Source organism: Salmo salar, chromosome ssa12 (genome assembly GCF_905237065.1).
Source record: "Salmo salar chromosome ssa12, Ssal_v3.1, whole genome shotgun sequence".
Lineage (NCBI taxonomy): Eukaryota > Metazoa > Chordata > Actinopteri > Salmoniformes > Salmonidae > Salmo > Salmo salar.
The window spans coordinates 80,500,884-80,627,367 of NC_059453.1; the positions used below are offsets into that span (position 1 = coordinate 80,500,884).

A 126,484-nucleotide genomic window follows, 5' to 3' on the forward strand; every position below is an offset into this window, starting at 1 on the left:
TAGGCCGGGACAAGACAAAACACACGCACGACTGCTACACCATCTTGGAACACAACTAACAAAGAAATATTAGTATTCCACTTTGCATGAAGCCTCAGTTCATTAATAGCATAACCACTGATCAAGCAACATTGTGGACTAAACATTCAAATCCTGTTGCTGCAGGATTATGTTGCTGCGACAATAAAGGTCAAATTAAGGTCCTACATCTGTAACTGCACCTGCTTGCTACCTTCATACTATTTACCTCTTTGACATATCCTCCTTCTCATGCTCCCAACACATACTCATAATGCCTCTCTCTACCTCCCTCTCTCATTGAATTGTATTCTAATATGTTTGTTTAAACCTGGATGGCTCAGAATAATGCAATCAGCCTCACTGTGTGTGTCCTGATTGACTGTGACTTTCTCCCCACCACTGCCCTGCTCTGGTTGGGCCGTGGACTGCAGTGATCTTCTGGACCAACATGGGTTCCCCAAGCCCCCCCAGAGCCCCATAGTGCTCCCCGCAGTGACGTCACGTGTCCTGCTCCACCAGCAGCTGATGCAGGACCAGCTCCAGGAGCAGGACCAGCGGGAACAGAGGGAACAGAGAGAGAGGAGCACCAGGCACCCCTCACACCATCTCCTGCACCCCAGCAGCCCCCAGACCCCTCCCATCAATGTCACGCTGCCCTCCAACCTGCCCACTGTGACCCATGTGCCCATGGAAATCCTCAAGGTAAACCGTCTACAGTGCCAGGCAGGTAATTTTGGACACTCTCGTTCACCACTCACTAGAGGAGCTGCCAGAAGGTAGGGGTTCTCATCTGAAACTTTTACTGATAGTTTCCTAGGTACATGGGTTCCTATTGTTAGTGCTGCAGTGGAATTGTCTTTCAGTGCCCAGTTTTTCTGAATTTCATTTAGATCCTTGATTAAACGTGATTACAAACAGATTACAGTTTATAGCATTTTGTTTAGATTGTTAATTTAACTAGGTTATGCTACAGAAATTCTGGTGACGGTGCCACTTTAAAACAAAACATTACAGCTCTTTAAGACTGAACTGTGTTAAATCCATAGTGGGGATTATCTCCTGAAAGAATTCCTCTGTTTCCAGACATTCAACATGTTTAATCCTATTTTCTCCACTACATTGACGTATTTTCATTGCTTTGATTTCTGGTATGTCCGAGTGGATTCTAAAAACTGATTGTAGTAGTATTATGTTTTTGTAATGAGACAGAGGATGTTACTGATGTAGAAACCAATGTTTACCCAAGCCAACTCTTAGGAATCAACAACGGGTAAGATTTGATATTCTCTACATTGCATGTATTCGTTGTTTTATTTGACTGTCACTAATCGTCGTGATAACTGGTTTTACAAAGATGATCCGTGTAGATTTACAACCCATTGTTATTTGATGCCAAATTCTCCTGATCAAACGAACCTACTGCATGGAGAATGTACAGTATGTGATTGTTATAAACAGGAAAGGGAGTCAAGCAGCAACTCTCTGTGTTTTAAATGTGTTAAATCATAACATCCTAGCAGAATAAGATTGGCTCAGTATTGGAGACTAATAGCATGCATTTGTCTGCCATTAGTCTCAGTAGTTATAAACTGTATGTTTATTTTTGCTTATGCTGGTTGACTGATTGTTTGGCTGCGTTTCCTCTTCTACTAAATGCTCCACCAGAGATGAATAGTCAGAGATGTGCATGTGCTGCAGTTGTGGCTAATAAGATATTTGAGTAAAGAATCTAGCAATGTTATACAGATGTAGGATCTTAATTTGACCTATATTGCCACAGCTAAATAATCCTGCAGCAACAGGATTTGAATATTTACTCCATAATGTTGCTTGAGCGGTGGTTAGGCTATTAGCTGGACAAAAGTAGGCTACATGAAAAGTGCAATACTGTTAATATAGCCGTGTGTTAGTGTGTGTTTTCAGTAAATCACAAAGCTCATCTGCATTTCTCAGCAACAAAAGAGTGATCAAATTAAGATCCCACATCTATAGGTGTTCTGATAGAGATGCTATTGGTAAACAATGAGAGATCTACTGTATGTGAGCAAAATATCCGCTCCTAACTGCACACGTGGCACACAATCGTTTTTAGGGGAAATTATCTGCAAGTTTTTGATATGGAAGTATTTTTTGAACATTTTTATATTCTACTTACATTCTGATTATCAGAGTAGTCTGAGTAGTGACCAGCAGAGTTTGTCCACATTTGATAGCCTTGTATCTCCATTCTGCTGCAGACTTATCAGACGTCTTATTTCTATTTGAGTCACACAGTGGTGTGGCCCCACCCTACTACAACCTTGCAAAACACGTTGGTTCATGTTTTGTTTTGATAAATGTTGTTTTTTCAAGTTTCTTTGGTTTTAAGATATTTTCTGAGAATATCATACATTTTACATTCAATAACGTTAAAACTGAGCTGTGAGGCTTTACTGGAGCATCAAACTGTTTCCAGGAAAGCTTTGGGGTTAGTAACTGGAGAAATAATTAACATTAAAGAGGTTCTTAGATGTGTAGGGTTTTCTTTCATTGTAAAAATTACCAACCAGAATCTAAAGACCTTGGTAAATGTATTGTGGCAGTTTGTACTTGACCTGGCTATGCCTAGATTAACAGGGTCCCACCAAAACTATGCAGGCAGGCAAAATTAGCTTAGAGAGGTACCAGGCAGAGCCGCTGGGCCATGAAAGTGAAAACATTAAGCTCAGATGAGTTTGTCTAAAGACCGAGGAGACCCTTAATTAGCAAAGTTACCTCTGACCCCGCAAGAAACTAGTAAGAATCCAGTTCAGGGATCAAGACAATGGCAGGCACAGAGTTTTACCACACACAGAACACTAAGTCAGCAAAGAATGCTTGTAATTAGGCCCAATACTTTCATTCTTGAGCTTGTTTAAGAAAAAAAACTACTGCATTGAAATAATGATCATAGGTTGGTATCCAATGAGCTCAAAATTATCAGACACATTATCACAGTTAATGTTTGAGATTTCGGGTAGCACATACCAAAAATACAATTTCTTAATTACTATATGAGTGACCCTTAATAAAATTGTTAATGTCATGAAAACCTGGTGAAGTTCATAAGTCCTCTCCCCAAGGCTGCGTTTAAGCAGGCAGTCCAATTCTGATATTTTTTCCATTAATTTGTCTTTTGACCGATAACATTAGATCTTTCACATCAGATATTGTTTTTCTTCACAAAAAGATTAGAATTGGAATTGGGCTGCCTGTCTAAACACAGACCAAGAAGACTACAATCCTACTTATTGGATTCCAAGTGAACTGCTCACTAGCCACTATAAATACAATCTTTCATAGGTACATATAGCCATTTGTGCACAGACTTACAATAAAGTCTAGCTTAACCTTGGTACTGTATACAGTACATTTGTTTGTTGATTCTCAGTGGTTAATGTGATTTATCTGGTGTTGGGTACTCAAGAAAACACTTAAGTTGTTGTTTGGTGGTAACGTATTTTTATGTATGGCAGGGGTCCCAATTCCATTCAGCCGCAGGCCGATTTATTTTAGTGAGCGGATGGTCGGGGGGCCGGAACACAATTGTAAATAATTTGCAAACTGCAAATTGACCGCATAAAGCCCAAACAGATTGTCAGGCGGTGGGTAACTGGTGCAGTGAATCAGGCGCAGGAGAGTAGAAATTAGTGTACAAGTGTTTTAATTCCACGACAGCACCAGTATACAGACAATACTAAAGGTGCGGAGAAATACCGGTCACTCGAAAATAAATACATAACCCGGCAAACATAACCAGCCGACAAGTACCGTCATGAACAATCAATAAACACGTACACTAACATGTGGGAAACAGAGGGTTAAATAATGAACATGTAATTGGGGAATAGAAACCAGGTGTGTAGAAAACAAAGACAAAACAAATGGAAAATGAAAAGTGGATCAGCAATGGCTGGAAGACCGGTGACGTCGACCGCCGAACGCCGCCCGAACAATGAGAGGGACTGACTTCGGCGGAAGTCGTGACACAGATATAGTATTTCACATGAACAGAACCATTTAAAACCATGATTACATTGGGATACGAGCACATAGTGCCCCTCTATTTAGGCGGGGAAATACTTGGGAACATATTTCCTAAATTAAAATCATGTTGAGCTGATTTCCTGGTGATTTGTAATTGTATTTTATGTCTAACAACGAAAATTATATATATATATATATATATATATATATATATATATATACAGTACCAGTCAAAAGTTTGGACACCAACTCATTCAAGGGTTTTTCTTTATTTGCACTATGTTCTACATTGAGGAATAATATTGAAGACAAGAAAACTATGAAATAACACATATGGAATCCTGTAGCAACCAAAAAAGTGTTAAACAAATCAAAATCTATTTTATATTTGAGATTTTTCAAAGTAGCCACCCTTTGCCTTGATGACAGCTTTGCACACTCTTGGCATTCTCTCAACCAGCTTCACCTGGAATGCTTTTCCAAAAGTCTTGAAGGAGTTCCCATATATGCTGAGCACTTGTTGGCTGCTTTTCCTTCACTCTGTGGCCAAACCATCTCAATTGGGTTGAGGTCGGGTGATTGTGGAGGCCAGGTCATCTGATGCAGCACTCCATCACTCTCCTTCTTGGTCAAATAGCTCTTACACAGCCTGGCGGTATGTTGGGTCATTGTCCTGTTGAAAAACAAATGATAGTCCCACTAAGCGCAAACCAGATTGGATGACAGACAGTGTCACCAGCAAAGCACACCCACACCATCACACCTCCTCCTCCCTGCAGAGATCATCCGTTCACCTACTCTGCGTCTCACAAAGACACGGCAGTTGGACCAAAGGACAGATTTCCACCGGTCTAAGGTCCATTGCTCATGTTTCTTGGGCCAAGCAAGTCTCTATTTCTTATTGGTGTCCTTTAGTAGTGGTTTCTTCTTGACCTTGAAGGACTGATTCACGCAGTATCCTCTGAACAGTTGATGTTGAGATGTGTCTGTTTCTTGAACTTTGTGAAGCATTTATTTGCGCTGCAATCTGAGGCTGGTAACTGTAATGAACTTATCCTCTGCAGCAAAGGTAAATCTGGATCTTCCTTTCTTGTGGCGGTCCTCATGAGAGCCAGTTTCATCAACGCGCTTGATGGTTTTTGCGACTGCACTTGAAGAAACTTGAAAAGTTCTTCGAATGTTCCGATTGACTGACCTTCATGTCTTAAAGTAACGATGGACTGTTGTTTCTCTTTGGTTATTTGAGCTGTTCTTGCCATAAAATAGACTTAATATTTTACTAAATAGGGCTATCTTCTGTATACCACCCCTACCTTGTCACAACACAACTGAATGGCTCAAACGTATTAAAAGGAAAGAAATTCCACAAAGGAACTTTTAAGAAGGCACACCTGTTAATTGAAATGCATACCAGGTGACTACCTGGCTGAGAGAATGCCAAGAGTGTGCGAAGCTGTCATCAAGCAAAGGGTGGCTACTTTGAAGAATCTCAAATATAAAATATATTTTTATTTGTTGAACACTTTTTTTGGTTACTACATGATTCCATATGTGTTATTTCATAGTGTTGATGTCTTCACTATGATTCTACAATGTAGAAAATAGTAAAAATAAATAAAAACCCTTGAAGGAGTAGGTGTGTCCAAACTTTTGACCAGTACATTTTTACATTTACATTTAAGTCATTTAGCAGACGCTCTTATCCACTTACAAAATTGTTTAACGCTCTTAGCGACTTACAAATTGGTGGATTCACCTTATGATATCCAGTGGAACAACCACTTTACAATAGTGCATCTAAATCTTTTAGGGGGGGGGGGGGGGTTACTTTATCCTATCCTAGGTATTCCTTAAAGAGGTGGGGTTTCAGGTGTCTCCGGAAGGTGGTGATTGACTCCGCTGTCCTGGCGTCGTGAGGGAGCTTGTTCCACCATTGGGGTGCCAGAGCAGCGATCAGTTTTGACTGGGCTGAGCGGGAACTGTGCTTCCTCAGAGGTAGGGAGGCGAGCAGGCCAGAGGTGGATGAACGCAGTGCCCTTGTTTGGGTGTAGGGCCTGATCAGAGCCTGAAGGTACGTTGGTGCCGTTCCCCTCACAGCTCCATAGGCAAGCACCATGGTCTTGTAGCGGATGCGAGCTTCAACAGGAAGCCAGTGGAGAGAGCGGAGGAGCGGGGTGACGTGAGAGAACTTGGGAAGGTTGAACACCAGACGGGCTGCGGCGTTCTGGATGAGTTGTAGGGGTTTAATGGCACAGGCAGGGAGCCCAGCCAACAGCGAGTTGCAGTAATCCAGACGGGAGATGACAAGTGCCTGGATTAGGACCTGCGCCGCTTCCTGTGTGAGGCAGGGTCGTACTCTGCGAATGTTGTAGAGCATGAACCTACAGGATCGGGTCACCGCCTTGATGTTAGTAGAGAACGACAGGGTGTTGTCCAGGGTCACGCCAAGGTTCTTAGCACTCTGGGAGGAGGACACAATGGAGTTGTCAACCGTGATGGCGAGATCATGGAACGGGCAGTCCTTCCCCGGGAGGAAGAGCAGCTCCGTCTTGCCGAGGTTCAGCTTGAGGTGGTGATCTGTCATCCACACTGATATGTCTGCCAGACATGCAGAGATGCGATTCGCCACCTGGTTATCAGAAGGGGGAAAGGAGAAGATTAATTGTGTGTCGTCTGCATAGCAATGATAGGAGAGACCATGTGAGGATATGACAGAGCCAAGTGACTTGGTGTATAGCGAGAATAGGAGAGGGCCTAGAACAGAGCCCTGGGGGACACCAGTGGTGAGAGCACGTGGTGCGGAGACAGATTCTCGCCACGCCACCTGGTAGGAGCGACCTGTCAGGTAGGACGCAATCCAAGCGTGGGCCGCGCCGGAGATGCCCAACTCGGAGAGGGTGGAGAGGAGGATCTGATGGTTCACCGTATCAAAGGCAGCAGATAGGTCTAGGAGGATGAGAGCAGAGGAGAGAGAGTTAGCTTTAGCAGTGCGGAGAGCCTCCGTGACACAGAGAAGAGCAGTCTGTATATAGAGTGCATTCGGAAAGTATTCAGACCCCTTCCCCTTTTCCACATTTTGTTACGTTACAGCCTTATTCTAAAATTAATTAAATACATGGTTTTCCTCATCAATCTACACACAATATCTCATAATGACAAAGAAAAAACTGGATTTTAGAAATTTGTGCAAATTTATTTCAAATAAAAACAGAAATGCCTTATTTACATAAGTATTCAGACCCTTTGCTATGAGACTCAAAATTGAGCTCAGGCGCATCCTGTTTCATTGATCATCCTTGAGATGTTTCTACGACTTGATTGGATTCCACCTGTGGTAAATTCAATTGATTGGACATGATTTGGAATGGCACACACGTGTCTATATAAGGTCCCACAGTTGACAGTGCATGTCAGAGCAAAAACCAAGCCATGAGGTCAAAGGAATTGTCCATAGAACTCTGACACATGATTGTGTCGAGGCACAGATCTGGGGAAGGGTACCAAAACATTTCTGCAGCATTGAAGGTCCCCAAGAAGACATTGGCCTCCATCATTCTTAAATGGAAGACGTTTGGAACCACCAAGACTCTTCTTAGAGCTGGCTGCCCGGCCAAACTGAGCAATTGGGGGAGAAGGGCCTTGGTCAGGGAGGGGACCAATAACCCAATGGTCCCTCTGACAGAACTCCAGAGTTCCTCCATCTGGAGATGGGAGAACCTTCCAGAAGGACAACCATCTCTGCAGCACTCCACCAATCAGGCCTTTATAGTAGAGTGGCCAAACGGAAGCCACTACTCAGTAAAAGGCACATGACAGCCCACTTAGAATTTGCCAAAAGGCCCCTAAAGGACTCTCAGAACATGAGAAACAAGATTCTCTTTGGCCAGAATGCTAAGCGTCACGTCTGGAGGAAACCTGGCAGCAGTATGGTAAAGCATAGGAGGTGGCAGCTGGGGCGGCAGCGTAGCCTAGTGGTTAGAGTGTTGGACTAGTAACCGAAAGGTTGCAAGATCAAATCCCCGAGCTGACAAGGTACAAATCTGTCGTTCTGCCCCTGAACAAGGCAGTTAACCCACTGTTCCTAGGCCGTCATTGAAAATAAGAATTTGTTCTTAACTGACTTGCCTAGTTAAATAAATGTAAAAAATGCTGTGGGTATATTTTTGGGAGACTAGACTAGTCAGGATCGAGGGAAAGATGAATGGAGCAAAGTACAGAGAGATCCTTGATGATAACCTGCTCCAGAGCTCTCAGGCTGGGGCAAAGGTTCACCTTCCAAGAGGACAACGACCCTAAGCACACACCCAAGATAACACAGGATTGGCTTCGGGACAAGCCTCTGAATGTCCTTGAGTGGCCCAGACAGATCCCAGACTTGAACCCGATCTAACATCTCTGGAGAGACCTGAAAGTAGCTGTGCAGCGACACTCTCCATCCAACCTGACAGAGCTTGAGAGGATATGCAGAGAAGAATGGGAGAAACTCCCCAAATACAGGTGTGCCAAGCTTGTAACGTCATACCCAAGAAGACTCAAGGCTGTAATCGCTGACAAAGGTGCTTCAACAAAGTACTGAGTAAAGCGTCTGAATACTTAAGTTAATGTGATATTTCAGTTGTTTATTTTTAATAAATGTGCAGCATTTTCAAAAAAACAGCTTTTGCTTTGTCATTATGGGGTTTTGCTTATAGATTGATGAGGGGAAAAAACAATTCAATCAATTTTAGAATAAGGCTGTAACGTAACAAAATGTTTCAAAAGTCAAGGGTTCTGAATACTTTTTGAATGCATTGTATATGACCAAAAGTATGTGGACACCTGCTCATCGAACATCTCATTCCATAATCATGGGCATTAATATGGTGTTGGTCCTCCTTTGCTGCTATGAAAGCTTTCCTCTCGTTGTTTGAACATTGCTGCAGGGACTTGCTTCCATTCAGCCACAAGAGCATTAGTGAGGTCAGGCAATGAGTTTGGGCTATTAGGCCTAGCTCGCAGTCTGCATTCCAATTCATCCCAAAGGTGTTCGATGGATTTGAGGTCAGGGCTCTGTGCAGGCCAATCAAGTTCTTCCACACCTATTTCGACAAGCCATTTCTCTATGGACCTCGCTTTGTGCACGGGGGCATCGTCATGCTGAAACAGAAAAGGGCCTTCCCCAGACTGTTGACACAGTTGGAAGCACAGAATCGTCTAGAATGTCATTGTATGCTGTAGCATTAAGATTTTCCTTCACTGGAACTAAAGGGCCTAGACTGAACCATGAAAAACAACCCCAGACCATTATCCCTCCTCCACCAAACTTTACAGTTGGCACTATGCATTCGCCAGGTAGCGTTCTCCTGGCATCCGCCAAACCAAGATTACTCCATCGGACTGCCAGATGGTGAAGCATGATTCATCACTCCAGAGAACGCGTTTCCACTGCTCCAGAGTCCAATGGTGGCGAGCTTTACACCACCAACCAGCTCTTGGCATTGAGCATATTGATCTTAGACTTGTGTGTGGCTGCTCGGCCATGGAAACCATTTCCTCAAGCTCTCGAGGAACAGTTATTGTGCTGACATTGCTTCCAGAGGAAGTTTGGAACTCTGTAGTGAGTGTTGTAACTGAGGACAAACAATTTTTACGTGCTTCAGCACTCAGCGATCCAGTTCTGTGAGCTTGTGTGGCCTATTCCTTCGCGGCTGAGCCGTTATTGCGCCCAGACATTTCCACTTCACAATAATAGCACTTACGGTTGACGGGGAAGCTCTAGCAGGGAAGAAATTTGACAAACTGACTTGTAGGAAAGGTGGCATCCTATGACGTTGGCATGTTGAGCTCTTCAGTAAGGCTGTTCTACTGCCAATGTTTGTCTATAGAGATTGCATGGGTGTGTGCTTGATTTCATACGCCTGTCAACAACGGGTGTGGCTGAAATAAGGGGTGTCCACATACTTTTGTATATATATATATATATATATATATATCCTATTGGGGGACCCAGATGTATGGCGTCTACTCAGCTCCCCAATTACTTGAAACCAGAACAGACAAACATTAACAGACAAATGAGCAAAAAAACTAAAATTAACGATTGTTCTTATAGACATTATCTGTGTTCCAAGGGATCTTCTACAGAATGTTCAATCAAACCTGTGCTACAGTTATACAGACTGAGGAAAGATCACATTGTTCGTGTGGGGTGAAAATGTACACTTTTGATCCGTACCTGATACTTTTTACAGTACAATAACAATAACGGTTTTATTAGAGCTTATCACTTGAGAGTCATATTTTCTGTTTGGTTCTGACCTGTAGAGGCTATGGTAGTGCTCTGGTGGTTAGTGGTGGGTAGTGGCGGGTAGTGCAGAGTTAGGATTAGTGGCTTTTAGGATGATTATCACAGCTTGACATCAATAAGGTATTTTGTAACCATTGAGCTCAACAAAGCTTCACCTGGGTGGGCACAGTAGGAGTCGGAGAGGGCTGAACTGGAAGGGGACTCAGTCTAGCTTAATAAATAAATAGCCTTTTAAATCATCTAAATTCATAAACTGTATTGATTAGATATCAGATAAGGTTGCCCAGACTGCACTAAGTGGAGATGCTTTCCATACAGTTGACTTTTAAATACCATCAGATTTAGCTCCACGTGCGGAGTAGACTTGCTGTCTTTTCCTTCCCTCTGATAGTTGGTAGTCGGGTTGAACTTTGGAAATGTTCAGCTCGGGGCCTAGTGTGGAGCTGCATAATGCTTTATCATTGTGCTCCTCATTTTGGTGAGCCCAGCTCTGAGGTTTAATGCTTTGTCAAAACCCAGCAATGTGAAAAAGGTCTTTGTTTCAACATAGTTCAGTAAGAAGACCAACATAACTCTGGATTTCTGAGGACTCTCTTCCTACAGATTTTGGATCTTAATTTGATCACTCTTTTGTTGCTGAGAATTTTCCTGCACCACAGGAAATGCAGATGGGCTTTGAGATTTACATAAATTCGCTGAAAACCTGCACTAACACACGGTTATATTAACAGTATTTTAGCCTGCTTTTGTCCAGCTAATAGCCTTACCACCGACCAAGCAACATTATGGACTAAACATTTAAATTCTGTTGCTGCAGGATTATTTTGCTAAAACAATACTGGTCAAATTAAGATCCTACAGTATGTCGGATCTTAATTTGATCCCTTTTGTTCCAGGAGGAAAATAATCAGTGCCATTTATTCATGGAGGCCAAAGGAAGCCAGGCTGTCCCAAAAATTTGACCAATGCATTTTTTTTAATTAGAAAACAATTTCTCTTTCGTCTCTGTGTTTTCATAATTTTCATTCAATTAGCAATTGGCTGTATCTATCCCACAGGAGAAATAATCAGAGCGAGTGAAACAGCACCCAAAAGCCGCAGTATGTGTAGCCCATGTATCTGATGCTGTCTGGACAAAAAGAGTATGACATGTTGCCACTGTAGCATTTGATGGATGGATGCCAGCGAGCATTTGGCTGCCATTGATAAAACATTGATAAACTATTTAACCATTCAGCGTTGCATTGAGCTAAACTGTGGGTGATCTTGGCGAAGCAAAACGTCCCCCAAGGGAGGCCTGTTTGGATTTAGCATCACACCAATCAAATCACATCAAAAGCATTGGTTTCTGGTAGCATGTGATGTGTTGATGTCCTGGTGTAGCTAGCTAGCTAAATCCTTCTTTTCATAAACCATGAATGGAGATGGGTATTTGGACTTAGTGTTTTTACTTAATTCTCTGTACAGGCCAATGATTATGATAGCCTGGCCTGAGACGATTGAAGTGCAATATGTAGCTTAGATGTAGTAGGTGCACATTAACTAGCTAGCTATCTAACTTAGTTGGTTCATTTTTGCCCATGCTAGGAAGTTAGGCTAGCAAACATTTTAGCATGGTAGCCTAGTATGACCAATAAGCCCTATTGGCATGGGACTAGTATTACTATATAACTTCGGTTATGTATGTCACGTCCTGACCAGCAGAGGGAGCAATTGTATTAGTTTTGGTCAGGACGTGGCAGGGTTTCTGTGTGTTAAGTGTTGTGTTGGTGATTGGACTCCCAATTGAAGGCAGATGTGTTGAGTTGCCTTTGATTGGGAGTCCTATATAGTAGTGTGTGTTTTTCTTTGGGGTTGTGGGTAGTTGTTTTTGCACTGTGTTTTGTGAGCCTGCAAAACTTATCCCAGCATGTTTGTTTTTCCGGTGGACTATTCGGATGGGATTAGTTTTACCAAACTAACCCTGTAATATTTTTTTTTCCTCATTCAAAATTGACCGTTATGATGGAAGTATGGAGGCTCTTTATTTTTATTTTATTTAACCAGGTAGGACAGTTGAGAACAAGTTCTCAATTACAACTGCGACCTGGCCAAGATAAAGCAAAGTAGTGCGACAAAAACAACAGTTACACATGGGATAAACAAATGTACAGTCAATAATATAATACAAAAATCTGTATACAGCGTGTGCAAATGAAGTAAGGAGGTAAGGCAATAAATAGGCCAATAGTGGCAAAGTAATTACAATTTAGCAATTTACACTGGAGTGATATACGTGCAGATGTGGATGTGCAAGTAGAAATACTGGTGTGCAAAAGAGCAGAAAAACAAAAACAAATATGGGGATGAGGTAGGTAGTTGGTTGGATGGGCTATTTACAGATGGGCTGTATACAGCTGCAGATCGGTAAGCTGCTCCGACAGCTGACGCTTAAAGTTAGTGAGGCAGATATAAGTCTCCAACTTCAGTGATTTTGGCAATACGTTCCAGTCATTAGCAGCAGACAACTTGAAGGAAAGGTGGCCAAAGGAGGTGTTGGCTTTGGGGATTTCCATTGAAATATACCTGCTGGAGCGCGTGCCACGGGGGGTGTTGCTATGGTGACCAGTGAGCTGAGATAAGGCGGAGCTTTACCTAGCAAAGACTTATAGATGACCTGGAGCCAGTGGGTTTGGCGACGAATACGTAGCAAGGACCAGCCAACGAGAGCATACAGGTCGCAGTGGTGGGTAGTATATGGGGCTTTGGTGACAAAACGGATCGAACTGTGATAGACTGCATCTAATTTGCTGAGTAGAGTGTTGGAGGCTATTTTGTAAATGACATCCCCGAAGTCAAGGATCGGTAGGATAGTCAGTTTTACGAGGGTATGTTTGGTAGCATGAGTAAAGGAGGCTTTGTTGCGAAATAGGAAGCCGATTCTAGATTTAACTTTGGATTGGAGATCCATAATGTGAGTCTGGAAGGTTTACAGTCTAGCCAGACACCTAGGTATTTGTAGTTGTCCACATATTCTAAGTCAGAACCGTCCAGAGTAGGGATGTCGGGCGGGCGGGCGGGTGCGGGCAGCGATCGGTTGAAGAGCATGCATTTCATTTTACTATCTTTTAAGAGTAGTTGGAGGCCACGGAAGGAATGTTGTATGGTGTTGAAGCTTGTTTGGAGGTTTGTTAACACAGTGTCCAAAGAAGGGCCAGATGTATACAGAATGGTGTCGTCTGCGTAGAGGTGGATCAAAGAATCACCCGCAGCAAGAGCGACATCATTGATAGATACAGAGAAAAGAGTCGGCTCGAGAATTGAACCCTGTGGCCCTCCGATTTGAAACACTGAACTCAATCTGAGAAGTAGTTAGTGTAGCAGGCTAGGCAGTCATTAGAGAAACCAAGGCTGTTGAGTCGGCCGATAAGATTACGGTGATTGACAGAGTTGAAAGCCTTGACCAGGTCGATGAAGACATCTGCACAGTACTGTCTTTTATCGATGGCGGTCATGTCGTTTAGGACTTTGAGCGTGGCTGAGGTGCACCCGTGACCAGCTCAGAAACCAGATTGCATAGCGGAGAAGGTACGGTGGGATTCGAAATGGTCGATGATCTGTTTGTTCACTTGGCTTTCAAAGACTTTAGAAAGGCAGGGCAGGATGGATATAGGTCTGTAATAGTTTGGGTCTAGAGTGTCTCCCCCTTTGAAGAGGGGGATGACCACAGCTGCTTTCCAATTTTTAGGAATCTCAGATGATACGAAAGAGAGCTTGAACAGACTAGTAATAGGGGTTGCAACAATGGTGGCAGATAATTTTAGGAAGAGAGGGTCCAGACTGTCTAGCCCAGCTGATTTGTAGGGATCCAAATTTTGCAGCTCTTTCAAGATATCAGCTGTCTGGATTTGGGTGAAGGAGAAGCGGTGGGGGCTTGGGCCAGTTGCTGCAGGGGGTGCAGAGCTGTTGGCCGGGGTTTTGGTAGCCAGGTGGAAAGAATGGCCAGCTGTAGAGAAATGCTTATTGAAATGGATCTTTAAAAGTAGAAGCTCGAATTGTTTGGGCACAGACCTGGATAGTAGGACAGAACTCTGCATGCTACTTCTACAGTAGATTGCAATTCCGCCCCCTTTAGCAGTTCTGTCTTGACAGAAAATGTTGTAATTGGGGATGGAAATTTCAGATTTTATTGTGGCTTTCCTAAGCCAGGATTCAGACACAGCTAGGACATCAGGGTTGGCGGAGTGTGCTAAAGCTGTGAATAAAGCAAACTTAGGGAGGAGGCTTCTGATGTTAACATGCATGAACCCAAGGCTTTTACGGTTGCAGAAGTCAATAAATGAGAGCGCCTGGGGACACACAAGGCCTGGGTTAACCTCTACATCACCAGAGGAGGAGTAGGATGAAGGTACGGCTAAATGCTATAAGAACTGGTCGTCTAGTGCTTTGGGAACAGAGAATAAAAGGAGCAGTCTTCTGGGTGTGGTAGGATAGATTCAGGGCATAGTGTACATACAAGGGTATGGTAGGGTGCGAGTACAGTGGGGGTAAACCTAGGCATTGAGTGACAATGAGAGAGGTTGTATCACTGGAGGCACCAGTTAAGCTAGGTGCGGTCTCCGCATGTGTGGGGGGTGGGACAATGGGGCTATCTGAGGCATGTTGAGCAGGACTAGGGGCTCCACAGTAAAATAAAACAATGAGAGCTGCCCTAAACAAAAGTATACAAGGAATATTGACATTAGAGGAAGGCATAAAGCAATCACAGGTGTTGATTGGGAGAGTTAAGACAACAACGGGTGAGACAACTACGGGTAAACAGCTAGGACAACAACAACGGGTAAATGGCGATGAATGGACGGAGAGGGTCAGTTAGCTACACACAGGGCCTGAGTTCGAGGCTGGGGCCGACAGATAAACAAAATGAAGTACCGTGTTAATGAACAGTCCAGCAGGCATCAGCTGTGTAGCCCGAGTGATCATAGGGTCCTTCTAGGCATAAAGATATTTCAAATGTCTAGGGATAACCTATTATTGGCATAATGGCCTTCATTTTGGAGAAAGTCAAAATAATAATCCATATCAATAAGAACCATGAACTGTAACCATCTAATTCAAATTAAATCAAATTGTATTTGTCACAAAGTCGAATACAACAGGAGTATACCTTACAGTGAAATGCTTACTTACAAGCCCATAACCAACAATGCAGTTTTAAGAAAAATAAGTATTAATAAAGTATTTCATAAAATAAACTTAAGTAAAAAATAAATAAAATAACAAAGAAAAATAAAAAAGAAGAAAAATAGAACAATAACAAATAATTAAGGAGCAACAATAAAATAACAGTAGCGAGGCTTTTGATTAGCTGTTCTTATGGCTTGGGGGTAGAAGCTGTTAAGAAGCCATTTGAACCTAGACTTGGCGCTCCGGTACAGCTTGCCGTGCAGTAGTAGAAAGAACAGTCTATGACTAGGGTGGCTGGAGTCTGGCAATTTTTAAGGCCTTCCTCTGACACCGCCTGGTATAGAGGTCCTGGATGGCAGAAAGCTTGGCCCCAGTGATATACTGGGCCGTACGCACTACCCTCTGTAGTGCCTTTTTGGTATCTTTAAGTTTGTTTTCACTGTATTAGACTAATCATATATAGCCTTGTAGATTTTATGATGTTTAAATGTTTAAGTTGAAATGGTGCTGGAATAGCAGAGGACAGACCTTAACTATGTTGACAAATTATACACTGCTCAAAAAAATAAAGGGAACACTTAAACAACACAATGTAACTTCAAGTCAATCACACTTCTGTGAAATCAAACTGTCCACTTAGGAAGCAACACTGATTGACAATACATTTCACATGCTGTTGTGCAAATGGAATAGACAACAGGTGGAAATTATAGGCAATTAGCAAGACACCCCCAATAAAGGAGTGGTTCTGCAGGTGGTGACCACAGACCACTTCTCAGTTCCTATGCTTCCTGGCGGATGTTTTGGTCACTTTTGAATGCTGGCGGTGCTTTCACTCTAGTGGTAGCATGAGACGGCGTCTACAACCCACACAAGTGGCTCAGGTAGTGCAGCTCATCCAGGATGGCACATCAATGCGAGCTGTGGCAAGAAGGTTTGCTGTGTCTGTCAGCGTAGTGTCCAGAGCATGGAGGCGCTACCAGGAGACAGGCCAGTACATCAGGAGATGTGGAGGAGGCCGTAGGAGGGCAACAATCCAGCAGCAGGAGCGCTACCTCCGCCTTTGTGCAAGGAGGAGCAGGAAGAGCACTGCCAGAGCCCTGCAAGATGACCTCCAGCAGGCCACAAATGTGCATGTGTCTGCTCAAATGGTCAGAAACAGACTCCATGAGGGTGGTATGAGGGCCCGACGTCCACAGGTGGGGGTCGTGCTTACAGCCCAACACCGTGCAGGACGTTTCACATTTGCCAGAGAACACCAAGATTGGCAAATTTGCCACTGGCGCCCTGTGCTTTTCACAGATGAAAGCAGGTTCACACTGAGCACATGTGACAGACGTGACAGAGTCTGGAGACGCCGTGGAGAACGTTCTGCTGCCTGCAACATCCTCCAGCATGACCGGTTTGGCGGTGGGTCAGTCATGGTGTGGGGTGGCATTTCTTTGGGGGGCCGCACAGCCCTCCATGAGCTCGCCAGAGGTAGCCTGACTGCCATTAGGTACCGAGATGAGATCCTCAGACCCCTTGTGAGACCATATGCTGGTGCGGTTGGCCCTGGGTTCCTCCTAATGCAAGACAATGCTAGACCTCATGTGGCTGGAGTGTGTCAGCAGTTCCTGCAAGAGGAAGACATTGATGCTATGGACTGGCCCGCCCGTTCCCCAGACCTCAATCCAATTGAGCACATCTGGGACATCATGTCTCGCTCCATCCACCAACGCCACATTGCACCACAGACTGTCCAGGAGTTGGCGGATGCTTTATTCCAGGTCTGGGAGTAGATCCCTCAGGAGACCATCCGCCACCTCATCAGGAGCATGCCCAGGCGTTGTATGGAGGTCATACAGGCACGTGGAGGCCACACACACTACTGAGCCTCATTTTGACTTGTTGTAAGGACATTACATCAAAGTTGGATCAGCCTGTAGTGTGGTTTCCCACTTTAATTTTGAGTGTGACTCCAAATCCAGACCTCTATGGCTTGATAAATTGGATTTCCATTGATTATTTTTGTGTGATTTTGTTGTCAGCACATTCAACTATGTAAAGAAAAAGGTATTTAATAAGATTATTTCATTCATTCAGATCTAGGATATGTTATTTTAGTGTTCCCTTTATTTTTTTGAGCAGTATACATAACCTAACTTTGCTGTTGTTCTGGGATTGATTTGCACTTTTCGCACCAAAGTACGCTCATCTCTAGGAGACAGAACGCGTCTCCTTCCTGAGCGGTATGACAGCTGCTGGTCCCATGGTGTTTAAAGTTGTGTATTATTGTTTGTACAGATGAATGTGGTACCTTCAGGCATTTGGAAATTGCTCCCAAGGATGAACCAGACTTGTGGAGGTCTACAAAAAAAACAGGTCTTGGCTGATTTCTTTTGATTTGAAGGTAGGCCTTGAAATACATCCACAGGTACACCACCAATTGACTCAAATGATGTCAATTTGTCTATTAGAAGCTTCTAAAGCCATGACATCATTTTCTGGAATTTTCCAAGCTCTTTTAAGGCACAGTCAACTTAGTGTATGTAATTTTCTGACCCACTGGAATTGTGATACAGTGAATTATAAGTGAAATAATCGGTCTGTAAACAATTGTTGGAAAATTACTAGATTAAGTAGATGTCCTAACCGACTTGCCAAAACTATAATTTGTGAACAAGAAATTTGTGGAGTGGTTGAAATCGAGTTTTAATGACTCCAACCTAAGTGTATGTAAACTTCCGACTACAACTGTAACTTTGAAAGATTGAGTCTGTGATTTTGTTGTAGGCAGAGCCAGAGCTCAACGGAGTAGAATTCTATTGGCGGGGGTAGCACACGAGCAGTCTTTTAATCACCCGCAAGTGAATGCGCTTTTCAGATCACAGTGCACGTTTGTTGATATTCTTTGCTAGTTAATGAGTTATTAGTCCAGTTATAGATAAGTATAGGTCAGCAATGGGGAGTTACTGCTTCCTACAAGAGCACAAAACCTGAAGGCTACATTTCATGCTGTATTTGAAAAGCCAGTCAGGTAAAAAGCTTATGTCTTAATTAAAGAGACAGATTTATATTTTGAGACAGACTTGAATTTGCAAATAAGCTAATAGGCAGAGGGGCAGCCTACATTGTCTAATATTCTGTGTGGTAATAATAATACATTTTATTTTGAAAAGTGATTTCTTGCATCATACAACACAATACAATGCAATTTACAGTCACCTAGTTGGCCCATGGTGTTACAGACCAAGTAAAAAATCATGAATTAATGTCAAGCCCTTCATAATGTAAAAACGCTTTAAAAAAGTATCATGCAATGTAGGCCTGCAATGAACACCACATATAGGCTACTGTAGGCTATATCATAGAAATCAAAAGCTATTTCCACGTGAAAATGTTATGGGATTTGCTCCATTGGTAGGCCTACATTATACTGAAATAGCCACAATAGCCTATTGGCTACTGTCTAAAACTGTAAGGGTACAGCTTCAATGTTCACTGTAAACGCGCCGGAAGTTGCACAAACTTCTCTCAAGTTTCCGACCACAAGGCCTAAAATTTGCTCAGTGCCCCCCAAAATTAGAGGGAACATTGCTCAAAATATATGCCATTTATCAGACACAATTTACAGTCATGCGTGCATACGTTGTTCATATGGGTGGTCCTGGGAATTTAACCCAAAATCTTGGCATTGCACATGCCATGCTCTACCAACTGAGTTACAGAGGACCAGCTGAGGCATGATGGGGGATATTGTTTCAGATTTGATAAATGCATTGCAGTCTCCACTTTTGATTCACTGAGTAGTTTAAAATATATATATGTTAGACACACTGAACAAATGTTCTGCCTTCTGCATTCATTAGTATTTTTAGTGTTGTGCTATACAGTACATCGCTGAACTCATGACACATTTATAGATTCTGCGCCTCTTGACCCTACGGCAGGATGTACAGTATCAGACCTCCCTTGTTTAATGGACTTACATTGTCATAGCAAGTTTATCTGAGATCTCATAGTCCCATACCAGGCTATGATAAACCAGCTCTGTGGGTTTACGCGGCTGCAAACATAAGCTCTTTTGTTCATAATTTAGGCAAGTGCATTTTCTTAATCCCTCATAAATTGGACAATGTTTGCCATTCTGGGCAGAGAAGGGTTACATTCTTGTTAACTTATCTTGCCACAGGCCCAATAGCACACAACACAACCCCTGGTCCAAGTAGAAGATGTCTCTTTGTCCGTTTGCCATCCTCTTAGCTGAGCAGCCCATGTCATCACAGCAGCTCCCACGCCTGCAATGTCAGAGGCTTGTAACTATGGGCTGGAAGGCTAGAGAGCAAGACCCAGTGCCTTGGGGCTACGATGGAACCCAACACATAGCGGTCACTTAAACACTCACAAAGTCTCTCTTGTTTTCAACGAAGAGCTGTCTTTCACAGATATGCATTCAGTGTTTTGTCTGGTCTCATCAACTTCCACGCTGTATCTCTCTCCCACTCTGTTCACCAAATCTCTACCTCCTTGACACATATCTTAACCCTGCATCTAAGAAATCAAAGTCCAAGGGAAGAAGGGGTGAATAAGAGTGTATACATCCCATCTGTGAAATGGTTTAAAGGCACAATCTATAAGGCTTTCTGCTGTTGAAGATATATACCCATTGATTTTTAAAGAATGTAATTTATAAAGCACATGCCTTATGAGCTTAGTACTTAGCTGTGTCTATGAATGTGAGATAAGTTAGGGTTTCCCCTGCCCCATCACACAACTGACCAAACAAGCTGGCAGTGGCAGGCGGTTTAAAATTCAGATTGGTCATAAAAATGATTTAATAGTCACCTGTATGCATTTTGTCCTTTGTGGCTCAGTTGGTAGAGAGCATGGTTACTGCAATGCCAGGGTTGTGGGTTTGATTCCCAGTATGAGAAATGTATGCACGCTCTACTGTAAGTTGCTCTGGATAAGAGAGTCTACTAAATGACTAAATTGGAAATTATGTTTGCATTTACTTTTTTTCACCCCAACAACAGTATAACATTACCATTCTTATGATCACAATGTACAGACCACAACTTCAGCATAAAGTATTTAAAAAATATGTCAGGTCTGCTCCTGCTCCTCCCCTCCGGTGTACGACATCGCCCGAGTACTAACCACCGGTCCTGGGATTCATCATTACGCACACCTGGCACTCATCATTACGCGCACCTGTGACTCATTATGATTCACACCTGGACTCTATTACCTTCATAATTTCCTCCCCTTTATATGTCACTCTCCCATGTTCACTGGTATTTTTCTTGTGTATCGGCGTTATGCCTTATGTTAGTGTCGTGTTCGTGATTTTGTTGTTTTATTAAAACGTTTCACCTGCTTCCGACTCACCTCCCCATCATTACAGAATAGTCCAAAGAAAGCAAACATCTGTTTTTTTGGGGAGATAAGGTTTTGCCAGGACTGGTGATATGAAACCTAATGGGGCATGAACCTCTCTTGTGTCCATTGACTGGTTTCTGGTCCAGTTTTACGCTCTAGACTGCATGGCACCAGGGCACCCTAATGTCAAATGTTCATGGAAATGCAAGATTAGTGACAGCCTGATGCATGTGAACACATGTCTCAAGTTAGGATAAGACCTCAAAGTATCCCATTTTAGGCAAAGGGGCTATCATCCAGACAACAGACAGTTTTATCATAGAGCAAGAAAAGGGTCTGCAGGTCACTAGTAGTGCTATGATACCCTACAGTGATTTCTGAAATAAACATAATAGTTACATTGTTTCTCTGATTAGAAGAATGTGAGGTGGTAATGTATAGTAAACTATACTTTAAATGACTTTAGTTGGAGAATAACATTAGTTCAATGCAGTTTGATAAATAGTCAAGAGTTTTTCCTCAGCAGTGTGTACAAGTAGTTATACACAGGCCAAGGGATCATGGCAGCCAGTGGCTATAGCCATCAATGTAAGCCCATGTGCTCTCTGTGGGTAGGTGATAAACCTCCATCTCGCGAAGAGGCTATAAATAAAAGAGGGGTAAAGTCGCTGTGGGGAGATGAGGAATACTGCTCTTCTTCACGTATGTGTCTTAACCCAAAGGTTTGGCTGAAGGAAAAGGACACAAAATGAGGGCGGAACAAAGACGTCCTCTACTATGTTAGCACAAAGAGATCTTTCTCTGGGTTATTATCGGTGAAGGTTCTGCCAGGCCGTAGGGCACTTCCCCTGCATGTGCTTCACCTCTCTATCTCTATCTGGTAGCCCGTTCCTCCACTCCAAGTCACGGTTTCCAGTAATCCCAACAAAGGCATCATACTGTTTAGGATGGAATGGTAGACCTTTACGTTAGTTAGAGCGGCTATTGACATCGCTTTATCTCCTGTGAGGATCCTCATAAATTTTGACTCACGGCTGCGCAGTTCTTTCACCAACTTGTTCACCTCCCATCCATGGAAGGGTTTTCAGAGCTGGCACTATTAGCACAGTCATTTTGAATACTTCTCTAGTCAATTACATGAGTATGTAGTTGGGAGACATCGATGGGGAAATATGCATGTTCAGACCAGCAGTTTAGTGTGTTGTAATGACTTGGCTTCTATCCTCATCTCTTTAGATTTTTCAGACAGAGAAAGACACATGACATTTTTTTGGTTTATACTTTGACCCATTCAGAACAATGTTTGTCTCTTTGACATAATGGTGTACAGCGCTGAACAGCTTAGTAAGCAGAAGTTCCTAAATTAGAAAGGACATTCTATGTTAAAGATATTAAGCTCCATTTTTCTTTTCAAGGGTTATTTCCAAGAATTACGTCTCGACTAGTGCAGCATATGGTGTGCATGGCTCGAAGGGCATGCGGAACTTAAAGATCCAATGCAGCTGTTTTTATCTCAATATCAAATCATTTCTGGGTAACAACTAAGCACCTTACTGTGATTGTTTTCAGTTAAAATGGTAAAAAATTAACAAAAATAGCTTCTTAGCATAGAGCAATTTCTCTAGCAACACATTTGCTATGACTGTCTAGGAGTGGTTAGAGTGGGAAGGGGAACACTGAAAACCAGCTGTTATTGGCAGAGAGGTTTGGAACTCTCTTTCTTATTATATTCTATTCTATTGGAACTCTCTTTCTTATTATATTCTATTCTATTGGAACTCTCTTTCTTATTCTAATCTATTGGAACTCTCTTATTATATTCTATTCTATTGGAACTCTCTTTCTTATTATATTCTATTCTATTGGAACTCTCTTTCTTATTATATTCTATTCTATTGGAACTCTCTTTCTTATTATATTATATTATATTGGAACTCTCTTTCTTATGCTATTCTAATCTATTGGAATTCTTATTCTATTCTATTCTATTGGAACTCTCTTTCTTATTCTATTCTATTGGAACTCTCTTTCTTATTCTATTCTATTGGAACTCTCTTTCTTATTCTATTCTATTATATTGGAACTCTCTTATTCTATTCTATTGGAACTCTCTTTCTTATCCGATTCTATTCTATGCTATTGGAACTATCTTTCTTATTCTATTCTATTGGAACTATCTTTCTTATTATATGCTATTCTATTGGAACTCTCTTTCTTATTCTATTCTATTGGAACTCTCTTTCTTATTCTATTCTAATCTATTGGAACTCTCATTCTTATTCTATTCTATTGGAACTCTCTTTCTTATTCTATGCTATTCTATTGGAACTCTCATTCTTATTCTATTCTATTGGAACTCTCTTTCTTATTCTATGCTATTCTATTGGAACTCTCTTTCTTATTCTATTCTATTGGAACTCTCTTTCTTATTCTATGCTATTCTATTGGAACTCTCTTTCTTATTTCCTATTAGATAATTTTGCACCTGATGATGACACCAGGCAGGCCAAAACTCCATCCTACCAAAACAGGTAGAAATTTCAGGTGCTCTTTTTAAACAGCTCTTAAACTGAAAGGGCATTATTATAATTTTAACAATTTCACAATATTATTACAACCTGTGGAAATATATATAAAACACAAGAAAATCACACTTTGGATGAGCCCTGGTATCCTCCCCCTGTCTCCTAACTTACATAACTCATGAGGGGCCTTTAACAAACTTGTACAATGGTTAAATAAACCTGGAACAAACATATTATTGTGGTTATTCGTATATATCCAAGGGCTACAATGTATAAAGGACGATTAAGACAGATGAATTACTGTATAGTGCTACTGGTCAAGCATGTGCCTTGTGGAGTCTTTCTAAGTTGTATTTGTGTTTCGCTAAGGGTTCCTTCTTCATTCTCAGTATACACAGTCTTTGTCAGGTAGATCTGATTGGTCAGTGGTGAGGGTGTGGTGTTAGCCTTTATTTAACTAAGGCAATAGACACTGATATGTGCGCAGTCTGCACACACGTGTATCTACATTCTGTGTGATATTTTAAAGAAGTACAATCAAGCAATACAATACTTTAATGTACCACAACTTGATTACTATGACCTGTGTGAAAGCATGTATGTATAGGCATCCACTGTATGTGCTTAAGGGTGCAAGGAGTGTCAATATAATATACTGTTGACAGGCAGCTAGAGAAGAACTAAATCTAATAGTAATGTGGGAAGAGAGAGAGAGAGAGAGAGAGAGAGAGAGAGAGAGAGAGAGAGAGAGAGAGAGAGAGAGAGAGAGAGAGAGAGAGAGAGAGAGAGAGAGAGAGAGATGTGCAACATCACACGTGTTGGCTCCAGGCATGACGCCTGCTGTATAACTCTAAATTACTGTCCCAGAATAATGGGCCAGCTTTGTTAGAATAGAATGGTCAGATGTGAGCTCAACATTTATGATAATAGATTTTGGAGGAAAGGGTGGCGGGTGTTTCTAATGAGGATTTTTGGAACGATTTGTGGATTAAATGTTTTTATTTATTTTTATTCTACAATTTTTGGTTGCATATTTCTCTATACTAAAAACGAATAGTTCTATAAATTAGCTAATACTTTCTTTGTTTTTTGCATAGTGGAAATCCCAGTGGGCATATAGACCCACACTCGGCTCATAGCTTCTATACACATGCAGAGACAGGCCAAAACCAGTCAAAACCAATGATCTTTCTATAGAAGGGTGTGAGAGTGAGAATATTCTCTGTTTATAGGAATCTTAACTGATTCATTTATATACAGTACAGTTGCCCCTTGTGTTAGATACAACTACTTATATTGTCTTTATTTATTTATATTTGACATGGTTTTGGAACCATGAATGTCTTCTGAAAACCAGATATAACAGATTTCACTAAGCAGTGTTGAACTTTATTAGCATACAGGCCTAGTGATCTGGATCAACTATTGAACTTTGGCATAGATTAATGTTCCTAATTACACAGTTATATTTGTTTCTGGTAATGTCATATTCCAGAGGTTTCAAGTCAGCAGTGATTCCATTATTGTGCCATGCCTTTGGCCCATTTTTTCTATTTTAACCCTAGTTGCCTCTTAAGTGGCAGACTAAGTAGGAACTGGCTATGACTTAGTTGACTAGTGGATCCTGGCACACCATTTGTGAACCACTCAGACTAGTGCTTAAATACTTAACACCAAAAGTTGGTAGGGGGATGGACAATCTGTTTAAAAATGCTGCTACATTTTGGGATTTATCTTTTCATATGCTCTGTTTGTAATGGAACAGTGGTGTCAATTGTATTCCGTGTTCTCAGAACAAATTATGTTTTATACTAGATGAGCGGAACTAAAGATGAAACGTTAGTTAGCCGTGAGCGAGTTTCAGTTTGGAGACTAGTAACCCACCAGCAGAAAGGGTCCTTTGTGAGACAGAGATGTTGACGTCAAATGAACCCTGTGAAGACATAAATTCTCAGTTTAACTAGAACAACACAACACAGGGAGGATGAGCCCTGGTATCCTCCCCCTGTCTCCTAACTTACATAACTCATGAGGGGTTTTCCTTTAATAAGTTCAACTGACCAAGTCTGTCCTGTTATTTTCATGTTAGCCCTGTGTCCACACAGTTGACTGACCAGAACAAGGGAATATCTGATACATACTATCATACAAATTACAATATGTTGGAGATGCTTGAATACAGCCATTACCAGGTGAGATGTGCTACTGAACAGTTTTTTTTGGTGTGGTTTTCTATCAGGATGCAGTATTACTATATTTATAGTATATTACAGTACTATGTTTGTTCTGAGAATTCTAATAATATAACAGAAATGTTCACTAATCAATGACAATGTCCTAACTGTGTTGTATAATTGACTGTCATTGAGTAATATAAATAAAGAGGTGTATAACTGGAGGCGCCGATTGAAATTATTCTGTCCATTGTTTCTGATTGTGTCACATCCATGTGTGTTGATCTTCAGGCATGCATTCTAGTCTGAAGATCAATCCACACAATGTCAAAGATCTGTATTGTGAGACAACATTTTACAAAGCCACATTTCAGTGGATAACTATGCGTTTCCATAGGATAAGATGACTACCTCAATACTGACATTGAATAAAACTGACTTCTGAAAAATGTTAATTGCCTTCCATGTCTCTCCTTTTCCCCCACCAAGGTACAGACGCATCTGGAGAACCCCACCAAGTACCACATCCAGCAGGCCCAGAGGAAGCAGGTGAGGCAGTACCTGTCCACAACCCTTGGGGGTAAGCCTGGCAGCCAGGCCGGCAGCCTACAGTGCCCCAGCCAGCCCCCGGAGCACGGGATGCCCCCCGGCCCAGGCAGCAGTGCCCCCAACAGCCCCATGGCCCTGCTGACCCTCAGCTCCAACTGCGAGAAGGAGGTAGGCATAACAGAGATGCCACAGAGATCCAATGTACCATTCACCCTGGTTTCTCATTTGGATTTCACAGTGGATTTATAACTAACTTCATGAAAATGGTAAACTGATTACAAAATACATGTAGATTTCTAGTATATCTTTCAATGTTATTTAACAGAACATTATTTTAATAAAAATCTGGCCCTACTATATAGGTTGGTTTCTAATGTGTTTTCCATCCTTATTACAGATGGATGATGTCATTGATGACATTATTAGCTTGGAAACAAGTTATAATGAGGATATTTTTGGACTTATGGACCCAGGACTCCAGGTTACTAATACAGTAAGTTGACATCCTTTACAATTGAAACAACTTTTTCAAGTGATGAGTGCAATAGCTACAGGCCCTACAACACATTTACTGAATATGAACTACAGATTTTTATGCTATAGAATATAAATATCTTTCTTAATTGTTGCATTGCAATTATTGAATGTTCTGTTCATTTCCTCAGCTCCCTGTATCTGGTAACCTTCTGGACATGTATGGAAATCAAGGGCTTCCCCCAAGTGGACTTGCCATCAGTAACTCCTGCCCTGGTAGCTTATCCAACATCAAAAGGGAATTCTCAGGTTCATGTTTTTTGTCTACTGGGTATAACACATTATAACACCCTCAGCAAAGCAGCTCCATGTTAATAATTTCAACCCTTTCAAATTAAAAATATTTAAACATGTTTATATTCAATTTGTGAAACCATTGTAGTGATATACTAACAGTTAAAGAAGCAAAGATGCATACATATTGTGTACAATTTGTAAAATGCATAAATATACTGTTAGCTATACATTAAATTGATCAAATAATTGACCAATACTCCAGCTCCTGGCATGATGCACGTACTGGACAATACTGGATCCTATGGCCAGTTTGACAACTACCAAAGGCCCGAGGGCTTTCCAGTTGGTACGTTGGCACTAGATTTTCACATTTTTAAGCCATTGTCATTTGAATTATTTTAATACATTTATGAAACTATTTTCATGGCGGCTCACTAATGTACCTGAAATAAAATGCCAATGGGAATTCATAATAATCTATCTCAGATTGGATATTTTGTGTATGTAATATGAAATGCAGCATTAAAGGTCTCTGTGAAGTATTTTGTGCATATTGAAAAATATAACACAATATGGATCTATATACTGTCTCAGTAAAATTGTAGCAAAGATAGCTAACATGAATGGTATTTAGCCAGAAATGGGTTGTAATCATCTTGAGTATGTATGGAATAGGACACCTTCTTTTGTCACTCAAAAGTGTTTCCCTTCCGCCCAAAAGCTGAGGTTCGAGCGATGGCCAAAGAGAGACAAAAAAAGGACAACCACAACTTAAGTGAGTTTCTATGGCAAAGAGGAGCAGTCAGTTATTTGGGATATTTTGAAATTGATATTTTTCAAGAGTTGATTTGCAGATCCTCACGATACTATAACTGATTCCTAATTTTCGTCTCTTAACACTGTAGTTGAACGAAGGAGAAGGTTCAACATCAACGATCGAATCAAAGAGCTTGGAACCCTGATTCCTAAGTCTAATGATCCGTAAGTAGCACAGTTTATACCACTTTTGGATACTCATCTTTTTTATCTACCAAAAATCTCTGGCTGCTTCCGGATGGCATAAAGGTTCATGTAGTTTAAGGATCAGCTGCTTAGTTGCTTATGCTTCATGTATGCACTGACTGTTGTCTCCTGCGGTCCCTAGGGACATGCGCTGGAATAAGGGCACCATTCTGAAGGCCTCAGTGGACTACATCAGGAAGCTGCAGAGGGAGCAGCAGAGAGCCAAGGAGGTGGAGCTTAGACAGAGAAGGCTGGAGCATGCCAACCGCCATCTGATGCTGCGCATACAGGTACGCCAGTCCAGAGGGAGCCAGTGAGCATGGTACAGGGGCGCCTTGAGGGAAAACCTTTGTACTTCTGTACTTTAATACTCCTTGGAATGTGTACTTTAATACTCTTTGTGGGTTAATGTGTTTTCTGTGTGTGTTTCTGTGTAGGAGTTGGAGATGCAGGCACGGGCTCATGGTCTTGCGATTCTGCCATCGTCTTCCCTCTGCTCCTCTGAGCTGATAGCCCGAGCCATCAAGCAGGAGCCCATCTTAGGAGACTGTCCCTCAGACCTGTACCAGCAGCCAGGTCCCGACATGTCCCCTCCCACCACACTGGACCTCAACAACGGTACCATCCACTTTAACGACAGCCCTCTGGATGCTGGTGACCCAGGGGTATATGGCTCCAGCAAAGCATCCACTAAACTGAAGGACATTCTAATGGACAACACCCTGTCGCCCATATCATCCAATGACCCCCTTCTGTCCTCAGCTTCCCCAGACACCTCCAACAGCAGCAGCAGGCGTAGCAGCAGCTCAAGCATGGAGGAGAATGATCATGGTTGTTAGCACTGCCCACAAGCTCAAATCACACTGACATTTTATAAAGTAGCCTTGTTATTACTGGAGCCAACGCTAGGTGCTGCTATGGCCTATTCCTTGAGATGCTTCCCTGCTAGCATCCAAAGCTGTCCTCCATACTCAGTGGATGAAGACAGTGGGATTTTCCCTCCCATTGTGTTCAGAAGTTTTGTCTTTTGTTTTTGTTTGTTTTACAATATTGTGTCTCTTTCTGGAATCAAATCTGGCTGTTCAGATTAGGCTATTCTACCTAAGGTGACTGCTGAGATTTCACTGTACTGTAACGTTCACTTTTCATGTGTGAATTATTTGACAGGAAGTGCACAATAACATGGCAAGAATGTATTACATGTGTAATATTTTGATATTTTTTTCATATCATGACCATTTGTTGAATTAGTTTAAAACATTTGTTTTGTGAGATATCATAGAGAAATATATATTTAGTTGAATACTTAAATTAACTGATAATAAAATTTCACCAAGATTTTAAGATGAGAAAAAACACATTTTTACCCTTAAATTTAGAAGCAATGGTTTGAAACCTACAATATTATTTGCGACTAGAAACAACTTTCAGGAACAATGAATACAATTTGAATGAATACAATCTATTGATGAATTTTGTTTCCGACGTGGTGATATCTGAAGTGAAGATATTTGTACAAAACAACACTGTAAATATACATATTTTGTGATTTAGTTTTTTGAAGTAGGCCTTTAATTAAGTATTAAATTGAAAGTGAATTCATTTTATTTTTATTCCCTTGGCTATCTCAACCATATCATTTAGATCATTGCTCTTACCCCGTACAAAGTTGTAATGCACATGAAGATAATGTTTTGTCCAGGTCAAACCAATGACACATATTTAGCTCAGAAGGAGTACCTGCAACCATTGTTTTTGAATGTCAGACTGCTGAATTACTATCCCTAATATAACTTCATGATGACTAATATCAATTCCTAATATAACTTTCCATAAGACCACTACATGGTCCTCTGTAAGTATTTCGTATTTTATTAGGATCCCTATTAGCTACTGCTAAATCGGCAACTACTCTTCCTGGGATCCCATTAATTTTTGTATTTTTATATATAACATAGGCTGACACTTTTTGCTAAACTCCGCTGACGGGAATATAGCACGTGAATATAGCACCTCAGCTAAACTGTGTCGCCCTTAACGGGTTAGCTGAGATATTGTGTAACGCGTTACAGTATCACCCATGAAGGGTTAGCTGAGGTATTGTGCCAGGTTTTGGACCTGCTCATGAACAAGGTCCCTGTGAATCAGATGGAGTTGTTTGGCTCCTACTCATATAAAATTAACCAGGATCAGAAGGAGTTGTTTGGCTCCTACTCATATAAAATTAACCAGGATCAGAAGGAGTTGTTAGGCTCCTACTCATATAAAATTAACCAGGATCAGAAGGAGTTGTTTGGCTCCTACTCGTATAAAATTAACCAGGATCAGAAGGAGTTGTTTGGCTCCTACTGATATAAAATTAACCAGGATCAGAAGGAGTTGTTAGGCTCCTACTCATATAAAATTAACCAGGATCAGAAGGAGTTGTTTGGCTCCTACTCATATAAAATTAACCAGGATCAGAAGGAGTTGTTTGGCTCCTACTCATATAAAATTAACCAGGATCAGAAGGAGTTGTTTGGCTCCTACTCATATAAAATTAACCAGGATCAGAAGGAGTTGTTTGGCTTCTACTCATATAAAATTAACCAGGATCAGAAGGAGTTGTTTGGCTCCTACTGATATAAAATTAACCAGGATCAGAAGGAGTTGTTAGGCTCCTACTCATATAAAATTATCCAGGATCAGATGCAGTTGTTAGGCTCCTACTTATATCAAATTAACCATGATCAGATGGGAGTTTTAACTAAGGTCCTTGGATTCTGCTGTGGCTTTCACCTCAGCCACCATGATCAGAATTAACAGACGTGATCTCAGCAACCTTGAATCGTGTAGTTTCCTCAATCTAAAGTTTCAACTTGATGGTTTCCACCTTAGCAACTTGTCTAACATTTCCACCTTCATTCCCCCACACCACATTCATACTCAGCAGCGTCCATCAGTACACACTTTATACACTTAAACCCAACATTCCATACATCAATAATACTTTGCTCTACTGAGGCAGGCCCTGATAACCTAATGTCACTGCACCAATGTTCTTTAAACAGCCTGAGAGATTCTCACAACCTCAGTTAGTCAGTGAGCTGAGCAGAGTATCATATCATGCAGAGCATGACCGAAGTCCTTAATCTACTGGCTTTGTTTACATTCTTTAAGCAGGACCTGATATTCTAATGCCAAGGGCACATATTATCTTTAACTTTAACCCAAACACCAGATGTGCTCAGGAGGGAGATGCTACAAGCTATTTAGGTCAGAGGCGTTGTGCCATGATTCACTGTAAAAGATAGCCCTTTAGTAAATACTGTAGGTAATGTAACCCAACACGTCATATTTAATTTAGTTTTAGTCATTTCTATGTCTATTAAGATAGTCCCCCCCAATTAAAAAAATTATAATAAATAAATATTTGGCTTGCCTACTACTTACGTACGGTGCTTTCAAGACAACTGGGACCTCGGGAAAAAACAAGGTCAAATCATGTCGTCAGTGACCTTCATGTCAGAAAGTAGGAGCTCTAGAAAGATGCCCTCAAGAAAAATAATTCCCAGTCGGAGCTCGTTTGTTTCGCGAGTTCCCAGTTGTCTTCAACACACTGAAGTTCGGAATCCTGAGGTTTCTGAGTTCCGATGACCAGTTGTTTTGAACAAGGCATTTAACTGCATAATGTGTGCTAATTGTACTATGTACTACAGTTGAAGTCGGAAGTTTACATACATCTAAGCCAAATACATTTAAACTCAGTTTTTCACAATTCCTGACATTTAATCCTAGTAAAAATGCCCTGTCTTAGGTCAGTTAGGATCACCACTTTATTTTAAGAATGTGAAATGTCAGAATAATAGTAGAGAGAATGATTTATTTCAGCTTTTATTTCTTTCATCACATTCCCTGTGGGTCAGAAGTTTACATACACTCAATTAGTATTTGGTAGCATTGCCTTTAAATTGTTCAACTTGCGTCTAATGTTTCGGGTAGCCTTTCACAAGCTCCCCACCAAAAATTGGGTGAATTTTGGCCCATTCCTCCTGACAGAGCTGGTGTAACTGAGTCAGGTTTGTAGGCCTCCTTGCTCTCACAAGCTTTTTCAACAAAATGTCTATATGATTGAGGTCAGGGCTTTGTGATGGCCACTCCAATACCTTGACTTTGTTGTCCTTAAGCCATTTTGCCACAACTTTGGAAGTATGCTTGGGGTCATTGTCCATTTGGAAGACCCATTTGCGACCAAGTTTTAACTTCCTGACTGATGTCTTGAGATGTTGCTTCAATATATCCACATCATTTTCCTGCCTCATGATGACATCTATTTTGTGAAGTGCAAAGCATCCCCACAACACAATGCAAATAGTCCGGGTAGCCATTTGATTACCTGTTCAGGAGTCTTGTCTTCCCTGTGGCTCAGTTGGTAGAGCATGGTGTTTGCAACGCCAGCATGGTGTGTGCAACGCCAGGGTTGTGGGTTTGATTCCCACGGGGGGCCAGTACAATATGAAATGTATGCATTCACTACTGTAAGTCGCTCTGGATAAGAGCGTCTGCTAAATTACTAAAATGTAAAATGTCTTATGGCTTGGGGGTAAAAACTGTTGAGAAGCCTTTTTGTCCTAGACTTGGCACTCCAGTACCGCTTTCCATGCGGTAGTAGAGAGAACAGTCTATGACTGGGGTGGCTGGGGTCTTTGACAATTTTTAGGGCCTTCCTCTGACACCGCCTGGTGTAGAGGTCCTCGATGGCAGGCAGCTTAGCCCCAGTGATGTACTGGGCCGTACGCACTACCCTCTGTAGTGCCTTGCGGTCAGAGGCTGAGCATTTGCCGTACCAGGCAGTGATGCAACCAGTCAGGATGCTCTCGATGTTGCAGCTGGAGAACCTTTTGAGGATCTGAGGACCCATGCCAAATCTTTTTAGTTTCTTGAGGGGGAATAGGCTTTGTCGTGCCCTCTTCACGACTGTCTTGGTGTGTTTGTACCATTCTAGTTTGTTCTTGATGTGGACACCAAGGAACTTGAAGCTCTCAACCTGCTCCACTAGAGCCCCGTCGATGAGAATGGGGGCGTGCTCGGTCCTCCTTTTCCTGTTGTCCACAATCATCTCCTTAGTCTTGGTTACGTTGTGGGATAGTTTGTTATTCTGGCACCACCCGGCCAGGTCTCTGACCTCCTCCCTATAGGCTGTCTCGTCATTGTCAGTGATCACTGTTGTGTTGTCTGCAAACTTAATGATGGTGTTGGAGTCGTGCCTGGCCATGCAGTCATGGGTGAACAGGGAGTACAGGAGGGGACTGAGCACGCACCCCTGTGGAACTCCAGTGTTGAGGATCAGTGTGGCAGATGTGTTGCTACCTACCCTCACCACCTGGGGGTGGCCCGTCAGGAAGTCCAGGATCCAGTTGCAGAGGGAGGTGTTTAGTCCCAGGATCCTTAGCTTAGTGATGAGCTTTGAGGGTACTATGGTGTTGAACACTGAGCTGTAGTCAATGAATAGCATTCTTACATAAGTGTTCCTTTCGTCCAGGTGGGAAAGGACAGTGTGGACTGCAATAGAGATTGCATCATCTCTGAATCTGTTTGGGCGGTATGCAAATTGGAGTGGGTCTAGGGTTTCTGGGATAATGGTGTTGATGTGAGCCATTACCAACCTTTCAAAGCACTTCATGGCTACGGACGTGAGTGCTACGGGCCTGTAGTCATTTAGGCAGGTTGCCTTTGTGTTCTTGGGCACAGGGACTATGGTGGTCTGCTTGAAACATGTTGGTATTACAGACTCAATCAGGGACATGTTGAAAATGTCAGTGAAGACACCTGCCAGTTGGTCAGCACATGCCCGGAGCACACGTCCTGGTAATCCGTCTGGCCCCGCAGCCTTGTGTATGTTGACCTGTTTAAAGGGCTTACTCACATCGACTACGGAGAGTGTGACCACACAGTCGTCCGGAACAGCTGATGCTCTTATGCATGCCTCAGTGTTGCTTGCCTCGAAGCGAGCATAGAAGTGATTTAGCTCCTCTGGTAGGCTCGTGTCACTGGGCAGCTCGCGGCTGTGCTTCCCTTTGTAGTCTGTAATAGTTTGCAAGCCCTGCCACATAAGACGAGCGTCGGAGCCGGTGTACTATGATTCAATCTTAGCCTTGTATTGACGCTTTGCCTGTTTGATGGTTCGTCGCAGGGCATAGCAGGATTTATTGTAAGCTTCCGGGTTAGAGTCCCGCACCTTGAAAGCGGCAGCTCTACCCTTTAGCTCAGTGTGAATGTTGCCTGTAATCCATGGCTTCTGGTTGGGGTATGTACGTACAGTCACTGTGGGGACGACGTCCTCGATGCACTTATTGATAAAGCCAGTGACTGATGTGGTGTACTCCTCAATGCCATCGGAAGAATCCCGGAACATGTTCCAGTCTGTGATAGCAAAAAAGTCCTGTAGTTTAGCATCTGCTTCATCTGACCACTTTTTTATAGACCGAGTCACTGGTGCTTCCTGCTTTAATTTTTGTTTGTATGCAGGAATCAGGAGGATAGAGTTGTGGTCGGATTTACCAAATGGAGGGTGAGGGAGAGCTTTGTACGCGTCTCTGTGTGTGGAGTACAGGTGATCTAGAATTTTTTTCCCTCTGCTTGCACATTTAACATGTTGATAGAAATTTGGTAGAACTGATTTAAGTTTCCCTGCATTAAAGTCTCCGGCCACTAGGAGCGCCGCCTCTGGGTGTGTGGTTTCCTGTTTGCTTATTTCCTTACACAGCTAACTGAGTGCGGTCTTAGTGCCAGCATCTGTCTGTGGTGGTAAATAAACAGCCACGAAATGTATAGCTGAAAACTCTCTAGGCAAATAGTGTGGCCTGCAATTTATCACAATGTACTCTACTTCAGGCAAGCAAAATCTAGAGACTTCCTTAGATTTCATGCACCAGCTGTTGTTTACAAATATGCACAGACCGCTCCCCCTCGTCTTACCAGAGTGTGCTGTTCCATCTTGCCGGTGCAGCATATATCCCGCTAGCTGAATATCCATGTCATCATTCAGCCACGATTCCGTGAAACATAGGATATTACAGTTTTTGATGTCCCGTTGGTAGGATATTCGTGATCGTACCTCGTCTAATTTATTGTCCAATGATTGCACGTTGGCGAGCTTCACATACAGTATGAACCGAAAAGGATAGTCTGTAGCCTCACTCAGTGACATTTCGTGCTCTTGTTTTGGGCTAACATTAGATAAGTATCTAGCATTTGGAACAACGTATTTTGGAATAAACTTCAGTATACCCTAAGCCTACGCATGTATCAATTGAAGAGTCACCTGAAGCTTGAGAGGAATGGGAGATGCAGTAGACTGAAAAGAGGAATAAAACTACTTCCTAATCATGGCCTCTAAAATGGCCGTAAGGCGTGCCTCCCTGGCAGTCACCTCCTTCTTGCGCCTCCACATCTGGACCCTACTGGGAGGGAGACAAGCCCACTCTGCACCTTGGGAGGATGAGGAGATGATGATCGATGGGGTGATGGAGTGGCAGGCCCTGCAGTGCCTCATCCATCACAGTATACCACTTACAGACTGAGGCCTCTCCTCCCTCCGTGCTGACTCCAGTGGAGGGAGCGTTCAACTCCTGGAAAATATGGAAAAGGATAGCGTTCAGTGTCAAACATACTACATTGTTTTTATGTATATCTTTTTTTTCTCCTTTATTTAACTGGGAAAATCAGTTAAGAACAAATTCTTATTTACAATGACGGCCTACCGAAAGGCCTCCTACGGGGACGGGGGCTGGTATAACATCCAGGCATTTAAAGCATGCTCGATTTTCGAAAATTCACATACTATAAAACGTTATATTTCCTCATACTGAGAATGCGTCATTATTTAAATTTTTACCAACTATTGGGTTATTTCGGTTGAGCATCCCCATATCCCCATGGACCATATGTTTGACACGCCTACCCCATACTGATTTGTATTAGTGGAGCTCTGTGAACAATTAGGGGCCTTTAATTTCAGAAAGATTAGTGGTAGTTTCAGGGTGTTTTCACACTTACGTAGTCCCTTTCAGACAATTTTTGTGAACACAGTGTGGTTCACTTAAAACGTTTTTGCAGTGTGAACACTCCAAAGGAACTCAGAACCCTCAAAAGACCATTTCGAGAGGTGGTCTGAGTTCGGTTCACTTGAATTCCGTGGTCCAGATCTCTTTTTAAGGACAATGTGAACACAAAGCTCCCCAGGTTCGCTTGTCATTATTCCCGCACCACACACTAGACTACTGCAACACCATTTCCCCTAACATTTCCCCTCTCACATTGGTGCCACAAAAGAGAGAATATGATCATCTGCAGGGAAAAACGTGCTGTTTTTGGATAGGCCTATTGATTAGCGATTGTCAAGGATGCACAGAAATTCCAAAATATGTTTTTAGTTCAGATTATTTGTTTGCAACTTGTGATCTATAGGCTAAAAACGTTTCATAAACTGTTTATTCGATTGTGGGGTTTGAATAGTGTGAGAAGACGCCAACATAGGGTACAAAATCTGTTCTAGCAGTAGCCTACATTGGGTGTACAATTGTCAGTTATAACATTATTTAATATGCAGTCATTCTTCTGCTATCTATTCTGTTACCAATAATATTTACATGTTAATAGTATCTTCTGGTTACAATTATTATGTCAAATTTTTTAACTAAAGGCAATCTATTAGCTTACAAAATGTAAGTAGGTATATCTAGCTGTCCGATAACACGTTCTAATAAAATGGCTTGTCCTGCACTTTGTAAAAACCCAGAGCGCACTGAGTAAATGTTGGAAAAAGATATTGGTTGCTTTTGAAACATAGCAATGTGAATGCAAAGAGGACTGAGCACTTTTGCTATTTTTACCCCATAATTCACTTCAAAGGGGACATGGATCAGTTCTCTAAAGAGGACTGAGATCGGTTCTTTTAAAGAGGACTGAGATCGGTTCTTTTAATGAGGACTATATGTGAAAACACCCTAAAATCCATTCATTGAACCTCAGTATACAGTTGAAGTCTGAAGTTTACATACACTTAGGTTTTTCAACCACTCCACAAATTTCTTGTTAACAAACTATAGTTTTGGCAAGTCGGTTAGGACATCTACTTTGTGCATGACACAAGTAATTTTTCCAACAGTTGTTTACAGACAGATTATTTCACTTATAATTCACTGTATCACAATTCCAGTGGGTCAGAAGTTTACATACACTAAGTTGACTGTGCCTTTAAACAGCTTGGAAAATTCCAGAAAATGATGTCGTGGCTTTAGAAGCTTCTGATAGGCTAATTTACATAATTTAAGTCAATTGGAGGTGTACCTGTGGATGTATTTCAAGGCCTACCTTCAAACTCAGTGCCTCTTTGCTTGACATGGGAAAATCTCAGAAAAATGTTTTACCTCCACAAGTTTGGTTCATCCTTGGGAGCAATTTCCAAACACCTGAAGGTACCACGTTAATCTGTACAAACAATAGTACGCAAGTATAAACACCATGGGACCATGCAGCCACCATACCACTCAGGAAGGAGACGCGTTCTGTCTCCTAGAGATGAGTGTACTTTAGTACGAAAAGTGCAAATCAATCCTAGAACAACAGCAAAGGACCTTGTGAAGATGCTGGAGGAAACAGTTACAAAGTATCTATATCCACAGTAAAACGAGTCCTATATCGACATAACCTGAAAGGCCGCTCAGCAAGGAAGAAGCCACTGCTCCAAAACCGCCATAATAAAGCCAGACTACGGTTTGCAACTGCACATGGGGACAAAGATCGTACTTTTTGGAGAAATGTCCTCTGGTCTGATGAAACAAAAATAGAACTGTTTGGCCATAATGACCATTGCTATATTTGGAGGAAAAAGGGGGAGACTTGCAAGCTGAAGAACACCATCCCAACCATGAAGCACGGGGGTGGCAGCATCATGTTGTGGGGTTGAGGTCAGGGCTTTTTGATGGCCACTCCAATACCTTGACTTTGTTGTCCTTAAGCCATTTTTCCACAACTTTGGAAGTATGCTTGGGGCCATTGTCCATTTGGAAGACCCATTTGCGACCTAGCTTTAACTTCCTGACTGATGTCTTGAGATGTTGCTTCAATATATCCACATAATTTTCCTGCCTCATGATGACATCTATTTTGTGAAGTACACCAGGTTTTGGCTGAGGTCTCGGGCTTGGCTGATTTCTTTTGATTTTCCCATGTCAAGCAAACAGGCACTGAGTTTGAAGATAGGCCTTGAAATACATCCACAGGTACACCTCCATTGACTCAAATGATGTCAAGTAGCCTATCAGAAGCTTCTAAAGCCATGACATAATTTTCTGGAATTTTCCAAGCTGTTTAAAGGCACAGTCAACTTAGTGTATGTAAACTTCTGGACCCACTGGAATTGTGAATTAGTGAATGATAAGTGAAATAATCTGTCTGTAAACAACTGTTGGAAAAATGACTTGTGTCATGCACAAAGTAATTGTCCTAACTGACTTGCCAAAACTGTAGTTGTTTAACAAGAAATTTGTTGAGTGGTTGAAAAACTAGTTTTAATGACTCCAACCTAAGTGTATGTAAACTTCAGACTTCAACTGTATTTTGTACAATATTAAAGTGCATTGCTCCTAAATAAAGTGTTTGTAATTGTGTATTTAAGACACAAAAAGTATTCATTTCATAAATGATTTAATGAGAACATTTGAGACATCAAAAACATCAATAGCAATACAAAGTCATCATACAAAGTTTTGAATTTCCCTTTTTGTAATGTAGTAGTAAAACTGTGAGGGGCCGGTATTGTTCAATAGGACAAGACAGCGCTTGCAATTTTCTATCAAATCAAGTCAACCTGAACAATCAACAGCACCAACAAATATCAGCTACAACAACTGATGAGCATTCTAGATATCTGTGTCAACATGTCAAGCAGAAATGCCACATCCTTGTTTTAATCAGTTAAATCATTCAAAGTAAATAATCTACAGTAATACAAAAAATGTGGACTAGTTCGGGTCGCTTGGTCGCAGCTCATCACACCACTTCTCAAACGCTCTGTACAGGGTGTCATCACCTGTGTCATTATAGATCTCTACAGATGGAGAGAAAAAGGAGATTGTTAACACCAGCTTTGAAAATATATGCATTTTTAATCTTTGTTAATGTGCTGAACTCTAGCTGACAAATACATGTCTGTCTCTTTACCCGCATGCCCTAGGCCAATGGGTAGAGGCATCCTGACCAGCCCACCAGAGTGTTTCAGCCTCTCACAGAGTGAGTGCTGCACTAGTGCCATGGTAACGTCCTGGTGCCACACAGGCAGCTCCAGCCCCCCCATGCAGCCTATAATCCGCAGCTTCTCCTCCTCTGTCATGAGGCCTCTCTCACGGGCCACATAAACCATGTAGGACATATCGATGTTCACCGCCTCTCCGTGCAGCAAGGAAGGGAGCACCTTCTGCAATAAGGTCAGCGTTCAGTACTTTATCCATGCACAACTCTCTAGAGTGCAGTATTACTCGTAGCCACACTGTTTATTGCCGCTAACTAACACAAACAGGTGTGAGTAAACCTGACACCATGCTCATCTGGCACATAGTTACACTAAAAATGGAACAGGAGGTGACAAACATGACATGATGACATATTGATTCAAACCCGTTTACATACAGTAGCTCATGGAGCTATTTGGCTTTGTGGTTATTTAAGGTGAAGCGGTATATAATTGGTTGTACTGTACCATTTCCAGCTCTGGGCTGATAAGGTGACCAAAGTCTACCAGTCTGTCTAAATCGTCCTCCCACAGGTTGGGTGCTAGCTCCTCGAGCATGGTTTCTATGGCCATGCGTGTGGACACGGAGGCAGCATCTTTGTTGTCCCCCTGAAGACCGCTGTCAGACTGGAACTTGGAGTCCAACAGGAACCGGCCGTTGGTCTCCAGAAGCTCAAAGAGACCTCTGTGTTTCATCAAGGCCATCTGTAGAGCACACATCTACATTACATTTACATTAAATACCAGTACATAAAACCAGATCTACAGAGCTAAATGAGCATCAACATGTTCTCCAAGACTGATGATGTACTGTATATTGTTCTCTACAGTATAGTATACAGTCAGATAGTACAGTATTGTATCTTAAGTTAATGTACAGTCCAATATCTAATCCTTATCTGTTGCTGTCAGGCATTGACACTGTACCTTTAACATTTCAGCCAGCCCATTGGAGATGTGTCTTCGAGAAACAGTTTGAATGAAGGAGCGGTCTAGGAAAGCAGCCACCGGGGGTATGTAGCCACCTAGCTTATTTTTACAGTTGGCAAAGTTCACCCCAGTCTTTGCCCCCACGCTGGCATCGACATAAGAGAGCAGGGTGGTAGGGACACGGATGTAGGGGGTGCGTCTCCTGTACAGGGATGCCGCCAGGCCCACTATGTCCAGGCAGACTCCTCCTCCGATGGCGATGATGGGCTCTGTGCGTCTGTCCAGGGAGAACTTATGGACCTCCTCCAGGATCCTCATCACCAGCTCCATGGACTTGTTCTCCTCGGTGGTGGGCAGGGGCAGGATCCTGTAGAGAACATTATGGGCCTCAAAGTAGTCTGTGAGCTGGCAGCCGTAGAGGTTGTAGACGGTCTGGTCCATGACCACGAAGCGCCTGAGGGGCTTGGTGCTGATGCTGTTCCTCAGGGCCTCCAGCTGCTGGGGGTCCCTAATGTGACCCAGGAGCAGGGTGTCGTTGCTGGGGTCCAGCAGGCCCAGGGACTCAGTCACCTTGTAGGTGAAGATGATAGGGCTGACCACTGTCCAGGAGGTGCCTTGCTCCATGGTGCTCTCATAGCTGGAAAACGTGCTATATTTGTCAGGTTATTTTATGTACAGTACAATATGTACATTAAATGTTTAGAGAACAAAGCCTGGGGATAAATGTAAATTCACACAATTTCACTTTCTGTGGTGGTAGCTAAATAAAGTGGGAAAATGTGTTTGCAAATTACTATGATAGTGTTGTGATGGCTGGATAAACAACATTATGGCATCTATTCACATGTTGAAATAAATATTTACTTTCAATCACTGTCATCCACTGTCTACTCAGGGGCCTTGTGTTAAGAGTGTCCGTCCTAAGGTTGGGAGTTCAATATCCGCAGGGCTGGCATTATGGGCGAGTCCTAGAGGGCTTTGCCTGCCCTACCGTACCATCCTTGCCCGTCCAAATAAAATATTGAAATATTGATAATTTATTTGACCGAGACGCGCGATAACAGAAAGATTCAACAATCTCAGATAAAGCATCCGAGCGAGCGAAACAGCACCCCTCTGTCTCTGTATGTGTAGACCATGTATCTGATGCTGTCTGGACAAAAGGAGTATGGCATGTTATACTTTTTCTGTCCAGACAGCATCAGATACATGGGCTACACGTAGTAATACAGAGCGGTGCTGTTGCGCTCGCTAGTTTCAGCAGAGAGGAAGAGGCCAAGTGAGAGGGCTCTCTCGTCAAAATATGTCCTAAATAAACCCAATGCATTTCTATGGGCATAATATGCAGACCTAAGCTTATTGCCTGCATTCCCACCTTTGGGACAACGATTTGCATTGTTAGGGTTGAGACATGAGCATCTCGTCATTATACACAGATCTCTGGCTTCAGCCACTTGTGAATTAGAACGGAAAGTTGACGTGTGCACAGTGCACTGTTCGGATGCTGGCTTTCCCTAAAGTAAATTGATGTTTTGCCAAAATTATATAATTACTCCAGTCAAAATACTTTACCAGAGAGCTTGACTTAGCCATAGAGGATCATTAGCTTCTTTAAAAAAATGTTTGCTGTGGATTATTTCAAATCACAAGTGCATAGGCCTATGCCTATTAGGAAAGCCTGCAATTTGGGCAGAGCACGTGGCAATAAGCCTAGCTGATTATTGAGTTGCGGCTGTCAGTGAAAAGCATGTAAAATGTGAAGATAATGTGTCTTGAGTATAATTTAAAATGTTGAGATAAGAAGAAGGGGAGGGGTGTGTGGCGAAGACATGCTTAGTAAATGTACCGTTAATCCCCGTAATTTGGTTACATTAATTTACCATTCTCATTCTAAGAGTGCAAAAGTTGTTTGCAGAGTTCACAACCTGCTACACTTGTGGGAAACAAGTTTTGGTTTATTTCATAACCATCATTTAGGAGTTTTGTCAGAGAGTGCTCCATGTGAGCAATGAGCGTGTGTGTGGTTTCTCTGTCCTGATAACTTTGAGGGAGAGCAAGCCAACCTGCTGAGTTGATACAATGTTGCACTTCACTAGCTATAGCTCTAGTCAAGACAGATAGAAAGGGAGCCACACAGGCATGCAATTGAAAGAACCTGCATTTTATCAGGATAGGTTCTAATGTTTTTATTTGTTGGCTTTAGGCCTATGTATTTTACTGCTGCATTGGCCTATAGGCTATCTCTGAGTTCCATGCGCTCATTTCTTTAGCCGCCAATGGATCACGGTGTAGGCTATCAATGTGTTCATTTGGCAAATGCTGGTGCTCTTGCATTAGTTTAATTTTATCTTTTCGATTTTTACCATTTTAATTCATATTTGTATGATTAACCACGTGACAATAATTTTGAGAAACTAAAACGTTACGAAAATGCACATATAAAAATAATCATAACTGGCATGCAGATAGGTAAAATTGTAGGATAAATTGTAAGCTTCCACAAACTTGAAACTCACTAGCTGCCTTTGGTCTTCATTATAACAGCCATTAACAAAATTCAAAACACCGGAAGTCCCATGAAAAAAAGGGCCCATCCAACTGAAATCAAATGCCTATCCAACTGATTTGTTCTGGTGCCGGCCCTGGATCTCAGGCTTATACCAAAGACTGTAAAAATGGGACCAGATGAGTCTCTACTTGGCACTCAGTATTAAGGAGATAAATTGGGGGTAAGGCCCTGCGATAGACTAGTGTCCTGTCCAGTTGGTGTACTTGTACATCAAGATGCCTCACACTACAGAAACATAGGATAGGCTCCTGGTCCTATGAGCCATTCCGAATCACACAAGCCAAGGCTTGTGCAAGCCCACTGGGCACAAACGTCAGTTCAACACATCTAGTTTTGATTTACATTTGGTTAGTTGTCAACTAACGTGAATCCCAAAACAATTTCATCATGCCATTGGATTTAGGTTAAAAGTTGGTTGAAAAAATTCCTAAATTCCCTTATTGATGACTTTTTGAAAATCCAATCAGTTTTCCACGTTGATTACACGTCATCACATTGAATATTTTTGTTGAAATGACGTGGAAACAAGTTTTTGCCCAGTCGGAGGCTACTTGTTTTTTTACTGAAAGTCTAGCTAGTGGGTCTAATAAAATAAAGCATGTTAACATCAAGAAAACTAATTTAGATGTATGATGATAATGTGCACAAACCTTATATTTTGCATAACGTTTTAATTTATTTTGAATCAATTGCATCCCATAATTATATTTTAACACAAGTTTTACTCACATTTTGGCAGCTGATACTCGACCCTTTATATTTTTATTCAATTTATTTCCCGATTTACGTTTCCATGTGCCCTTGACTTGAACTAAGTGAAACTCATTCTTCTTTATTACTGCAATATTGTTGCATTCCAGTGGCTCTTCCACATGTTTCTTCCCAGTGTTTGCATCAAGCGACATCTTGATATATTTATGTATTGGAAGCTAATGAGTGACCGATGCAGAGACAAGTAACCTAATGGAGCATAATGTTCACCTCTCATTACTCTCTGTATATATATATATATCCTCGACAGCAGATCACTTCACTTCTGCCATGGGAGGAGCAAGTATTTCCAGTGTGCTTATGAAAGTGTAGCCAAAACCAGTGTGTAGCACATGCCCCAGCATGATCGTTACACAATTTTGTGACGTAATGAAACTATAGAATTATGTAAAGAGGGATCCCCCCACACCCACAATAGGCTATATAATTAATTAGCCTACATTTTTTTATGTAAAAAATATTAACGCTACTTAATAAAAAACTACTGACTCCACATCAATAAACATGTCACGGACCATTTGTAATTGTATTTGATCACACATTCTGTATGTTTATATGTCAAGTATTTTTTATTTCACTCAAGAAATAAGAGAAGCAAGATAAATTCATTTGTTAAAGATCCACATGTATTGCAAAGTTACATGTGCAATTTTGGGATACTTGACTTCTATGAGGGTTATGTATTTAGCCTACTGAGGGAGCCTACATCAGACTTGCTTCTTGTGCAGAAAATGTGCTATCAGTCACTGATGAACATGAGAAAAAGGCTTTGGATATTATATATATCAGCATTAGCCAACCTCTTTTCTGTGTGTGCCAAATTGACTGTAAGAAAAATACATTTTAGTTTAGTTTAATTGTGGTATGTTCAATTACGGAGCCTCCTAGGCTACTTAACATACTGGACACAGGTATGCAACAGTTACAAGACAAAGTATTTCTTTGTGGCAGTGGATGGATGTTGTCAGAGGTCAACCTGACTAGCTACTGTATAGAAACACATTCAATTGACCATTTTTCATCTGAGCACATCTGGTGAGTTCATGGTGTTCTGTTTGAAGAGTAAATATACATGTAGCATCTTAATTTGGGGCAGCAGGTAGCCTAGTGGTTAGAATGTTGGGCCAGTAACTGAAAGGTTGCTAGTTCAAGTTCAATCCCTGAGCTGGCAAGGTAAAAATATGTTGTTCTGCCTGTTCTTAGGCTGTCATTGTAAATAAGGATTTGTTCTTAACTGACTTGCCTAGTTAAATAAAGGTTAAAAAAATAATAATAATAACAATTTGAGCCAGTTCGCTACAGCAGGAAAATAAGCCTACAGGAAATGTGGATTATAATTCATTGGCATTTTGATACATTTTTTAAGGGAAAATCAGGTTTGACATTTCAAAGTGGAAATTACAAACTTCAGAAGGCTTTTTAAACCTCAAATGCACTAATCATTTCAGTAAAGTTGTCCAGCAACAGGGTAATAAAATTAAGACCCTACACCTGAAAATAAAGAGTAATAAAACGTGGAGCTGACAACAAAAGCAGATGTCAGTCTAGGATGAGCCAAGATCAAAGGTTTAAGATCAACTTTTTTGTAGAGTAAATGTATGATAATGGGAAATAAGCACATTCTTGAAGTAAGGTGATCGTTCATGTCTTTTCGTATTGAGCTAAGAATCCATTCTATTATATCATTTGAATGATTTCACATTTTACATGGCTCATTTGAACTCTTCAACACCTCATGACAAAAGTGTAGACATGATGGAAACAAGTTGTATTTTTCTTTCTTTACACAAGTGGCCTTTTTAACGTGTGGATGCCTGAGCTGGACAGATACAGTGGCTTGACTTGGTTGAAGGTCAGCTCCATTAGACATAACTGTGTTATACGGTTTGCGCCCACGTGATGACAGTAAAACGACCCGAAAAAACGTTGTCGCGAAAGGTTTACACAAAAAGTTTGACATCGACAGACAGATCTTACAGGTCAACGGACACGTGGGCGGAACTACTGTGTGGAAAACTAGGGAGTTTCGTAAGCCATCAATAAAGATACATTTACACAACTGAAACGGGTTTAAGCTATATAGATAGACATACAGCTGCTTTGCCAGTCGCCCTTTGTGATTTGACAACTTGTTGTGTATTTTGTATTACGAACGCCGTGGAAATTCACCATGCAGGCTGCCAAAGGTATGTCGGATCTTTCTCACAGAACTCGCTATGATTGCAGAAGCTCGACAATGAATGTGGTTGGGCTAGTTAGTTGTAGGATGCAGGAGAATGTCGCGGGGAAACATCAACTGGAAAGATGATAGGACACAAATAGTAAATTCATAATATTACACTATTTTTGCATTATAAAACTAAACATTACATTTATATTAATTGTAATTAAATAACCTACATATAGGACTAGCTAGATGCGGTTAAGAGGTCAATGCATGGAACGCAGCCGTGGGGGACTAGGACGCGGGATTGGCGCACATTTAACAAATCTGATCCAACAAAGTGGATATTCGTCAAATCCGTCAAGATTGATGTATTGTGACATGCCCACAATGTAGTTACTAACGTCCGATTTGAATATATTTGGTTGTTTTCGCTGCATAACATTTAGAATTGGTCCCTTTTCAGGTTTAGAATAAGTGACTGCTAATGCTAGTTTCATAACTCCTGTCTGTAGTGTCGCTAGCATCCAGCAATCGGTGGTGGTAGTCTAGTTTTGAACTGTATTGCAGTTGATTGGTGACGATGGCATGAACATGTATTGGGGTTGACATCTATACAAGCAGTTTACTCCGATTTTTACATTAACATAGTGTGAAATACACATAAACAATAGCTTAAATGAATGAGGTACCCTAAGGCATTTTTCACCCACGCGTTTCGATGGCATAGCCATGGTTTTGGTCGAGTTCCATTGACTTCTTTACCACATCTCTAGGAACATACACTTATAAACCCGCCTGTTGCAGTTATTTATTGGACTCATCCTTCCTAGAGCTCTATGTCCATCTAATGGTGTAGTTATGTCATGACACAGAGCAGTCTTTGAATTGTCCAGTGGGAAAAGTACCCAACTGTCATACTTGAGTAAAAAGTCACACAGCAAAATACTACTTGAGTAAAAGTCTAAAAGTATTTGCTTTTAAATATACTTCATATCAAAAGTAAATGTAATTGCTAAAATATTCTTAAGTATCAAAAGTAAAAGTCTAAATACTTTTACATTCTTTATATGAAGCAAACCAGACGGCACAAATTAATTTTTTCTATTTTTTATTCACGGATAGCCATGGGCACGCTCCCAACACTCCAACATAATTTACAGACAAAACATTTGTGTTTAGTGAGTCTGCCAGATCAGAGGCAGTAGGGAGGACCAGGGATGTTCTCTTGATAAGTGCGTATCTATCATATGTAACATTCCATATGTTACAAGTACTTTTGGGTGTCAGGGAAAATGTATGGAGTAAAAAGTACATAATTTTCTTATGAATGTAATGGAGTAAAAGTTGTCAAATATAAATATTAAAGTACACAGATACCCCCACAAACTGACTTATGCAGTACTTTAATGTATTTTTACTTTATACCATTGGAATTCCATATTATTATTATAACGTCATTCCGTCTCTGTATCACCCCCCCCCCCCTCTCAAATTGTTCATTAGTATAATAGCCTACTGTAGTCATTAGGCGTATACTGTATAGGCTTGTGTACAGTTTTGGTCTTGTGTTCTCTGCAGTCTCTGACACCCCGATGGAATTCATGGTGGATTTCCTAAACAAAGCCAAGGAGATAGCAGATAGCAATGCCAACGTTCCAGAGGAGCTGAGGGTCAACCTACAGAAGGCCCTGGACATAGCGTGTGGTCTAGATGGCTACCTGGAGAAAATGAGCAGCCAGGAAAGTGCACCTCTCGCTGAGCTGTATCAGTGAGTAATTCTCTTGTCCGTCCCACAGACACAGTTCACACGGATGGTTTCTTATGCACATTCTTACTTAATCCCATACGGATGTGTAGGAAAACGATGGAACACAACTGGGATAAAGTATTCAAGGAGGGCAAGACTCAGTTTCGGCTTCCAAAAGAGTGCATCACTGGGCATGTGGAAGGTGAGACATCTCTATTGGGTTCAGTTGTGTGGATGCTTGGATAGAGATACATATTTAAGTAGTGCTAAATATTTTTTCTTGATGTTTCATTGGCAGGCCAGACTCTGAAAATGCTGGTTCACATGAGTAAAGCCAAGAGAATCCTAGAGATAGGCATGTTCACAGGGTATGGTGCTCTCTCAATGGCTGAAGGACTGCCCGAGGATGGTTCACTGGTTGCCTGTGAGATTGAGCAATATCTTAAAGAATTTGCTAAGCCCATATTTGACAGGTCTCCACATGGCAAGAAGATAACAGTGAAGATTGGTTCTGCCATGGATAGCTTGAAGGTGACTAGCTACATGTTGTGTAACTACATTGATTAAGTTTAGCCTGCAGTGATTACACATGTTAGTCTACTTGCTTAATAACCACGTTATATAGTTACATGCATATACAATGCAAACCAAATCACTTAAAGTAACAAAACTATTTGTAAATGTAATAAATATGAGTATAATAAATTGGCAATTATATATATATAAATATAACAGCCATTACATCTGAGTAAAAGACGATACACCGATACAGTGTATCTAGCTCATTGACAGTGAATGGTCCAGCTCTCTGATAATATTGTCTCTTTTAAAGGAACTGGCTGCAGCAGGCGAGCAGTTTGACATGGTCTTTATCGACGCAGACAAGAACAACTACATGAACTACTACAAGTTCATCCTGGACCACAACCTCCTACGACTGAGTGGTGTGATATGTGTGGATAACTCTCTGTTCAAGGCTAAGGTCTACCTAAAGGACACCGCTGATGTAAACGGGCTGGCGCTTCGAGATTTTAACCAGTTTGTGAAGAGTGATCTTCGTGTGGAGCAGGTCAGTGGCGAGACATGGCTTGTAATCTATCTAATTATTGCTGGGTGTTTATTCCTGTGTTAGTAAAGGTTTTGCTTTTTTAAGGTCATTGTCCCCCTCAGAGATGGCATCAGCATCATCCGCAGAGTACCCATGGCAACAGCATGTGCAGGCACACAGGTAACATACGACGCATCCTCAGTCAGAACCACACTTAGTGCCAGTGCTAAAAGGAAAAGAAAATGACTATCACTGTTGTCATTGACAGCTGTAGTTACTACCATGAGTCAAATGGTGACTTTACAGTACTTAAAAGCTCATACAGACTTTTCCCTTCTCAATTATAACTCACTTGTGTTTGACTTGTCTCAGAGCAAGGTAACAGACGATGAGGTTTTCCGGGGTTTGAACGGGAGGTCGATCCTGGACCGGATGCGTCTGGATGGCAGGGTGGCCTATGTGACGGGGGCAGGCCAGGGTATAGGCAGGGCGTTCGCACATGCCCTAGGAGAGGCTGGGGCCAAAGTGGCTGTGGTAGACCTGGACCAAGGGAAGGCTGAGGGCGTGGCAGAGGAGCTCACACTGAAAGGTAAGTCTTTGGCATTAGCACACACCACTATGATTGTCACAATGTTGGATTTTCATATTAACCTTCAATGTATTACCAGCAGATGGTGCTCTACTGTCAGGGAAAAGTCAAGGAAATACTGTACATCATTGTTCCCCTATTAGCGGTCCAAGATTTGAATTGTTTTGTTTTATTATTGTTGGACATGATGTAAAAATACCCCCACGCATAATAGAGAGATATACACTACACTGAGTGTACAAAACATTAGGAACACCTTCCTAATATTGAGTTTGCACCCCTCCCTTTTGCCCTCAGAACAGCCTCAATTCGTCAGGGCATAGACTCTACAAGGTGTCAAAAGCGTTCCACAGGGATGCTGGCCCATGTTGACTCCAGTGATTCCCACTGTTGTGTCAAGTTGGCTGAAACCCAGCAGCGTTGCAGTTCTTAACACAAACCGGTGCACCTGGCACCTACTACCATACCCCATTCACAGGCACTTAAGTCTTTGTCTTTCCCATTCACCCTCTGAATGGCACACGTACACAATCCATTTCTCAATTGCCCCAAGGTTTAAAAATACTTCTTTAACCTGTCTCCTTCCCTCTACACTGATTGAAGTGGATTTAACACGTGACATCAATAAGGGATCATAGCTTTCACCTGGTCAGTCTATCATGGAAAGAGCAGGTGTTGTTAATGTTTTGTACACTCAGTGTATGTGATTGTATGCAAACGTAAGCCAGGTTTGAATGCTTGTTTTAGTGAAGTATTATATCTGTTTGGGCTTCTTGCGGTCACTTTGTAGTCTGCAAATGATTTGTAATTATGTTCCGGCCCCCTGACCTTCCGCTCAAGAAACCATCGTCCTAGGCTGAATCTAGTTCATTATCCCTGTTGTATATTGTAACCTGATTATATTATATTTTCAGACAAAACTTTAATCTGCACCTCATGGCACCATATTTTGCATATGAAGACACAAAATAGTAATAATATCAATCATTTTGAACTTCAGTCTTCAAAAAGTCTAGACGTGTTGCCTATTATTGCATTTTAAACAGCCACTATTTTTTAATCCAGGGATAAATTGCATTGCGATTACTGCTGACATCAGCAAATCGTCAGATGTTGAGAGGATGATTGACAGCATTGTGTCCAAATGGGGAGCGATCCAAATAGCATGCAACAACGCAGGGATCAACGTGAACTCAGCCAGTGAAGACACCAGTCTGGAAGAGTGGGACCAAACCTTTGATGTCAACTTGAGGGGGACCTTCATGTGTTGTCAGGTGTGTGATTCCTCTACTGTATTCTGTTGTAAGCCTAGGCTACTTATAGGGGACGCCTGATCTGCACTATCGTCTAGGATTGATGTGCCCAGCTGGTAATACACTTGTGTCCCCTGTGGACCGGCTGAATGCGGTGCGAAATGGTGTTGGAAAATGTTTTATTAAGACGGTACACATTTTTCATTTTTTTTTTCTCCAACTGCCCGCCATTAAAGCTAGTTAAAGAGGAAAATTATGCCTTTGCAGCCTGACTACAGGATGCTTTATGTACGAGCCGGTACACGGGGGACACAAGTGTATTAACGGTTGGGCACATCAATCCAAGACAATAGTGCAGATCTAGAGCCCACTATTGGCAGCCTAGGTTAGAATGCTACTGTAGGCCTGTGTGATCTATTTCATTACTCAGAGGGTCATACCAGTGGCATAGGTCTGTCTGGAAAATGGGAAACATACAGTTGTTTGAGTTTATGCGTCTAACTGTTTTGGGGGGGGAATGTTTGACGTGTAAATTACACATGGAATATATGAGAGTTTGAGTTAGGGTCTTTGAGTAAGTATGAATAATAATGAAGGTGTACACATAGGGTGTCAATACTAAAAGTGTGATGAATGTTTGTAATATGTGTCCATTCCCCCTGAATTCTTGCCTCAGGCTGCAGGTCGTGTGATGCTGAAGCAAGGATATGGGAAGATAATTAACACAGCGTCCATGGCCAGTCTAATAGGTGAGTGATGATTCTATCTATCCTGTATGTTCCCTTTAGATTTCATCAACGTTTTAGAGGGAGAATGTCTTCCTTTCATCTCCATGTATGGTGAGTCAATGAAGAATGGTGAGTCAATGAAGAATAATGACCTGAGCTTTGTTGCTGCATTGATATGTCTCCTATAGTACACTGAGAAGTACAGTAATGTAATACTCATCACAGTGCTTTTGTGCACTAGAACATAATTGTATACGGTTTGTTTCTGTAACGTTGCCAAACGACTTCAATGGGCTTGGTATTCTACAGTCTTGCCATTTCAGTGTATTTTAGTGAACTTAGTGACAGAGGAAACTTGGTGACCCATTTCACAAATGCAATCTATTTTTTTTTTAAAGTATAATTGCTAATACTGCTAATCTTCACCATATAACTGTTTATTCAGGACAATGCTATAGTGATTTATCCACCCACATTATTCTCCCGCTGCAAACACAGTTAGTTGTGATTGCTGCTCATCAAGGCAGTTTTGCATCATAATAAACATCCATCTCCTGAGCTCTAGGGAGGATGTGTTAGTAAGGAAACCTGAGGTCCAACATGTAAAAGGCTTCCTGTGCAACAACCCTGCCTGCCTCTGTAAAGGTCTGTGTTTAAGCAGCAGATGCTTTTACATTTTACTAAGTGCATTGTGAAATGGGAGTTATTCCCAGCCCAGTGTAAATCCTCCTACAGGTTCCTCCAGAGAAACAGTAACACTTCATCAGCAGTATAGTCATCGCCAATAAACTGCTGTGACATATGGGCCTGAGTCCCAACTGCAGGGGCAATCTGTGAAACAGGGCCATGCTGGTAAATAGAGGATGGCAAAAAAAAAAGTGATCAATTACTCATGTTACGCACAGTCCTGCAGGAATTGACTTTATTGGTCTGGACATCTGTTATAGTATTGTCATAATGAATAATCAGAGGGGACCTGTTTTCGCCAAGTAGGATACCAAAAAGCAGCCGTGAATGTGCATTTTAATTGGACAATGACAGCTTTTTGTCCATCTGCTGAATAAAATGTGTTTTTCTCCTCCCCTGTACATTTGAAGAGAATGATGGTAGGCCACACAAAGGAAGAGCATTTTTGACATGCTAATAAACTAATATATATATTTCCCATGCTGTTTGGCTGTATTGGAGAGTAGATGTAAAGTATTTGACCTGACTAAGGAGGATAGAGAGAATCATGTCAGCGGCACGCTCATTCAGCCTGTGTACCATCTTTACTTCCTATCTGTCCTGAGGACTTGAGTATGTGTAGGCCTGTGATGAAAAGGGCTAGTTTCCCCCCACTTAGAATGGGCAATAAGTAGCAGTAGGAATGTTAGAGGGTTTTAGACTGCTCTCTTTCTCCCTCTCTAAGGATTACTGCTCCTAAGACGGAAAACATCAATGCAGGTTTATTTGAAGGATGAAGGCCTGTTTTGAACGGTATTTTGGAGCTGTATCATCAGGTCTTCAGTGAGGATTAGCACTGTTAGGCTTTTTTAGCTGTGTTTCCTGTCCTGATAAATCGGCTTTCACCTTCAGTCTGGGTGTAAGCCCTGGGCTTTGCTCCTCCTCACGTGCTCCTCCTCTCCTCCAAGGCTGGGGTCCTACCCAAGGGCCTGCACCTCCTCCTCAGCCTCCTCACTCCATCATGGAAGCATCCTCCATCCTCTTCTCTCCTCACATCAGCTCTATTCCTTTCTAAACAAACGAGGGACCGTGAATCTCCTGTCCACTCTGTCTCCCCAGGACCAGCCCCTGCCTCTCTGCAGCTGTGTCATATTTATCATCTCTGTTCCGACCGAAGCAATTTGGCAGTGAGATCAAGGGGCGACGAGGTTAACTACTAAAGTTGTATGTAACTTGGAGGCTTCCCTGTGATGATTAATCAACCAGAGGGAAATTAGCCGCTGTCCAAGCATCCCATGCAGTGTGCAGCATCTGTGATGGTCAAGGCAAACAAATGGTGTTGCCTTTGTTGCTGAAGATGGTGCGTAACTGGACATTACAAGCAATTATTCTGACATGGCTTTATCCACGGGGTCCCAAGTACCTAATGGAGGTGTTTTCATGTAGCATGCAGTAGAAACCAGGGTGCTGAGTTATGATTGAAATGAAGTAATGCATAGAATGAATAATATGCAGGGGTACTCGAGTGGCGCAGCGGTCTAAGGCACTGCATCTCAGTGCAAGAGGCGTCACTACAGTCCCTGGTTCGTATCCAGGCTGTATCACATCCGGCTGCGTCCGGGGTAGGCCGTCATTGTAAATAAGAATTTGTTCTTAACTGACTTGCCTAGTTAAATAAAGGTAAAAAATATATAATAATTACTCTCAGAGAAAGTCTACATTGTAGTGTGTGTTTCATGGTTATTAGAGGGGTAACGTTTGTCTTTTAGACATTGAGTGCAGTTTATATGGTTATTCCACATTTTGATGTGTTACAGCCTGAATTCAAAATGGATGAAATAGATTTTCCCCCACCCATCTACACACAATAACCTATAATGACAAAGTGAAAACATGTTTTTAGAAATGTAGCAAATTTAATTGAAAATGAAAACATGTACATAATTATTCACACCCCAGAGTCAGTACTTTGTAAAAGCAACTTTGATAGCGATTACACTTCGAGTCGTCTCGGGTATGTCAGTATAAACTCTACACATCTGGATTTTGGGATATTCTCCCATTCTTCCTTGCAGATTTTCTCAAGCTCTGTTAAGTTAGATGGGGAGAGCCGGTGAACAGCAATCTTCAAGTCTTAGGATTCAAACGAACTCTGTAGTTCTGTCAGAGTGGTCATTGGGTTCTTGATCACCTCCCAAGGTCCTTCTTGCCCAGTTGCTCAGTTTGATTGGATGGCCAGCTCTAGGCAGAGTCTGCGTAGTTACATGTTTTTTTAATTTCCCAATGATGGAGACCACTGTGCTTTTGGAAACTTTCAACACTAGTATTTGTTTTATACTCTTCCCCAGATATATGCCTCAACACTATTCATGGTATAGTTTCTGCTCTGACACAGATTTGTCCGTCGGACTGCCAGATGGTGAAGCGTGATTAATCACTCCTGAGAACGCATTTCCACTGCTCCAGAGTCCAATGGCAGCGAGCTTTACACCACTCTAGCCAACGCTTGGCATTTCTCATGGTGATCTTAGGCTTGTGTGCGGCTGCTCGGCCATGGAAACCCATTTCATGAAGCTCCCAACGAACAGTTCTGATGTTGCTTCCAGGGGCAGTTTGGGGCTTGGTAGTGAGACAATTTTTACGCGCTTAAGCTCTCGGCGGTACCGTTCTGAGCTTGTATGGCCTACCACTTCGCGGCTGAGCTGTTGTTGCTCCTAGACGTTTCCACTTTGCAAAAACAGCACTTACAGTTGTCCAGCCATTAGCAGCTCTAGCAAGGAAGAAATTTAACGAACTGACTTGTTGGAAAGGTGGCATTCTATGACGGTACCACGTTGAAATTCATTGAGCTCTTCAGTAAGGCTTATCTACTACCAATGTTTGTCTATGGAGATTGCATGGCGGTGTGCTTGATTTTTATACACCTGCCAGCAATGGGTGTGGCTGAAATAGCCAAATCCACTCATTTGAAGGGATGGTCACATACTTTTGTATATATAGTGTACACTGCCAACTGTGGGACATTATATAGACAGGTGTGTTCCTTTCTAAATCATGTCCAAACAATTGAATTGGCCACAGGTGGACTCCAATCAAGTTGTAGTGACATCTCAAAGATGATCAAAGGAAATTGGATGCACCTGAGCAAAATGTGGAGTGTCATAGCAAAAGGGTGTGAATACTTATGTAAATTAGATATTTTTGTATTTCATTTTCAATAAATTTGCTAACATTTCTAAAAACATGTTTTTACTTTTACATTATGGGGCATTGTGTGTCTGGGTGAGGGTAATTTGTATTTTATTTAAAAGTTTTTTATTCAGCCTGTAACACAATAAAATGTGGAATAAGTCAAGGTGTATAACAACTCTCTGAATGTATGTGTTTTAATTAGTTCAAGTTTAGTTTAAAACAAGTGATAGACAACAATACAGATTTTTTTTAAATGCAAAGACCTATGCAGGTGTAGTTGGATCAATACTACTTGACTTGATTTGTCCCCTCTGCAGTGCCCCATCCACAGAAGCAGCTTGCCTACAACACCTCAAAGGCAGGAGTGGTCAAACTGACACAGACACTTGGCACAGAGTGGATCGACAGAGGGGTCCGAGTTAACTGCATCTCACCGTAAGTTTGTGTCCCACATGTTCGTTTTATTAAATGGCCTGGTTTCAGAATAGGCCTATAGTGTCAATGGTAGATCTTATCTGTATCACCATGACACAACAGTTCACAAATATTTTTATTTATTTCAATCCTAACTTAGATTTAAGAATGTACACATACAAAATGTCCATGGATTTCAAGCCCATCTATTCTGAACAAAATTATAAATGCAACATTCAACAATTTAAACGATTTTACTGAGTTACAGTTCATATAAGGAAATCAGTCAATTTAAATAAATTAGGTCCTAATCTATGGATTTCACATAACTGGACAGGGGTGCAAACATAGGTGAGCCTTGGCAGGCATAGGCCCACCCACTTGGGAGCAAGGCCCACCCACTGGGGAGCCAGGCCCAGCCAATCAGAAGGAGTTTTTCTCTACAAAAGGTTTTATTGCAGACAGAAATACTCCTCAGTTTCATCAGCTATCCAGGTGGATGGTCTCAGATGATCCCGCAGGTAAAGAAGCCAGATGTGGAGGTCCTGGGCTGGTGTGGTTACACATGGTCTGCGGTTGTGAAGCCGGTTGGACGTACTGCCAAATTCTCTAAAACGACGTTGGAGGCAGCATATGGTAGATAAATGAACATTCAATTTTCTAGCAACATCTCTGGTGGACATTCCTGCAGTCAGCATGCCAATTGCACGCTCCCTCAAAACTTGATATATCCGTGGCATTGTGTTGTGTGACCAAACTGCACATTTTAGAGTGGCCTTTTGTCCCCAGCACCAGGTGCACCTGTGTAATGATCATGCTGTTTAATCAGCTTCTTGATATGCCACACCTGTCAGGTGGATGGATTATCTTGGCAAAGAAGAATTGCTCACTAATAGGATGTAAACAATTTTGTGACCAAAAGAGAAAAGCTTTCTGTGCGTATGGAACATTTCTGGGATCTTTTATTTCACCACATGAAACATGAAACTTTACATTTTTGTTTAGTATGTATTGCTATTTGTTGAGCTGCCAAGAACAGTAATGATGAGAAGCGGATTGAGTGTTTTCCTCCATTGTAAAAGTTCCATTTGAGAGTGAGGCACCCATTTAAGCCCTCAAACAATGTGCTCAGGCTTAATTAGATGGCGTCTTTAGGGAGGAATCAACCAAACACTTGCTCTAATTGTTATATTCAATTAGGGAATCAAATGAGCATCCTCACTCCAAGTGTCTCCACAACAATAGCACATTGTTTGTATCTAGTTGTCTGTGAAGCTGTGTGGCGGGAAGAAGAGAACAGAGGAACACTCTTCGCTGCGCTGTGTATGTGTGTGTGTTAAGTCGAGCATCCCTTAGCCCCAGCAAATCCGTCCGGTGGCTCGGCATGCAGGGCCCATCACCACACCCAGATCAAAGTGCCCACTCTCCCACCACTCTGCTTTATTTATCGCCAGCTTGTTTGCTAATTTTAATTTGCAAAGAAGCAATTCTTTCCCCCTTCTAACTGGCTGTCTCAATGGGGCACTGATTTCTTAGAAGTGACAGTCAGTAAATATGCATAAAAAAGGGACACAATTAGCGAGTGCGAGGTTGACTGCAGCCTGATTTCATTGGCAACTTTAGCCGCGCCGGTGATAAGCTGCATTATCTAGAAAATTGGCTGCGGGAAAACAGCACCTCTGATTGCCAGTAAAGGTTCCAGATAACAGGGCGCTGAAGAGAAATATAATTGAGGTGGAATATGTTAACCAGGGTGTCACATGCTTCTTGGAGCCGCTAATTTATCCAAATGTTGGAATTTGTATCAAGGCACAGCCAGGAATACTGTATGCCTAACGTGTTGGGTACGGGCTAAAGATGAGTCGACCGTGAAGCTTTTAGTTACTTTCATAATGATTGTGTGAAAAGCCTGAAGTCGTCTCACATTAGACACAGCTGTGTTGACACGTTTATCCAAATGATAAAGAGAGGAGAGAAAATCATTGGTCATGATAGATTAATGCTGACAGAAGCATTGTCTAAACATGAAAGTACCACAGTCTCAGAGGAGGAAATCAGATGAGGAAATCACTACAGTACCAACACACCTGTTTCCTTTAAATGCCACTCAAGCACTATGCCCGAGAATCAAACCAGCTAAAGCACATATCAGGCAGGAATCAGGGAGACGCAGAGAAAGTGATAATGTACAGGCTCCTGAAGGCGAATTACACCTCGGGTCCTGTCGTACCCGGTGGCGCTTCCTGCGACGTGCCAGTCATTTAACACCACGCGTCCCACTGGAAATATCATCAGAGATGTACCCTTTTTCTGAAGGGTAATTGGGTTTATTTATTATTTTATTTTGGTTACCAAAGTGGTGGCTCTGAAACGCCACACTGCTGCCACTCCTGGCTTTGATGTTTGATGTCTCTGAATTCTCTTTCCCTCCATCTCTCTCTCCCTTTTTCTTTTCAGGGGGATTGTTGACACCCCTCTCATCCACTCGGAGAGTTTGAGGCCTCTGGTGAAGCGCTGGCTGTCAGATATCCCTGCTGGACGACTGGCTCTAGTGACAGACCTGCAAGCTGCAGTGGTCTACTTGGCATCTGACGCCTCTGACTACATGACAGGGCATAACTTAGTCATAGACGGTGGGCAAAGTCTGTGGTAGAGAGAGGGAGAAGCTTAATTTTTCCCACTCTTGGTTCACTCTTGGGAATAGACAGGTGGCTGGTGGCACATTAATTAGGGAGACGGACTCATAGTCTGGAATGGAATGATATGGAACACTTGACTTCCATGTGTTTGATTTCACTCCATTCCAGCCATTATTATGAGCCGTCCTCCCCTCATCAGCCTCCTGTGGCAACCACTGTGACTGATCTCCACAGGGAGAATAGGATAACAGAGAGATTAGGTCAGAGTGATTACCTCCCTGGTTTACCATTATGTCAGATTGGAGATTATTTTACAGTTTCATACAGTAGTCTTCACATAAAATGGACATTCATTTCGACACAATTGTTCTTTTATATCCCTGTTAATTTTCTTAACAGAAATGCACACTTTGTTGCAAATCCTTTTTATGTCTTCTACATGGTGCTATCCTTTGGACATCTGTGTTTTTATACAGAAACATTTCACGCTGGAATCTGTGAGTGGCTCTTATAAACAGGTTTTGACACCATTGGCCCCATCAGAGGTATTTGTTTCATAAGTGAAAAGTACTTGAAACGGGTTCGTAGTTCAAGATTTTAATACACTGAATGCATGCTGCTTTCTACTGTGCAAGTGCAGTATGTACTGGATGTTAGATTGCAAAAGATTGGTTGGGCATAGTAGAAAGTACTGAGATGTGTATGACAAGATACTGTACGAAATACAGTCTGTTTCTAAAATTAACACTATCAAACTTAATATTGTAACTAATCCTTTCCTTATGGGGACTACATACTGAGCACATACATATGGTTTCAACGCTAACTAGACATTCTATGCATATAAATGTGTAATAACTTCCTGTTTGACAGTCTGGGATCGTTGTGTTTTTCCGGGTACCATAGCGTACCACCCTCCTTCAGCTCTTCTCTCTCTCATGGTTTTGCTGATTGGTCCCCCAAGTGGTGCTTACAATCCACATCTTAATTGCTCCCTGTACTGTTTATGTGCTGCAAAACAATGCTTAAAGGAGGTTAGCTGAGGGCACGGCCTTAGTCACTGCAATTATACCAAAGGAGTGTCCAATTAACACCATCCATGCAATGAGACCGTGCTTGTTTGTGTGAGCAACTTCTCACTATTAGTGGCCGTACTCAGATTTACATAATGGGGTCCCTTATTAACGGGGCTAGTGAGTGAGAGGATCCCATTTAGATATGGAAAGATCTGACGATCTCTGCATTTCAGTTGGATTTAATGTAGAAGACATACCAAACCTGCATGGTAGATAGACACAACTTCCTCACAGGACAATATCAGAAATGTGATTTCTGTAAGCAGTGAATGTAAGAATTTATCCAGAATGACCTAATAAACATCTTAATATAACGAGGGTAGAATATTAGTTAGGCATTTCGTCAGATGGCCACAAAGGGGCAGTCTAGAGATGGGGAGCTACAGATATTTGCCGTTCTCCACCTTTCAGTATACAGGATAATCACTGTTTGAATGTGGGGTTATCAAGAACATTATTTGCCATTATCCGAGGGTGATAACAAAGGGTCTGCTATATGTTTATGTGAAGAAATTATGATTGAAATGACATCCGCAATCCTAGTGTGCAAACAGCTGGACATGGGAATGAATCTGTGTTGAAATGTTGAACAAACACAATGTACAGTACTTTCAATTAAAATGAAACTGAAATAGTTACATTTCCAATGTATGAAAAATGTAATTACTGTATATTCATCTGTTGCTACTGCTTGCCAAGAGATGAGGTGAGTAATTGTCAAGGTTCACAGTAATTGTTATGCAGGTATCTACACAGTTTATGTTGGGAATTGTAATAACTGTTCTGAATGTAATCTACTGTCTTAATCTTAACTAAAGATAAACAATTACATGTCAGTTAACAACTTCAGTTGTAGTTTTCCATTAGTTGTACCTAAACACAGGTTGACTGGGGTCATACATACAGTAGGTGTATCATTTTGTCAATTCATTAAAGTGTAGCCTATAGTTTAAGGCATAACTATTGTAGCATCCACAGCAACATGTTAAACTCCATCCTCTGTACTGCTGTCCACAACACCTCACTTTAGTCAGGAGTTTATTCACAGCATAATTCAGTCTAAGCTGTTTTGATGTTATTATGTTTTGTATTGCTCTAAACGGTTTCAAAGCCCTTTTTGAAGATCTTGTTTTCCCTGGAAAGCACAGCCACAAGAGCCAAATCTAGTATTTTGAGCTGAAAAGGTGATCTCTCTCCAAACCTATGGCTTGCTTCATGAGGTGTAAGTGATCTTGAATACATTATTTATGACCTCCTTGTGCTGCAATTACGCTCAGGAGCGGGGCCCGCGAAAATGCCGGTGTTGTGCTAAAGAGTTCTTCAGCACTAAAGCACTTGTGCCCTCGCACTTCAAATCAACTTTGATTAATGTCCATGGTTGTCCTGGAATGCAACATTTTACAGCAGAAGCAAATCGTGAGTAGCCCTGGGTCGATGCGACAACAGGAGGAGACAACACAGAGCGGAGCACAGCCTGTATCTGGGTGAGAGAGTACGTCAGGGTTTATAGATGGCATATTAACATTTGACAACATCAATACCCTTTTATTGATGTATTTTATCATGCCTTAGCCCTAGTCTAGTGAGTGAGATATTTGAAAATGAAATGTATAGCCTTGATAAATGGAACTAAGGCTCTTACAACAGGTCTACATGACCTATTGTGTCAATGAAGTGTGGACAAAATCAATTATTTAAAATAATTGTACTTTCAACAGGTAAATAAAGGCTTTATTTCACTGATGTAAATACAATTAAATCACCTCAATCATCCTTACTGTGATCATTCTGTACTTACAAAATTAGGAAGGGTAGTGAGTAGAAAATGGGGGACCAAGTACCTTGATAGTGTTGAAAGACAATTGACACAATAAAAGCCTCTGTCAATTTTTAACAACAGTGTCAGAACTCAGTAGTATGTAAAAGGTTCAATTACTGTGATTGTTTATTTTTGACAATTTTTATTGAAAACAAATAGTGTCTTGGCAGAAAGCTATTTCTCTAGCAAGAATTTAGCTAGGACTGGGAGTGGCCTAAGTGAGGGGCCTTATTGGAGGAACCTAATGAGAGGGATATCTAACCTAAAAACTATCTGTTATTGGCAGAGAGGTTTGAAACTCTCTTTGTTATTGGCCTATTAACTTCCTGCAAAACAACGACCTTTCAGGTGGTCTTTTCAAACAGCTTTTACACTAAAACAGCATAACCATAATTTTCACAATTTCACAGTATTATTCCAACCTCATAGTGTGGGAATATAAAACACCCAGAAAATTGCGTTTTTAACTGCACTGGGCCTTTAACATGAGTTAACCACTGTCCTTCAAAGTTGATCAAACCCACGCCAGAAAGATAAAACAATGGCAACATATGTAGGGAAAGACACACAGACGCCAAGTAACCTTTCCAAACGGCAGACTGACATTTTAGGGACCTTGATTCAAACTTGGGAATAATAGTGGTTTTAATTATATGCATGTTTAAATTAGCAATTATTGATACAACCTAGTTGCACAAGCCCAGGGGATGGAAATGGCCGTCAAGACTGTTTAATTCATTTTTTAAAGCTCCTTCAAGTACATTTCATTTTCATTATACCACCACAGTTGTGTTTTCTCTGATGGTGAGGGTTGCATCAGCTCACCTGCTTGTCTCTTGCTCTAGTGTGTGTGTGTGTGTGTGTGTGTGTGTGTGTGTGTGTGTGTGTGTGTGTGTGTGTGTGTGTGTGTGTGTGTGTGTGTGTGGTCACTAGCTGTATAGCTGGTATGTAGAGCTCTGTGTGGCCTTGTTGGTCAGCTCATGTGTTATTCATTGGAGTCTAGTTGTGCTGTTGGCTGGTATCATGCTCACCTGGTGACTTCCACAATTTCATTTTAGGTGGCTGCTGTGCTGTGTATTGTGAGATGGATTTCCAGTAAATAATAAAAAGGTGAACATTTTGTCAACCTGTGTTATAATTTTGTATTATATTTGAACAGAGGTAGCAAACTAGATGCATGCACATGCTTTATTAAATACATTTTTCTGGGGAGGTACCTTTCTGCTCGTTTCTCTTATGATTTGCTTATCTCTTTCTGGTTTTTTTAATCCGCAGTAAAACTCATGAATTCATGATTTTCATTACCAATGGTGCATCAACTGAGCCAATGCTTTTCTGACCCAGCAAATTGCTGTCAAGTCCATTTGAGATTTACTTTATAAAATGATTCACATTTTTAATAATTCAACTACTGTGCCTTTATTGTTTTCTGTCATTATTGTAATGACCATAGCTAAGGTGGTTACAGTATATTTGTCCCTAACAATGGCTTCCATCAACGTAACAGTAAAATGAGTGGGTCCATTTCCAAAGCTGTTCTGTTTCGATTCAGCTACCCACTGAATTTGTTAAATGATTTGGCCAGAATATGTTATGCATCTAATACAATACTCTATTGACACTTTTTCTTCAGACAAATATCTCTTATGACATCTTAATAACAGGTGTCTAAAAACCCATTCCAATATCCATGTCCTGTGTCTGCATTACAGATGTAGAAGGTTTTTATTCAACATCAATACAGTGTGAGGGAAACAGTGAGTTCTCTAATTATAATGCTGCTAACGTGTTATTTCCTCCCCATGTGGGATTACTTTCATCTTCCCCATTTAAGATACACATTCTGTTTGGATACTCAAATTACAAACCCTCTATTAAATCTGACTGCGCAAAAGGCATTGATCATAACCCCGATAGCTCCACTCCAACTTAGATTTAATTTGCACTTCCATTAATATCTATGAAACGTCCGATTGTCGTCTTCGGCGTATTGATGGTATTGTAAGCCCTGCCTTCATATAATGTTCCCCAGCGGCTATGTGGAAATGTTACAGAGAATTAGGCCGAGGAGCAGGCTCAGTGGAACTGGCACAGCACTCAGAAATTCATTATCCTAATAAATAGAAAGAAATGAGGGATGGAGAATCTTAAGATACATTTATCTTCCCCACAAAAAGCCCTGAATCTGGCTTGAGTGGAGGATTCAAACTTATGCACTTCTCATTATTGCTGCCTGTGCACCCAAGGGTGTTCTCAAGACCCTAAGACATCTTTAAAAAAAGGCCTGGTGATTCAATAGAAAAGCAATCACTTAGCACCTCTCCATCATAAGGCTTGCTTGCTGGGGTATTTGGATACACATGGCTGCATCTTTTAAGCACCCTGGTTGATTATTACATTAATGAGCAATACGTCCTAGAAATACTTTATTAGAATAAAATGAGGTTAATTTTATTTTGCTGCGGTTGATTCGGTGACTTCCTTGGCTTACACTACAGTATCAAACTGAAAGTATTTAGTTTGATTTGTTATTTTGATGAATGAGTTCCTACCTCTGTCTTTTGTACCGTGTGTTTATCCCTGGTTGAGATCTAGACATGTTTTGTCCTTAGGGACCACACCACTGGAGCCTGAAGAGATGAATTATGCTGTCATTATGAAATCATGAAGTTACAATAACGTTTGCTGCTGTGGTGTTTACAGGTGTGTTGCTTCTCTAGAACCAGAGGAACCCCCTACAAGGAGGAATTTGGACCCCTCGGTGGATGACACTGTAGTAGTGATTATAAGTAGCAACATATCTGAAAGGCCTTTTTACATGCCTCTTGCTTCCTATAACTCTGCTTTGGCACTGCTTTGGTTGGTTTCTATGATCTATTGGCAGAATCTTCATATTTTGTTTTGTTCATTTTCAAAGGGGATTCCGCTTCTTTATGGTTCTGCCAGATTGATTCATTTGCAGGTCATTAAAAGAAAACCGTATCTTCTGAAAGCGTTGGGCTGCTCAGGTGGCGAGGCCTGTGCAGGGAGACACGTCGTAAATAAAGCCAGCTACATTTCAAATGCCATAAGTAGGGGCACCTCAGATCCTTGCATGATTGCAGATATTTAACTTATGCATGTCTAAAGGAGACCTCATTAACATTCAAGGAGCACTCATCTGTGTAGCAGGATCGTTCCATAGGCCTCATATTGAACATGTTTATTCACATTCAGCAACCTCTCTCTCTCTCACTGTCATTTGAGGCATTGAAAATGTAACTCTCATAAAGTTGTATGAGAATATGATATAATGATTGTGTGCTGTGATGGAAAACAATTGACTAAATGAGTGGTTATACTATGTTGTAACACAGGAACTCAAAGATCTGAGTGTTAAATGAATAACCATTTATTTGATTGTAGGTGAATCTTGCATGCTATATGTAATATGTTCACAGATGATCACACGAAACAATTGCCTCCACTACAATTTGACCAGTCATGTTTATTTGTAAAGAGTTTTTGATGGTTATGTCAGTAGTACCATAATCTCCTTAGACCAGGGTTTCCCAAACTCAGTCCCGGGGCCACCACTGGGTGCACATTTAGTTTTTTGCCCTAGTTCTACACAGCTGATTCAAATCCTGCCTTAGGCATACCTCAGTATCTTTGGAGCCTCTGAATCATGCATGACAGATACTCAATAATAATTGGCGTGGATTGCCTCTGACATCAGTCTGTGTCTGACAGCTGCTTTGTTCTGTGGTCAGATCTCCTATTTAACACATCAAAGAGTGTGTCTGCTTCACACACCTTATCTGACACCACATCTGACACCAAATCTGACACCAGGGACAAGCACAGCTGATTCTACTTGTCAACTAATCATCAACCCCTTGACAAGTTGAATGAGGTGTGTTTGTCTGGGGCTTCAACCAAAATGTGTACTGTTGGGGGTACTGGAGGACCGGAGTTAGGAACCACTGCTCTATAGAATACATCATAAAGGTGCATGTATTATGCTCTGTGCAAATTGGATAACCATTTAACAGCTAGCTTGTCTTCTAATGAGTATGATATACTGTACTCAAGATATGGTGGAAGACGTGATTTCAATGTACAGTAGCAGCTATACTCAAATGTTTTTATGATACATTTTTTCTTTCAGAACTGGATGACAGTATGTCTAAAACTGCTCCATGACATTTCAACTTAAAACCAAAGGCATGTGGATTCCGTAACAGTCATGAACATGACAACAAGCACATTCCCTGAGGGGAATCACAAGCCCTTTTACAGTAGGCCTGTGTAGATTTACAGGGGTTGAAAGGCGAATAGGAGTAGTTATGCCATGCTCATCAGCAGAAGCCTGGAAGATACGACGGGAGAGATCGATCTGCAGCTAATGCAATTCTCATTATTTCTTTGAATACATTCTCCAGAGGACAGGCACTTAGGAGGTACCTGGCGTTAGGACAGTGTTAGCTGTTCCTTCATAAGCCCTGGGAAGCTGCTCTCCACTGCTGACTGGAACGAGGCAAGGCAGTGCCTCTTTAATGACTCCAAGTTAAATACTGCATTTAGTGGGACGTATAAAGAGCGGGGCATGCTCTTTTTCTGTAGGCAGCATCCAGCGTTTTGATGACTCTAACAAGAACACAATAAATTGTTCCTCATTATTCAGTAATTAACTCCAATGCGCCAGGTCCCCATCCCCCTGCGCCACACTTTAAATCACCCCCTCCTCCCCCCTCCTTCTTCTGCTACACAGCTCTTTAATTTCCTCTACGCTGTGGGGACAGGAGGGGAGGGGATGGGGGCCACGGCGAGTTTGATGTCGTCCATCATCCCCTGCCATGTTTGCCGACCCCACACCCTAAACTAAACTCAACTTCCCTCCCTACCTTTCCTCCATTTCCCTTACCCACCCCTTACAGAGGTCTGGGCCCCACCTACAGTATGGGACAACACCTGGTGGAGTGTTAGGGCCCCCCAACCTGGGAAGATACCATGGGCATCAGTTATGTTCGGTGAGGGGGACTGTGATGATGATGAGATAGCAGTGTTCTTCTACTATCAGGCGATCATCACTACGCCTCCAGCCTTCATTCAGTAGTCAGTACATGAGATTTTCCCTTCCTCCTCCTGCTCTTAATTGTTAAAATGAGGCCATTAATTGGAGGCTGAGTCAAATCACCTGTCATTTCAGATGGGAATCAGCTGCTGATTGAAAGGTATCATAAAAGCCTGCCCAGGGCCTGGTTGGTACGGCTGTGCCTGCTGGGAGGGAGCTCCTTTTGTGCCTTGGCACACGCAGCCCAAAGGCCCAGAGCTCACTCTACTTTCTCTACTGTAGATTGGGCCTGTGCTCTTGAGTGACACAGATCCACACACATGGCCCAAATATAGATTCAAGAAAGGCAGTAGTGTCAGGCTCAATTCCTGGAGGATGCTGTGGGAGTGTTAGTTTCTACTGCTCCAGTGCCTCTGGCCTAATTGGGTAGGATGCACATAGCACACACATGCCATTCCTCAAAGAGTAAGGTCAAGTTCATTTAAAGGAGTAATAGGGAAATCAGACATATAAATCTAAACTGAGACAATAGCAAAGTACAATCCACAGAATGTTTTTACGTGTTCCTGTAATCATCTACAATTACTTTTCTCTGAAGCACAGCAGTTATTGAAAATAAGGATTGTGCATTCTTCAATATGGGTGTAATTTGAGATAAAAAGGAAAGGATTTTGACAGAGGAAATACAGGGCCTTATGAGAAACACATGCATCAACATTTGTGTCAGCAATGACGTATACCCACCTAACACACCCAAACAATCTTCACTTCTCCGACAGATACATTTTGCACTTCAAGGTACAGTAAGCAATACCTAAATTCACTTATAATGCTCCATTTGTTTTTAAAAATCACAGTGAAAATGTTGTCAATATTAACACAGAAAGAACATAAGAAAAACATACCTAAATTATTCCAACGGCACAGTGCTACATAAAGCCTTTGAAAGGAACACATCTCCAGGGAACACATCTCCAGGGAACACATCTCCACACGGACTGAATCTTGAGAAAGAGTACACAAGATGCTGACAAACCCGCAGTTTGAAATTAAAAAAACGACTAAACACATTATGTTAATATTTAATGTTGCTGTTCCTCAGGAGGCCACTCTGAGTTGCATTAGGGCTGTGTGAGAGGGTCTGAGGGGAGGTTGTATTAGGGCTGTGTGAGAGGGTCTGAGGGGAGGTTGTATTAGGGCTGTGTGAGAGGGTCTGAGGGGAGGTTGTATTAGGGCTGTGTGAGAGGGTCTGAGAGGGAGGTTGTATTAGGGCTGTGTGAGAGGGTCTGAGGGGAGGTTGTATTAGGGCTGTGTGAGAGGGTCTGAGGGGAGGTTGTATTAGGGCTGTGTGAGAGGGTCTGAGGGGAGGTTGTATTAGGGCTGTGTGAGAGGGTCTGAGGGGAGGTTGTATTAGGGCTGTGTGAGAGGGTCTGAGGGGAGGTTGTATTAGGGGCTGTGTGAGAGGGTCTGAGGGGAGGTTGTATTAGGGCTGTGTGAGAGGGTCTGAGGGGAGGTTGTATTAGGGCTGTGTGAGAGGGTCTGAGGGGAGGTTGTATTAGGGCTGTGTGAGAGGGTCTGAGGGGAGATGGTATTACGGCTGTGTGAGAGGGTCTGAGGGGAGGTTGTATTAGGGCTGTTTGAGAGGGTCTGAGGGGAGGTTGTATTAGGGCTGTGTGAGAGGGTCTGAGGGGAGGTTGTATTAGGGCTGTGTGAGAGTGTCTGAGGGGAGGTTGTATTAGGGCTGTGTGAGAGGGTCTGAGGGGAGGTTGTATTAGGGCTGTGTGAGAGGGTCTGAGGGGAGGTTGTATTAGGGCTGTGTGAGAGGGTCTGAGGGGAGGTTGTATTAGGGCTGTGTGAGAGGGTCTGGGTGGTTGTATTAGGGCTGTTTGAGAGGGTCTGAGGGGAGGTTGTATTAGGGCTGTGTGAGAGGGTCTGAGGGGAGGTTGTATTAGGGCTGTTTGAGAGGGTCTGAGGGGAGGTTGTATTAGGGCTGTTTGAGAGGGTCTGAGGGGAGGTTGTATTAGGGCTGTGTGAGAGGGTCTGAGGGGAGGTTGTATTAGGGCTGTGTGAGAGGGTCTGAGGGGAGGTTGTATTAGGGCTGTGTGAGAGGGTCTGAGGGGAGGTTGTATTAGGGCTGTGTGAGAGGGTCTGAGGGGAGGTTGTATTAGGGCTGTGTGAGAGGGTCTGAGGGGAGGTTGTATTAGGGCTGTGTGAGAGGGTCTGAGGGGAGGTTGTATTAGGGCTGTGTGAGAGGGTCTGAGGGGAGGTTGTATTAGGGCTGTGTGAGAGGGTCTGGGGGAGGTTGTATTAGGGCTGTTTGAGAGGGTCTGAGGGGAGGTTGTATTAGGGCTGTGTGAGAGGGTCTGAGGGGAGGTTGTATTAGGGCTGTGTGCTCTGGAGGAAGAGCCTGCATCACACTAATAAAGCGATTGGGGCCTCAAACTCCAAAGAAAAACTCACATCCGATTAGAGAGCAGAGATGCATGTCAACATGCCAGCTAACACAACAGATAATAAGATAAACTTTAGTTAATGCAAGTCTAGCATCACTAAACACAATAATGGAGAATTATCCCAGCACAACATTATACAACCACAATAACAAAGCCGATGTTAAAAGATTAGACTCTTTGCACACGTGTTTTGAGTTCAGCTGTGAACAGTGGTGAGACGTGCAAGATAATGGGTCAACACTATTCTGTGAGCAGCCATTTAACCGCATGCATGTGGTACAGTACAAAGCAATGACAGCCACTTGACCTCCTCCTCTCCTCCTGGACTGAGCTGGGACATCTAGCTGGGACATCCTGTGAACCGGGGAACTAAAGGACAGGCCATTTGGATGTGATTAAAATGCATTGGAGATCCTAAAACCCATGCTGCTCCCCAAGCTATCAGGTAATTTGAAAGAGTTCCAGCGAGTTTAAGACAGGCAGATGTTTTCAGTTTAAGCCAAGCATCTGTTTATGCAGACACACTTTATGTTTAAAAAACCCACAACGGACCTTCAATAGATTTTATGGTGCAGTATTAGCTGGAGTAGTCAGCTTTGTAATTGTGCCGCTGCAGTTAATAAGCAAATTGGTCACAAGCAGCGTTCCCATTCTGCACAAAATACTTACTATACATGGTCATTAGGTGTCTGCATACAGTGTTACTGTTTGTTCTACTGTACTGCGGTCTAGGCAGGAGTGTCACCAATTTAATTTTAGCATACTGTGGTTAAGTCCTCTTAAAACGTCAAGATCCAGTTTTCATACAATAGTTAGCCTAACGTTCACAATCAAAAGCTTTCGTGTTTTTTCACAAATACTCTCCATATGCATTTTCATATAAACCGGTATAACTTTCTAACTCTTAGCAAACAATACAACAGCATTACATGAGCTCAGTGTCTCAGACAACTGGGCTGAGACTTTCTTCTTGTTTGTACAACAGGATTACACTGTTGGTCCTCACATCTGATAACAGAAAAGAAATGTTTAGCGAGTAGAGAAACATAATAACCCTCGGTGTCCATGGTGATGAAGAGTAGACGGGCCCTGTCTGTCTGACCTCCCAGAGGAACATAATAACCCTCGGTGTGCATGGTGATGAAGAGTAGACGGGCCCTGTCTGCCTGACCTCCCAGAGGAACATAATAACCCACGGTGTCCATGGTGATGAAGAGTAGACGGGCCCTGTCTGCCTGACCTCCCAGAGAAACATAATAACCCTCGGTGTCCATGGTGATGAAGAGTAGACGGGCCCTGTCTGCCTGACCTCCCAGAGAAACAGATGATGCATTACTTCATGCTGCTCTTGCTGTGTACTTTACCTAGAGAGAGTGACATACCCACCAATACTCCAGTGTCCATGTCCTATTATATGACAAGGACCCATTTCAGATTGAAGTGATCCAAACAGTCAGCCGCCACTTGAGAGGACCATCTTCACGAACAGAGTTCGATGGGAACTACACGGACGAGTGTCCTAGACATGTCCTAGACATGCCATCTCCAACTGTTTCTGTGGTAACAATGACACTACATTGAAATAGACCTGTGAACATGAAAGCCTTTAAGATTTTTTTGTATTTCAGAAAAAAAGAAAAAGGAACTGACATGCAGAAGCTGGGGTGTCTGTTGGTGTACAACACTTCAGGGGTTGAATCCACAACACTCAGAGCAGGCATTGTCCACTGTGTACCTCACTGTTCTCTGCAGTTAGGACCTCAGCACATAGGCTTAGATTTGCTAACACATACAATACTACACATGCAACAAGCTAGGTCAATGTCGTGCTGATACAAGGTAACTAGTAAAGGTCATGGTTTGACCCGTCTAAAGGTCATGGTTTGACCCCTCTACCATCCTTCAGTGAATGCAAGTCCATGATGAAAAGGATTATTTATTTTGTTCATAGAGGTTGAGGAGCAGCCATTCTCTCTTAACTGCAAGGTTAAAGCCTTGTAAATTCCCAGTTCAACATCAGTCCCCATGTTAGCAGTATATTCTTAGGCCTATTTGTTGAACATATGCTGTGCCATGACTGCAGGTTCGCCCTAGCTTAGCCTCCTTGTTCTTCAGCCCATAACGTTAAGGATAGCTAGCGATAACATATCTCAGAAAGCTCCATAGCCAGCTCCAGAAACTCACCTGTCTCTTGACAGGAGTCAAACAGGCCACAGTCAAAGTCAAAGTTACAGTTGCAGTCATTGCTAGGTATGGCCTCCACTGAGGAGGAGTACTGTCTGTAGGAAGGGCAGCAGCAATAGGTGGCTTCGTCACAGGAGTTTGGCAACATGAGGAACAGATCGTAGAACCTACAGAAGAGGCAGTTCAGGACAATCCCTGCACAGTCAGCTGAGAGGAAGAGGGAAAGACATGGGAGAACATTAGGAGCAATCAGATTCTAGTACAACATTAAACTATACATAGATAATGCTGAACCCTTTAACTTTATAAGTTGTTCATTTTTATTTAATTAATAACTGAAATTAGGACATACTATGAATGTATTAAAATGTTGATTTAAGGACATTATATTCCCAAAAATGTGACAGGAAAATGTTATCTCCTAAAAAACAATTTCAGCCTAGACAACCCATAACTGTGACCCATTTAAAAGTCTGTGCTGTAGTAAATGCTTCCAACAGCCAGCCCCTATACCTTGGGATTTGTCTTCAGGACATAGATCGACTGTGCTCCTAAAAGACCTGCATGCTGTCAGTCCTCACTTATTGTTTTGAACATTTTAAAAGCTTCCACGCTCTCCCTGGGCTTTCCTTTACACATGCATAATTTAGCAAATCACCTCTCACTCCCTTACAGGGAGAAAACTGAGGAAGCTGTTTGGAGACGTAATCAATTACCATCAGCCTCTATGGGTCTTTCACTAGGAACATTCTAAAGTTGCACCGTGGCTGCTCTGAAACAACGTGCTGTGGGTCTTCCCAGCACCCTTGGCAAAAATGCTACCCCCTGGGTGCCATTTAACATGAGGTCACTGGACTAAAATGATGACCATGAAGAGACAGCAATAATGTGGGTTGTTGCTGAGAAATGCATTGGGAGTTGGTCTTTATAACTGTTAATAACTATTAATATAAACAGCTTTGCAACACACAAGTGCAGTATAACTAGCTATGCAACATATGCCAGGCTATTTGGATAAGTGTCCAAATACATTCTATAAACAAACAAAAAAAAGGCAAACTTTCATAATCTATCCCATACACCAACATCTCTACAACTATGTAGTGAAACATCATTTTGAATCAATTGCTTAATAAATATGTATCTAATCAGTGCATTGCAATTTTCCTGATCTATGTTTTAAATAATTCAAGTACATATGCAATCAATTGTGTTGCTTCATTAAGTGACAAGTTTTTACATTATAGGATTTTCTTCTACTGTCGTTTCTGTATCTGAATTATTCACACATTTTAATAATGTATAATAAAAATGCATTTAAACATGCTTACAGCAGAGTAAAATATGAAGCTAGTAATAGGTCGCATTTTAAATTCTTACTAAGTAGTGGGTTACAAACATCAACCAGTAGTCTGTGGCTTGACCATACAGGATGTGAATTGAGTATACAGCTTTGTCTTGAGCTGCTGCACATCCTATTGCTAATGTCCTGACTACCTGTTTCTAGAAGACAATTGCCATGAAACAGAGACCAGTGTTAGGGGAACTTTGTCTTTGTCACTTGGACTGTGGAGTGTATTATAACGTTGTAATTGTTCAATCATGAGGCTGGTGTGAATGCAACTTGTGTGACTTACCTCCTGTGTCAGTCTGATGAGAGGAGGTGGAAAGAGAGTCTGATGAGGAGGAGTTCCTGCTGTACTTGTTCACAGTGAAAAGAGAAGTGGAGCTGTCCTTCTCCCTGGGCCGCTGAGGATCATGGGAGGCCTGGCCTGTGTCAGCCTTCCCTGGATCTGGCTCGTTCTCTGGAATGATGCTCAGCTTCCGGACACTGACTGGGGCCTCACTAAGAACCTCCCCTATCAAACAGGAAATAATATATTCTGAGTATCCACACAAATGAGTATTAATTCCACCCACGCGCATGCACACACACACACAACTCTGTGGGGGGGACATAATATAAATTGTTATTTTTCAATTTCAGAATGTGGGGGGGGGACATGTCCCCCCCGTCCCCAGTGAAAGTTGCGCCCCTGTCCGTTTCCATAAAAATAAACTGTCATTCCCAAAATACTTAACAGGGAAGCAGGATACACTGAAAAACAATGTAGCTATCCAGTGGGGGAAATTATTGATTGAAAACTCTTATGAAGAGTTTAGATTGAATAACCTCCCGTGAACTTGACAACTGTCCATTCCCCAGTACAGAATAACATGTAGGCTTGGTTTTAAACTATCCTCTATTGCAGCATAGTTTCCACAGTGATGAAACCAGACATGCACGTCCAGCTGTTAGGGGCTTTAGCAGGTACCACTCTACAGTTTGGTACCACTCTACAGTTTGGTACCAGTCTACAGTTTGGTTCCACTCTACAGTTTGGTTCCACTCTACAGTTTGGTTCCACTCTACAGTTTGGTTCCACTCTACAGTTTGGTACCACTCTATCTTGTGATAGAGATATGTGGTGGTCTAGGTAATTCAGTATAATTTCAGTACCTTGTAGTGTGCAAACTAGGATCACCTTCATGAATCCCCGAGCTGACAAGGTAAAAATCTGTCGTATTGCCCCTGAGCAAGGCAGTTAGCCCATTGTTCCCCAGGTGCCGTTCGACGTGGATGTCGATTATGGCAGCCCCCCGCACCTCTCTGATTCAGAGGCGGAGACACATTTCACTTGAAGGCATTCAGTTGTACAACTGACTAGGTATCCCCCTTTCCCTTTCCCATTATGGGGTTGAACACTATTAGTGCTAACATTACTTCGAACTTTGCTGTATGTCTATATTTTCCAGCAATGCTAATCACTGAGAAGTGGTAGGAAGTGTTTATTTGTAACTTGTTCAGTGTGCACAACTTATTTATTCTGAAAACTAAGCCACAGTGATGTACTGTATATCCCAGTTTTGGTATATTTCACTTTGATTCTGATGATCTCATCAGTTGTATCGCCAGTTTTACAGGGAACAGAATAGTTGATCAATCTGCTTTTCACAGGCTGCTCTACCCAGTTTATTTTTCTACCACCTATTATAAATGACTTATTTACCATAACTTTTGTCTCCCTTTTATTTAACATTTAATGTCCTATGATTTATTAACATGTTGGACACATTTTCCAAACAGGAATACACATAATTTTTTCTATATTAAATAGTCAAAAGGAGATATAGTAGAAATATGCATGGAGTTACAGAATCAATGAAGTCTGCCGCGTACCAGAGCTGAAAATCATTGAGATGCCCCTGGGTAAGCTAATAAATGAGGTAACTACTGCAGCTGGTCTGTGCCCATTAGCTAATAGAGAAATAAGGCCTGCAGGCATGAGATACATTTTTTAACTGTTTCCTCCATGCTACACTTTCTACAATGCCTCTTTCATTATCACAAAGCTTTTTTCATGAAAAGTTGGGATGGAACTAGCTGCACTACATGACCAAAGTATGTGGACACCTCTTAACAGCCACCACTCTTCTGGGAAGGCTTTTCACTAGATGTTGGAACATTGCTGCGGAGATTTGCTTCCATTCAGCCACAAGAGCATTAGTGAGGTCAGCTGCTGATGTTGGGCTATTAGGCTCGCAGTCAGCATTCCAATTCATCCCAAAGACGTTCGATAGGTTTGAGGTCAGGGCTCTTTGCAGGTCAGTCAAGTTCTTCCACACCGATCTCGACAAACCATTTCTTGATGGACCTCGTTTTGTGCTCGTGGGCATTGTCATGCTGAAGCAGGACACTGCCTTCCCCAAACTGTTGCCACAAAGTTGGAAGCACAGAATCATCTACAATGTTATTGTATGCTGTAGTGTTAAGGTTTCCCTTCACTGGAACTAAGGGGCCTAGCCCGAACCATGAAAAACAGCCCCCGACCATTATTCCTCCTCCACCAAACTTTACAGTAAGCACTATGCATTGGGGCAGGTAGCGTTCTCCTGGCATCCGCCAAACCCAGATTTATCCGTTGGACTGCCAGATAGTGAAGTGTGATTCATCACTCCAGAGAACTCATTTCCATGCTCCATAGTCCAATGGTTTCGAGCTTTACACCACTCTAGCCGACGCTTGGCATTGCGCATGGGGATCTTAGGCTTGTTTGAGACTGCTCGGCCATGGAAAACCATTTCATGAAGCTCCCGACAAACATATATTGTGTTGACGTTGCTTCCAGAGGCAGTTTGGAACTTGGTAGTGAGTGTTGCAACCGAGGACAAATGATTTTCATGCACTACGCGCTTCAACACGCTGCGGTCCCATTCTGTGAACTTGTGTGGCCTACCACTTCACGGCTCTAGCAGGGCAGAAATTTTACAAATGGACTTGTTAGAAAGGTGGCATCCTATGATGGTGCCACGTTGAAAGTCACTGAGCTCTTCAGTAAGGCCATTCTACTGCCAATGTTTGTCTATGGAGATTGCATGACTGTGTGCTCGATTTTATACACCTGTCAGCAACGGGTTTGGCTGAAATAGCCAAATCCACTAATTTGAAGGGGTGTCCACATACATTTGTATATATAGTGTATGTAGTAGTGCAGCCTGGTCTCATAGACTAGACGGAACATAATAAAGGTAAATCCGGGACAATCTAATGAGTATGATATCTTACTTTTGGTTCGGTTATATAAGACAGATGATTACATAAGACAAAAATTAAAGTAAGATAGTTGGTCGAGGTGGATGGGTTGTTCGAATCTCATCAAAGTTGCGAGTTTGAATCTCATCATGGACAACTTTAGCATTTTAGCTAATTAGCTACTTCGCAACTAAACTCAGCAAAAAAAGAAATGTCCCTTTTTCAGGACCCTGCCTTTCAAAGATAATGTGTAAAAATCCAAATAACTTCACAGATCTTCATTGTAAAGGGTTTAACACTGTTTCCCATGCTTGTTCAATGAACCATAAACAATTAATGAACATGCACCTGTGGAACGGTCGTTAAGACACTAACAGCTTACAGACGGTAGGCAATTAAGGTCACAGTTATGAAAACTTAGGACACTAAAGAGGCCTTTCTACTGACTCTGAAAAACACCAAAAGAAAGATGTCCAGTGTCGCTGCTCATCTGCGTGAACGTGCCTTAGGCATGCTGCAAGGAGGCATGAGGACTGCAGATGTGGCCTGGGCAATAAATTGCAATGTCCGTACTGTGAGACGCCTAAGACAGTGCTACATGGAGACAGGACAGACAGCTGATCATCCTTGCAGTGGCAGACCACGTGTAACAACACCTGCGCAGGATTGGTAAATCGAAACATCACACCTGCGGGACAGGTACAGGATGGCAACAACAACTGCCCGAGTTACACCAGGAACGCACCATCCCTCCATCAGTGCTCAGACTGTCCGCAATAGGCTGAGAGAGGCTGGACTGAGGGCTTGTAGGCCTGTTGTAAGGCAGGTCCTCACCAGACATCACCGGCAACAACTGGACCAGACAGGACAGGTAAAAAGTGCTCTTCACTGACGAGTCACGGTTTTGTCTCACCAGGGGTGATGGTCGGATTCACGTTTATCGTCGAAGGAATGAGCATTACACCAAGCTGTATTCTGGATCGATTTGGAGGTGGAGGGTCCGTCATGGTCTGGGGCGGTGTCTCACAGCATCATCAGACTGAGCTTGTTGTCATTGCAGGCAATCTCAACGCTGTGCATTACAGGGAAGACATTTTCTAAAAACCTTCCAAAAATAATCAGGGGTGCCCCCTATTGACTTGGTCCGGGTGGGGGGGGGGGGTGCTCCCTACCCGGTCATGGACCCATTGCATCCCCCTGAAGGCATTAAAAACCATTTTAAAAATCTGCGCCTGGTAGCCCGTTCAATCAACAGGCGCACAGCTGAACTTCTCATGACAGAGAAGTGAGCCCGGATCTCAATCCCATTGAGCACGTCTGGGACCTGTTGGATCGGAGGGTGAGGGTAGGGCCATTCCTCCCAGAAATGTCCGGGAACTTGCAGGTGCCTTGGTGGAAGAGTGGGGTAATATATCACAGCAAGAACTGGCAAATCTGGTGCAGTCCATGAGGAGGAGATGCACTGCAGTACTTAATGCAGCTGGTGGCCATGCCAGATATTGAGTCTTACTTTTGATTTTGACCCCCCCTTTGTTCAGGGACACATTATTCCATTTCTGCTAATCACATGTCTGTGGAACTTGTTCAGTTTATGTCTCAGTTGTTGAATCTTGTTATGTTCATACAAATATTCACGCATGTTAAGTTTGCTGAAAATAAACGCAGTTGATAGTGAGAGGACGTTTCTTTTTTTGCTGAGTTTACTTAGCATGGTAGCTAGCTTTAACCCTTTTAGCTAATCCTTCAACTAAACCTAACCTTAACCCTTTCACCTAACTCCTAAACTTAACGCTAAGCTTAACCCCTAGCTTAGCTAATGTTAGCCACCTAGCTAGAATTCATAACATATCATACATTTTGTAAATTCGTTACATTTACTGTAGTATGTTTAACAAATTCATAACATGTTGAACATTTTGCAAATTTCATATAATATGAAATGGGTGATGGATATCCACAAATTCATACATACCATATGAAACGTAACATTTCATGCTTAATGAGTGTTTTGGATTTACATACAGAATAATACAAAATGCTCTGAGACCAGGTTGAGTAGTGTGATCACTTGGCTGTATTGTATCAAGCCTACCATAATAGTTATATATGTAAATAATAAACAATGTCAGATAATTTAGATATTTTTTTCAGTAAGGTAAAGTTAATTCCTTTTAGAAAACTTACCATCTCTTACCAAAGAGCATTTATTTCCACCTTTCCTTTCTATTTCTTTTCCACGTTCTTCCTCTGTTCTGGTTTTCTGGTCTGCCATCAGATCCATTGCTGCATAAATCAAATATAGGCTGTATTAATAACACAGAATTGATTGATCATCGGTCAAAAACTTCAAATTACAGTTTTGGATAAACATTCATGCATTGAAACAGTCAAGAGTTCAAAGGCATATTGCAAACATATCTACAAGTTAATGAAACTGTTAATGCACTATCTGTCTCTAGGATCACAAACCATCTGCTCATCCTCGAGATAACAGGTAGAATATGAAGGCAAGCAAGCATCAAATGTCAATCAATACTTTTCTGCATCAAACCAATTCGTTGTGTGAATGAAAAGAAATGCAGCGTACTGTACCTGTGGAAACTGTCAGCGGATGGTCAGGCTCCTTGTGGACCGAATTCTCCGGGATCATCATACACACATCATGCACTCCTGCAATCCCTCGCGCAAGTTCCATTTGGCATGACCCAGACCCACCCTATCATTATGATGACGTTTGCAAAAGGCTTATAGCAACCTCTCTGCGTATACAGCTAATTGAACAAATACTTTCTGAAACCAGCCTGTTAGTAGCCTACCAGTGTGTGAGAAAGTAACGTGTCTCAATGCTCCAGGAGATGGCAAGAAGGACAACAGTCTTATTTCAGACGAAGTCGGGTGTTTCATTTACAGCAGGGCTGTTAATTTCCGGTCCTGAAAGGCCAAAACACTTCTGTTTTTCATCCTCCACTTCTAGGGCCAGCTCTAGCCTTTTGGGGGCCCTTAGCGAGATTTGGATGGGGGGGGGATCAAAACCACCTTGCGCAAAAGATGTTTGTGGTCCTCCTCTTGTCCTCTTGACGATGGAGAGAAAATAATGTATTTTAAAGTTATTTTCCTGCAATTCTACACATTTTACCATGGGCATAGAGACAATGTGGCCATTTTAAAGGCCCAGTGCAGTCAAAACATAATTTGCCTGTGTTTTCTACACTGAACAAAAATATAAACGCAACGTGTAACAATTTCTGCGATTTTACTGAGTTACAGTTCACATAAGGAAATTAGTCAACTGAAATAAATAAATTAGGCCCTTAGCTCCTAAAGGCCTAAGCGGTCTAAGGCACCGCATTTCTGTGCTAGAGGAGTCACTACAGACACCCTGGTTTGAATCCAGGCTGCATCACAACTGGACGTGATTGGGAGTCCCATAGCGCAACACACAATTGGCCCAGCGTCGTCTGGGTTTGGCCGGTGTAGGCCGTCATTGTAAATAAGAATTTGTTCTTCACTGACATGCCTAGTCAAATAAAGGTTAAATAAAAAATATTAAAATATGGATTTCACATGACTGTTGGTCACAGACACTTAAAAAAAAGTTAGGGGTGTGGATAAGAAAACCAGTCAGTATCTGGTGTGACCACTATTTGCCTCCTGCAGCGTGACACATCTCCTTCACATAGAGTTGATTAGGCTGTTTATTGTGGTCTGTGGAATGTTGTCCCACTCCTCTTCAATGGCTGTGCAAAGTTTCTGGATATTGGCAGGAACTCTGTCGTATACGTTGATAAAGAGCATCCCAAACATGCTCAATGGATGACATGTCTAGTGAGTATGCAGGCCATGGAAGAAGTGGGACATTTTCAGCTTCCAGGAATTGTGTTCAGATCCTTGCGACATGGGGCCATGCATTATCATGCTGAATCATGAGGTGATGGCGGTGGATGAATGTCAGGATCTCATCAGGGTATGTCTGCGTTCAAATTGCCATCGATAAAATGCAATTACAGTTGAAGTCAGAAGTTTACATACACTTAGGTTGGTGCCATTAAAACTTGTTTTTCAACCACTTCACACATTTCTTGTTAACAAACTATAGTTTTGGCAAGTAGGGTAGGACATCTACTTTGTGCATGACACAAGTAATTTTTCCAAATATTGTTTACAGACAGATTATTTCACTTATCATTCACTGTATCACAATTCCAGTTGGTCAGAAGTTTACATACACTAAGTTGACTGTGCCTTTAAACAGCTTGGAAAATTCCAGAAAATGATGACATGGCTTTAGAAGCTTCTGATGGGCTAATTGACATCATTTGAGTCCATTGGAGGTGTACCTGTGGATGTACACTGCTCAAAAAAATAAAGGGAACACTTAAACAACACAATGTAACTCCAAGTCAATCACACTTCTGTGAAATCTAACTGTCCACTTAGGAAGCAACACTGATTGACAATAAATTTCACATGCTGTTGTGCAAATGGAATAGACAACAGGTGGAAATTATAGGCAATTAGCAAGACACCCCCAATAAAGGAGTGGTTCTGCAGGTGCTGACCACAGACCACTTCTCAGTTCCTATGCTTCCTGGCTGATGTTTTGGTCACTTTTGAATGCTGGCGGGGCTTTCACTCTAGTGGTAGCATGAGACGGAGTCTACAACCCACACAAGTGGCTCAGGTAGTGCAGCTCATCCAGGATGGCACATCAATGCGAGCTGTGGCAAGAAGGTTTGCTGTGTCTGTCAGCGTAGTGTCCAGAGCATGGAGGCGCTAGCAGGAGACAGGCCAGTACATCAGGAGACGTGGAGGAGGCCATAGGAGGGCAACAACCCAGCAGCAGGACCGCTACCAATGCCTTTGTGCAAGGAGGAGCAGGAGGAGCACTGCCAGAGCTCTGCAAAATGACCTCCAGCAGGCCACAAATGTGCATGTGTCTGCTCAAACGGTCAGAAACAGACTCCATGAGGGTGGTATGAGAGCCCGACGTCCACAGGTGGGGGTTGTGCTTACAGCCCAACACCGTGCAGGACGTTTGGCATTTGCCAGAGAACACCAAGATTGGCAAATTCGCCACTGGCGCCCTGTGCTCTTCACAGATGAAAGCAGGTTCACACTGAGCAAATGTGACAGACGTGACAGAGTCTGGAGACGCCGTGGAGAACGTTCTGCTGCCTGCAACGTCCTCCAGCATGACCGGTTTGGCGGTGGGTCAGTCATGGTGTGGGGTGGCATTTCTTTGGGGGGCCGCACAGCCCTCCATGTGCTCGCCAGAGGTAGCCTGACTGCTATTAGGTACTGAGATGAGATCCTCAGACCCCTTGTGAGACCATATATCTGGTGTGGTTGGCCCTGGGTTCCTCCTAATGCGATGTGGCTGGAGTGTGTCAGCAGTTCCTGCAAGAGGAAGGCATTGATGCTATGGACTGGCCCGCCAGTTCCCCAGACCTGAATCCAATTGAGCACATCTGGGACATCATGTCTCGCTCCATCCACCAACTTGCACCACAGACTGTCCAGGAGTTGGCGGATGCTTTAGTCCAGGTCTGGGAGGAGATCCCTCAGGAGACCATCCGCCACCTCATCAGGAGCATGCCCAGGCGTTGTAGGGAGGTCATACAGGCACATGGAGGCCACACACACTACTGAGCCTCATTTTGACTTGTTTTAAGGACATTACATCAAAGTTGGATCAGCCTGTAGTGTGGTTTTCCACTTTAATTTTGAGTGTGACTCCAAATACAGACCTCCATGGGTTGATAAATTGGATTTCCATTGATTATTTTTGTGTGATTTTGTTGTCAGCACTTTCAACTATGGAAAGAAAAAAGTAATTAATAAGATTATTTCATTCCTTCAGATCTAGGATGTGTTATTTTAGTGTTCCCTTTATTTTTTTGAGCAGTGTATTTCAAGGCCTACCTTCAAACTCAGTGCCTCTGCTTGACATCATGGGAAAATCAAAATAAATCAGCCAAGACCTCAGAAAAATAATTGGAGACCTCCACAAGTCTGGTTCATCCTTGGGAGCAATTCCCAAATGCCTGAAGGTACCACGTTCATCTGTACAAACAATATTACGCAAGTGTAAATGCAGCCGTCATACCGCTCAGGAATTGGACACGTTCCGTCTCCTAGAGATGAACGTACTTTTGTGCGAAAAGTGCAAATCAATCCCAGAACAACAGCAAAGGACCTTGTGAAGATGCTGGAGGAAACAGGTACAAAAGTATCTATATCCACAGTAAAACGAGTCCTATATCAACATAACCTGAAAGGCCGTTCAGCAAGGAAGAAGCCACTGCTCCAAAACCTACGGTTTTGCAACTGCATATGGGGACAAAGATTGTACTTTTTGGAGAAATGTCCTCTGGTCTGATGAAACAAAAATAGAACTGTTTGGCCGTAATGACCATCGTTATGTTTAGAGGAAAAGGGGGAGGCTTGCAGGCTGAAGAACACCATCCCAACCGTGTAGCACGGGGGTGGCAGCATCATGTTGGGTGTTTTGCTCCAGGAGGGACTGGTGCACTTCACAAAATTGCTGGCATCATGAGGAAGAGAAAATGATGTGGATATATTGAAGCAAAATCTCAAAACATCTGTCAGGAAGTTAAAGCTTGGTCACAAATGGGTCTTCCAAATGGACAATGACCCCAAGCATACTTCCAAAGTTGTGGCAAAATGTCTTAAGGACAACAAGGTCAAGGTATTGGAGTGGCCATCGCAAAGCCCTGACCTCAATCCTATAGAAAATTTGTGGGCAGAACTGAAAACGTCTGGGCGAGCAAGGATCTGACAAACCTGACTCAGTTACACCAGCTCTGTCAGGAGGAATGGGCCAAAATTCACCCAACTTATTGTGGGAAGCTTGTGGAAGGCTACCCGAAACATTTGACCCAATTAAGCAATTTAAAGGCAATGCTACCAAATACTAATTGAGTGTTTGTAAACTTCTGACCCACTGGGAATGTGATGAAAGAAATAAAAGCTGAAATAAGTCATTCTCTCTACTATTATTCTGACATTTCACATTCTTAAAATAAAGTGGTGATCCTAACTGACCTAAGACAGGGAACTTTTACTAGGATTTAATGTCAGGAATTGTGAAAAACTGAGTTTAAATGTATTTGGCTAAGGTGTATGTAAACTTCCGACTTCAACTGTATGTTTGTTGTCTGTACCCGAAACATTATGCCTGCCCGTATCATAACCCCTCTGTGTTCACAAGGTTGACATCAGAAAACCACTTGCCCAGTACAGTTGAAACTGGGATTCATCCGTGAAGAGCACACTTCTCGAGCCTGCCAGTGGCCATCGAAGGTGAGCATTTTCCCACTGAAGTCAGTTACGACACCGAACTACAGTCAGGTCAAGACCCTGGTGAGGATGATGAACACGGTTTCATCAGCTCTCCGGGTGGCTGGTCTCAGACGATCCCGCAGGTTAAGAAGCCGGATGTGGAGGTCCTGGGCTGGCGTGGTTAAACGTGTTTTGCAGTTGTGATGCCTGTGGGACGTACTGCCAAATTCTCTAAAACGACGTTGGTTGAGAAATGAACATCCAATTCTCTGGGAACAGCTCTGGTGGACATTCCTGCAGTCATCATGCCAATTGCAAGCTGCCTCAAAACATGAGACATCTGTGGCATTGTGTTGTGTGACTAAACTGCACATTTTATTTGGCCTTTCATTGTCCCCAGCACAAGGTGCACCTGTGTAATGATCATGCTTTTGAATCAGCTTCTTGATATGTCACACTTGTCAGGTGGATGGACTATCTTTGCAAAGGAGAAATGCTCGCTAACAAGGATGTAATCAAATTTGTGCCTAAAATATGAGAGAAATAAGCTTTTTGTGCGTATTTAACATTTCTGGGATCTTTTATTTCAGCTCATGAAACATGGGTCCAACACTTTACATGTTGCGCTTATATTTTTGTTCAGTATATATATATCCACACTCTCAGGTTGGAATACTACTGTGAAATTGTGAACATGATAAAACATGCCCTTTTAGTGTAAGAGCTGTTTGAAAAGCTTGCCAGAAATTTCAGCCTATTTTTCAGTCTCATGGTTTTCCATGGTGACGTCACCTTGCATTACATTTGTTAATAGACCAATAAGAGAGAGATTTCCAAACCTCTCTGCCAATAGCAGCTAATTTTCAGTGTTCCTTCTCCCGCTCAGACCACTCCCAGACAGTCCTTGCAAAATAAAAACAATCATAGTAAGGTACTTAATTGTTACCTATAAATTATTTGAGAATGAGATAAAAAACGGTTGCTTTGGACCTTTAAAGCAAGTTTTCTGCAATTCTACGCATTTTGCCATGGGGTGGAGATAATTTTTTGCAGTTTTAAAAGCAGATTTCCTGCAATTCTGAACATTTTGCAATGACTTATGCAATGTTCATATGATATCTGAGTGAGAATGACTAACAAAGTCACTGGGCCCCCTGGAGTTTAGACCCTGCCTGCCTGGTCGATATTCGGCCATGATTAATACAAGTTTAGCTGGCTACACTAACTACCAATCTAAAAATGGATGGTTAATTGAGTGACTGTCATTGACTGACATAGCAAGAGAAGAACTGCTGATGCACAACAGGACTATTATTCTTACTCTCAATAGTAAGTTCCTAATTCCTACCGAAATTGAACAGCAAGGTAATCAGTGGTTGGCAGTTGACTTGAATATGCAGATGAATGCAGAAAAAAAAAAAAAAGATAGAACTATCTTGCAAAAACTCTTAGTTAAGATTACGTTATTGGTCAATTGCGAAATTTGACTTCCCCTTTTAACCCAACCCCTCCGATAGACACACATACATACACGTGTGTGTGTATTGTTTTGTAATGCTAGGTATTACTGCGCTGTTGGAGCTAGAAACACAAGCATTTCGCTGCACCTGCAAGTTTGTGTACGCGGGAGTAAATGAAGATACAATACCTTCAGAAAGTGTTCACACCCCTTGACTTTTTCCACATTTTGTTGTGACAAAGTGGGATTTTTTTGTCAACGATCTACAGAAGATACTCTGTAATGTCAAAGTGGAAGAAAAATTCAACCATAAAAAAATACAAATAATGAAAAATAAAACATTAATGTGCTTTATCTTGCATTCAACCCCCTGAGTAAATACATGTCAGAATCACCTTTGGCAGCGATTACAGCTGTGAGTCTTTCTGGGTAAGTCTCTAAGAGCTTTGCAAATCAAATCAAATCAAAGTTTATTCGTCACGTGCGCCGAATACAACAGTGAAATGCTTACGTACAGGCTCTAACCAATAGTGCGAAAAAAGGTAAGTGTGTGTGTGTGTGTGTGTGTGTGTGTGTGTGTGTGTGTGTGTGTGTGTGTGTGTGTGTGTGTGTGTGGTGTAGGTAAGTAAAGAAATAAAACAACAGTAAAAATACATTTGAAAATAAGAGTAGCAAGGCTATATACAGACACCGGTTAGTCAGGCTTATTGAGGTAGTATGTACATGTAGGTTTGGTTAAAGTGACTATGCATATATGATGAACAGAGAGTAGCAGTAGCGTAAAAAGAGGGGTTGGCGGTTGGTGGGACACAATGCAGATAGCCTGGTTAGCCAATGTGCGGGAGCACTGGTTGGTCGGGCCAATTGAGGTAGTATGTACATGAATGTATAGTTAAAGTGACTATGCATATAAGATAAACAGAGAGTAGCAGCAGCGTAACCATTTGGTTACCTGTTCAGGAGTCTTATGGCTTGTGGGTAAAAACTGTTGAGAAGCCTTTTTGTCCTAGACTTGGCACTCCGGTACTGCTTGCCATGCGGTAGTAGAGAGAACAGTCTATGACTGGGGTGGCTGGGGTCTTTGACAATTTTTAGGGCCTTCCTCTGACACCACTTGGTGTAGAGGTCCTGGATGGCAGGCAGCTTTGCCCCAGTGATGTACTGGGCCGTACGCACTACCCTCTGTAGTGCCTTGCGGTCGGAGACCGAGCAATTGCCGTACCAGGCAGTGATGCAACCGGTCAGGATGCTCTCGATGTTGCAGCTGTAGAACCTTTTGAGGATCTGAGGACCCATGCCAAATCTTTTTAGTTTCCTGAGGGGGAATAGGCTTTGTTGTGCCCTCTTCACGACTGCCTTGGTATGTTTGGACCATTCTAGTTTGTTGTTGATGTGGACACCAAGGAATTTGAAGCTCTCAACCTGCTCCACTACAGCCCCGTCGATGAGAATGGCGACGTGCTCGGTGCTCCTTTTCCTGTAGTTCACAATCATCTCCTTAGTCTTGGTTACGTTGAGGGATAGGTTGTTATTCTGGCACCACACGGCCAGATCTCTGACCTCCTCCCTATAGGCTGTCTCGTCGTTGTCGGTGATCAGGCCTACCACTGTTGTGTCGTCTGCAAATGTAATGATGGTGTTGGAGTCGTGCCTGGCCATGCAGTCATGAGTGAACAAGGAGTACAGGAGGTGACTGAGCACGCACCCCTGTGGAGCTCCAGTGTTGAGGATCAGCGTGGCAGATGTGTTGCTACCTACCCTCACCACCTGGGGGCGGCCCGTCAGGAAGTCCAGGATCCAGTTGCAGAGGGAGGTGTTTAGTCCCAGGTTCCTTAGCTTAGTGATGAGCTTTGAGGGTACTATGGTGTCGAACGCTGAGCTGTAGTCAATGAACAGCATTCTCACATAGGTGTTCCTTTTGTCCAGGTGGGAAAGGGAAGTGTGGAGTGCAATAGAGATTGCATCATCTGTGGATCTGTTTGGGTGGTATGCAAATTAAGTGGGTCTAGGATTTCTGGGATAATGGTGTTTATGTGAGCCATTACCAGCCTTTCAAAGCACTTCATGCCTACGGACGTGAGTGCTACGGGTCTGTAGTCATTTAGGCAGGTTGCCTTTGTGTTCTTGGGCACAGGGACTATGGTGGTCTGCTTGAAACATGTTGGTATTACAGACTCAATCAGGGACATGTTGAAAATGGTCAGTGAAGACACCTGCCAGTTGGTCAGCACATGCCCAAATCACACATCCTGGCAATCCATCTGGCCCCGCAGCCTTGTGTATGTTGACCTGTTTAAAGGTCTTACTCACGTCGGCTACGGAGAGCGTGATCACACAGTCGTCCGGAACAGCTGATGCGCTCATGCATGTCTCAGTGTTGCTTGCCACGAAGCGAGCATAGAAGGGATTTAGCTCGTCTGGTAGGCTCGTGTCACTGGGCAGCTTGCGGCTGTGCTTCCCTTTGTAGTCTGTAATAGTTTGCAAGCCCTGCCACATCTGAGGAGCGTCGGAGCCGGTGTAGTATGATTCAATCTTAGCCCTGTATTGACGCTTTGCCTGTTTGATGGTTCGTCGCAGGGCATAGAGGAAAACTGGATTGTGCAATATTTGCCCATTATTCTTTTTTAAATTCTTCAAGCTCTATCGAATTGGTTGTTGGTTATTGCTAGACAGCCATTTTCAAGCCGATTTAAGTCAAAACTGTAACTGGGCCACTCAGGAATATTCCATGTCTTGGTAAGCAACTCAAGTGTATATTTGGCCTTGTGTTTAAGGTTATTGTCCTGCTGAAGGTGAATTTGTTTCCCAGTGTCTGTTGGAAAGAAGACTGAACCAGGTTTTCCTCTAGGATTATTCCTGTACTTAGCTCTATTCCATTTATTTTTACCCTAAAAAAAACTCACTAGTCCTTGCCGATGACAAACATACCCAAAACATGGGTATGTTTGCCACGACCATTCTTGAAAATATAAAGAGTGGTGCTTACTGATGTGTTGTGTTGGATTTGCCCCAACATACTGTAACACTTTGTATTCAGGACATAAGTTAATTCCTTTGCCACATTTTTTTCAGTTTTACTTTTAGAGCCTTATTGCAAATAGGTCGCACATTTTGGAATATTTTTTATTTTGTCATTTAGGTTAGTATCGTAGAGTAATTACAATGTTGTTAATCCATCCTCAGTTTTCTCCTATCACAGCCATTATTATTATTTAAAAATATGTATTTAACCTTTATTTAACTAGGCAAGTCAGTTAAGAATAAATTCTTATTTACGGCCTACCCTGGCCAAACCCTGATGGCCTACCCTGGCCAAACCCTAACCCGGACAACACTGGGCCAATTGTATGCCACCCCATGGGACTCTCAATCACGGTCGGTTGTGATACAGCCTGGAATCGAACCAGGGTCTGTGGTGACGTCTCTAGCACTGAAATGCAGTGCCTTAGACCGCTCTGCCACTCGGGAGCCAAAACTTTGTAACTATTTTCAAGTCACCATTGGGCTCATGGTGAAATTCCTGAGCGGTTTCCTTTCTCTCTGGCAATTGAGTCAGGAAGGACAGCTGTATCTTTGTAGTGACTGGGTGTATTGATACACCATCGATGCAAGGATAGATTGATATCGAGCTGCATTAACATTTCTCAGAGTTTACAACCCATACCAATTTACACTAATTAGACTCACCATTAAAGTTGCATTTAAAATTATGCCCTGCTGTGTTTGCATTGGTTTAGAGCACAAGAGGCATGCTAATTGAAAAATTAAGATGCAAGAGTATTTGCCTACGTGGTTCCCATAATGCCTTGTTAAAATGGTAGGCCTAAATAGGACTCCTGAGGAAAACTTAGACGGAGGACTTTTCTCTTGTTTTAAACACACACAGATTTGTAATTTAAATTATCTTTAAGTATACTAATATATAACATGATTGTAACTATTAGTATTTCACTAAGACCAAGCTATGTGATTGTGTGTCATTCATAATTATTGTGATCTTCACCATCAGTTGGCTTGTTATCACTGTGACAGCTGGTTTTCATATATCATATATCTATGTCAGTCATACATCAAGCAGGTGAATATGCACAATTTAGCTTTCATTGAAGTGTAGGCTACTTAATGTGAAATGTGTTTTGGACCTGAGACTACAGAAAAGTCACGTGGCTGACATGGCACCCATTAGAGCTTTCCTTAATGTATTGTGTGATGGCCTGGAGTCGGAGATCGAGTTCAGGTAAATTAGAGTACATCTAAATGGGAGTTTACCTACTGATTCACAGCACTTGTAATGCGCTCCATTATTTACAACAGTAAGCATGTATTTGTATTACTCTCTCTCTTTCTCTCTCTCTCTCTCTCTCTCTCTCTCTCTCTCGCTCTTCCCCCTCTCTCTTTTTCTTTCTCCATCTCTCTCAGTGGTTATATGTGGTCATGATGACAGGTGTTTCATAGAAACAGTTGAATGGCCAGGGTTGTAGGAATGTTCAGCAGTCTCAATGTCATAGTTAACAGAACATAGGGTCAGAGGTGCATCTTGCCCAATGAGGTCTATGGAGGATAAATGTCATAGACAGATATGTTGAAAAGTCCAGCCTCCCTGTCACCTTGAAACAAAGACGAAGGGAGAACTGATGTCATATTCAACCAAAATCAGTATTTTATTTCAAATTAGTTACATTGGGCTGGATACCTTCACCTGCTTTGTCACTTCTATAGCCTATATTAATCGTACACAGGTAAATAAACGGTGTAAACCACACATTTCATGAACATGAGGAGCAATAGTTAGAGTTTGTTTGTGTTTGAATAATTGCAGAACTGTAAATGAAGCCTTAACGCTGTATAAATCTGGCAACGGGATTTGCATTATTCGAAATGACCAAGAGAATGACTAAGAAGCGTATTTTAAGCCACCGGCTTGACGTTTGTTTATGGACATCAATGTACCAGTAAACTAACAGAGGTAGAAATGCTACTTAGTGCAAAAAGCGGCTAGTGAATTCTGCCTCCAATACTAAACATTAAAGTGTTTCCATACAGGATTAGGTATTAATCCCTCACGGATCACCATGGAGAATTGGCCCTTGCTTGAGATTGGATGAAGCACGAAATCAAAGAAGACTTTTCTGACCGACTTTGAATGATCTAGGTATGTCGCATTAAGAAAGTATATTTAAGTGTGTAGTTTTCGTAGGAGTTATGCACAGGGTGATTTTACATTACCACTGAAATTACCATAGTACTCTTTCAGTGCCCTGGGCATCTTTTCTTACCTTCTTTACTGATCCACTTACAGTAGTCCTAATTTCCTGTAGGCATACATCACCTTATGATACCTTTAGGGAGTATTCCAGCCCAACTCATTAAGTACTCAATAATACCAGCTCTCTCTAGTTGAACAAGTCTCAATTTACTTCAACACCTTGAACATGTCTAAGGACACCTGTATGCAATACCTCTATGACAGTCAAATCACACTGTAGGGAAAACTCATAACAGTATATGACTCAAACCAACTGGGGATTGTCTCTGTTTTCAGTGGGAGAGGATATGTGGGTTTCCTAAAGTTTATTTCACTGTACAGTATTCAACCAAATAGTCTTTCTTTAATTCATTATAATGTATTTGGTGGTCTTTAAATGAAAGTGTGATAGGTTTGTAAAATGTTTGATCTGCATTTGGAGATGAAAGAGTTTGGCTAATTCCTTTGTTCTGTCTGATGATTTTTCACCACTGGCTTATTGAAAACGTATTTATGGCTTTAAAAATGTTTCTCATTCATCCAATAATGGTTAGGTCTTGTCATCTATATATCTAAAACTAATGATGGATATTGACTTATTTTAGTTTTTTCCTCAGTAGAAACGTATAACAAAACTGAGTCGGAATGGTACCTTTAAAATGTGACAAAACCTACTGTAGGCCTATCCCATTGCATATATGCAAATCAAAGGGAACTGTATTTGAGACACTCGTGATTTTTGTACTAAGCAAGCCTGCCTAGTACTGTTGTCACATTTTGATAATTGAAAATCCCTGATGGACTGTGAAATGGCTATTGTTAGAGACCAATTTGAGTCACATAGATAATCAATGTTAGCAATGACGTAGAGTAGCCACCTGCTAAATGTTTCAATTGATCTGTGATGCTTTTTCACCAATAAGCAGTTTAAAATGATTAATTGTGTGTGGCTAAGAGTAGCCGAGGCTTTTACTATTAGTGTAATGATGATATGACATAAGTATTGTCTTGTTGTTATTGCGCAAGACAGATTATGATTGGGTTTAGCTGGTGCACATTATGAGATGCTTCCTAAGTAGTGTTCATAAAGAAACCCTGGTGGCTGTGTCAGAGCCATAATAAGGGTTGTGATTCATATATACTTTAAGAGTCAAGGGTAACAGTGGGTGAGACCTGTATTTTATTTTATTTGTCCTTGCTATTAAAGGGATCCTGTCTGGGTCCTGCCTGTGGTTCTTTAGTCAGACCGTACCTCTGAGTGTGTTCTCTGCTCTGGTGCTAGTGTCTCATTGATACACCAACACCATTTTTACACATTGTCATTTTAACTCTCTCATTATCGCCATTTATATGGACTCGGATACATCTCATTGTGATGGGGTTAATTGGGACATCTACAATTCACCCCCCTCTGTTTAAGTATGATAGCTCTCAAATGTAGTTTGCACACTACTGTGTTAAAGGGATTCTCCTGTACTTTTGTATACTTTTTAGGCTGTAGTTCTCACAAGCCAAAAGTGGTCCCGGGACATTGCGTACTACATCATGTATGTGTCGATGTGTGCACAACGTCATTGCTCTCTCTCTCATCATGTGAATCTTGCTAGCTGTCACTCATATGGTGAGGGTCTGAAGCTCATTTGTTGAACTCGAATTGTTGGGGGATTTTGTGGCTAATTGATGTAAAACAGTAATTCTGCTCATAGATTATGCATTTATGAATTATACATTGACACATCCAGCCCAAAGCAGGAGGTTAAAAAATACTTAGTATTCACCAAAGTTCCTTAGTACTATTAAATGTTTTGCTCTTTTTGATTTCATATGACTTTTGATGGCATCACCTGACAGTGTGTATAGGCCTGAATCGCAAATGATATCAACAAAAGTAATAATCTACTACTAATAGACTGGCTTTTGGACACTTACATTTTAGTCATTTAGCAGACCCTCTTATCCAGAGTAATTAGGGTTAAGTGCTTTGCTCAAGGGCACATCAACATATTTTTCACCTAGTTGGCTCTGGGATTCGCACCAAAAACCTTTCGGGCCGTTACTGGGCTAACGCTCTAAACCGCTGGGCTACCTGCTGCCCTCTGCCACCCTGACTTAAAGTCACATACACACCCACACTCACACATACTCACAGACATCTTATTTTATTTTACAAACAAAAGAAACACAGTCACTCAGCTACAGTATATAGCTCAATACACTGCACAGTTGTGTGCAGCATTGGCACATTTTCTTTTGCCATTCCCTTTTTCATTGGAGTAACATGAAGTCTTCCCCATCTACAAGTTAGTTTTCCAGCCAAATATTGACTTTGGGATCTGATTATTAAGCAATTTCCACAAAACTTCAAATTACTTCACTCAACAATTATTTTAAAGACGTTATAAGACCCAGTAGACCCCCAAGGTCCTGGAACCGATTATGCAAAGAGATAATTGCTATGAAGATTAAAAAAAAATTAAATTGGTTTGACAAACCTATAAGTTGTTAACTACTGCTCAGTGCAAAAGAATACATTTGCTGACGAGGCCGCAAAGATCCAGAGCAGGAAGCCTTTTTCCGTGTGCTCAGGTGGGCGGGAGGTATCGCTCTCTTTATTATCACAGCTAATGGTGTTCCAGATCTGTCCTCAATTATAGAGGATGAGATGAACAATTAATTAATAATTATTGTGATAGATAAATTGTGCCACGTTCAGCAGATGTGCAGTTCTGGAGATGGAATGAAAGGAAACACAGATACAGGGTATTGACCAACAGTGGCCCCTCTTTTTCTCTCTCCATATAGAGTGTAATTTCAGGTCCACACCCAGATATGTCCCGTGTCTCCTAGCCTCTCTTAACTGCCAATGCATCACATGGAGTCTGGGTGTTTGCTGATTTACTGTGTGTAAAGCCAATGTTGCTTTAAGAGTGTGCAAAAAAAGGATATTCATCGTTCATTTCCTCATAGAAAATTGTTTTTTCCTTTTAGGTAAAATGTACAATGCCTGAAAAATGATACATGAACAAAGTACTTTTGAGCAGAGGCTCAATTGTATAATTTTCCCATAAACTTGGAGCGTTTAAGTGTAGAAAGGAGGAATTATATGGCTATGAATGGCTTCCTTAATAGTGATATCACTTCTCTGAACAAAAGAGTGAGGCTCTGCAATGAGCCTGGAGTGCGGACTTAGCTCGATTGGCCATTTCCGTGGCGTCCATTAAGGTCACAGCACTGCGCCAGCATGTAGGAGAGTGCATGAGTGACAACACAGGTCCAAAGACGAATGGAGCACTTTTCCACAAACCTCGTCAAGTCTGAAATCACAAAAAAATAATAGCTATTAAATTAATTGCAGTCATAATCTCGTAAAATATGTGTCTAAAAATTATATGCCGTTCGATTAACACATAACATGGGTGTCAAATCTGTAATAAAACCCTGATCAATAAAACAATAACCATGTTGTTAAAAGCAGTCATTGAAAGGTGTTGCGGGGGATGTGTTCCAGGGGTGAGCAACCCTTTTAATATAAACGGATTTCATCTTTCCACTATGTCACCTAAATCACCTCAATGTTTGTGTATACAATTAAAATAAGGTAATAAATTGGAGCAATGGATGGATTACGAACGCTCTCTTCGACCCCATATATCAGACTTTGTCAAGGGCCCAGAAAATGTATGTCTAACAATCTGTTGATTACAGTGTGGTGTGAGGAAAGCTCAAGAGAGGGAAGATTATGTCTGTTGGAGGATACATTTTTTTAACATATTGTTGTGTTTAAATCAATAAGTTTTAAACGAGCACTAACGACTGCAATTAATTTGACTTTAAGAATCTTTATTTTAAAAGTTATCGCATGTATCCTGATTTAATGAATGGTTTAATATTTTTTCCTTTTGGCACTGACTATTACGTCTAAATGACTGGTCTTTTATCTTGAAAATGGGTGAGAGAAGACAGGGTTTATTTGGAGTGTTGAGAACATGATAACGTTTAAGTTGAAGGGCATATTTGTATTAAAGAAAGAGGAAGAAACGTCATGAGTGGATCTCCATACAGTTACGCCTGCTTCCTTACCACGTAAAAAAAATGTTCCATGCCCCTTGAGATATTATTTTTTTATCAGTGTGTTTATATTAAATCATTTGAGTTGGGATGTCAATTTGAAAATGAAATCGTCTCTGCCAGAGACTCATTCAAATTGGAAATTAATGGTATGGCAATTAAAAGTCGGGTACAGTATTTGGCAAAATTATGATAATGATTGTAGCTAGAGGTGTGAATATTGCAGGGAATGGCTATTAACACCAGCACAGCATTTCCATTGGAAAATGTCAGTGTGTTTCAGCAGTATCAGCAGCAGTGTCACACTTGTTTGGATGATTCTCATCTGATCTATTCTCTAAAGCATGTCTCTCCTCACTACAAAACATGGCTGAAATAACCCTTCCTCTCTTTGCCCTGCTATTTACCAGAAATCAGATGACAGCTTTGTATTCCTCTTTCCTCACCAACAAAGCAATTAAAGCTATAATAGTGTATGTCAACCTAACATATGTATATTTACTTCTATTACAACAAGATACAATTTGTGTCCTTCCACTACTGACACCAAACAAACAGCCTTTTGTAATTCTGCCGTATGGATGTGTTTGCTCTCGTGCTGGAGTGTAATGTAAGGAATGCATCCCATATAGTGTACTGGTAATTGAGTGATTTATCAGCTCGTGTTGCGAGTAGCTATAGGCTAAGTGTGGTTGAGATTCACAATTACCAACAGACACAACACGGTGTTTGTCTGCTCATGATTAATGCACTGCATCTGCAGCTAGGGCTGTAATTTTGAAACTGAAGCTGTTGGGTGATGGAGGATTCCTGTGAGATTCTCCCCCTCTGCTTGTTTCACACACTGCTATCAGCCAAATTGGATGATCAGTGGGGGAGTTCTACCACTCTCTGAGGCTTTCACTGATTTTGCCTTTAGGTTTGAAATTCACTCAGATCGGAGAACTCTTCCATCCAGGGAGTGACTTTTTCAATTGAACATTAAGTGGAAGTCCAACAAAAACAATTCTCCCTGAGACCGTAATGTTGATTCTGTTTCCGAAAATCCTTCATCCATAAGGGTTAACTATGCCCACACCTTTCCATAACCCCTCATGAACAGGGACTCGTCTCAATTGCAATAGATTTTGAACTAAGCCAATGATATGCTAATGGAATGTTTCCTTTAAATGCACATGACAAATGTGGTTAAAGTGCATAGAAAGAGGAACCTCGTCAGAGTACTGTTATGAAGTACACTATGTATGCAATAGTATGTGGACACCCCTTCAAATTAGTGGATTCGGCTACTTCAGCCACACCGATTGCTGACAGGTGTATAAAATCGGGCACACAGCCATGCAATCTCCAAAGACAAACATTGGCAGTAGAATGGCATTACCGAAGAGCTCAGTGACTTTCAACGTGCTAGACAATCTGGACCCTCTCTTTCTAAAATTATCCACCGCCATTGTTGCAACCCCTATTACCAATCTGTTCAACCTCTTTCGTATAGTCCGAGATCCCTAAAGATTGGAAAGCTGCCGCGGTCATCCCCCTCTCAAAGGGGGTGACACTCTAGACCCAAACTGTTATAGACCTATGTCCATCCTGCCCTGCCTTTCTAAAGTCTTTGAAAGCCAAGTTAATAAACAGATCACTGACCATTTCGAATCCCACCGTACCTTCTCCGCTGTGCAATCCGGTTTCCGAGCTGGTCATGGGTGCACCTCAGCCACGCTCAAGGTACTAAACGATATCATAACCGCCATCGATAAAACAGTACTGTGCAGCCATCTTCACCGACTTGGCCAAGGCTGTCGACTCTGTCAATCACCGTATTCTTATCGGCAGACTCAATAGCCTTGGTTTCTCAAATGACTGCCTCACCTGGTTCACCAACAACTTCGCAGACAGAGTTCAGTGTGTCAAATTGGAGGGCCTGTTGTCCGGACCTCTGGTAGTCTCTATGGGGGTACCACAGGGTTAAATTCTCGGGCCGACTCTTTTCTCTGTATATATCAACGATGTCGCTCTTGCTGTGGGTGATTCCCTGATCCTCCTCTATGCAGACGACACCATTCTGTATACATCTGGCCCTTCTTTGGACACTGTGTTAACTAACCTCCAAACGAGCTTCAATGCCATACAACACTCCTTCCATGGCCTCCAATTGCTCTTAAACGCTAGTAAAACCAAATGCATGCTTTTCAACCGTTTGCTGCCCGCACCCGCGGGCATCACTACTCTGGACAGTTCTGACCTAGAATACGTGGACAACTACAAATACCTAGGTGTCTGGCTAGACTGTAAACTTTCCTTCCAGACTCATATCAAACATCTCCAATCCAAAATCAAATCTATAATCGGCTTTCTATTTCGCAACAAAGCCTCCTTCACTCCCGCCGCCACACTTACCCTAGTAAAACTGACTATCCTACCGATCCTCGACTTCGGCGATGTCATCTACAAAATAGCTTCCAATACTCTACTCAGCAAATTGGATGTAGTCTATCACAGTGCCATCCGTTTTGTTACCAAAGCGCCTTATACCACCCACCACTGCGACCTGTATGCTCTAGTCGGCTGGCCCTCGCTACATATTCGTCGCCAGACCCACTGGCTCCAGGTCATCTATAAGTCTATGCTAGGTAAAGCTCCGCCTTATCTCAGCTCACTGGTCACGATAACAACACCCACCCGTAGCACGCGCTCCAGCAGGTATAGCACGTGCTCCAGCAGGTATATCTCACTGGTCATCCCCAAAGCCAACACCACCTTTTGCTGCCTTTCCTTCCAGTTCTCTGCTGCCAGTGACTGGAACGAATTGCATAAATCGCTGAAGCTGGAGGCTTACAATTCCCTCACTAACTTTAAACATCAGCTATTTGAGCAGTTAACCGATCGCTGCAGCTGTACACAGCCCATCTGTAAATAGCCCACCCAATCTACCTGCCTCATCCCCATATTGTTTTTATTTACTTTGCTGCTCTTTTGCACAACAGTATCACTACTTACACACCATAATTTGCTCATCTATCCCTCCAGTGTTAATCTGCTAAATTGTAATTACTTTGCTACTATGGCCTATTTATTGCCTTACCTCCTCATGCCATTTGCACGCACTGTATATAGACGTTCTTTTTTTTCTATTGTGTTATTGACTGTACGATTGTTTATTCCATGTGTAACTCCGTGTTGTTGTTTCTGTCGCACTGCTTTGCTTTAACTTGGCCAGGTTGCAGTTGTAAATGAGAACTTGTTCTCAACTAGCTTACCTGGTTAAATAAAGGTGAAATAAAAATACAAAAATGTAAAAACGTTGCATCGTCATAAGATGCCACCTTTCCAAAAAGTAAGTTAGTCAAATTTATGCCCTGCTAGAGCTGCCCTGGTCAACTGTAAGTGCTGTTATTTTGAAGTGGAAACGTCTAGGAGCAATAAAGTCTCAGCCACAAAGTGGTAGGTCACATAAGCTCACAGAACGGGACCACCGAGTGCTGAAGCGCATAGTGAGTAAAAATCATCTGTCCTCAGTTGCAACACTCACTGTCGAGTTCCAAACTGCCTCTGGAAGCAACATTAGCACAATAACTGTTTGTCGGGAGCTTCATGAAATGGGTTTACATGGCCAATCAGCCGTACACAAGCCTAAGATCACCATGCGCAATGCCAACCGTCGGCTGGAGTGGTGTAAAGCTTGCCGCCATTTGACTCTGGAGCAGTGGAAACACGTTCTCTGGAGTGATGAATCACGCTTCACCGTCTGGCAGTCTGACGGACAAATCTGGGTTTTGTGGATTCCAGGAGAAAGCTACCTACCCCAATGCATAGTGCCAACTGTAACGTTTGGTGGAGCAAGAATAATGGTCTGGGGCTGTTTTAAAGCTACAGCATACAATTACATTCTAGACGGTTCTGTGCGTCTAACTTTGTGGCAACAGTTTGGGGAAGACGCTTTCCTGTTTCAGTATGACAATGCCCCCGTGCACAAAGCGAGGTCTTTGCAGACCTATCTAACACCTTTGGGATGAATTGGAATGCGGACTGCAAGCCAGGCCTAATTGCCCAACATCAGTGCCCGTCCTCACTAATGCTCTTGTGGCTGATTGGAAGCAAGTCCCCGCAGCAATGTTCCAACATCTAGTAGAAAGCCTTCCCAGAAGAGTGGAGGTTGGTGTAGCACCAAAGGGTGGACCAACTCCATGTTAATGCCCATGATTTTGGATTGAGATCTTCGACGTGCAGGTGTCTACATACTTTTGGTAATGTAGCAGTTGAAGTTGCTGGTCTATATAATAGATGTAATTAATTGATGAAATGTAACTATTTGGTAAATTCTATTGGAAGGTGATCCAATCAATCCACCTTTTCAATGCTTCTAAAGATGTTCTTAACATATACACGAAGGTTAATCAACATAGACACCTTCATAGGGCTCTGTCTCATGTTTTACCTAAGGTAGATTAAACCCAAAAGCTTGAGCCTGAGAAAGAGATGAGAATTGCACATACATTCTTTAACAGATTCACTGGTCAATAATTGAATGAGTGATGTCCATTGTCCAATTACCTGCATTATCTGTGGATAGTCCTCTCATTAAAAGGCTAGAGAGGAAGGAGTATAATTAAAAAGATATGCGGCGCCGGCATGAGCATTTAATGATCACGCTGCTTTTGCCTGATATACTCTCCAGGAGCAGTGAGATCATCATACTGGATGGAATGGAGTGCAGGCAGGGGAACCCACCCAGACCTGTAGCACCAGACCTAGCCCTCTACTCACTGACTGGGACCCAAGCCACATTACAGTACACAGCTGGGCCTGTATGGGGCTGTTTCCATGGCTACAACCACAAGGTCGTGTAGTTGAGGGTTTACAGTATACTGAGAGTCTACTGTTAGTCAGGGCATATACCTGTGGTGAAAATGCCTAAGTCAGGTAGAAATTATTTGCACCATTAAGCATGTGAGTGCTCCAAGAAACACTAGCTTCCTCTTCATGGTGAAGTAGGGCTTTAATTAGTGCAATCTGAATGAATAACACAAGTGCAATTTGGTGGAGGGGGGCCTGCTGCTTTAAGATGGGTATTTTTTCTCTCTCTAGTGGAGCACATCACACGGTCAAGTGTATTCTTGCACAGTGTGTCTGGAAAAGCAGAGTTTTACTGTAAACAGACTTAAGTGTTGCTCAGAAAACTGAAATCTTAGAAGAAAGGGTTCCAAAAGGGTTATTTGGCTGTCCCAATAGGAGAAACCTTTTTAGTTCCATGTAGAACCCTTTTTAGTTCCAGGCAGAACCCTTATTGGTTCCAGGTAGAACACTCTGTGGAAAGGGTTCATCATGGAAACCAAAAGGGTTCTAACCGGGAACCAAAAAGGGTTATTCAAAGGGTTCTCACGTTGGGATAGCCGAATAAGCCTTTTAGGTTCTTGATAGCACCTTTTTTTCTAAGAGTGTGAAGACCAGGATGCTTTCATATTTATTGGACGCTGTCCAAGAATCAGTGAGTCGTTGTCTTGGTGATGTAACAGCTGACCAAGTTTGGGCCTATCCTCTCATTAAAGGCTCCAGTGTAGTTTTTTAATAGTGCTGTTAAGTACTGCTGGACTTGATTTTTGCTGTTTATAAAACTCCATAATTGGTGTAAATGTTAGTTCAAATGTTTCCAGCCGGCTGGCGAGGCCCCAGAGACAGCTTTGGTTTGCGAGGGGAAGGGTGGGGAGCGGTGTTTGATCATGAGCTGTTATGAGGTGGCCCGGTCAGTGCCTGAGCCATGGCCAGGCCTGAGTGGGCACCAGCAGAACAAACAGAGACAGAGCACCAACGGGGCGGGCACACTGAACCTCAGTGACACTAGTTGAGCTTCAGTAGACCCACACCCTGGCATATACAGTGCATTCGGAAACTATTTAGACCCCTTGACTTTTTCCACATTTTGTTACATTATAGCTTTATTCTAAAATGGATTAGATTGCTTTTTCTCCCTCATCAATCTACACACAATACCCCATAATGACAAAGCAAAAACAAGGTTTTTAGAAATGTATACAAATGTATTAAAAATGAAAAACAGAAATATCACATTTACGTATTCAGACCCTTTACTCAGTACTTTGTTGAAGCACCTTTGGCAGTGATTACAGACTCGAGTCTTCTTGGGTATGACGCTACAAGCTTGGCACACCTGTATTTGGGGAGTTTCTCCCATTCTTCTCTGCAGATCCTTTCAAGTTCTGTCAGGTTGGATGGGGAGCGTCGCTGCACAGCTATTTTCAGGTCTCTCCACAGATATACGATCGGGTTCAAGTCCGGGCTCTAGCTTGTCCCAAAGCCACTCATCCATTGTCTTGGCTGTGTGCTTAGGGTCGTTGTTCTGTTGGAAGGTGAACCTTCACCCCAGTCTGAGGTCTTGAGCACTCTGGAGCAGGTTTTCATCAAGGATCTCTCTGTACTTTTCTCCGTTCATCTTTCCCTCAATCGTGACTAGTCTCCCAGTCCCTGACGCTGAAAAACATCCCCACAGCATGATGCTGCCACCACCATGCTTCACCATAGGGATGGTGCCAGGTTTCCTCCAGACATGACGCTTGGCATTCAGGCCAAAGAGTTGAATCTTGGTTTCATCAGACGAGAGAATCTTGTTTTTCATGGTCTGGGAGTCATTAAGTGCCTTTCGGCAAACTGTGCATTTTACTGAGGAGTGACATTCGTCTGGCCACTCTACCATAAAGGCCTGATTGGTGGAGAGCTGCAGAGATGGTTGTCCTTATGGAAGGCTCTCCCATCTCCACAAAGGAACTGGAGCTCTATCAGAGTGACCATCGGGTTATTTCTTCCCTGATTGCTCAGTTTGGCCAGGCGGACAGTTCTAGGAAGAGTCTTGGTGGTTACGTCGACCTCATCAAATCAATCACATACACGTGTTTAGCAGATGTTATTGTGGGTGTAGCGAAATGCTTGTGTTTCTAACTCCAACAGTACAGTGATAACTTAAAATGTACAACAGTACACACAACCTAAAAGTAAAATAATGGAATTAAGGAATATATAAATGTCAGGATGAGCCATGTCGGAGTGGTATAGACTAAAATACAGTAGAATAGAATACAGTATATACATTTCAGATGAGTTAAGCAAAAATATGTAAACATTATTAAAGTGACTAATGTTCCATTATTAAAGTGGCCAGTGATTTCAAGTCTATGTACAGTACCAGTCAAAAGTTTGGACACACCTACTCATTCTTTATTTTTACTATTTTCTACATTGTAGGATAGTAGTGAAGACATCAAAACTATGAAATAACACATACGGAAAAATGTAGTAGCCAAAAAAGTGTTTAACAAATCAAAATATGTATTTATTTTTTAGATTATTCCAAGTAGACACCCTTTTCCTTAATTACAGTTTTTCACACTCTTGGCATTCTCTCAACCAGCTTCATGACGTAGTCACCTGGAATGCATTTCAATTAACAAGTGTGCCTTCTTAAAAGTTAATTTGTGGAATTTCTTTCCTTTTTAATGCATTGAATCCAATCAGTTGTGTTATGAGAAGGTAGGGGTGGTATACAGAAGATAATTTGAAAAAAGACCAAGTCCATATTGTGACAAGAACAGCTCAAATAAGCAAAGAGAAATGACAGTCCATCATTACTTTAAGACACGAAAGTCAAGTCAATCCGGAAAATTTCAAGAACTTTGAAAGTTTCTTCAAGTGCAGTCGCAAAAACCATCAAGCACTATGATGAAACTGGCTCTCATGAGCACTGCCACAGGAAAGGAAGACCCATAGTTACCTCTACCGCAGAGGATAAGTTCACTGGAGTTACCAGCCTCAGAAATTGCAGCCCAAATAAATGCTTCACAGAGTTCAAGTAACATCAAGTAACATCTCAACATCAACTGTTCCTGGAGGAACTGCGTGAATCAGGTCTTCATCAAATCAAATCAAATTCTATTGGTCACATACACATGGTTAGCAGATGTTAATGCGAGTGTAGCAAAATGATTGTGCTTCTAGTTCTGAGAGTGCATCATGGTCCAATTGCTGCAGAGAAACCACTAGTAAAGGACACCAATAATAAGAAGAGACTTGCTTGGGCCAAGAAACACGAGCAATTGACATTAGACCAGTGGAAATGTGTCCTTTGGTCTGATGAGTCCAAATTTGAGATTTGCCGTGTCTTTGTGAGGCGCAGAGTAGGTGAACGGATGATCTCCGCATGTGTGGTTCCTACTGTGAAGCATGGAGCAGGAGATGTGAGGGTGTGGGGGTGCTTTGCTGGTTACACTGTCTGTGATTTATTTAGAATTCAAGGCACACTAACCAGCATGGCTACCACAGCATTCTGCAGCTATACACCATCCCATCTGATTTGCATTTAGTGGGAATATCATTTTGGTTTTCAACAGGACAATGACCCAACACACCTCCAAGCTGTGTAAGGGCTATTTGACCAAGAAGGAGAGTGATCAGATGACCTGGCCTCGGCAATCACCCGACCTCAACCCAATTGAGATGGTTTGGGATGAGTTGGACCTCAGATCAAAGGAAAAGAAGCCAAAAAGTGCTCAGCATATGTGGGAACTCCAGGTATTCCAGGTGAAGCTGGTTGACAGGATGCCAAGAGTGTGCAAAGCTGTCATCAAGGCAAAGGGTGGCTACTTTGAAGAATCTAAAATCTAAAATATATTTTGATTTGTTGAATTTTTGTCACGTTCGTTGGAATGATCGGACCAAGGCACAGCGTGAGTAGCGTTCCACATAATTTATTAGAAAGTGAAACTTAGAAAAAATACAAAACAATAAAGAATAAACGAACCGTGACGACAATGCAACTACACATAAACACAATATCCCATAACCCACAGGTGGAAAACATGCTACTTAAGTATGATCCCCAATTAGAGACAACGATTACCAGCTGCCTCTAATTGGGAATCATACAAATCACCCAAACATAGAAAAACTAAACTAGAACCCCACATAGAAAATATAAACTAGACTAACCCCCCAGTCACGCCCTGACCTACTCTACCATAGAAAATAAGAGCTCTCTATGGTCAGGACGTGACAATATTTGGAGGGTTACGATGATTCCATATGTGTTATTTCATAGTTTTGATGTCTTCACTATTATTCTACAATGTAGAAAATAGTACAAAGAAAGAAAAACTCTTGAATGAGTAGGTGTGTCCAAACTTTTGACTGGCACTGTATATGGGGCAGAAGCCTCTAAGGTGCAGGGTTATGCAACCGGGTGGAAGCCACCTACTGATGACTTGGTTTTTGCTCTGACGCTGTCAACTGTGGGACCTTGTATAGGCAGGTGTGTGCCTTTCCAAATCATGTCCAATCAATTGAATTTAACACAGGTGGACTGCAATGAAGTCAAAACATCTCAAGGATGATCAATGGAAACAGGATGCACCTGAGCTCAATTTCGAGTCTCATATCAAAGTGTCTGAATACTTATATAAATAAGGTATTTCTGTTTTTTTTTTATCCATTTGCAAAAAAATCTAAAAACATGATTTTCGCTTTGTCATTATGGGGTATTGTACTGATTAGTACATTTTTTTGAAATTACATTTCAGAATAAGGCTGTAACGTAACAAAATGTGGAATAAGTCAACATGTCTGAATACTTTCTGAATGCACTTTACCTCCAAGCACATCCACAATGTGTTTCTGATATGTTTGAAAAGTGTTAAGACTTATCTCAGAGAACTATGCCAGTAACGTTGTGGTAGTAGTTTGTTTTTGTACAGAATCAATAGCATGTCATTACGCTGTTAATGCTTATCACATTGCATGCCCGTCCTTGTCCAACCTGCAGTTGCAAGGTTGGTTGATTGTAGCTACAGAGCATGTGTGTACAGTATGTGTTGCGTACCTTTACACAGTAGATGGAAGGGTGTCAGAGGTTTAACCTCATCATCTGTATTTATTCTCTTCAAATTCTAGGTTCAACTTATTCAAACCGACACAAAATAAATATTTTTCAGGAGATGGAAATAGTCTGTATTTGATAATCCAGCAGTTAGGATTACCGCTGTAAATAGTTTGGTAATTTGTGAGAACAAAATTATCTGATGTGCAGTATTTATACCTCACTGCACTCACTCTAACACCTTCTCCCAGTGATGACAACCTCTTGCAAATCCAGAAGTGCTTCAAGTTATTTATACAAGACTGCTGCACGCAGGTATGTCTGCCAGTTGAAGCCATGTGATTGACAACCAGTCATTGTGGAGGGAATGAAAATAGATTGCCGTTTTTTGTCCTCATGGATTTCTCCTTTGGCTTTGTCTTTTGGACTCTCAACTTTTCAGAGAGCAGAGTTCTGTCTCAAAGTTGAGCGCTCAGGCCAAGGATTTTACTTAACCTCTTTTGAGAAATGGACCGCGGGGTGAATTCACAAAAGAGCAGGCTGTTGGACAATTTGTCTTTTGACAGAAGGGAACATTGTAAACCACCAGAGGGTGGTCAGCGGTGAGTGGCCCAGGCCTGCCTGGGGCGGTACCTGCAGGCTACTTTGCTTCTTGATTTCCTCAGAACGAGGACGAAGCATACTGTAGATAACTGCAGCATGGCCACGGCGACGGGCCGCCATCTGGCCCTGGCTAGGGAATAGGGTGGTGTGGGCGGCAGGCAGCCTGGTGTCAGGACGGCTCCATCAGGACTGTTTGTGAACAGATGTTCTGTGGTGGGCTGAGGCTGAGGCGCACTCTCAATGGGCTTTGGAGGGACAACATGCCTATCAGTGGCTGGAGAGTTCCAGGGGAGCCAAAGACTTTGACCTTGAGGCTGGAGCGTGTCAATGCCTGTCTCCCAGAGAAATACATAATGCCCTTGGAGAGTTTGAAACACTTATCTAATTGTATTTCAAACAGAGGCCAGATTCTAAATTCTACATACATAGCTGTTTAGCTAAGAATCTTAGTTTGGATGTGTTTGATGAAATTTACAGTAGAAATGTGATTAATTCTCAGTAAAATCAGGTAACTGCCCAAGAGTTAAGTACAATGTATCATAATTGAAGGGTGTTATAAGAGATGTTCTGCTATAAAATAATTTCCCCATGTTCTTAGCTATTCTGATGCCTCATGGAACAGAGCAGAGGACAGAATAAATTGCAAGGGTAAGAGTATCAATATCCTGTGTCTCCATCATCCGGATCTCAGCGATCAATAAGTGTTTAATCAGTCAATGATATGCCATTAATGTAACACCCTGCAGGTAGACCCATGTAAATACCAGGCCATAGGAAATGTATCTATTGGAAAACGTCAGATCAGAACATTCTGTTTTTATGTGGGGATGTAAAAATCAACAAAACATCCACAGAAAATGTGAGATGGAGCACACAGAAACCAGCTTAAATCGTTCCGGAATTGGTGGTAGAAAGAAAAATGTGCTATTTTTCAGCATATTTCCGGCATTTCTATATATTTTTCCATGGCGCTAAGAGAACATTTTGCAATGTGAAAGCTAATTTCCTGCATTGCTACGCATTTTGCCATGGCTAATTCTGTGTTATTATGCTCAAACATTATAACAAAATCATTGGGGACCCCATTTGTGGCCCCTGGACATGTAGCCATGTATTTTTTAGTAGACGTTTGATGTAGATTAATTTAATCTTTGGATTTTTCAGAATAAATGCAAAAATGCTGGTGTGTCACCTGTAGAGATAATCATTTAGACTTGAGGGATAGAGTGTCTCCCTGTGCTGTCTGTAGTAACCTGTTGACTGACAACCCACTGAACACATACTCATCTTCTCCCTGCGTCTGCCCTCTTATTATTTATTCAACAAATTTGCCTGTCTTCTTGCTGACAACAGTCGTATTTGTAAAACCGAACACTGCACAGCAAAAATGTTTATCACTTTATAAACTAAAGGCTGATGTTTTATTTATGTGCAATGATGAGAGAAAACAGAGCTGAAATGATGTTTACCTAATAGGCTGCAAGGAGGAGCCAACATAATATTAGGGTTTGCTGGCGACCAGGCTTGTAATTCCTGGTGTCAATATTTGAATTGCTGAGGGAAGTACTGCAGACACGGACTGTATCGGAGTGCAGTTTAGTCCATCATCTATAAAACTAACATCTGTTGAAGCATACATTCAGTTTAAAAATAACTGTTCAGAGATCATCGGGTAAAGTACAGCTAACCAGATGTCGTTTTAAAGTGCCAGATGGAACAATGAAAGCGGGATTGAAAACTAGAAAGCTCTATGAAAGGTCAGATCAATTAAGAAACCTGCGCTGGCTGCCATATGACAATTAAGGCAAGTTTAAAGCATTGAGCGATGGGGCAGTGGAGTGGCTGTCGCAGGGAGAACATCTTGGGGGCATAAAACCTGTGTGCAATGGGAAGCTGCATTTACACCAGGTCAAGGTTAATGACCCGCACAGATAATCCTGATAGAACGCCTCACAGCGTTGCTGACGACTTTTGTCCATCAGTATTAAGGAGCCAATAAATTATAGAAGTGACTTTAAGTGACATTGAGATTTACTCTACTCTAATGAGAGCGAGAGAGAGAGAGAGAGAGAGAGAGAGAGAGAGAGAGAGAGAGAAAGAGAGAGAATACAGACCTATTATTTGATGATACAAATAATACACTGATTAGACTCTCTGATGATTTTTTGTGTTCGTTTGTTATATGGACAAACATTTTTGCTGTGAAAGATTTTCTCTGAGGCAACCAGAATAATTTTCCTTCGTTTTTCTTTCTGTTCATTTATTTTAATAATCTTACTCTGGTTTCACAGAGACACAATACTGTATATCTAGAGTAATATTGGTCCATGAACCACGAAATGTTATAATACTGAGTATGATTCCCACTTATTTGATCAACAAGTATCTAGGTTATATGATTGTATCTGACAAACAAATTAGAAACGTACTGTTATTGTTGGACATTGTTTGTTAGTGTTGACGTGAACATAAGTAGATATTTCTTGCCTATTTTTGTTCTTATTTGAGAAGTCCCAAGTTCATTACTGTCCCTCATACTAGTCCTTCAGCAGCACCTGTGACTCCACACCCACCACCAGGGGGCAATATTTACATTGTTTGTCTGCGTTCTCCCCAGGCACACTGATTTACATTGATGTTTTGTATTTGCATGTGTGGGTGAAAAGCTGTTTAGTTTGTTCATTTACATTATAACATGCAAAAAAGTGTTAACAGAAACCATGATAGATTGTTTCCTTTGCTGATGACCCACCACACGGTTTGCCCGTTCCCCATTGTGTTCACATGAACTGTGTTCGATTTACCAGCAATTATCTTAAATCGACCATCGCCACACGCCAACAGTGACATCCCTCTTCTTTCCTCAGAAGTGTTTTAAATGCTTATCTGTACTTTTACAAATTTGTTAAAGCAACATCTGTTTTCTTTCCCTCAAAAACTTATCTAGCCATTGTTCTGAGTGGTCAAGCTGTTCTGAGTGGTCAAGCTGTTCTGAGTGGTCAAGCATGAGTTTGTGCTGCTTGGCACATAAGCTCATAAGGGGATTTTTTTTAAAAACAATTCTCCCTTAACACTCTGAACAAGCCCATAAGAATTTCAAAGACAATTTGTTCAGTTGATTCCTTAAAAATTCTGCTGTAAGCGCTTTGGCAGTGTGCAAACGGAATTATTCATTGAATAATGATAATATAAATGCAGTAGTGACAGAATTTCATGTACTCCTGGAATGTAACTTTATTTGCTACAAAAAAATTATATATATATATATATATATATATATATATATATTTTTTTTTTTTAATCTTAGGGCTCCATAAAATGATTCATTTGAACTCTGCTATTATATTGAGAACGATATATGTTGGGTCTGCTAATGTTTCCATTGGAAAATACAGTTTTAATTATAGATAAGCCTAACCTGTGATAGCATCAACGCTAAGCTATTACAGGGTAATATGAAGTGCTTATGTTGTTATACTGTCATTTTCCGGATAACAATTTTACTCGGTTTCTAATGTTTTCTTATTAAGATAAAACTCTGAAAATAAGTCACAAAGCTTTGTTGTATATCTCGAGTAATACCTGACCTTACGCTCGCAAACCACATTGCCGAAAAAAAGAAAAACTGATCAATGAAATCCTCACAAAAGTACCAAATCAGCAGATATTTAAAGCACATTCTAGACTGACTTTACCTATAAAAACCCATTGTATTTTACATCCTTAAGAAACTGGAAAGCCCCTGCTTTAGTTAGGTGTCCATCACTACAGTATGTCACAGTAGTGTGTGTGTGTGTGTGTGTGTGTGTGTGTGTGTGTGTGTGTGTGTGTGTGTGTGTGTGTGTGTGTGTGTGTGTGTGTGTGTGTGTGTGTGTGTGTGTGTGTGTGTGTGTGTGTGTGTGTGTGTGTGTGTGTGTATACTGTAGCATTGGGCTCCTTTCCCAGTGTTTTGTCTACATTGATTGTTGGACTGAGCTGCTGGAGTGTTGGAATTAATTACATAATTTGTATATTGGACTTGGGCACATAAAGATGTGCGTGCAAGGCTCAACACGGTGCCTGCATCCTGCCGCTTCCATTGTCCTTGAGGAACTCTCATCCAGATGTTTAAACGGATTGGAGGCCGACCTCTCACCCTCTCCTAATTATCATTTGAATGACAACATGCTCCAGATCAATAGTCCCCAGTCACAGTTTGAAGATCAGGGATAAGAACTCACCTTGTTGTCAGAGAGAAAATGCTAATGTGATTAATGGACAATAATCCACTGGCCAAAGATATACGGGTGGGTATTAATACAAGATATTTCCCTCTAAACCTTTAGATCAACGAAAATCCATCCACTGTTTATACATGGTTTGATAACCCAATACTGTACTGTATGTGAGAGCAGAGTGATTTCTCCTATCCTGACAGGTCTATATGTGGCAGCGGAGGACAGTGGTTGATTACTCTTTAGAGAAGAAGACTGAGGATGAGGTCACTGGTACTGTGTGATGTGGTTCCTGCCTCCCAGGCTGCTCTCTGTGTCACACTGCCAGGCTGTCTGTGTCTGCACCCCTACCTCTACTATAGTGCTGTTCTATATTCACAGCCTACTGTGGTGTGTGCTGCAGGTTGCAGGACGTACACTTCATGGTTCATTCCTATACACCTTCCCAGGTTAAGTAAATGATTACATGGGTTTGGTGCATAACAGTGGTTTAATGGAGTCTTATGCCTTCTTGAAAAAGATCTTGATGCTTGCCTTGTTACTAAATTTTTTTTTACTAGATGCAATATTAGCGACCAGATACCCTCTAGTCTAGCCCAGTCCATCCTGGTACTCTGACTGCTTCTCTACCCAATCGGCCTTATTGAGCCTGTCCCCAGACCAGCACTGCTGCAGATACTACACACTGTTGACCTGATTCCTACCCCACTGACTCTCTCCTGACTCTGATACCTGTTCTGATCCTCGGAAATAAGGCCGAAATACACAATTCAAGAAATTGTTATTATGAGAGACTGTCTCATTGAGCTTTCTCCCAGTAGTCATCCCATTCCAGATGAAATGATCTATATGAGGCAGTGATAATACTAGGGATGGGTTGTTTATGTGTGGGTGGGTGTGTTCGTCACGAGATGGAGAGAGATGGAGTAGTACATTTTATTCCTTAAGAGAGGTAAACGCTGCATTGCCTACCGTTATCGGAACAGAGCGTAGGCATGGACTAATAAGTAATCCATGAGAGCATAAGCAATATTAGACAATCACTAATATCTAGTACTCCTTTGCCACCTCAAGCCACTCTGCTTTTTTCATGAGCATCATTTTAGATTATGTTGTTAATATTATTCCATCGTGATTTGGAATCGCTGCTACTGAGGAACAAAGCTCTGCTTCAAGCTCCAAACAAATTATTCCATTTAGAAGGGCCCATTTAAAAAGGAATGCATGCTGCCTGCCACACTATTGTAATTTTGTTAATTATAAAGTTGTCTTTACAAAGTTGGCATCTCAGATTTGATTAAATTTGCTTTTAATTCCTTATTTTTTATTGCCGCACGACGTTGTGGTCAGTGTGTTTACTCACAACCCATCTCTTCATATGGTCTTGGAGCACAAGCTGCCTTTATCCTTTCTTAGTCCAGATGCATTCAAGAACATGCAAACATTTACAAATAATAGGTCTGTATTCTTCATTTCATACCTTCCTATTATTTTATTAGCACAGAAAGGTTAAGAACAAGATCATCTTTCTCCATATCTCTTAATTCCATTCTCTTGTTTCAATCTGATGTGAGCAGTTTTTTGGGATTCAATATCTGTCACTTTTAGGAAAGTGGACAACCTTAATTTAGCCCTGCTGGTCCAGCTGCTATTGAAATATTTATCCAGATTACTATCTACAACAATCTACAATTTACAATTTACAACTGGAACTATGTGTTATCCATTTTCCTGCCCTTCCAAATGCATTTCCTTTGTTACTTAAAAAGAAAAGTAATCATGTGAGGTTTAAGACAACTTCATTTGCCAGGTTTTTTCTCCCACAAAAGGGAACATTTTAATTCATTCTTTCATCCCTCAAGACTGAAAATACAATTTCATGATCACCTCCCTGCTAGAGCCATGTTTAATAATTCCCAATTATGCAGCCAGGCACCTAGTCCACAGCATGAGCCCAGCCCCATGCAGCCAGGGCAGACTCCTGACGCCTGGCCCAGCGCTCAGTGTGTGTTCAGTCACCTTGATATCATCGATGAGCACGCTCCCCATTTTAGCAGGTTACACCGCCAGGACCTATGCTGTTTTATTAATAATAAAACATGGTATTGTCCAGGAGGGGGTTTACTATGTGTCTCCAGATGTAGCCTTTCCCTCCAATTTGTTACGCAGTTTACCCAAACATGGCGCATGCCGTTCCATGCTCTGTTCCTGTGTTGTGTTTAGTGGATGCACAGATGCACAGGGGAAACTGCACTTAAGAACGTGTAGTGAAAAAGAAGGTATTGGACACATGCAGAAATGCAAAAAGATGGTTTCAAAGTTGACAAAATTAAAGTGTGTCTATGAGTTCTAGTCTAAGGAAATGGAAGTATTGTTAATGTTCTGAATCTGAATCTTAAGTACCCTGGGGGTCGACCTTCTCTCACCCCTTTGGCTTATGTGGCAGAACTGCACATTGTACTGTAGTCAGACTCCCACTTTTCTGTCCTATGTGTGTCTGTTTGCTCAACCTGGTCTCAGAGCATTTCATATTATTCTGTACATAAATCCGTGAACACTCCATTTAGTATGATATGTACGTTTCATATGGTATGTTTTCATTTGTGGTTGTCCATCACTCATTTCGTATGCTACTGTACGTTACGAATTACAATTGGTATTATGTTACAAATTTGCAAAATGTATGATATGTTACGAATTCTAGCTAGGTCGCTAGGTGGCTAACGTTAGCTATGCTATGGGGTTAGGGTTAGGGTTAATTTTAAGTTTAGGAGTTAGCTTAACCTGTTAGGGCTAGGGGGCAGCATTTGCACGTCTGGATAAAAAAATGTACCCGATTTAATCTGGTTACTAATCCTACCCAGTAACTAGAATATGCATATACTTATTATATATGGATAGAAAACACTCTAAAGTTTCTAAAACTGTTTGAATGGTGTCTGTGAGTATAACAGAACTCATTTGGCAGGCAAAACCCTGAGACATTTTCTGACAGGAAGTGGAAACCTGATGTGTTGTATTACCTTTAAACCTATCCCATTGAAAAACACAGGGGCTGAGGAATATTTTGGCACTTCCTATTGCTTCCACTAGATGTCACCAGCCTTTACAAAGTGTTTTGAGTCTTCTGGAGGGAGATCTGACCGAACAAGAGCCATGGAACGATGATGTCCCATTAGACACCTGGCGCGCGAGTTCATGTTGGGTACCCTCGTTCCAATACGTTATAAAAGAGTATGCATTCGTCCACCTTGAATATTATTCATGTTCTGGTTAAAAAGGCCCTAATGATTTATGCTATACAACGTTTGACATGTTTGAACGAACGTAAATATATTTTTTCCCCTCGTTCATGACGAGAAGTCCGGCTGGCTTAGATCATGTGCTAACAAGACGGAGATTTTTGGACATAAATGATGAGCTTTTTTGAACAAAACTACATTCGTTATGGACCTGTGATACCTGGAAGTGACATCTGATGAAGAGAATCAAAGGTAATGGATTATTTACATAGTATTTTCGATTTTAGATCTCCCCAACATGACGTCTAGTCTGTATCGCAACGCGTATTTTTCTGGGCGCAGTGCTCAGATTATTGCAAAGTGTGATTTCCCAGTAAGGTTATTTTTAAATCTGGCAAGTTGATTGCGTTCAAAAGATGTAAATCTATAATTCTTTAAATGACAATATAATATTTTACCAATGTTTTCTAATTTTAATTATTTAATTTGTGACGCTGACTTGACTGCCGGTTATTGGAGGGAAACGATTTCCTCAACATCAATGCCATAGTAAAACGCTGTTTTTGGATATAAATATGAACTTGATAGAACTAAAAATGCATGCATTGTCTAACATAATGTCCTAGGAGTGTCATCTGATGGAGATTGTAAAAGGTTAGTGCATCATTTTAGCTGGTTTTATGGTTTTGGTGACCCTGTCTTTGACTTGACAAAACATTACACACAACTCTTGTAAATGTACTGTCCTAACATACTCTAAATTTATGCTTTCGCCGTAAAACCTTTTTGAAATCGTAAAACGTGGTTAGATTAAGGAGATGTTTATCTTTCAAAGGGTGTAAAATAGTTGTATGTTTGAAAAATTTGAATTTTGACATTTATTTGGATTCAAATTTGCCGCTCTTGAAATGCACCTGCTGTTGATGGAGTGCACCACGGGTGGCACGCTAGCGTCCCACCTAGCCCATAGAGGTTAAAGAGTTAAGGTTAGAGTTAGGGGAAGGGTTAACTAATATGAAAAGTAGCTGAAAAGTAGCTAAAAAGTAGTAAGTAGTTGAAAGTTTGCTAATTAGCTACAATGCTAAAGTTGTCTGTGATGAGATTCAAACTTACAACCTTCGAATTGCTAGACGTTCACGTTATACGCCTACCCATCCACCCTGACCAGTCACCCTACTTTAGTTTTTGTCTTAAGTAACCATCTGTCTTATGTAACCATACCAAACGTAACATTTCATACTAATTTCAGTGCCCCAGATTCACTTTTACTATGTTACGTCTAGTCTATGAGACCAGGCTGGTTTGCTTGTGTGGTTCCATATCTACATACACATTAACCCTACACATAAACCCTACCTTGTTTGGGTCTGCATAAGTCACGCTATAGTATACTGACATTATGAACATAATTTCTGACCAACCACATATTGAGCAGGAGACTTGTTCATGGAGTTGGCTTAGAGGACATCATAGTGACGCCCCTACAGTACACCTGTGAGATCTCTTCTTGAGCCCTCCATTACGTGTTGTCTTGGTCATTCATGATGACACATACTGTTCACTGCCTGCTCTACCTGTTTAAGCCTTCTTGTTTTTCTTGCATGTCAGCCTCAATACTGAGCACACTCAACATATGGAAGCAAGTTCATAATTAGTGATTTTAGGTTCCATATAGGTCAGACATCTGATCAGAACCATGTGGCATGTACATTATACATATTTTTCGCGTCAGTCCTTGTGGAAATCAGTCTTTGCGATGACCCACCCATATATCAGAGAATTTGGAGAGTATTTGTGCGCTTACTATGTAGTCACTAGCGATTTAGTCCGAGTTGAATTGGGAGGATAAAACAGTGAAGTATTCAAACTTGCCAAAGGATCATATTCACTCACTCCACCACATCTTGGCCGGTAACTTTGTTTTCATCTTATTCTATAAAGTTGCTTGTTTTTCTCCTTCCGACGCCACACTTCTGACTGGATTTGTCTGTCATGTATAATAAGTGCTTATAGACAGTCATTTCATTGTGACTAATACAAAGCCATTTCTTCTTCATATTTACCTGCAAGACATGGTATGTCATTCAGAATTGAAAAGGATTTCCATCAAAATGGAATATAAAATATATGAATTTACCATAGGTTCTAAACACATTATAGAGTTACAACTAGGTGTGAGTGGGAAGGGTGGTCATTGGTCTTGGTCTTTTTTCAGCCCTCACATCTTTGTTTTGCTCTGGTGTGCTGGGCTGAGCAGGGCTCTTTAAAGAGACCACATTCCACATGCTCTGGTCTGTTGCGAGCAGGTCAACTTACCCCACAACTCTGGAGAGGGGGATTTGTGTCCGAGGCCTACCCATTGTCTGCCCTCAGAGCCTGTGGAGAGAGCCTGCCGCTTGCAGGGCATCTCTGCCAGCCCCTAATATGGCAAATGAATGCATGAGCGAATACAAGAGTGAATAACTGAATTAACAACCAAAGACAATTTACATAATTTCTCATAGGGTATGTATTTTCTGGTGTTTGAGAGTGCATTTGCATATTTGGAAGCTATAGAAATTATAAAGTCAATACTGTAGATCCGGCATGTAAATACAGCTCCTTTGAATTACTGAGAAAGAAAAAGTCTAACAAAAATAATGTTAATGATGCTTTTTACCCTGAGGGGTAGAGATCCTCTCTGCCTCTGGAGCTAAGGCTGTCAGAACGAAAGTCCTATTGCCCAGTGATGAGACAGAGACATGTGGTTAACAGGTAAATAACTACAAGGGAAATGCTGAACTGACTGACTGAGTGTGTTTATGTGAACATCTTTCCCCCAGTGTGGATCGGAAGTAGAATTGTCTATACTGACTCGATTACATCAATTCCAATTGTGTCTTTGTTTCACGTGTGATCACAGTCTGCAGAGAATCCTGCTAATTGTCTCCACTGTCTTGTTGCGTCATTTGAAGACCTATGTTCCCACTTGTCACCATTGTTTGTTATCGAGCAAACAGTAGAATTTGCTTTTTAATGTGCGTCGCTGACACCATTTTAAAAGTGCCACTCTTACCTCACATACCTTTTGTTTTAGAAAGGATTAAAATAAGTTTAACCTTTAGCTGGTTGTACATTGGTAGCTTGAGACTTAAGGGGGATACAAAGAGGAGAGGGGTAGCTGAGGCGGGAGGAGAGGGAGTAGGGGATGGGTGGGGTAGTGAGGGTGTGTGGGTGTTAACCACCCTACCCTTCACCTTTGTCTCACTCTGTGGAGCTGCTCTGCTCTGAGCACTGGAGGAGGACATGGATGAGAGGAGCAGGACTCTGGCCAGGAGAGCTGCACTCTGCCTGGGCTAGGCTCCACCTCATCACTCTCTCTTCCTGGCTCTCAGTGCTGGAGCACACAGAACACCACACATGGCTGAGGGAAACAACAGTGTAGTAATCAAAGGAGGCAGCATCTTTGTCTTGATCACAGTTTGTTGTAACATTTAAGAGAGATGCATAACCCCCTGAAACGGTATGTGTTAGCGAGATATTGAGTTACTCTCTCTGTTAGAGAGCCTTGATTTAATTTCTGTCACTATGTGTATTTATTTTTGCATATGTCTACTTATCATCTCAACAAATGTGTATTTCTGCATTAAACATTAGAATACCTGTTTCCATTTAACAGGTGTAACCTGTGTGCTAAATCTACCTTGCTGTGTGTTTTTCAGTAGGACAGAGACAGACAGAGAGACAGAGACACACAGAGACACAGAGAGACACAGAGAGAAGACAAAAATACTTTCACCATGCAAGCATTTCCTGTGACTGTGCCTCGAAACCCAATGTTTACCTGGCCCATCACCCTGGATTTGGACAGCCTCTAAGACCAGGTACACCTCTACAAGGCCATGGTCCCCACCTTTGCCAGGACCCTGAAAGGCATCGCACTCAGGGCCCTGAAAGACAGACCCAGCACCTCACACAGGAGCAACAGAGCGATGAGCACCCCGCCCAGCCTACAAGATGCTCAACATGTGCTGCTCAAATCTAATGGTCCGAAACTAAACCACACGAATAACAACACTGCACACTATGGAACACAAAGCGTTTTACTGGAATATAAAAGGTCTGAGGTCATCTGCCTTTGGCCTAAAGAGCAAGAACCCAGACTTCACCAAATAAATCAGAAATGCAGATTTTGTTATCCTAAAAAAACATGGTATAGAGGAGATGGACTCACTGGTTGCCCTCTAGGTTACAGAGAGCTGGTAGTCCCATCCACCAAACTACCAGGAGAAAAACAGGGAATGAACTCAGGGGTATGCTAATTTTGTATAGATCAGACATAATCCACTCTATGAAATTAATAAAAACAGGAGCATTTCACATCTGATTAGAAATTAATAGGGAAATTATCTTAACAGAGGAAAATGTCCTCCTGTGTGCTACCTATATTCTCACGATAGAGTCACCATACTTTAATGACATCAGCTTCCCTGGCGGGGAGATCAACCATTTCCAGGCCCAGGGACATGTACTAGTCTGTGGCGACCTAAATGCCAGAACTGGACAAGAACCTGACACTTTCAGCACACAAGTGAACACCTACCTAGGGGTGACAGCATTCCTTCCCCAATATGCCCCTCTAGACACAACTACGACAAAACAACCAACAAAAACGGTTCACAACTCCTTCAGCTCTGTCGCACACTGGGTCTGTACATTGTCAATGGTAGGCTTTGAGGCGACCCCTACGGTAAGTACACCAATAGCTCATCTCTTGGCAGTAGTACTGTAGACAACTTCATCACTGATCTCAACTCAGAGTCTCTCAGAACATTCACAGTCAGCCAACTGACACCCCTATCAGACCACAGCAAAATCACCATCTACTTGAACAGAGCAACACTCAACCATGAGGCATCGAAGCTGAACAAACTGCATGCTATTAAGAAATGCTATAGACGGAAAGACAGTAGTGTAGGAACCTACAGAAAAAACAATTGGCCTACAAAAAATCCAATCCCTCCTAGACAACTTCCTGGACAAAATGTTTCCCTGCAATAGTGAAGGTGTAAACGTAGCAGTAGGAAGCCTGAACAGTATATTTGACCCATGAGCTAACATCACATTTCAATTCAAGCAGAAAACCTAAGAAAACTAACAGCAATGACAAATGGTATGATGAAGAAGGCAAAATCCTTAGAAAGAAATTGAAAAACCTATCCTACCAAAAACACAGAAAACCTTAACTTAACTATGGGGAAACACTAAAACAGTACAGAAGTACACAAAGAAAAAAATAAGGAACAGCATGTCAGAAAACAGCTCAATGTTATTGAAGAATCCATATAATCAAATCACTTCTGGGAAAATTGGAACACACAAAACAAAAAAAAACACAGAGCTACCTATCCAAAATTGAGATGTATTGATAAACCCCTTCTCCAACCTTTTTGGTCATATAACAAAGAACCAAGAACAAAAACATATACATGATGATTTACAAAAAAGAATCAGCTATTAAAAAAAACTACCAGAACCTATTGGACTATCCAATTACATTGTTTGAGCTACAGGACAAAATACAAACCATACAACCCAAAAAGGCCTGTGGTGATGATGGCATACTTAACAAAATTATAAAATATACAGACCACAAATTCAAATAGGCTATTCTTAAACTATTCAACATTATCCTCAGCTCTGGCATCTTTCCCAACATTTGGAACCAAGGTCTGGTCACCCAAATCTACAAAAGTGGAGACAAATTCAACAGCAATCTCAGGAAAAATCCTCTGCATGTCACGGCTTTCTTCGTCGGAGGACGATATAGCGAAATCGTCGTCTGAAATGGTGGACCAATATGCAGCAGAGTTGGTGTTCATTTTCTTAATTTATTAAAGATACGTTGAACACGAAAAACAAGAAACCAATCAGCACGACCAATGACAGTTCTGCAGGCTCACAAGAACACGCAATGCAAAAACAATCTCCCACAAATACAAGACAAACACACCCAACTAATATAGGACTTCCAATCAAAGGCAACACCAAACAGCTGCCTTCAATTGGAAGTCCACCCCAATTAACTCAACATAGAAACACACTCACTAGACTACACATAGAAATACATAAACATAGACCATAACTCAAAACCCGGAAATAATAAATCAAACGCCCTCCTAACTAACACACCACCCTGAACCACATAAAACAAATACCCTCTGCCACGTCCTGACCAAACTACAATAACAATTAACCCTTATACTGGCCAGGACGTGACACTGAAGTATCATCAACAGCAGACTCCAACATTTCGTCAATGTCCTGAGTAAATGTCAAATTGGCTTCATACCCAAATACTATTTGACAGATCACATATACACTCTGCACACCCTTATTTTTTACCTTTATTTAACTAGGAAATTCAGTTAAGAACATATTCTTATTTTCAATGCCTGCCAAGGAACAGTGGGTTCCAAACAACAGATTTTTACCTTGTCAGCTCAGGGATTCAAACAACAGATTTTTACCTTGTCAGCTCAGGGATTTGATCTTGCAACCTTTCGGTTACAAGCTCTAACCACTAGGCTACCTGCTGCCCCTAATTCTTGCATAGGCAGACCTGGCTCTCAAGAGAAGTGTCACGTCCTGACCAGTAAAGGGGTTATTTGTTATTGTAGTTTGGTCAGGATGTGGCAGGGGGTGTTTGTTTTATGTGGTTCAGGGTTTGTTGGGCTATGTACTTATGTAAGAGGGGTGTTTGTTTTATGTGTTCCGGGTTTTTTTGTTCTGTGTTCTATGTTAGTGTATTTCTATGTTCAGTCTAGTCTATCTAATTCTATGTTTAGTTCATTGGATTGACCTTCAATTGGAGGCAGCTGTTCCTCGTTGCCTCTGATTGAAGGTCCTATGTATAGGGGTGTTTTTGTAATGGGGTTTGTGGGTAGTTGTCTCCTGTTTTGTGTCTGTGCACATGACAGGACTGTTAGTGTCATTCGTTGTTTTGTATACGTGATTTGTTTGTTTTTCCTTCTTTTAATTAAATAAAGAAGATGAGTATACACGTTCCCGCTGCACCTTGGTCCAATCCTTACGACGCCTGTTACAAGAAGACAGGATACGTGCCCACTGTCCACAAAATTGGGTGGAAACTGAGCTACACACCCTAACCTCCTACCAAATGCATGACCACATTAGAGACACATATATCACACAGACCCACAAATAATTTGAAAATAAATCTAACATATTTGTTAGGTGAAATACTGCAATGTGAATCACAGCAGCAAAATGTGTGGCCAGTTGCCATGAGAAAAGGGCAACCAATGGAGCACAAACAACATTGTAAATACCACCAATATTTATCTGTTCATTTATCTTCCCCCAGTATTCGTACTACAACTATTTGTACATTGCTAAAACACTGTACATAGCTTATAAGCTTATAATATAACACCTGAACACTTTTTGAGTGCAATGTTTACATTTTTTTTCTCACTTTTGTTTATTGTTTATTTCACTTGCTTTGAAAATGTAGACATATGTTTCCCATGCCAATAAAGCCTCTTTGAATTGAAATTGAGAGAGAGAGAGAGAGAGAGAGAGAGATAGAGAGAGAGAGATGGAGAGGGAGGAGGGGGGAGCTCATGTAAATGAGGATGTCTCCAGTCCTGAGGGGAACCACTGTTGATCACTGTCCAGCACATTATCACTACTAACTCCCCACTGATGAGGAGGTTCATAACCAATCATCTGCTCATAGGCAGAACACCAACAGGGCTGTTATGTAAAAATAGATCTATAACAACAACAGCTACTCCAAAGAAACACTTATCGGTAATGTGATACCAAGCAGTATATAATTTGAAAAGGATCACCAGCCGTAAATGTCAAGTTTGAAGAAGGTCGAAGAAGATGAAATGATAAAGAAGAAAGGCAGCTATTTATTTAACAATTAGATAAGGAGACCGCCGCAATCTTGGTGAATAATATGGGGCATGGCAATAGATTAAGAGTAATAGACGTCTTCTCTGTTGTATTGTCAATAGAATTGGCGTTCAATCACTTATGAGATCAATATGAGGACAGGACAGACAGGACTTTGAACCAGTTTAGATTCTTCAGTAGCATTCATAATGCTATGACTAGAGAACACAGGAGCCTGACAATGCTATAGCTCTAGAGTGATATACACTTGAGCTTTACTCTTTTCTATACACTTAATCCCCATTTACCCTCATATTCACTCAGCAAACAAGAAAAGGAAAATGGTTTATTTAAGGTAGTTGCCAGATCTGTAACGGTTAACACATTTGTACTTCCTGAATGCTTCATTTATTGAACCATGTTGGCATAATTTGTTCACTTAGTGTGCGACCACCTATTTGTTCCTCTACATGGCAGGGTAGCGCTTTCCTGTCAGAAGTGTTTTTGTTTCCTTTTAGTATGCTTCCAGCCTTGAAATGTGCTGAACACAGAGAAGAGAGGGAGGGAGAGGAAGAAAGAGAGAGAGAGAGTAAGCAGACTCAAGTAAACAACGCTTTGGCTCTTTAAATAAAACATTTGTTTGTGATTGAGGCTTCATGATGTGAACAGCATGACCTGTTTTACTGAGAGCCTCTAAACAGCCACCCATTCTTCCTCAGAAACAGATCCCATCTCTCTACCCACAGACTCAGGGCCTATTTATATTGCATGAGAACAAATTTTTCTGACAACTTGAGTGATAGATTTGTACAAGGCCTGGATGTTTTTTTGGGCGGAGGCCCTGTCTGAGTGACATAAATGGCTATTAATAAATGTTTTAACAATACATGGCAAATTCGTTTTTTCTGTTAACATGGTATGAGTTGGACCAAATTGTGCGTGTGGTGGGCTTCTCGGGAATAGGTTTGCTGTCTGAGTCAACATTGGGAGACAAAGCTCAGTTTGGCTCAGTTGTTAAAGCATGACACTTGCAATGGCATGGTTATGAGTTTGATTCCCACATGGGACCAGTATTAATGAAAATGTATGTACTGGATAAGAGTGTCTGCTAAAAAGTGATGGGAAATAAAACATTCAGTGTTTTAACAGTTGGAATCCAACTGGAAGAGTCCAGCCTGCTACCATCAACTGTAAATTTCACAATATATAAAGATTCATTGACACCAATGAATTATTTACCCGTTAGCTACATGTTTTATCGTCACACAGCCTCACAGTTATTGCTTGAATAAAATGTTTTTTCCTCCCAGTTTCCTATTTACCTATAGTAAAGCTTTTCCCCATCCTTTTGTTTTTGTTGTTTCAATCTCTCCCTTTTATTGAGTTTAGTGTTTGTCTAATTAAAGAGTACACCCACGGCTGTGCGCTGTAGAGTCAGCTGACAGGGAGAAACAGTAGGCAAGGAATCCAGTTTTGGCTCTAGTCTGGATCTCGCCTCACAGCGTTTTGTCTCTCTCTCGCCTCAACTGAAATAATTAACTGTGAGCATGTTTGAAGGCGGAATTACAGTTGTCTAATTGTGGTGTGCGTTGTCATGGATACTATCAGGCAATCGGTGAATAAACAGCCTTACTTGGCAGTGTTTGGCTAAAACAGGGCTTTGTGCAGATGTCAGCCACACAGTTTATGATGGTGAGGCAGATTATATTTGGCAGGGAAATCAATATGGATTTGCTGCTTATTTTGATAAACAACTCTGTTTATGTAGGCTGCTCAGAAGCTTGTCTCCTCATTTTTTTGCCTTGAATTAATTCATGTAAAAGTTGACTTAATGTAAAGCACCATGGTTAGCCATTACTTGCCAAACCCTCATTACACAATTCTTAACTTTTAACTGGAAAGGTTACAGACCTTTAGAATGTGAATGTGGTTAAGATAGGATCAGTTATTCATAACCAAACAGATAAGCTGCCTACCCGTATAAAACAGGGGCCTGCGATAAATATATTTATCTTAATGTTTGGCATGTAGCACTTTATTGGTGACCATGAAGCAGATGCTTGACTGACCTAATATCCATATTAGATATTGTCAGTGTTCACATCATAATTGCTAATTTGGTTTTCTTCAAGTATCTTCCCAGTCTCTTGGTAGATCACTGGTGAGAAAATAACCACCGCTAAATAGCCCCTCCAGCATTTAACTTTCCAAACACACTGGCATCCCTGTGTACTGAAACTTGTCCAGTTAACTAAAAGACAAGAGAAAACGTTGCAAGAAGTCAATAAACCCCCTCTCTCCCCCAGGGTGCGCATTTCCATTGTTGTGAGCCAGGTTAATGTACTCCAAACAAGGTTTGGTTCATATTGCAATATGCAATGGAGGTGTGCATTGCATACATGGAGATGAGAGTAGTGGCGGGCCAGACTGTTCTATGTCTGAGGGGAGAGTAAGTATTGGATCTGGTGAAGCATCTTATCTCAAATGGTGATCTGACACCCTATATCCTTTTGTAAAAGCTGCTCTAGGTATATTAGTATAATGATGCCAAAAGCTGCAGAATGTAAGTGAAAGTGCATTACTGCCATGGACTATTTAAAAAAAAGAAACACACAGTGTAATATAAGCAAAGGAATTGGTTACGTGGTGAATACCGTCTTTTCTATCCCTGTCTTTTGATTGTGTGGGAGTAATTGTCCCAGTCAGACCAGTGTGTCTGTGCTCTGCCAGCCCACTGCGGTGTACTGCAGCCCATTGGGCCAGATGGAGTCAGTCTCCTCTCCCAGCAGGCCTCCTGGCCAGGGAGAGGCTTTTAAGGGGGCCCTGCTCCACTGAGGGGATTGCCTGCCCATTAATATTGTATTGGAATAAAATAGAATGGTACTGGAGAAGAGGGGCACTGTGGCCTAATGCACAACCATGTCCACAACCCTGGAAAGTCTATACTAGGAATATAGATTTACTACAGAACGCATAGTCCTGTGTGGCTCAGTTGGTGAAGCATGGAACTTGCAACCCCAGGGTTGTTAGTTCAATTCCCATGTAGAACCAGTATGAAAATATACTGCTCAAAAAAATAAAGGGAACACTTAAACAACACATCCTAGATCCGAATGAAATAAATAATCTTATTAAATACTTTTTTCTTTACATAGTTGAATGTGCTGACAACAAAATCACACAAAAATAATCAATGGAAATCCAATTTATCAACCCATGGAGGTCTGGATTTGGAGTCACACTCAAAATTAAAGTGGAAAACCACACTACAGGCTGATCCAACTTTGATGTAATGTCCTTAAAACAAGTCAAAATGAGGCTCAGTAGTGTGTGTGGCCTCCACGTGCCTGTATGACCTCCCTACAATGCCTGGGCATGCTCCTGATGAGGTGGCGGATGGTCTCCTGAGGGATCTCCTCCCAGACCTGGACTAAAGCATCCGCCAACTCCTGGACAGTCTGTGGTGCAACGTGGCGTTGGTGGATGGAGCGAGACATGATGTCCCAGATGTGCTCAATTGGATTCAGGTCTGGGGAATGGGCGGGCCAGTCCATAGCATCAATGCCTTCCTCTTGCAGGAACTGCTGAGGTCTAGCATTGTCTTGCATTAGGAGGAACCCAGGGCCAACCGCACCAGCATATGGTCTCACAAGGGGTCTGAGGATCTCATCTCGGTACCCAATGGCAGTCAGACTACCTCTGGCGAGCACATGGAGGGCTGTGCGGCCCCCCAAAGAAATGCCACCCCACACCATGACTGACCCACCGCCAAACCGGTCATGCTGGAGGATGTTGCAGGCAGCAGAACGTTCTCCACGGCATCTCCAGACTCTGTCACGTCTGTCACGTGCTCAGTGTGAACCTGCTTTCATCTGTGAAGAGCACAGGGCGCCAGTGGCGAATTTGCCAATCTTGGTGTTCTCTGGCAAATGCCAAACGTCCTGCACAGTGTTGGGCTGTAAGCACAACCCCCACCTGTGGACGTCGGGCCCTCATACCACCCTCATGGAGTCTGTTTCTGACCATTTGAGCAGACACATGCACATTTGTGGCCTGCTGGAGGTCATTTTGCAGGGCTCTGGCAGTGCTTCTCCTGCTCCTCCTTGCACAAAGGCGGAGGTAGCGGTCCTGCTGCTGGGTTGTTGCCCTCCTACAGCCTCCTCCACGTCTCCTGATGTACTGGCCTGTCTCCTGGTAGCGCCTCCATGCTCTGGACACTACGCTGACAGACACAGCAAACCTTCTTGCCACAGCTCGCATTGATGTGCCATCCTGGATGAGCTGCACTACCTGAGCCACTTGTGTGGGTTGTAGACTCCGTCTCATGCTACCACTAGAGTGAAAGCACCGCCAGCATTCAAAAGTGATCAACACATCAGCCAGGAAGCATAGGAACTGAGAAGTGGTCTGTGGTCCCCACCTGGAGAACCACTCCTTTATTGGGGGTGTCTTGCTAATTGCCTATAATTTCCACCTGTTGTCTATTCCATTTGCACAACAGCATGTGAAATTTATTGTCAATCAGTGTTGCTTCCTAAGTGGACAGTTTGATTTCACAGAAGTGTGATTGACTTGGAGTTACATTGTGTTGTTTAAGTGTTCCCTTTATTTTTTTGAGCAGTGTATATGCACTCACTGCTGTAAGTTGCCCTTTTAGCGAGGGTCTGCTAAATGACTCAAATAAAACAAATGTAAACACAGAGTTTTTAATTTATTTTTTATTTAACTAGGCAAGTCAGTTAAGAACAAATTCTTATTTACAATGACGGCCTAGGAACAGTGGGTTAACTGCCTTGTTCAGGGGCAGAACGACAGATTTTTAGCTTGTCAGCTCGGGGATTCTCTAACCACTAGGCTACCTGTCGCCCCATCCTGTTGAATAAATGATAACAAACACGCAGGCTTTACTGCACAATTTCACAATGGTAAAGGAGATGAGATCTGTTTGAGAGATGCATGGTGGGGCCATGGTGGGGCCATCAGTACCCACTGGGCACACCATGTCTTTTCAACATGGAGAATTGTGTAATATTTGGTAGACGCGTTGATCAATGAGATTCCAACCTATTTTCAACCATTCAAAAAGACAGCCAAATGTTTGTTGAATTCCCAATGTGTTTTCACTATAATTTCAACCATTTAAAAGCACACTAAAGTTCAAATGGGAATACAATGCAGATATTTTGTTTATTTATACAACAACTTAATGTGTTATCTATCACTGTGCTTGATTTAATAACAAAACCAAATAACCTGGATTACAGTTAGTTGAGATTACATTAAAGTACTGTAAATGGTGCAAGTGATCAATGCCGTTTGAGATTCTGTGAAGATTATTACAGCAATTGTGAAGATTTCTACAGATTACATAAGACATGTTTTGTTACAGTAACCTCCAAATGTGGCCATGGACGTGTTACTTATTTTAAGGTTGAATAAATACTGTTACATAAGTTTGTAAGAGCCTTAACATTAGTCTATTTACTGTCTTACAAAAGTAATATTGAATTGTGTTTGATTGACAAAGCAACCAAATATCGACATTTAAAGGAAATGTATCTATTGCTTAGATAGTTCCATTAGAGCCATTGGTTTAATCCTGTTCTTTAACTTTTGTTTTTGGTTGAGGTTGAGACGTGAATCCAACATATAATTTGCTAACGTCAACAAGTTAATAGGCTATTTATCGTAATGCAAACGTGATATTGAATTGTGTTTGGTTGTCAATGCAGCCAAATATCAACTTTGAAGGAGATATATTTTTTGCTTGGATAGCTCCATCTGTGCCACTGAGTCTGGCTTTAATTCCAGTTTGTCTACAAATTAATAATTGATATGCTGGATTCACATCTCCATTTAAAGAAGAATCTAAGTTAATTAAAGAATAGGACTAAATAGGACAAACTTTAAATGCACTTTAGATACAATTTGATTTGATTTAATCCTATTCTTTAACTTTTATTTGTGACCGACCGGCTCGATTCGGTCTTATGTAGCAAAATTTGAAATGGCGTTTTTTTTTTTACATTGGATTAAAGTAGAGACTCAGAGCTAGAAAATTGTATATCATACACTACAGTTGAGGAACAATGGGAAAGTAATTATGCTCTGAGTGTATCCTCATTTTTGATCAAATAGCCTTTTAATGTTTTGGTACCTACTGGAGAGCCCTTCTTTGTCTACACCCATTCAGCATCGTTCACACCCTCTTTAACTTTAGCCCCACCCATCTCTTTAAGGGTTGAGATTCAAGCGTTCTGTCCTAACAACAGCAGTCAAGCACCCAAGCTAACTGGCTAACATTGGCTAGCTTGCTTGCTACTTCCAGACACAAATGAGACACTGCTCAATGACCATTTTACTTGTCCTAGCAGAGCTAGTTATACTATTTTTATGTTATCCAGAGCAACTGTGCTGCTGGCAACAATTTACGCTTTTTTGCCAATATTTACTGACACCGGCCATATTCAACAGGTGTTGAATGTTCTTAAATTCGTTCAGTTATTCTGCGCTCTGGCACACTCAGACGGGTGCCAGAGCGAGTTTACTAGCTACATCTATCAACAGTTGTTGCAGTGACATTCTATTGAAATTATAACTTGCATAGTGGAGTCTTTTGTTAATGTAACTGTATTGCTTCCATCCCTCTCCTCACCCCAACCCAACCTGGGCTCAAACCAGGGAACTGCTACACACATCAACAACTGCCTCCCACGAAGCATCTTTACCCATCGCTCGACAAAAGCTACTTCAAGGTCTCAAAGCAAGTGACGTCACCTATTGAAACGCTATTAGCACCCCCCCCCCCCCCCCCGCTAACTAGCTAGCCATTTCACACCGGTTACATTAAGACATGTAGCTAGCTAGCTAGGTAAACAATGAACCATAATCCCAACTCATGACATTACTACCCTGCATGAATCGGCTGGTAGCTAACCAACCAGGTTCAATGTTTGCTAGCTAACATTAGGCTATAACTACAAAGCAAATGTCTCTGAGATACGAATAATATTACTACACAGATCAAACCGGTAACATTAGCTAGCTAGCTAACAGTACACTTGAAATGAAAATGACTTTCTGTGAAAATTTGAAATGTGTAATATCTGAAAATGTAGCTAGCTAGACTATTTTACCCGTATACATGGAATGGACGCTTCTCCCTGTCACGGATGCCATGGTTGCCCTTACTTAGTTTGAAGATGTAATCCGGAGACAGGTGTTTTCTCCATCTCCTTAGCTATCATACTCTAATTCCACTGATTTCAAAACTCGATCCTCCAGAAAGTGGAAAGCAACACTTTTGCAGTACTACCATGCAATATTTTTTGTTTTAAAGCCGCGTTAGGATTACCTACACATACTGATCAGCTCAAATAGACAGAAGCCTGCTACATGCAGACCAATCCGAACTCATTTCTCAGCATGTCCAGCCCACTTATTATCTCAGCCAATCATGGCTAGTGGGAAGGCTGTTGTATTTTTCTGTGGCTAAACCAACTAGGCTCGTAAGTTAACAATTGTATTTGTATTTACAGATGGCATACAAGTTTGTTATTA

At 41.8% G+C, this 126,484-nt stretch overlaps 4 protein-coding genes across 5 annotated transcripts; 2 read left to right on the plus strand and 2 right to left on the minus strand.

The window, feature by feature from the left end:
* The first annotated feature begins 425 nt into the window (after nt 1-425).
* Nucleotides 426-29,465, plus strand: LOC106565743 (microphthalmia-associated transcription factor). Of its 2 annotated transcripts, none has more exons than XM_014133193.2 (9): nt 426-723; nt 26,031-26,258; nt 26,488-26,583; nt 26,756-26,873; nt 27,124-27,207; nt 27,583-27,636; nt 27,767-27,842; nt 28,006-28,153; nt 28,301-29,465. In XM_014133193.2, the coding sequence occupies exons 1-9, from the start codon at nt 547-549 to the stop codon at nt 28,700-28,702; spliced, it is 1,383 nt and encodes a 460-aa protein (XP_013988668.2). In that variant the 5' UTR covers nt 426-546; the 3' UTR covers nt 28,703-29,465. The 2 variants fall into 2 exon arrangements, with proteins under 2 accessions (XP_013988668.2, XP_013988670.1); XM_014133195.2 differs by lacking the exon at nt 426-723 and adding an exon at nt 24,384-25,559.
* A 9,070-nt stretch (nt 29,466-38,535) lies between these two features.
* Nucleotides 38,536-43,693, minus strand: LOC106565742 (2-epi-5-epi-valiolone synthase-like). The gene is made up of 5 exons (XM_014133192.2): nt 43,364-43,693; nt 40,063-40,702; nt 39,604-39,840; nt 39,069-39,321; nt 38,536-38,955 (listed from the first exon to the last, which is right to left on the minus strand). The coding sequence occupies exons 1-5, from the start codon at nt 43,537-43,539 to the stop codon at nt 38,870-38,872; spliced, it is 1,392 nt and encodes a 463-aa protein (XP_013988667.1). The 5' UTR covers nt 43,540-43,693; the 3' UTR covers nt 38,536-38,869.
* A 1,631-nt stretch (nt 43,694-45,324) lies between these two features.
* zgc:113054 (uncharacterized) lies at nt 45,325-59,558 on the plus strand. The gene is made up of 11 exons (XM_014133190.2): nt 45,325-45,591; nt 47,151-47,340; nt 47,430-47,521; nt 47,618-47,850; nt 48,152-48,388; nt 48,473-48,547; nt 48,740-48,956; nt 50,022-50,230; nt 50,886-50,958; nt 55,113-55,230; nt 57,667-59,558. Exons 1-11 carry the CDS (start codon nt 45,576-45,578, stop codon nt 57,860-57,862), a joined length of 1,656 nt encoding a protein of 551 aa, XP_013988665.1. The 5' UTR covers nt 45,325-45,575; the 3' UTR covers nt 57,863-59,558.
* Nucleotides 59,559-68,017: 8,459 nt separating this feature from the next.
* On the minus strand, nt 68,018-72,967 carry mdfic2 (MyoD family inhibitor domain containing 2). The gene is made up of 3 exons (XM_045692138.1): nt 72,937-72,967; nt 72,074-72,295; nt 68,018-70,643 (listed from the first exon to the last, which is right to left on the minus strand). Exons 1-3 carry the CDS (start codon nt 72,965-72,967, stop codon nt 70,387-70,389), a joined length of 510 nt encoding a protein of 169 aa, XP_045548094.1. The 3' UTR covers nt 68,018-70,386.
* Between the last annotated feature and the right edge of the window lie 53,517 nt (nt 72,968-126,484).

Bases quoted from the DNA above. Each gene is read 5' to 3' on its own strand.
- LOC106565743 (XM_014133193.2), top strand. From the start codon at position 547: ATGCAGGACCAGCTCCAGGAGCAGGACCAGCGGGAACAGAGGGAACAG. The intron at 26,259-26,487 runs GTAGGCATAACA...TCCTTATTACAG, and splicing joins GCTCCAACTGCGAGAAGGAG to ATGGATGATGTCATTGATGA. The intron at 26,584-26,755 runs GTAAGTTGACAT...TCATTTCCTCAG, and splicing joins GACTCCAGGTTACTAATACA to CTCCCTGTATCTGGTAACCT.
- mdfic2 (XM_045692138.1), bottom strand. From the start codon at position 72,967: ATGAAGGTGATCCTAGTTTGCACACTACAAG. The intron at 72,296-72,936 runs GTACTGAAATTA...CCTGTTTGATAG, and splicing joins CCTAGTTTGCACACTACAAG to GGGAGGTTCTTAGTGAGGCC. The intron at 70,644-72,073 runs GTAAGTCACACA...TCTTCCTCTCAG, and splicing joins TCATCAGACTGACACAGGAG to CTGACTGTGCAGGGATTGTC.
- zgc:113054 (XM_014133190.2), top strand. The intron at 47,851-48,151 runs GTGACTAGCTAC...TCTCTTTTAAAG, and splicing joins CTGCCATGGATAGCTTGAAG to GAACTGGCTGCAGCAGGCGA. The intron at 55,231-57,666 runs GTAAGTTTGTGT...TTTTCTTTTCAG, and splicing joins CGAGTTAACTGCATCTCACC to GGGGATTGTTGACACCCCTC.
- LOC106565742 (XM_014133192.2), bottom strand. From the start codon at position 43,539: ATGTCGCTTGATGCAAACACTGGGAAGAAACATGTGGAAGAGCCACTG. The intron at 39,841-40,062 runs GTACAGTGTCAA...TGTGCTCTACAG, and splicing joins GGCTGGCTGAAATGTTAAAG to ATGGCCTTGATGAAACACAG. The intron at 38,956-39,068 runs GTAAAGAGACAG...CTCCATCTGTAG, and splicing joins CATTGGCCTAGGGCATGCGG to AGATCTATAATGACACAGGT.